General features: G+C 43.9%; 2 protein-coding genes and 1 pseudogene across 5 annotated transcripts in view; 2 read left to right on the top strand and 1 right to left on the bottom strand.

Annotated features, from left to right (window-relative positions):
* The first annotated feature begins 3,745 nt into the window (after positions 1–3,745).
* LOC101073783 (spondin-1-like) lies at positions 3,746–90,880 on the top strand. 4 transcript variants are annotated; one of them, XM_029842226.1, is made up of 17 exons: positions 3,747–4,276; positions 13,036–13,142; positions 29,139–29,272; positions 31,398–31,471; positions 31,780–31,902; positions 40,322–40,470; positions 55,360–55,407; positions 56,558–56,622; positions 57,067–57,268; positions 66,138–66,278; positions 69,212–69,287; positions 71,508–71,690; positions 73,856–74,026; positions 78,895–79,062; positions 79,746–79,904; positions 88,264–88,521; positions 88,591–90,880. In XM_029842226.1, exons 1-17 carry the CDS (start codon positions 4,054–4,056, stop codon positions 88,752–88,754), a joined length of 2,445 nt encoding a protein of 814 aa, XP_029698086.1. In that variant the 5' UTR covers positions 3,747–4,053; the 3' UTR covers positions 88,755–90,880. The 4 variants fall into 4 exon arrangements, with proteins under 4 accessions (XP_029698088.1, XP_029698086.1, XP_029698089.1 ...); XM_029842228.1 differs by lacking the exon at positions 66,138–66,278 and having other exon boundaries at positions 3,746–4,276; XM_029842229.1 differs by lacking the exon at positions 73,856–74,026.
* On the top strand, positions 10,340–13,029 carry LOC115251108 (uncharacterized; annotated as a pseudogene).
* A 36,266-nt stretch (positions 90,881–127,146) lies between the features above and the next one.
* The window catches only part of LOC101073562 (G1/S-specific cyclin-D2-like), a 21,181-nt gene continuing 6,965 nt past the window's right edge, over positions 127,147–141,362 (bottom strand). Inside the window, exons 4-5 of the mRNA XM_003978163.3 lie at positions 135,755–135,903; positions 127,147–130,859 (exon numbers count right to left, since the gene is read on the bottom strand). Of these exons, the coding sequence (XP_003978212.1) occupies positions 130,689–130,859; positions 135,755–135,903 (320 nt within the window). The 3' untranslated portion in view covers positions 127,147–130,688. The remainder of the gene's footprint in view (positions 130,860–135,754; positions 135,904–141,362) is intronic.

A 141,362-nucleotide genomic window follows, 5' to 3' on the forward strand; every position in this document is an offset into this window, starting at 1 on the left:
TGTGGTTCCCAGAGTTTCTAGGAGTAGAATTGGGGGCCGAGCATTTAGCTACCTATTGTTGTTAATTTTGTAGTTCCAGTTACTATCATAAATAGAAAAATTATCATACTTAGGGGGCCACACCCAGGTGATGCATGGGGTGATGGGCGTGGTTAGCCCTTGATTGGATGCACTGTTCAATGCGACATTTAGTGTTTGTCTGCTGGTTGCAGAATAAAGACGTCTAAACCACCTGCTCTGTCCGAGTCGTTCCTCGTCCTGCCACAGTCTAATCATTAGGTCACATTCTAGCTATGCTGTTATAGGCCAAGGCTGCCGGGGTCCGGAAACATGATCACCTGACAGGCCTCTGTGACCCCACTGGGTCATGGTTTCCTCTCCTCTCCTCTCCTTTCCTCCTTCTCATCAAGCAGACTAGTTATGATGATTCCTGTGTAGTTTTTCTGCTCCCCCCTCCCTCCCCTCTCTGTCTATTTACAGGTATTGCCGCCTTTCGGAGCTGCATGATGACCTCCGGCCCTGCTGACCCGTTGTATAGTGTATTTTTGGGTGTGTTTCTGTGCTCTGTGCCTCTCCTCTCCTCTCCTCTTCCCCCTCCTTCTCCTTCTCCTCTTCTCTCCTTCTCCCTCTCCTCTCTCTCTACCCAGCCGGCCATCAGCAGGAGGGCCCCCCTACATGAGCCTGGTCCTGCTCAAGGTTTCTTCCTGTTAAAGGGGAGTTTTTCCTTGCCACTGTTGCTTGTCTGGGGTTAGGCCCTGGGATTCTGGAAAGCGCCTTGAAACAATTTTGATTGTATAAGACGCTATATAAATAAAGATTGATTTGATTTGACAGAGCACAGAGCATAGAAACACACACAAAAATACACTAAACAACGGGTCAGCGGGGCCAGAGCTCATCATGCAGCTCCGAAAGGCGGCAATACCTGTAAATAGACAGAGAGGGGAGGGAGGGGGGAGCAGAAAAACTACACAGGAATCATCATAACTAGCCTACTTGATGAGAAGGAGGAAAGGAGAGGAGAGGAAACCATGACCCAGTGGGGTGACAGAGGCCTGTCAGGTGATCATGTTTCCGGACCCCGGCAGCCTTGGCCTATAACAGCATAGCTAAGATGTGACTTAACGATTAGACGACCCCCTAAGTATGATAATTTGTCTATCAATGATAGTAACTGGAACTACAGCATTAGTAACAATTGTTAAGTCCTTTACATTTTTGTGTTATTTATCATTATTATAAAGGTTTAAATAGGCTATTTAAACATTTAGTCATCTTTCATTCGTTTTGAAGTTGAGCATTTTAGTGTGAAAGGGGCATGGTGACTTCCGGGTTTACGGTTACTCTCAAGCCGTTAAATTTGCTTTGGAGCTATACAGGAGCACACTGCCCATTGGTAAGCTAATGTTAAGTTAGTTAATAGTATAATAGTATAATTTGTACATGTAAAAGATGATAACTGTTTGCTGTGATATTTACAGAATGTTTGTTCTAGTAAGCTAGTAAGTTTGTTCTGCTAGAAGCTGATCGCTAATTAGCGTTTACGCTAATTCGCGCTAGCGCGATAAGCTAACTTAGTTAGCATCTCAGGCTACCTTTAGCCAGCTTTCTTCTGCATGTAAAATGTTAACTTTTTACTGGTAAATACTGTCTTGTGCTGTATAATTTAGTGATTTTGATCCAGTGTAATTCATTTAGACTATATGTGCAGCTAAATGATTACTGTCTAGTGACAATTTTATATAACTTTTCATTTTGGATTAATTTCAGGTTTATGACCTGTGGTCACTGTGATTAAAATAAAAAAGAACATCATAAATAACCACGAGTTATTACTTCCGTGTGCTTCCTGTGGGCCTTTTCGGAGGGCCAAGACTCAAAAGTCCGAACAACAATAAGCTTCACTAACTTCTCTGTCTCCTCTGGTTTCATGGATAAATAAAGCTGAGTGTCATCAGCATAACAATGAAAATTTATCCCATGCTGCCGAATAATGTTCCCTAAGGGAAGCATGTACAATCTGAAGAGGATTGGTCCAAGTACAGAACCTTGAGGAACTCCATGGCTAACCCGAATGTATGAGGAGGGAACACCATGAGTTTTGGTCCGCATTACCGGCAGTAAGTTGAACTCGTTTCCAGTGAGGGCTGGTCTCTGCCAGGGCTGCCCTTTGTTACCCACTCTGTTCATAACTTTTATAGACAGAATTTCTAGGTGCAGTCATGGTGTGGAGGGGGTCCGGTTTGGCGACCTCAGGTCTCTGCTCTTTGCAGATGATGTGGTCCTGTTGGCGTCATCGGCCCGTGACCTCCAACGATCACAGGATCGGTTCGCCGCCACGTGTGAAGCAGCTGGGATGAGAATCAGCACCTCCAAATCCGAGGCCATGGTTCTCAACTGGAAAAGGTGGGGTGCCTTCTCCGGGTCAAGGAGATCCTTCCCCAAGTGGAAAAGTTCAAGTATTTCGGGGTCTTGTTCACGAGTGAGGGAAGAATGGAGTGGTCGATCTTCCTACCCTCATCTATGGTCATGAGCTTTGGGTAATGACCGAAAGAACAAGATCACGGGTACAAGCGGCCGAAATGAACTTCCTCTGTAGAGTGGCTGGGCTCTCCCTTAGAGATAGGGTGAGAATCTTTGCCATCTGGGAGGAGCTCGGAGTAGAGCCGCGGCTTCTCCGTGTTGAGAGGAGCCAGATGAGGTGGCTTGGCTTCTAGTTAGGATGCCCCCTGGACGCCTCCCTGGTGAGGTGTTCAGGGCATGTCCCTCCAGTAGGAGACCCCCGGGAAGACCCAGGATACGTTGGAGACACTATGTCTCTCGACTGGTCTGGGAACGCCTGGGGATCCCCCCGGACGAGCTGGAAGAAGTAGCTGGGGAGAGGGAAGTCTGGGCCTCTCTGCTTAGGCTGCTGACCCTGCGACCCGACCCCGGATAAGCGGTAGAGGATGGACGAATGATTTTGGTTTCATACATGAATACATTTTTGGTGTGTCTTCTACGTGTTTGGTTTTGGGTCATTTATGTTGCCTCCCTCTGAGCCAATGTTGTGACAATCTCTTGTGACATGACAATATCAGTTTAGTTTTTCAAAGGTATTTTAGGAATTTTCTTTTATTTATTCGGACATCAAGTGGTAACTTATTTTGCATTCGAACAAAATCTTTTCCTTGTTGTCTTAACAAGAATGCAGAAAACAGATGTTTTCCCTTCATAAACATGAAGGGAATATTGGGGTTAAAAAAAACTTTTGTAAAATTCAACATCTCAAGAACTAAATAAGAACCATATTTTACTAAACTCTGCTAGACATTCTTTTGCAATAAACATTTGAGATTATAAAGTTATTGTGTAGCATAGATCAAAACAGACTTATTAGTGAAATAAACGGCTGAAGCTGGGTTTTCAGATACCTTACAGACATCTACTGACAACAACCTTCTTTGTTGCTGCTATGTTATTATTGGTATGTAGACTGCACGAGTGCCATGTAAAATATAAATGCATTCAGTTTCGTGGAGTCCACAAGTGGTAAGATATTTTAACAATTTGGACAACTAGCTGGATTCCGCAAAACTGAGTTTATCCCGATTTACAGAGAAGACTGGGTGAAATGCCTGCAAGCGCTATGCGCTAGTATGTGCGTGTCGAGGGCAGACTGGGAAAAAAAAAAACGCTCAAATTTGGAACTTCCTTCGCCTGAAGCCAAGGAGACATCTTCGTGCACCCGCCCTCTGTTATCTGGTGTTCTCCCGCCCTCCTCACCACAGTGAGCACTGATCCGGGAACAGCACGGGTGGCGTTGGCAACAACAGCAGCAGGAGCAGCTAATCACTGCTGTCTATCTGTTCTTCGACGTGTTGCGTCCGAAGCGCTGTCTCCACTTGAGTATAAACTCGTCTCCCTCTATTTGATACTCGAACTGAATGACGGACAAATAGTTTTGCTCAGGAGGACACGGAAACTGCGCTCCTGCCTATCGGATTCACTTTTTTTCTCTTAAAGGATTTTTATGTTACACTTAAAACTGCGAGTTTATCTTCGGGGTTAAACATGGGACTGCAAATGTATTCGCTGCTCCTGCTGTACTATTTGATATCAAGTCTTGTGTGCGACGCCGTCGCCTTCGCAGAGGCCTCTGAGGGCATATCGGACGTGTACTGCGAGCGAATACTTAGAGCTCAGACACAAGGGACCCGGAGAGATGGCCACCATGAGTTCCGACTCAGAATGGAAGGAGACCCGGAAACCTACAGGCCTGGCAGCACTTACAGAGGTAACCATCAAGAACGTTCTAGCTCAAGCTTTTTTTTTTTAAAAAAAAGATATATATATATATATATACACATATGGCGGGCTGTTGATTTCACACCGAGGCCTTCAGAAGTGCTCCATCTAAATCAATCCAACCCCCAATATTTATTTTATGTCTATAAAACTGCCACTGCGAGCGGAAGAACTCAGATACACACTTCTGCCAACTTATTACACAGGTCGACTGCATTAAAGAGTCACAACATTTAACACTGAACTGAAGACACATGAAGGAAGGGAGGTCTTCAATCAGACACATAACCTGGCTTATGGTGTGCAAGTGCAAACAGTAATTAAAACAGTAATTAAATACATCAACAACCAGAACTCAATAAATAGAACACTAACATTGAAAGTTGCAAAAGATAACATTTACAACGAACAAAAACAGGGTTAACACCAACCTGAACCCACAGGCACACTGCCACAAAGCATGCTGGGAAATTCCCACACTGACCCTCCCCAACATGCTACATTATTTAGGAATACAGCAACATTTTAGTATAATAATCAGGATTTTTGGTGAGTAAAATGATTTGGTGATTTTACTCACCAAAAATCCTGATTATTTGTACACAAAATCCATCCTCCTTTCTTTCCTCAAGAAGATTTCAATTACTCTGTTGTGCAGATTATCCATGCGTTTCAGCTCCATCAAGAAGTCCTTTTCTATCGCCATCGAAGCTAATGCTGAAAGTCGCGCCTGCCCTGTTGTATTTCTGGCATACATTTTAATTCGCTTTAGGGCTGAGAATGTCCGTTCAACAGAAGCAGTAGACACACACACACACACATATATATATATATATATATATTGCTCTCTTTTGAAGTACAAGTAATCAATGTAATGTAATTGTAATTATTGACTAGCTTTAATGCTGGTAGCTCAGTCTGTTGGGAACTTGGCTGAGAAGTGGAGGGTTCTCTGTACAAGCCTCAGTGTAGAGAAAACATGGAAGGTGCCAAGAACACCTTCAGAGCACTGCCGAGCACTCCCTTGAGCAAGGTACCAAACCCAGAAATGCTGATATAGTGCTCTGTGATTAACTGCTGACTCATCCAGGGATATAGCCTGCCTTCTCCCATTGTGTACCTTCCCCGTGACCCCAAAAGGGATAAAGTGGTTAAGAAGATTAAAAAATGAGACTAGCATTAACCCTTGGAGTGATGCATTTCCTCAAAACTTGCAAATGGAAATTAAATCATTGTTTATCACCTACTGTGCTTATAAAAAATATTATATGATTTGGAATTGTTAAATTTAAGCAAAAACAGAAATGAATATAACCATGAAATCAATAAGATTAAAAAGCAAATGTACAACGATAAACTTTTATCTATTGCAACTTTTAACATTTCATTTAACATTTTACTTAGATTTGCCACTGGAGTTATTTATTTTATTGAGCTTTTGGGCTAAACTAGTGATACCAGATGCTTACACTCTTTATTCATGGCTAATATAGACTTGTTTTAATTTGTTTCAAATATGAATAAAATGTCAACCAGATCAACAGAGAATCAGTGACTACTTTCATTTGGTGCTGATCCTTTATATAGAGCTAAACTGCTTTAGCCAGCATATAAAGGTTAAAATATGTTCTAGCAAAAGTGAAAATGTCATATTACCATTATAATGGTCATTTATGATTTTAAAATTAGTTCCTGTAGCAGAGCTCCCTGGGGCCTGCAGGAATTGTTGTTTGATAGGACTATTTAGAGTCTGACCTACATCTGACCTACATTCACTTCCTTTGTTGTTTCTGGGAGCTTTAACATGCAAATATGAATAGAGTCATGCTCCTAGAAAATATATTAAAATCTGGCGTTTGACTCATCCTGTCATATAACATCAGTAGGTTCAGAACTAAAAAAGTAGTTTCAAGTGACCGTGATGATCATTGTCTTAAGTGGGCCGCTAGTGATGGGTACGTAGCACTGGTGTTTCTCAATTTTATTCCCTGGCGCACCTGGACTTTTTACAGTGTAGCAGGACTTCTCATGAACTCTAGATTAACCATCGTGCACTAGTACATGCTGCACATCTGCACATCTGTCGCTCACAAGGCATTCACCCGTAAGGGGGTCTCACGACTTGAGTGTGCCAACAAAAGAGAAGTAGCGGATGTTGAATGTGAACATCTACGCGAGTTGACACCAAGTTGATTTACTACTTGATATGATTGAGATGATCAGTGAATCTAGATCCAAATGGCGTGGCTCCAAAGGGCCCAAAAGAGAACCCAGGAGGACAGCCAGATCTTAACGCTTTACAAGTGAAGAGGAGCCAGCTTAGCCAGCACTTCTGCTAACACAGAGGAGTTTTCTGATTCACCTGTTGCCAGTGATGTCAACAATAACCCCATGGGACTAGAATAGCCAGACTGCTGGTCAAAGGACCAAATCAGGTATTTTTCATCACAGAATAAGTTCATCAACGTGTTCGTAAGCCCCAGAATTGTTCGCAGCTGTGTTCTTAGATTGATGAATGCCATCTGTTCGTAAGTTGAAAGCCAGGTGAGTCTAATTAACATATGATTGTAGACAGAGCAAAATGCCCAAAGCGAAATGCCCAAAGCTTGCCTCTCCACGCCTGATTTCTGACGCCGTGTTGAACAATCAAGAAAGGATGGCTAACATGCTTGATAAAATTGCCTCAACCCTGATGACTATAGCCAACACGCTTAAAGAAATCAACGAGAATGTAAAAAAAAAAAAAAAGAATGTAAAAAGAATAAAAACGTGTAAAAGCTGTGCTCTGAAACCGGTCTCTCTTATTTTTTCTTTTTGAAGTGAATCAAGACTGTTAGACTAAAATTGTGACAATAATGCATTTTATTCACAAACGGGCAATTAATCGCGCTCAAACGTGAACAGCGTGCCTGCAGTCTGGCCCCATCATTGCGTCAGGACGCACATCCTCAAGGGGTTGTGGCTCTGTGTCCAAACACATCCAGCGCCCCTTTAAAATGCCGATGGTGCGTTCAATGGTGGAGCGACTGCGCGCATGCATCTGATTGAATAAAATTTCCTGTGGAGTCTGAGGGTTGGTCAGTGGTGTCCACAACCAGGGAGCCAGGGCATATCCTCGATCCCCTAATAAAATAAATCAAGATAAAATCAAATAAAAAGACAGTTTTGGCATGGTTTCCAATTTGGTTGATTAAAGTTAAGTCATTGGCACATTTACGTAATTTTAAAATTCTCCGTGAATCACCAAAAATAGGAATTAAATAAATATGACATAATTATCATTGTAATATTGAATTGTATTGAACTCCACAAGAGAAGAAAACACAACCATGCCAACATGTCGGCACTGAAATGTGCGTAAGAGTACTCCTGAGTGTTCGTAGGATTTGTTCTTACCTACGCATAAATCCAGGATAAGAAGAAATTGGTGAATGCCACAATCTTCGTAAAATGTTCGTAAGAACGTTTTGTGAATCTGGCCCAATGTTCTGGTATGGTGCATTGCATTTTTTGGACACAAACACGCAGACAGGTGCCTTCTGTATGGAAAGGTTTTTTCGCCTTCTCCTCCCCGACATCAAGCCTCCGAAGAGGAGCCTGGAAAAATCCTGTCAACACACATAGAAGCAGCAGAGATAGAAAAGGTTTCAGAGTGTTGTGCAGGGTACAGAATTAGTTACACTAGACGTAATTTACCTTGAAGATACTAACAAACACTCCTCCGTGAACCAGCACCTTATCGTGGTGGAGGAGTTTGCGTACCCTAATGAGCCTGGGAGCTATGCTGTCCGGGGCAGTTTGCACTTGGTAGGGTCTCCCAAGGCAGATTGGTCCTAGTTGAAGGGTCAGACAAAGAATAGTTCATGGAACAGTGAAGAGAGAAACCGCGTACCTGGCCTGGAGGGTTACCGGGGCCCCACCCTGGAGCCAGGCCCGGGGCTGGGGCTTGATTGTGAGTGCCTGGCGGCCGGACCTACAGCTATGTGGACACTCCCGTCCCCAGTGGACCCACCACCCGCAGGAGGAGCATGAAGGGTCCGATACAGTGTGGTTTGGGCGGCGGACTAAGGCGGGGGCCTTGGCGGTCTGATCCTCGGTTATGGAAATTGGCCTTAGGAACATGGAACGTCACTTCTCTGGCCGGGAAAGAGCTGGAGCTTGTAGGGGAGGTTGAGCGCTACCGACTAGATACTGTATAGTCGGCCTCACCTCCACACATAGCGTTGGCTTGGGAACCCAAGTCCTTGAAGGGGGTTTGGACACTCTTCTTTGCTGGAGTTGCTCAGGGTGAGAGGCGGAGAGCTGGGGTGGGCTTTTTGCTTGCCCCTAGACTCTCTAGTTTGATGTTGGGGTTCTCGCGGTCGAGGAACGGGTTCCGTCTGTTGTTTGTGCTTATGCAACGAACAATAGTTCAGAGTACCCGCCCTTTTTGGAGGACCTAGGACAGACGCTGGATAGTGTCCCGACTGGGGACTCCATCATTCTGCTGGGAGACTTGTTGGGAGACTCGTGGGTAACAACAGCATGACCTGGAAAGGCGTGATTGGGAGGAACGGTCTGCCCGATCAGAACCAGAGTGGTGTGCAGTTATTAGACTTCTGTGCTAGTCGCAGTCTGGCCATAACTAACACCATGTTCGGCCTGGGCCGTAGGTCATTGATTTACTTCCTAGTCGTGTCAGCTGATCTGCGGTTTTGGACACTCGGGTAAAGAGAGGAGCAGAGCTGTCATCTAATCACTACCTAGGTGGGGGTGGGGGGGAGCAACCGCATGGACCTGGCAGGCCCAAACGCTTAGTGAGGGTCTGTTGGGAACGCTTGGTGGAGGAACCTGTCAGGCTGGTCTTCAACTCCCACCTCTGACAGAGCTTTGATCGTGTTCCGGCGCGGTAGGGGACATTGAGTCTGAGTGGGCCATGTTCCGCTCCACCATTGTCGAAGTGGCTGTCACGAGTTGCGGCTGCAAAGCCGCTGGTCCCCGTACCCAATGGTGGACACCAGAGGTGAGGGGAGCCGTCAGGCTGAAGAAAGAGGCCTACAGGTCATGGCTGGTCTGTGGATCTCCGAAAGCAGCTGACCGGTACAGGTTGGCTAAGCGAGCTACGGCTGAGGCGGTCGCGGAGGCAAAAACTCGTGGGAGGAGTTCGGTGAGGCTATGGAGGAAGACTTTTGGTCGGCACGGAGAAGATTCTGGCAAACTGTCCGGCGCCTTAGGGGTGGCAGATGACAACTTGCTCACACCGTGCTAGGTGTGCTTGGGGAGCTGCTGACGTCTCCTGGGGCAATTATCTGGCAGTGGAAGGAATACTTCTGGGAGCACCTCAATCCTACCAACATGTATCCACAAGGAGGAACAGAGTCGGGAGACCAGGAGGTGGACCATCCAATTTCTAGAGAGGAAGTTGCCGAGGTAGTAAAACAGCTGCCTAGCGGCGGAGCTCCGGAAGCGGATGAGATCTGCCCAGGGTATCTTAAGGCTCTGGATGTCGTAGGGCTGTCCTGCTTGACACGCCTCTGCAACATTGCGTGGGCATTGGGGGAAGTGCCCCTGGATTGGCAGACCGGGTGGTGGTCCCTATTTTTAAGAGTGGGGACCAGAGGGTGTGTTCCAACTGTAGGGGGATCACACTCCTCAGCCTCCCTGGGAAAGTCTATGCCAGGGTGCTGGAAAAGAGGATTAGATTGATATTCGAACCTCTGATCGAGGAGGGACAATGCGGGTTTCGCCCCGGTCGTGGAACCAGGATCAGCTCTTTGCCGTTGCTGGGGTGCTTGAGGGGAGTTGGGAGTTTGCCCAACCAGTCCACATGTGCTTTCTGGACTTGGAAAAGGCCTATGACCGGGTCCCCAGGAGCATCCTGTGGGGGGTGCTCCGAGAGTATGGGGTGGATGGTCCCTTGATAAGGGCCGTCCAGTCCCTGTACCGAAGGAGCAGGAGCTTGGTCCGGATAGCCGGTTGTAAGTCAGACTTGTTCACAGTGAGGGTTGGACTCCGCCAGGGCTGCCCTTTGTCACTAGTTCTGTTCATAGCTTTTATGGACAGAATTTCTAGGCACAGCCGGGGAGTGGAGGGTGTCGAGTTCAGTGGGTGGAATATCTCGTTGCTGCTTTTTGCGGATGATGTAGTTCTTCTGGGATGGTTCACGACTGAGTGTGAAACGACTGTGATGCGGATCAGCACGTCCAAGTCAGAGGCAATGGTCCTCACTCGGAAAAAGGTAGAGTGACCTTTCCGGGTCGGGGAGGAGGTCCTGCCTCAGGTGGAGGAGTTCAAATATCTCAGGATCTTGTTCGCGAGTGAGGGTAGGATGGAAAGGGAGATCGACAAGCGGATCGGAGCGGCGTCAGCAGTGATGCAGGCGCTTAACCGATCTGTCATGGTGACGATTTACCTGTCGATCTATGTCTCATTCCTCACCTATGGCCATCAACGTTGGGTGATGACTGAAAGAACGAGATCACGGATACAAGCGGCTGAAATGAGTTTCCTCCGCAGGGTGGCCGGGCTCAGCCTTAGAGATAGGCTGAGAAGCTTGGACATCCGAGAGGGGCTCGGAGTAGAACCGCTGCTCCTCCACATCGAGAGGAGTCAGTTGGGGTGGCTCGGGCATCTGGACAGGATGCCTTCTGGACACCTCCCTTTAGAGGTGTTCCGGACATGTCCCACCAAGAGGAGGCCTCGTGGCCGGCCCAGGAGTAGGTGGAGGGATTACATCTGTCGCCTGTCTTGGGAGCAGCTGGGGGTCCCCCCCGGAGGAGCTGATGGAAGTGGCTGGGGAGAGGGCTGTCTGGGCATCCCTCCTGAAGCTGCTGCCCCTGCAACCCGGATCCGTATAAGCAGGAGAAAACGAGACAAGGCGATACTAACAAACACAGGAGTATGTCATTTGAATGACTTGTCAAATGCATAGCTTGCTTCTCCAATTTTCTCCATGTATGTTCTCTAGCTAATGATAGTTAGTTCCTTTGTTCATCAGTCTGTATCAGAGGTCGGCAACCCAAAATGTTGGAAGAGCCATATTGGACCAAAAAAACAAAAACAAATCTGTCCAGAGCTGTAAAAATTATTGGCCTTATGTAAGCCTTATAATGATGGCAACACATGCTGTAAGTGTCTATATTAGCTATATGAGCCTACTTTCAAAATGATAAGTAGGCTACAAATGCATAAAGAGCATCCATGATGAAATGTTTATGTTCCCTGCAGCATCCTGGAGAGAATGACGCACCACGTGACCACTCTGCTGTACGATGGTGCTTTAAGTTTAACTTCCATTATAATGAGATTGACAATACTCACTCTGAGGACTCGAGCGCAGAGCTTTCAGGAACTAACAGTCTTTATTCAAACTCAAAACGCCTCCAAGGAGGGATGAAACAAAAAAAAAAACAACTAAACTAAAGAAATCCAGAAAAGGGGCAAAGCCAAACAAAATACACTCTCTTACGAGGATCAGACAAACAAAGGTTGTGATGGTCTCGAAGATTCTCATGGCAATGAAGGACAAGCTGGTGATTATGACAAGGGACGTGATACACTGGACCAAGGGAGACACAGAGTATAAGCACATGGGGGTAATGGGGAACAGCTGGAAACAATCAGGAATCAGGGAAGAAAATTGGACAGGTGACACATAAGGAAAGGCAAGTGGCCTGAAACGAGAGGAGAGTTAGTTTCAAAATAAAACAGGAAGTCACAAAACCAACATGGAGACGGGACAAAAAAGATTTAACCCACAGTTGTGACAGAGATGTTGAAATTAAATATTTATTATACACATTTTTACCCAATGTCATGGAAGACTTTTTCCATTTCCATTTCTGAAAAAGCTCCAGGGAGCCACTAGGACGGCGCTAAAGAGCCGCATGCGGCTCAAGAGCCGCGGGTTGCCAACCCCTGGTCTATATGATATTGAGGCATGCCGATATTCAAGTGACATGTATGGCAAGTTCAGTGAAACAAACTAATTTACCTGCCAATAAATATATTTACAGTTGTGACAAGGTGTGTTGTGTTAGTCTCTGTTGTGAAATTTTACTGAAGCTTATTTAGCAATCCAGTAGAAATTCTCCTCAGTTACCTGGGACTCATGAAGCACCTTTTTACTTGTTCTTTCCAGTTAATTTCTGATTGATCAATTACCTCTAGACAAGACTAAGCTGGATATTGAATTTGACATGATTGAAAATATTTATGTATGACATTAAGAATAAATTAAAACAAGTTTAACTGTCTCTGTATTCATGTCTCTTTGTGCTTTTGCACCAAGGACAGTTCATTTATTTTAAGAGCCAATTAAATTTGTAATTCTGGATGAGTATTTCTTAATAGTCACCATTGTGCAGTGCATGCACCTTGAGAATAGTTTTTATAGTGACTAATGAGACCTATATTCAGTATTTAACATGACAGGAATAAAACATTATTACAATACAATAAACAACAATTGAAGTGCTCTTTGAGAACACACTCTAATTGTGATAACTGTAGTTAACTACATTCAATAATTTTTTTACACATATAAAGTTTAACGTAAAATAAAAACAAAAACATATGTTGTTAGAAGAAAGTAGCATCTCTTACAGACATGCCATTCGTTGGCTTCATGTTTTCAGTGTTGGGCAAAATCGGTTAATCGTCATGTCAGTTAGAGCTTAATGAGTCTTACGCAACATGCAGCCGCTCACAGTGATGCTGTTTTTTCCCTTTCCAATCTTGGAGTTAATGCACACTTTCTTATATTTACAGTGGTTCTTATGGCAACAAGTCCAGCTTATTTCAGAGGATTCACTCTCATTGCACTGAAGGAGGGAAGAGAGGGCACTGTAGAAGATGACTATGCTGGACAGTTCCAGGTGAGCTCCTAGGATACAGATGAATTTACACTAGATGACTTTTGTTGTGATAAGGAGTTATTTGTAGTTCCAACTGCTTGACTGATGTAGAGCCATAGGCATTGCAGGGACTTTTGTTTGCTTGATATATTTAATTTTTTTTTTTATTTGAATGCGTGCATGTTCTAAATCAGGGATCACCAGTTTTTCAGAAACTGAGAGCTACTTCAAGGATACTGAGTAATACCAATGGCTATCTGTTTTCTACACATTTCTGCAACAAAAAATGGCTTGGTTTTGTCTTATATTGATGATATTCATCTATGTGTCAACAGTGATACAGTTAATAATTTCTGACAATAACTGTGCAATATTTCTCCAAAAAATTGTTTATTTTTTCAAATGATCACTTTTACAACCTTTGTAGGAATGTGCCATTTTCACAAGCCACTGAAAATTGTATTTTATTAACAATAAATCATGTGTTATGGTGCCTCATATTTGTAGAATACTACAACTACACTGCTCAAAAAAATTAGAGGAACACTTTTTAATCAGAGTATAGTATATTTAATCAGACCAGTCAAACTGATAGGTTGACTGGTCTGCCAGGTCTGCCACTCCAGCAGCACTTTTCCCAACTACCATGTGATGTTGCAGAGCCCTTCAACATGCAGAAACGAGCTACACAGGGCAGATCTCATTCACACCCGGCACCTTGCCACTGTTGTGCTGATTATCATCATTGCTTTTTTGAAAATATCCCTTTCTGAAAATGCCTTCTTTTTCTTTATCTAAAAAGTTTTTGCAGCTTCAGTGGTTTTGGGGAGTTTTTCCCTTGTGAAACTGTTGTTTACACAAAGCTGCCTTTATCTCAATGGATTTGATCCCCGTAGTGTGCTGCCCAGTGAGTAGTTAGCATGGTAACTTTTGTGACAAACTGAAATGCCTCTCCACATTGTGCCACTTTGCTGTTAACACACTCACCCTGCAACTGAGACAAGCACAGGTTTATTTCACATTAGTGAAAAAAGAACTATTCCTCCCATTTGCCTTTTTCTGCCATGTTTTTGTTGGCAGAAACCCATTCTGCTCCTCAACTTTGCAGCCCTCCCTAGCTTGTTTCCATGAATGCCAAGGATTTGTCAAGCGCACAATAATGACACAATAATAAGTAGACAAGATGAGCATTCATATACAGTATATTAAATAAAAACATTGTCATTGATATTAATATTGTCATTTTAAAATATACATCAATGTAAAAGTGAGTAAAAAGGAATTTTAATAAAATAATAAAATAAAATTGATAGGCAACTCACTGGTAAGTGCCCTGTTTTTAGAACAGGCACATGGGCTCCTTTTCTAGATAGTTATAGAGCATTATTGTCTCATCTCCATCAATGATTCGACCTGTTGAACAAGCATAAAAACGTGATTTGCCCATGTGAATAGCCCAGTATGTATAATCTGTTCCTAAAAGGGGTCATACAATGCCCTCTTATTTCTCTTGTACTAAATCTTTTAACCTCACGACTATTCATGATGTTTAGGTTTGGTAGCTTTTAATGCCATTCAAACTGCATCAGTGAACACCAAAGATTAACAATGCATTGGCTTTCAGCCATGTTATAAAATATGGAAATTCTCAGAAACATGACTTGATTTTAACACTTAAGATTAGGAAACATAATATGTGGCCAAAATACTAACAATCAGTTTGGGAATTAAATAAAGTTTGGGTTATCTTTGTAGATAAAGTTGTATTAGTTGTATTGGCATTCAGTTTGATTGAAGTTTAATTGAACAATAAAATATGTTTATTGATAAATACAATATGTCAGTCTTTTTTTTCTGAATATCCATCTCTTTTCAGTACAGTGGGACCTCTACTTACGAACGTCTCTACATGCGAAATTTTCAGGTTACGAAACGTCTCAACAGGAAAATATTTCCTGTTGTTACGAAAGAAATTTCAGGATATGAAAGGCAAAAATACGCTACCGCTGCTACTCGCAGCTCGCGGAGTTTAGCGAACGCAAACATGCTTGTAGCTGCTCTGCCATTGGCTATCGCCTAGCATCTTCCTGTAATCCCGTTGGCTAGGAGGGACGTCAATATGTAGAAGTTTGTGTGTATCCCAGTGTCTTCTTAGTCATCTTCCGGATTTATTGTTGGTGTTCGTATGTTTGTCCATTAGATGGCGGTGTTACCACAAGTGTTAACGTTCGTTGTTAGTAATGACGGCTAATGTAAGATTAACCTGTAATAAAGTTCATTTTGTTCCTGGAGAAGCCTTGCACTGAATTCCTACATTTATTGTGCTGTAATCTAATTGTAACATGTATTTGTTACATGTTTTGATGCATTTTTATGATTTATGAAAAAAATAAATATGTCCGAATTTTTGGGGGCTTGGAATGGATTAGGGCATTTACATGGAAAACGCGTCTCTACAACTTCCGGAACCAATTAATTTCGTAAGTAGAGGTCCCACTGTAGTTCTTTTTCTATCAGTGTTTTATTTTCAATTTCATCCCACTGTCGGTATTTTGGTGTGGTAAGGTAGGGTTTCATGCGCTGGTAAGAAGTGCTTCAAAGAAAAGGAGAGGAGAAAGTTAACGAGTTTAATTTCTTCCATTCTGGAAATGAAATCATTTTTATTTTAATCGTGTTTATAAACAAAATTTTACACTGAAATTGGAAGGCCAGATGGAGGGTCATTACTGGGTTGCCACTGTAGGCTGACCTAACCTGTATGTATGTATGTATGTACAGAGCAATTTGTTGTAGCTCGGGTTTCTCACCTCCTCCCCCACCTGCAGGATCGGCAGGCAGGGGCGGGCCGAACTGTGAGCGAACCGTAATTCGGCGGCTACTTAAACTCCTGTCTCTTTGCCTCCGGTGCCGGATTGTTGTTTCGCCAGCGTCTAGCTCCCACCCTCTGTGATCTCCAGTTTTTCGGCTCCTGTTTTCCGTGGTTACTTCCAACGCGTGAGTTTGTTCCAGTGCCTCGTCACTGCGTTTTCGTTTGTACTTTTTCTCAATGGTTTTTCCCTGTATGGTGATTTTTAGTTCGTAGATTTTCTGTTGTTACTTTTGTAGTTTTGTTTCTGTTGCTACTTTTCTTGATTCTTTCATATTGCACCTTTTTGTGTTCAATAAAGAGCCGTGTCTTTTACTCTGCATCTGGGTCCAGGCCTCCTTGGCTTTCCATAACAGAACAGTCCGGCCACTATGGACCCAGCAGAGTCAGATCGGCTGAAGCAGACGCTTTCCGTGCAAGCAGCGCGGGTCCACCAGGTGGAGTCGGCTCTGCGCCAAATGTCCGAGCACATGCAGCGCAATCACGGCCGGCGTCTCTCAACTCAGCGGTCAGCTGGTGGCCCTGGACGAACGGCTTCCTCGCGCACAGGACACCACCGCGTTGGTCCCAGTCGACAGGCTGCCGACCAACCCTGCTACGCAGCCACGTGAGCCCTATATCCCCATCCCAGGATGGTATTCAGGAGACTTGGGGACATGCTCCCAGTTTTTGCACCACTGCCAGTTGGTTTTTACCCAGCAACCCCTCACCTACTCCTCCCCGCAAGCCAAGACTGCCTTTGTCATGAGTTTGCTCATCGGACAAGCTGCTGCCTGGTCCGTAGCTGTCGCCACACAGCGACAGGAGTTGATGGGCAATTACACCGGGTTCGTGGAGGAGATGAAGAGGGTCTTCGATCACCCGGTGAAAGGAAGACAGGCGGTGAGTCAACTGCTAGACCTCCGACAGGGTAGCTCCTCTGTTTCTGAGTACGCCGTAAACTTTCGCATTCTAGCGGCAGAGAGTGGGTGGGGGGATTCAGCCTTGCAAGCCATATTCCTCAAGGGGCTAGCAGGAGAGCTGAAGGATGAATTAGCTGTTCAAGATGAGTGCCACTCCCTTAACTCCCTTATTGATTTAACCATCCGCATTGACAATAGGATCAGGGAGAGAGCCAGGGAGCGGCAGGGGATGCAGAGGGGACGGTTCCGCACCTGCACCCAGTTTTACCCACCTGACTCCTTCCCGAGATCTCCTGCCGCCCCTCACTACGCCCAGGAGCAACCGCCGCGGTCCGCAGAGGAGCCCATGCAGCTAGGAAGGACATGCCTCACGGCAGCCGAGAGACAACGCCGCATGCAGTACCAGCTCTGTCTCTACTGCACACAGCAGGGACACTATATTTCCCGATATCCTGAGGTGCCAAGGGGACGGGGTTCATCGATAAGCCCAGGGACCGAGCTGAGTCGTATCTCTTCCTCCTCCACGTCAAGGATCCAAGTCCAAGGTATGATCCATCTCCCTGAACACTCCATCCCTACTAACGTGTTAGTGGATTCCGGCGCAGATGAAAGTTTCATCGACGCAGACTTTGTTAACACTCATGGCATCCCCACTTATGACTTGGCGGTCCCAAAAGAGGTGCACTCAGTAGATGGAAAACTTCTAACGTTAGTAACGTGCAAAACGCAACCCCTGAAATTGATTCTCCAGCAACCACCACGAGTTCATAGAGATGTTTGTTATCTGCACTCCTCTAAATTCCATCATCCTGGGCATCCCCTGGCTGAAGCTTCACAACCCCGACATCGATTGGTCTACTGCCACAATCCGCAACTGGACCATTGCCACGCCCACTGCCTTAAATCCGCTCTGCCAACCAGGCCCACGAACCCATCTCCAGCACACGAGGAGATCAATTTAACCAATGTTCCTTCCGACTACCACGACCTCCAGCAAGTTTTCAGCAAAGCATCTGCCTCCTCGTTACCCCCCCATAGACCTTACAACTGCGCCATAGACTTGCTCCCCGGTGCCACTCTTCCCACCAAGAGACTTTTTCACCTTGCCAAGCCAGAGCGGGAGGCAATGGAGAAGTACATTACGGAGTCAGTGGCAGCCGGTCTCATTCGTCCCTCCTGGTCTCCCGTGGGGGCGGGTTCTTCTTCGTAAAAAAGAAAGATAAATCCTTACGCCCCTGTATTGACTACACCGGACTAAATGACATCACTGTGAAGAACAAGTACCCTCTCCCTCTGATTGACTCAGCTTTCATCCCCCTACACACCGCTACGGTGTTTACTAAATTAGATTTGAAAAACGCTTATCACCTCATCAGAATCAGGGAGGGCGACGAGTGGAAAACGGCTTTCAACACCCCGCTAGGCCACTTCGAATACTTGGTGATGCCCTTTGGACTCACGAATGCCCCTGCCGTATTCCAATGTCTAGTCAACGACGTGCTGCGGGATCTGCTGAATAAGTCGGTGTTCGTTTACCTGGATGACATACTGATATTTTCCAGGTCATTGGAGGAGCATGTTGGGCACGTGCGGGAAGTGTTGAAGAGACTATTGGAAAATAAGCTGTACGCCAAAGTGGAAAAGTGTGAATTCCATACATCCTCTGTACGTTTCCTAGGCTTTGTGATTGAGAAGGGACAGCTTTGCACAGATCCCTCCAAGGTGGCAGCAGTCAAGGACTGGCCCGTGCCCACTACCCGCAAGCAGCTTCAGCGTTTCTTAGGCTTTGCCAATTTCTATCGACGTTTCATACGAAACTACAGCCGCCCGGCAGCACCACTCACGCATCTCACGTCCCCCAAGCTCACTTTCGTCTGGTCTCCAGTTGAACAGCAGGCATTCGAAAAACTAAAAAACATGTTTATTAATACCCCTGTCCTTGCGCACCCAGATCCGGAGCGACAGTTCGTGGTCGAAGTTGATGCCTCAGACTCCGGGGTAGGGGCCGTCCTCTCTCAGCGCCAGGCCACCGATAATAAGCTTCACCCCTGCGCCTTTTTCTCACGCCGTCTTTCCCCAGCAGAAGCCAATTATGATGTAGGTAACCGGGGACTCCTGGCGGTGGTCCTGGCTCTGCCGGAGTGGAGGCACTGGCTGGAGGGAGGGACACAGCCTTTCATCGTGTGGATGGACCACAAAAATCTCGCCTACCTGCGCACCGCTCGCCGCCTGAACTCACGACAGGCCCGCTGGGCCTTATTCCTCGGCAGGTTCCGCTTCATGATCACGTATCGCCCCGGCTCACGGAACACAAAGCCCGATGCACTCTCCCGCCAGTTTTCCTCGGAGGAGAGGGAGCCCTCCAGGGAGACCATCTTGGACCCGGAGTGTGTGCTGGGCGAGGTCCACTGGCCAGTCGAGGCGGAGGTTCGGGAAGCGCTCCAGGGACAGTTGGTCCCAGACGGATGCCCGCCGGACCGGCTGTTCATCCCCCCGTCTGCCCGGTCATCGGTATTCTCATGGGGACACACCTCCCGAATAGCCTGCCACCCAGGAGTTCATCGCACTTTAGCCCTCATCCGACAGCGCTTCTGGTGGCCATCCATGGCGGCGGACGTCCGGACCTTGATGCGTGCACAGCAAATCTTCACACAGGGCCCCGCAGGACTCCTGCAGCCGCTACCCATTCCCCCTCGTCCCTGGTCCCACATCGCTGTGGACTTCGTTACCGGACTGCCCCCCTCTGAAGGTAACACTACTATCTTAACAGTGGTCGATCGTTTCTCCAAGGCGGTACATTTTGTTTCCCTTCCTAAACTCCCCACCGCCTTGGAGACAGCAAACCTCCTGAGTCAACATGTTTTTAGACTCCATGGAATTCCACAAGACATTGTGTCAGACCGCGGACCTCAATTCACCTCCCAGGTGTGGAAGGCGTTCTGCCGGGCCCTGGGAACCACCTCCAGCCTCACCTCCGCTTACCACCCCCAGTCCAACGGGCAGACGGAACGAGCCAACCAGAGTTTGGAGGCATCCCTGCGTTGTGTGGTCTCCCGCCTCCCGTCCTCCTAGGCCTCACATCTACCCTGGGTGGAGTACGCCCACAACTCTCTCGTCAGTGCAGCAACCGGTCTGTCTCCCTTCATGGTCAACCACGGCTACCAACCTCCTCTGTTCCCCAGCCAAGAGTCTGACGCGGCGGTACCCTCGGTCCGAACCCAGTTCCGCCGGATCAGACGGGTGTGGCGGGAGACTTGAGCCGCACTGGACAGGACAGCGGAGCGTAACATGCGCCTGGCAGACCGCCACCGAGCACCGGCACCTAATTACCAAGTGGGTCAGCAGATGTGGCTCTCCTCCCGCGATCTCCCCCTCCAGACTGATTCTAGGAAACTCGCCCCCAGGTACATCGGCCCTTACCCCGTGGACAAAATCATCAACCCTTGTGCAGTCCGTCTCCGCCTCCCAGCCTCCCTGAAGATCCACCCAGTGTTTCATGTCTCCCTCCTCAAGCCCGTTGCCGAAAGCCCCCACCAACCTCCTGCGCCACCACCACCCCCCCGCGCCTTGTCGAACGCCATCCGGCCTACACGGTCAACAAGATTTTGGATGTACGCAGGCGGGGAAGGGGGTTCCAGTATTTGGTTGACTGGGAGGGGTACGGCCCAGAGGAGCGATCCTGGATTGGGCGCTCCCTTATTTTAGACCCACAATTGTTGAGGGATTTTTATCTCAGGTTCCCAGACAAGCCAGGTAGGACGTCAGGAGGCGTCCATTGAGGGGGGGTACTGTTGTGGCTCGGGTTTCTCGCCTCCTCCCCCACCTGCAGGATCGGCAAACAGGGGCGGGCCAAACTGTGAGCGCTGAGCCTCTGGCGCACCTGCAGCGCATTACCGTAATTCGGCGGCTACTTAAACTCCTCTCTCTTTGCCTCCGGTGCCGGATTGTTTCGCCAGCGTCTAGCTCCTACCCTCTGTGATCTCCAGTTTTTCGCCTCCTGTTTTCCGTGGTTACTTTCAACGCGCGAGTTTGTTCCAGTGCCTCGTCACTGCGTTTTCGTTTGTACTTTTTCTCAATGGTTTTTCCCTGTATGGTGATTTTTAGTTTGTAGATTTTCTGTTACTTTTCTAGTTTTGTTTCTGTTGCTGCTTTTCTTCTTTCATATTGCACCTTTTTGTGTTCAATAAAGAGCCGTGTCTTTTACTCTGCATCTGGGTCCAGGCCTCCTTGACTTTCCATAACACAATTATTAAATTAAATTAAATATTAACGTTTTTGAACAATCGGGCACTTCAATTAATGGCATGCTACTGGTGAACATGAATCTGAAGTTTTATAAATACATCAGTGCTGCTACAGGCCGATAGTGTGTAATTTTACTGTGACATGAAAATATTGTAGGATAGGATAAACTTTATTGATCCCACATCGGGGAAATTCACGTGTTACAGTGGTAGCCCGCGGTGTACAGTATAGTACTAAAAGAAAAAGACTTATGCTATGTACATTACTATGTACATTATATACAGAAATTAAAATTTACATACAGAAGGAATGTCAGATAATATGAAGAAAAATAAAGGTGCAAATAAGAGATGTGCAAATAAGACATTCCGGAGGTAGTATGATTAAGTAGTGCGGAGAAAAATATGCCAAACCATGGGTTATTGGTGCTACGTTAAGAGTTGTGAATGTTGTACAATCTGACTGCATTTGGGATGAATGACCTGCGGTATCGTTCCTTTTTACACCGTGGGTGTAACAGCCTGCTGCTGAAGGAGCTGCTTAAGGCCCCCACAGTCTCGTGTAGGGGGTGAGAGGGGGTGTCCATAATTGATGTCAGCTTGACTAACATCCTCCTCTCACCCACCTCATCAATGGAGTCCAGAGAACAGTCCAGGAGTGAGCCAGCCTTTCTGACCAGTTTAAGTCTCTTCCTGTCCCTCTCTGAGCTTCCACAGCTCCAGCAGACCACACCATAGAAGATCACCGATGCCACCACAGAGTCATAAAAAGTCCTAAGCAGTGTCCTGCACACTCCAAAGGACCTCAGTCTCCTCAGCAGATGGAGACGACTTTGGCCCTTCTTGTACAGGGCGTCTGTGTTATGAGTCCAGTCCAGTTTATTATTGAGATGAACACCCAGGTGTTTGTACTCCTCCACGATCTCAATGTCCAAACCCTGAATGTTCATGGGTGCAATGTGAGAAGCCTTCCTACTGAAGTCGATCACCACCACCTTTGTCTTGCTGGCGTTGATGCGCAGATGGTGCAGTTCACCCCAGGCCACAAAGTTGGTGATGACCTCCCTATACTCCAGTTCGTTCCCCTCAGACACACGTCCAGCGATGGCTGTATCATCGGAGAACTTCTGGAGGTGGCAGCTGTCTGAGTTGTGGCTGAAGTCAGATGTGTAGAGAGTGAAGAGGAAGGGAGAGAGAACTGTACCCTGCGGTGCCCCCATGCTGCAAACTACCACCTCAGACAGTCCCAGAGCCTCACGTACTGTTGGTGAGGTAGTCGGTGGTCCAGGCAGCTAGGTGACGATCGACTCCGACTCTTGTAGAGAATACTTCAAATACTTGCCAGTTGATATCATGTAATCTGGACTTTGTTATACGTTTTGTTTAAATATCTATACTTACAAGGGATTGTAGCAATATTTTTGATGGCTGTTTCCATCGGTATATATTTAATTTCTGCAACATAATCCCAATTAATCAAAAAAAGGTATGATTTCCTTTGGCATATATATGCTCACCCTCCCCGTGACCTGAAAGGGTTAAAGTGGTTAAAAAGAAGAGATGAGACAAGACATTCTGAGTGTGTTTTTGCATGTTATTGATTTTAATATCTACATCCCTCTTGGGACACAGAAGCTGAATGTGAGCTGCTCCACAGCGCAGTTACTCAAAATCTCTGCACCCTGCTTCAACTTAAGTCTAGCCTTGATCGCTTTCACTCTTCTTGCTTTCATCCAATATGTGAATTGTTAAACCAGAGAGAGCAAGACATTGGACCCACTGCATGCTCATGTAAAGGACTACTGTATATTCCCTCCAGATGGTATAAGAATACACACCCAGAGTGAGAAAAGAGCCTGCATAGAAAAGGTGTCTGAAAGTGTGGACTGTTCAGACCAATGAGGGACTGGGATTACAATTCTTAGGCTGATAACATTGGGCCAGATTCACGAAACGTTCTTACGAACAAATTTGTTCTTAAATCCCACTTACGAACATTTTACGAAGATTGTGGCATTCACCAATTTCTTCTTATCCTGGATTTATGCGTAGGTAAGAACAAATCCTACGAACACTCAGGAGTACTCTTACGCACATTTCAGTGCCGACATGTTGGCATGGTTGTGTTTTCTTCTCTTGTGCAGTTCAATAAAATTCAATATTACAATGATAATTCTGTCATATTTATTTATTTATTTCGTATTTTTGGTGATTTACGGAGAATTTTTACATAAATACTTACATAAATTACATAAATGTGCCAATGACTTAACATTAATCAACCAAATTGGAAACCATGCCAAAACTGTCTTTTTATTTGATTTTATCTTAATTTATTTTATTAGGGGATCGAGGATATGCCCTGGCTCCCTGGTTGTTGACACCACTGACCAACCCTCAGACTCCACAGGACATTTTATTCAATCAGATGCATGCGCGGAGTCGCTCCACCATTGAACGCACCATCGGCATTTTAAAGGGGTGCTGGATGTGTTTGGACACAGAGCCACAACCCCATGAGGATGTGCGTCCTGACGCAATGATGGGGCGGTTCACGTTTGAGCGCGATTAATTGCCCGTTTGTGAATAAAATGCATTATTGTCACAATTTCAGTCTAACAGTCTTGATTCACTTCAAAAGGAAAAAATAAGAGAGACCGGTTTCCGAGCAGAGCTTTTACACGTTTATTTTTTTTTTACATTCTTATTTTTTTACATTCTCGTTGATTTCTTTAAGCGTGTTGGCTATAGTCATCAGGGTTGAGGCAAATTTATCAAGTATGTTAGCCATCCTTTCTTGATTGTTCAACACGGCGTCAGAAATCAGGCGTGGAGAGGCAAGCTTTGGGCATTTTGCTGCTTTTTGCTCTGTCTACAGGGTCCTGCTGCAGTTCCTTTTATGGGCATTAGTAGGCGGTGATGTATGCTAATCGTATATTAATTAGACTCACCTGGCACGCGCTCTCAACTTACGAACAGATGGCATTCATCAATCTAAGAACACAGCTGCGAACAATTCTGAGGCTTACGAACACGTTGATGAATCTGACGTAGGGTTTTCTTAAGAAACTTCTTAAGAACAACTTAAGAAAGAATCTAAGAAGATTCTAAAGAAGAATTGGTGAATGAGGCCCATTGACACCCTTACTTACTGCATCAGCTGATATTAGCTTCCGTTTGAATACCACTGTGCTAGTACGAGAGTACGATGTTTCAACAACAAACCCTGGGTGAACCCTGAGTTACTGAGAAGAGGCTTTCATTTCAGGAATTGGGAGAACAGAAGCTGAGGAGTTAATCATCAACTCAAGAATATGCTTAGGCAGGCCAAGGACAGTAATAGGAAAAGCAGGAGGTGCAGTGAGCAGTGAATTGAGAAACCAGAAGACCATCTATGCCACCCGAACTTCATACATCTCCAGTCCTCCAGTCAAGAAACCTTGAGCAGGACCAGGCTCATGTAGGGGGACCCTCCTGCTGATGGCTGGTTGGGTAGAGAGAGAGGAGAAGGGGGAGAACAGGTAGAGGAGAGAATAGGTAGGAGAGGAGAGGGAGAGGAGATGAGACGAGAGAATAGGCACACATACTCCACAGAGTACATGCAGAAATACATTATATTTAGTAAAGTAGGAAGCATGTAGTTAGTTTGTCATCAGCTTCTTGATCTACACCTGGGCAAATGGAGGTTACCGTATTTTCACGACCATAAGGCGCACTGTAATAAAAGGCATAGTTTCAGTTACGGGTGCTATATCTGTATTTAACACATACATAAGGCGCACCGTATTATTAGGCGCATGCTAAAACATACAGTAAAAAATGACAACAGAAGTAAAACGGTGAGTTTCGACACATTTATTGAACAAAATATTCATTCCCCCGCCACAAAACCATCAAAGTTTTCATCTTCTGTATCTAAATTAAACCGCTGCGCTATTTCAATGTCCAACATCCCGAATTCCTCTTCATCATCTGAATCAGACTCACTGACTGGTTCATTCATGTTGGTGATGTGGCTGGGCGCGGTTATCTTGTCGCTGCAGTAGGTGCGGAAGATGGCCATCCTCTCCTGGCAATCCGCATGCAGCAGCTGCGCAACAGTTGTCCTTGTGCGTATGGAGTGATGCCACCTCCTCATAAAGCGAAAACACCAAGACAGACCTCCTTAGAAATGCTCAATGTCCATTTCTTCAGCAATCGCTTTGGCCTTTTGTCGAATGGTGACAGTAGAGACGCCCCTTCCAGTTGTTCGCTGTTCCACAACCAACTGTTCCACTCGGTCTTCAAGCTCGGGCCACTTTGCTTTGTTCCCGCGGAAACTCAGCTTCGTCTTCCTCACTTGGCACAGTTCACTTTCTTGTTTTCTCCATTTTCTGACCATGGACTCATTTACATTGCAGCTGCTTGATTGCCATTTTCAGCCGCATTTTCGATGGCCTGCAGTTTAAAGTAAACCTCATACGCGTGTTGCTTGACCGGTGCCATTTTAGGGGGTCCTTACGCATAGGTGTGCTGCTAATCGATGGGCGGAGCGTTTACCGTAGTGCACCCACCAAAGGCACACAGCAGATTTTGGAACTCAGTCCACACACAAGGAGCACCATATTATAAGGCGCCCGCCAATTTTTGAGAAAATCTCAGGGTTTTAAGTGCGCCTTATAGTCGTGAAAATATGGTACTTAAGTTCACTTTCCTCTGGCAGGATGCTCTCTCCTATTTGCCACAAGTTGATGTTGCAGACGCATATATAGTTTTTTGTTACCTAGCTTTATTGGTTCTGCTTTCATATTAAGGTGAGGTAGTTAGTGGGACTGTGTAGTTAAAGTCTAATTTGGGTGTTTTTGGATCCATTATATGTTACTGGTCCTTTGAACAAAAGATGGACCTGGCTTTACTGTTTCTGATTACAACTCCTTCTCTGTTGCGCAGAATTACTTATGGTGCCAAATGAGTAGCAAAAGTTGACTATGGAGATGTTAAAAAGGGAAGCAGAATTAAACTCAAAAAGGCATCTGTTCATATACCGTATTTTCACAACCATAAGGCGCGCCGTATTATAGGGCGCACCTTCAATTAACAGCCTATTTTAGAAATATTTTCATACACAGAGCCCACCGTGTTATAAGGCGCATAGCATAGAAACTGCGTAGTGCCTGTGGTTTCATGACGCGTTCACTAGATCGAGCTGCGCTAAAAGGAATGTCAATAAAACAGCCAGATAAGTCAGTCAAACTTTATTAATAGAATACAAACCGTCGTTCTCACAACTCTATTCACTCCCAAAACGAATAAACAGCTGTTTTATTATTTTTCCCGAGTGACGTAGTGTTTTCGCGTAACACAGTTCGTTTAATAACAGCGAGTTATAACAGGCAGTGCAACATTTTTATCACAAGTGGATAGTGGAGTTTAATAAATCTTCGATTTAGTGCAACATTTTTATCACGTAGTACCGTTGCGGTAAATCAAACGTTAGTGCAAACACAATATACGGTAACTCGAACTCTCGAAGTAGTGCAAAGCGATAGCAATAGCAATATAACAATAGCAATATAACAACGTTGTTCAAACGGTAATGTCCATATTCACAGTATGACCAGCCTTGTTAAGTTGTAAACACACAAAAGAAACACGTAAAGATCACTTTATCAGTTCATTCCTCATCCAGGAATCCCTCGAATTCTTCTTCTTCGGTGTCCGAATTGAACAGTTGTGCTAATACGGCGTCCAACATGGCCGGCTCCGTCTCGTCAAAGTCGTCATCAGGGTCGGTGTCGCTGGTGTTGTCTGGCATTTCAGTGACAATCCCTGCCTTCCCGAAAGCTCGGACCACGGTCGATGCCCAGGCATTTACGATCCACTGGCAGATAGTGACGTATGACGCTCGGCGCCGTCTCCCCGTCTTGGTGAACGTGTGTTCGCCGTTCGTCATCTACCGCTCCCACGCAGTTCGCAGTCTAGTTTTGAATGCCCCGTTGACACCAATATCTAGCGGCTGGAGTTCCTTTGTTAATCCACTTAATGCTTTGTTTCCTCGGAAGCTCCGTTGAGTCTTCTTTAACTGGCGCAGGTCGTCTTGTTGCTTCCTCCACTTCCGCACCATTGATTCGTTCACGTTAAATTCTCTTGCCGCTGCTCTATTTCCGTGTTCAACTGCGTGACTGATAGCCTTCAGTTTGAACTCTGCGTCAAAAGCGCGTCTCTTGCAAGGAGCCATTTTGGGGTCTTTACAGACAGAAATGGTTTGGGACTGAATTTACTGCTGTTACCTCGGCCACGCCTACTGACTACGGTAGCCACGATTAACCAATATTACCGTAATCCATACAAAAGGCGCTCCGGGTTAAAAGGCGCACCGTAGATTTTTTAGAAAATTCTAGGCTTTTAGGTGCGCCTTATAGTCGTGAATATACGGTAATAAAGTGACCAGTGCTCTATATTACAACTCAACTAACAACAAAATATAAATTTTGCAGAGCTAACTAAACCATAACCTGACGACCAAGCTGATCGTAGCTTAGTAGTGTAGCTTAGCTAGACTATGCCCAGTTGTGTTATCAGTGTTGGAGGGAGAGATGATCAGTCCAGCACAACTAGAAAGAGGCCCATATTAACTGCTGAAACCATGCATATCACCACCTAGTGTTGAGGAGGAAGACATGTTCCCCTCAGTTATTTGATTTTCTTCATTACTTGTAAACTGGGGCAAGGAACAAATTCTGACAATGCTCAAAATTCAAATTTCAAAAAGAGATTGATTAAATTGTGTATGTAAATGTACAGACTGTCATCATGCTTGGCATACTTTTGAAACATCTGGGACCATTTTGTTTTTTGACTGACCATCTGTTTTCATTCATTAAAGAAGGATTTTTCCTCCCAGTCCTTAAAACATGGCCTGTGCTTGTCTTCTCAGTATGCAGGAGTATCTCCCTCCTCCTGCCACCCCAAGATCTTTTTTTTTCTGTGACATGTTGGCTCATTTGAAGGATAAATCTAATCAAATTAAACATTTGGCTATTCTTTTTGTCATATTTTTGGTCGAAATAAAGAAATTGGAAGCTTTTTAAAAATGTATTCCTGTTTTGCAGTAGGGCTGTCTATCCTTACATTGCCACATCGTTTATTGGAAGTTGTCAGACCTTAGGCCTCATATATTAAACATTATATCAACACAACGTGAACATAGTTATGCTATTAATACATCCCTTTAAGTTGATGTTGATGCAAACAATGAGCTGTAAACCTATTGAGTGCTTCAGTGTGAATTGTGCAAGATATTGCGAGAAATCTGACTGTGATGGATGGATGGATATTATTTAATCCAAAACATTCTATATTTTAAGGTTCTAAACTGCAGATTGGAAATGACAGTCATTTTTGTAGTTGTGTATCGATATTTGTGTCCACATTTAGAATTTCTTTTTAAGTTTGCAAATTGGGGAGTGTCATCCCTCATGGTGTGGAAGGTGGCTGTGCTTTAGGTGCAAAGAGGTTGTGATAGCAGTCCCGAGAACTGAGAATCCTGGCAGGTGGGCAGAATTCACAATGTCGAGCTTCTTAGAAAACTGGTCGTTACGTTCTGCTTTCCGAGGGTCCAAATAGCAAATGGTAAACAGGAATTGAGGAGCGATGCAATCACCATTGAAGGCATGCTTGGGAAATCAACAAACTGGATCCACACTGAAAAAAAGATGCAAAGAATGCAGATATTGTTCTTTCAGAGGAAGAAGACACAGCGACCTCAGTGGAAAAAAACAAGATACACGAGAACTGTTTTACAGAAAGTATGACTCGGGCTGATGAAACACACCAGCGAAAAAGAAATCAAACAAACTAAAAACAACCAATCTGCAGTACCTCATCCAAATTGACACAGAGGAACCCACACATGCTCACAAAGGATCATAAAACTAAGGAATTCATTCATGATTTATTTTTTCATGTCAGTGACAATTTAAAAACCATTAATCTTGTCAAACATCATGCTTTTCTTTGTTCCTAGATCATTGATGAGGGTGAAACACAGTTTATGACCGACTGTCCCCCTGCAGTTACAGAGAGCACACCTCGCAGGCGCACCAGAATTCAGGTCTTCTGGACAGCACCAGCTGTAGGGGCTGGCTGTGTTACATTAAAGTGAGTTTGACTTTTGTTACCCTTACTGTTTGGTATTGACTCAACATAGTCCATACACAATGGAAATAACATTTGTTTGCCTTCTCTTTTTAACTATCACAGGCTCACATTTGCTCACATATACTCGCTACTGATGCATCATTGGTTTGAGTTTGGTGGATATGGAGAGGTTGTTTCATTTCACACTGTAGATCAACTATTGAACTCCCCATTTTAAAAATTTTACTGTATTGTGTATGGTAACAAACGTACTTCTTAGTTCCCACAATAGTGGACAGGGAAACCCAGTTGAAGCCTGTTAAATTGAATTGGTCAAATTATATAACATGTAAATGTAATCAGTCAAAATTAATGGTGCAGGACACCACTCTGTTAACAGGGAATGAAAACAAATGTTTCTTAGACTCAATTAACAAGATTGAAGTTGTGAATTTGAGAAAAGACTCTCTCAACCAGCTTGACACTTTATAAACACACAATACTCACCAAAGTAGCTTGTCTTTAAATAAAAAAGATTATTTTCAAATGATGTCAATGAATAAAACAGTAGTCAAAAGTGTACTTCATTTGCACTGCGACTAGAAATTCTTAATAGATATGTCAAACATAGTAAAGAGATGGGTGTCTGTGTATGTCAGTGAAAAAAGAACAAAAAGGGGGTAAGAAGGGAAGAGCAAAAATGACTGAATAAGCCCACAAATAGATTTACGTCACTGATTCTCGCTCTTAAAAGCTGGCAGGAAATTTAACAGGATCAGGCTGATGGAATTCTGACCAGCCTGCAGCTGCCTGTGTGAGTGTGAGTGTGAGTGTGAGTGTGAGTGTGAGTGTGAGAGAGAGAGAGAGAGAGAGAGAGAGAGAGAGATTGTGCTTAGTTTCCAGTCTCTGCCCATTTGACCATAGACAACCTTTACAAATGCTCTAGCACTTTATACTTACAAAGGTCAAATGCAGGTAAACACATAATAACCTTATTTATGATTGGAAAATATAATAATTTTCTGCCACAGTTTAAAAAAAGACACAATACTCTCACTGATCTGTCAGTTCAAGATCTCAAGATAATTATGTGAAATTATCATCAACTGTTAAACAACAATGATGTCACTAATGAGAGTATTGCATTTCAGAAAAGTCAAACCCAAAACTCTGCAACAACCAAAATGTCTATTTCTGTATATTAAAAAATAAATAAAAATGGCTCTAAGCAAGGCATTACCTTGGTCCAACAATGAGGCTTTAGCACTGTGTGGCAGATGGAATGATCCAGGGGATCATTCTCTATATGGTGCAAACTCAATCAAGGTTTACCACATGATGTCCATGCTGATGGCCACTCAGGGAAATCAGTGGCCAGACACATGATATTGGAAACGTGATACTCGGTCCTTGCAGGGGAGTTGGGGCCTTTTAATAATGCCCTGTGCCACCCCTTAGGCTGAGCAGGCCAATAGTCATGTAATTTATATATATATATATATATATATATATATATATATATATATATATATATATATAAACACATGCGCCACACGCACACAACAACACAGGGTTTGGGGGCGGGTATGCTGCGGGTGGATTAGAGGTAGGGGGTGTTCTTAAAGGCAACCATCCCCTCTTTCTACCTACATCTTTATCTACCTTCCAATTTTAAGTGCACATTAGACACCTAGGGCTTTTGGTGGATTCAATTTTCATTGTTATGCTGATGACAGCTATATCTATCCATGAAACCAGATGAGACAGAGCAGTTAGTGAAGCTTCAGACCTGTTTTAAAGACATAAAGTCTTGGATGTCTTCAAATTTCCTTCTCCTTAATTCAGGAAAACTAAGGTCATGGTGTTTGGTACTGAACCTCTCAGGGATAGATTAGATCACATTATCACTCTAAATGGTATCTCCTTAGCATCTAGTCTCAGTGTAAGGAATCTTGGAGTACCTTTTGACCAAAATCTGTCCTTTAACTCAAACATTAAAATAGTCTGTAGAAATGCCTTTTTCACCTAAGAAACCTTACACCTTACAAAGCTACAGTTATCCAAATTTCTCATTTTTCGATTTTCACGAATTCTCAATTTTAGCTTCATTTTTACACTCTCACTAGATCTGTGTTTGTTTCACTAGGGCCAGTATTTTCCAGAAAAAGATAATTTATTTCCAGGATGAAGGCTCCCTCACCATTCCCTTATGTGAGAAAGGTAATGTGGTGCCATTGTCTGATCCTGTCTCACCCATTTGAAAGTAAAACAAAGTAAAAGTAAAACTGTTTAAATTCTGAAATCGTTTTTATGTCAATATTTTAATAGTATTAAATCATTTTCAGAGTTAATTTACTGTGTAGCACTTGATTGTATGAGATTTTATTTTATTTTTACCTTTTTGCTTTGACTTACCCACTCCGATTTTTGTGTTTGCTGTCTTACCATCTTCTTTAATCCAGTGCCATTTTCAACAGACCTCTTTTTTTTGTCGGGGGTGGTACCATGTTAATCTTGTCTTCCTACAGAGCATGCCTTTGGTGAAGCCACAGAAACTCCTGAAATGGATTGTTGTGCCTGTGGAACAGCCAAATACAGACTTACATTTCATGGCAATTGGTCAGAAAAAGTACATCCCAAGGACTACCCAAGTGAGTTCAGATCACAGACATCGACTACTGCAAGCATATTCCTTGTGTTTTTTTCTCTGTTGTGTTTCATAAACTAAAACAAACTAAACCCGTGTAAAACGGTTGTCATTGCTTTTTGTTGAAGGTCATTTGCAGTGTCAATTAGGGAGATGGCACGGGGCACCTGCAATGTGAAAGCATCATCCCGCTAAATTACTTGATGACCTTGATGTTCCTGCCCATCAACTAACTTCTGATGGGCAGAGATTTTTCCCACGTTTTTTTGAATTAAACAAATTAAATATGTGGTTAGACAGTCTTTATTGGTAGTGCATTTGTGAAGTATGTCATGCTCCACCGATTGGGAATTATTTATATACAGCTTGCCTAGTGATATGACACAGCTTTTTTATTGCTCATGTCAGTGTACCGACAAGATCCGCAATCTGCTGACTTTCTGCTAAAGAGATTCTACGACACATTATGGGCACTGTGCGAGACAAATTTATTTGAATGAAAATTGCTCACCTGGTGGATTTGCCCAAAAAATGTTTTTGGACTTCTGCATTACTTCTGGGTTATGTTGCCCAGTGCTTTAGTATCAGTCAGAATGCCTCTGGCTCATTGAAACATTGGATGGATTCCATGAGAGAGAAGACTCTCGATCATTAACATCTAGGGATAAAACCAATATTGCTAGTAGATTTACAAGACTTACTGGAACAATAACAGATTCCTTTGGCATGGGCTTTACTGTACTAGCACAACTTCTCTTCCCAAGGAGGTTACATCTGGAACAATGTTTATATTCTTTATAACAGCAAGTCATTGTTTTACAATACATGGTTTAACAATGGTATTTTACTTTTCAGTCAGCTTTTTAACAAAGATTGATTATATTACAGTTACTATAAAGTCCTTGCAGAATACAAGATTCCCATCAGCCCAAGAGAATATGCTATTGTATTTGATGCTATCCCTCCCATCTTCATATGACATTTGAAGTTGTTGCGCTCTCCTTACCCTTAAAACAATGCCTCCAGACATACAATTTCTGCATTTAAAGGCTCCAACTCTAAAATAAGATCATTGTTTCAGGCAGATCTGGTCTTCTTGCCCTTTATTGGAAAGTGAAGGTCTTTTCCACAGAAGTTCTGGCACATTTAAGCTGTTGTCTGGGGCTTTATGCCCCTGGTAGGGCCACCCATGGCAAACAGTTCCTAGGTGAGGGATCAGACAAAGTGTATCCCAGGACCCCCTAATGACAAGTAACAATATTAGTTCCAAGTTTCCCTTGCCCGGACGCGGGTCACCGGGGCCCTCTCCTGGAGCCAGGCCTGGGGGCAGGGCACTTTGGCGAGCGCCTGGTGGCCGCATCTCTGCCAATGGAGTCCGGCCTTACTGTTAGGGAGGAAGAAAGCAATCAGTTCTTCTCATGCTGTTTCTATCAGAGGAATGAGACGGAAGCTTCAGTTTACTTGCTGCAAGGGCAACCACACGTCTGCAGTGTGAGCTACAAGTGTGGCCCCTGGTGAGGTTTATTTTTATACTAGCACACGAACATGTATGATTACAATAAGCGTAAGTGTAAGCGTCATATGATAGAGCGTAAGCGTCACAGGATAAAACAAAGCATGATATATACAAAAGGAACATATAAGAAAATGGGGGATGGGGTGTCACAGGATGGTCAGGTTGTCTCCTGCTATTCTGAGGCAATAGAACATCAGCTAATGTAGGTCGCAGGTCACACTAACACTTGCACAGCCCGAAGAGGCAACATGGGGCCCCCTTCCCGTGGGTTTACCACCTGCAGGAGGGGCCAAGGGGGTCGGGTGCATTGTGTGTTGGGTGGCAGCCGAAGGCAGAGACCTTGGCGGTCTGATCCCAAGCTGCAGAAACTAGCTCTAGGGACATGGAATGTCACCTCTCTGACAGGAAAGGAGCCTGAGCTGGTGTACCTGATTGAGAAGTTCCAACTAGATATAGTCTGCCTCACCTCGACGCATAGCAAGGGCTCTGGAACCAGTCTTCTCGAGAGGGGTTGGACTCTCTACCACTCTGGAGTTGCCAATGATGATAGGCGACGGGCGGGGGTGGCAATTCTTATTGCTCCCCGGCTCAGTGCCTGTATATTGGAGTTTACCTCGGTGAATGAGAAGGTAGCCTCCCTTCGCCTATGGGTGTAGGGATGGATCCTGACTGTTGTTTGTGCCTGTGGCCCAAACAGCCGTTCAGCGTATCCACCCTTTTTGGAGTCCTTAGAGGGAGTGCTGGATTGTGCTCCTTCTAGGGGTTCCCTCGTCCTCCTGGGTGACTTCAATGATCACGTTGGCAGCGACAGTGGGACCTGGAGAGGTGTGATTGGGAAGAATGCCCCCCGATCTGAACCTGAGAGGTGTTTTGTTGTTGGACTTCTGTGATTGTCTCAGATTGTCCATAATGAACACCTAGTTCAGGCATAAAGGCGTCCACATGTACACTTGGCACAGGACGCCTCGATGATCGACTTTGTGATCGTGTCATCAGATTTGCAGCCGCATGTTCTGGACACCCGGGTGAAGAGAGGGGCAGAGTTGTCAACTGATCACCACCTGGTGGTTAGTTGGCTCCGATGGTGCGGAAGGATGCCGGACAGACCCGGCCGACCGAAACGTATCGCAAGTACGTAAAGCCTGGGAGAGTCTCCTGTCAGAAGGAGCTTCAACTCACACCTCTGAGAGAGCTTTGACCATGTCCCGGGGGAGGTGGGGGACATTGAGTCCGAGTGGAACATGTTCTGTGCCTCCATTGTTGAGGCGGCTGACCGGTGCTGTGGCCAGAAGGTGGCTGGTGCCTGTCATGGTGGCAATGCCTGAACCCGCTGGTGGACACCATTTCATTATACCCTTTCTTGGGCTACCATTTTTTTGTCATTGGAATACAGCAGCCATGTGTTTACAAGTACAAGATCTGTAAAGTGCATCAACATGCAAATTAACCACTTTTTGTAGTAGTTTATTGTTAGAATCATAACAAAGTTATCTCTTATTTGTTTTTCCTTGTTATATTCTTTATTCTTGCTATATTGTATTTCATCACATTATGCTTTTATCCATCTATCCATCCATCCATCCATCCTCTACAGCTTATCCGGGGTCGGGTCGCGGGGGCAGCAGCCTAAGAAGAGAAGCCCAGACTTCCCTCTCCCCAGCTACTTCTTCCAGCTCATCCGGAGGGATCCCCAGGCGTTCCCAGGCCGGTCGAAAGACATAGTCTCTCCAACGTGTCCTGGGTCTTCCCGGGGGTCTCCTACCGGAGGGACATACCCTGAACACCGCGCCAGGGAGGCGTCCAGGGGGCATCCTAACTAGATGCCCAAGCCACCTCATCTGGCTCCTCTCAACGCGGAGGAGCAGCAGCTCTACCCCGAGCTCCTCCCGGATGGCAGAGCTTCTCACCCTATCTCTAAGGGAGAGCCCAGCCACCCTACGGAGGAAGCTCATTTCGGCCGTTTATACCCGTGATCTTGTTCTTTCGGTCATTACCCAAAGCTCATGACCATAGGTGAGGGTAGGAACGAAGATCGAACGGTAAATCTCTTCACCACTACGGACCGGTGCAGAGTCCGCATTACTGCGGACGCCGCACCGATCCGCCTGTCGATCTCCTGCTCCATTCTTCCCTCACTCGTGAACAAGACCCCGAGGTACTTGAACTCTCTAACAACCAGAGCCTTAAGGAACTGCGGGCGGATCTCATCCACCCCCGGGGCCTTGCCACCGAGGAGTTTTTTGACTACCTCAGCAACTTCAGCCCCGGAGATATGAGAGCCTATCCCCAGGTCCCCAGGCCCTACTTCCTCACTGGAAGGCGTGTTGGTGGGATTGAGGAGGTCCTCGAAGTATTCCTTCCACCAATCCACAACATCCCGAGTTGAGGTCAGCAGCACACCATCACCACTATACACAGTGTTGACAGTGCACTGCTTCCCCTTCCTCAGACGCCTGATGGTGGCCTCACCGAACTCTTCCCATGCCCGGGTCTTTGCCTCAGCAACAGCCGTAGCTGCACTCCGCTTGGCCTGCCGGTACCTATCTGCTGCCTCAGGAGTCCCACAGGCCAGTAAGGCCCGATACGACTCCTTCTTCAGCTTGACGGCATCCCTCACCGCTGGTGTCCACCAGCGGGTTCGGGCATTGCCGCCACGACAGGCACCAACCACCTTGTGGCCATAGCACTGGTCAGCCGCCTCAACAATGGAGGCACGGAACATGGTCCACTCGGACTCAATGTCCCCCGCCTGCCCCGGGACATGGTCAAAGCTCTCCCGGAGGTGTGAATTGAAGCTCCTTCTGACAGGAGACTCTGCCAGGCGTTCTCAGCAGACCCTCACAACACGTTTGGGCCTGCCGGGTCTGTCCGGCATCCTTCCCCACCATTGGAGCCAACTCGCCACCAGCTGGTGATCAGTTGACAGCTCCGCTCCTCTCGTCACCCGAGTGTCCAGAACATGCGGCCGCAAATCCGATGACACAACCACAAAGTCGATCATCGATCTGCGGCCTAAGGTTATCCTGGTGCCAAGTGCACATGTGGACGCCTTTATCCCTGAACAAGGTCTTTGCTATGGACAATCTGAGATGAGAACAGAAGTCCAATAACAAAACACCACTCGGGTTCAGATCAAGGGGGACGTTCTTCCCAATTACACCTCTCCAGGTCACACTGTCATTGCCAACGTGAGCATTGAAGTCACCCAGGAGGACGAGGGAGCCCCCAGAAGGAGCGCTCTCCAGCACTCCCTCTAAGGACTCCAAAAAGGGTGGATACGCTGAACTGCTGTTTGGGCCATAGGCCTTTAGACCTGAAGGCAAAGGGAGGGTACCCTCTCATCCACCGGGGTAAACTCCAATATACAGGCACTGAGCTGGGGAGAAACCAGAATTGCCACCCCTGCCCGTTGCCTCTCACCATCGGCAACTCCAGAGTGGTAGAGAGTCCAACCCCTCTCGAGAAGACTGGTTCCAGAGCCCTTGCTGTGCGTCGAGGTGAGGCCAACTATATCTAGTCGGAACTTCTCAACCTCACGCACCAACTCAGGCTCCTTTCCCACCAGAGAGGTGACATTCCATGTCCCTAGAGCCAGTTTATGCAGCCGGGGATCAGACCGCCAAGGTCCCTGCCTTCGGCCTCTACCCAAAACACAATGCACTCGACCCCCTTGGCCCCTCCTGCAGGTGGTAAGCCCACGGGAAGGGATCCCATGTTGCCTCTTCATGCTGTGCCCGGCCGGACTCCATGGGCAGAGGTCCGGCCACCAACTTGGCCTCAATGTTGTTCTTCATCATGAGGGGGTCCTGGGCTACGCTTTGTCTGATCCCTCACCTAGGACCTGTTTGCCATGGGTGGCCCTATCAGGGGCATATAGCCCCAGACAACGGAGCTCCTAGGATCATTGGGACATGCAAACCCCTCCACCACGATAAGGTGGTAGCCCAGGAGGGGCTTGTTAATGCTTAATGTTCGTGATGCTTAATGTGTGAGCTCGCACACCTGTTCAAGAACAATAGGATACATCCACTGTAAGGAGTATCAGGATGCAAAATGGATTGGAGTTGCCGATGCATGGGAAGCAGGGAGAAGCAGAATTTCTTCTCTTGGTGTATGTTTTAACATTGTATGGAAGGATGAGCTGTGTGTGTCAAATCAAATCAAATCTTTATTTATATAGCATCTTTTACAATCAAAATTGTTTCAAGGCACTTTCCAGAATCCCAGGGCCTAACCCCAGACAAGCAACAGTGGCAAGGAAAAACTCCCCTTTTACAGGAAGAAACCTTGAGCAGGACCAGGCTCATGTAGGGGGACCCTCCTGCTGATGGCTGGCTGGGTAGAGAGAGAGGAGAAGGGGGAGGACAGGTAGAGGATAGAATAGGTAGGAGAGGAGAGGCATAGAGCATAGAAATACATTAAAAAAAAAACATTATATTGAATAAGCTGTTGGTTGAGTGGGTCAGCGGGGTTGGAGGTCATTATGCAGCTCTGAAGGCGATACCTGTAAATGAATACAGAACGAGGGGAAGCAGAAAAACTACAGAAGAAATAGCATCACTCGTCTACTTGATGAGGAAGAGGAGAGGAGAGGAGAGGAGAGGAGAGGAGAGGAGAGGAAACCATGACCCAGTGGGGTGACAGAGGCCTATCAGGTGATCATGTTTCTGGACCCCGGCAGCCTTGGCCTATAGCAGCATAGCTAAGATGTTAACCTAATGATTAGATGACCCCCTAAGTATGATAATTTGTCTGTCTAGGATAATAACTGCAACTGCAGAATTAGTAACAATAAGCTTTTTCAAAGAGGTAGGTTTTAAGCCTAATCTTAAAAGTAGAGATGGAGTCAGCCTCCTGTACCTGGACAGGGAGCTGGTTCCATAGCAGGGGGGCCTGATAGCTAAATGCTCGGCCCCCCATTCTACTCCTAGAGACTCTGGGAACCACAAGGAGACCAGCATTCTGAGAGCGGAGCGGTCTATTGGGCTGGTAAGGTATCACTAGCTCCTCCAGGTAGGATGGAGCGAGGCCTCTGAGGACCTTGTTGGTCAAAAGAAGGGTTTTAAAAATTATTCTAAATTTAATGGGCAGCCAATGAAGAGACACCAGTACAGGAGTTATGTGATCTCTTTTGTCAATGCCTGTCAGAACTCTGGCTGCAGCATTTTGGATTAACTGGAGGCTTCTTAAAGAGTTGTTTGGACACCCTGATAATAAAGAATTACAATAGTCCAGCCTGGAAGTAACAAATGCATGGACTAACTTTTCAGCATCATGCCGCGTCAGTAGTTTCCTAATAATTGTGATGTTCCTGTGAAAAAAGGCACTTCTATCGACTAATTTATTTGTGTGTGAGAAAGCCAAAATAATAAATCAATGAAGACATGTTCATATTTACATATGAACATGTGAATGCATTTGTGAATCTTGTGGCTTACTTTGATTCTGGTGCTTCTTCAGGTGGTGAATAATGTTCATCAGAATAATCTGGTGAATGAGCTTGTGAATAATCATCTTCAGAATCATTATGATCAACAGACATGAGGTCTAATTCCTGTGAAATGTATTCACCAACAGCCAGCTCATTCTCATCACCATTTGATAAAGCCACCTCAGAGCTGTTTGCAATTGCTGTGAACACCTATTCTGCTTTTGTCAATGAAAATTGTTAGATTTTCATGCTATATAAACCCACATACATTATTGTTCATGACTAATATTATTTCAACAACAAAATATTAGTTGTTTTAACTTGTCCATTATTCTGTTGAGAGTGGCTTGAGAAAATTGGCTTCTATCCCTGCCATCTTGTTTTTGATGAAATGTGTGTAATGTTGTCATGTGACCACGAGATGATGTAGTAGGCTGGGTTAAAGTATTAAAATATGTAGTATTTTGTTGCAAAAACATCAGAAATGTAATGGCCTCTCTTGAGGATGCATCTGCTAAATGACTAAAATATAAAAAATGTAAATGTAATTTGCAACTATTAACTGTGTCAACTGCACAAGAGGCCACAGTGGTCTTAGTTTGAAAGATGTCAACATTGCCATTGTTTGTCAGAAATTGAGAAAATTATACTTACGTTCTAAACAGGGTTAAGAATATACAGGTTTTGCTGTGATCATGTAAAAGCAATATCCAAAAAAGGTGGGATATTGCCTTCAACCAGCATACTCAAGTTAATGTAAATGCAGATTCTTTTTCCCCTCAACTTTTACCATAGCAGGTGGAGAGTGTAATGGCCAACAGAGATTCACTAGCAGTTTCTACTTCCTTGATCTCACACTTGACATATTATTTTGATTTAATGAAGCTTAATTTAACCAGATAAAAACCCATTGAGAACAGGATCTTTTTCACAAGGGTATACCTGGTCAAGAGGTCAGCAGCACATGTCATAGGAACACTTACAAGAAAGTGATAGCATAGGTTAAAACATACAATTTCAAAGATGAAATGTTGTTTTTCAATAAGACTAAGAAATGCGGGCGCTATAACAAAACAGCAATTTAAGAGTTAAAATAAAAGCACTGTTCAGTCGTCTCACACTGTCCATCCCTCAGGACAGAACAGAATGCTTCAAGCATAATAACTTCATATATATATAAAATATTTCTTAGAAGTTCTGCAGTTGATGTTTTCTGCCTATCTCAAAATAGAAGATGAAGTTAGATGATGTAACTGTGGAATACTTTATTCATCACTGATGCTCAAACACTCAACTGTGAAAAGCATGCAATTAAAACTAGCCAAGCTATTATAATTTTAAGTGGATGAAAAAATTAGCAAGATTTACTTGTGTACAAAGGAACCCCGTGGGATTTTGAAAATCAACATCAAGTTTCACTGAATGTTTTTCCAGTCTCACAACAATAATATTTTTTTTTTTTTTTCATATATACAGGACGAGCCAACCACTGGTCAGCATTGATTGGTGCATCTCACTCAAAAAGCTACATGCTCTGGGAATATGGAGGCTTTGCCACTGAGGGTGTGCGTCAGGTTGCTGAATTTGGTTCCCCTATTAGAATGGAAGAAGAGATTCGGCAGAAGGTAGGACTAGCACAGAAGGTAGCTTTCATTATTGATTACAGGGTAGTTGTGAATTAATCAAGCATGAGCACAAAGATCGTATTTACGTATCTATGATCCCCTCTCTGTTTTGTTGTTCACAAATCCATCAGTTCCACTCACCTCAACCAACCATAAGGTATAATGTGGGCAGGTTGTAAAGGCCTTAATTTCGGAAACAGTCAATTCTCACCAAAAACCAATAACTGATTTGGTGGTAGATCAATCTGTTGGGAACTGGGCTGAGAAGCAGAGGGTTCTCAGTTCAAGCCCCAGTACAGACTAAACTTGGAAGGTGTTCTGCTAGTAGTGGAAGGTGCCAGAACACCTTTAGAGCACTGCTGAGTTACCCTTGAGCAAGGTACCAAACCCATAAATGCTCACATAGGGCCCTGCGATGAACTGGCCATTGTCATCCCAAAGGGGATAAAACGGTCAAGAAGGCGAGACATAACTGATAAAGATGAGACATACCGTAATTGTTTATTTTTGCTGAATGATAAAATTCCACCTCTACCAAAAAGCAGATGTCCTTTTGCTCTCATTCATTTTTAATTTATCAAATACATTAGAACTACAAGTAGAGGATTTGTACAAATTACATACTTGTTTGCTATTATCTACTATCTTGATTGAGTGGACTATTTAAGGTTCTCACTGATTAACTAAAAAATAACACAACCATAAACATAAAAAAAGCACTCTTTGACTGTAGTCTGGCAAGGACCAAACTCCGTTATAACATTACAGTATGTATACATGGCAGATCTTCGAGCAATTTGATTTTTTTTAGGCTGAATAATAAATACAATGCACTCTGGGATCATTTGTTCGCTGATGTACCAGAATGCCTGAATAATAGACATAAGTTTATTTCTTCCTTCTTTTTCTAGACTGCTTTCTTTGGTACTAGAGGCTATCTGGGCTGCATATGGGCAAAGACAGGATACACACCAGAATGAGTTGCCACCTTATTCTCTGAAATTTTACATATAAAGCCCTCTAGCTTGAATTATGCTGACAGCTTCAAAAATAGCTTTGCCTACATTGTGTCTTTTGGGCTTATCATATCAAGCAGCTTCTCCATAAAGCAAAAATTATCGAATCCCCATTTTAAAAAAAAAAAAAGCTGCACATTGTGTGCTCTCATCATATGCCATCAGGTAAAAATAACTTTATTTTCAGACAATGCTAGGCAATAAGTTAAGTGATCTCATAGTGTTAGGTTCAGATAACCTAAAACATGAGAGAAACAAATGACGCAAAGACAACATTTTTGAATTTTACTTGCAAGGAGGACGGAGAGATGTGCTCAGATACAGATCTCATACATGTCCTGAGGCACACCTCTCGCCACCCTTCTTTTATTAGGATTAGGAGGTACCTAGTTACACAGAATTCAATTGTGCCTAAAGGGAGGGGGAAACACCACAATAGCAGGGTCCATTCATAGTAAAACATGTGAACCATGATGGTGAATATATGAACATGTCTTCATTGATTTATTAGCTTGGCTTTCTCACACACACAGCACATCCTTCCATACAATGTACATACCCCAGACATACACGTGAGAAGTAATTCTCCTGCTTCCTACGCTGTTATCGGCAACTTCGATCCATGTTGCATCCTGATACTCCTTACAGTGGCTGTATCCTGTTGTTCTTGAACAGGTGTGTGAGCTCACACATTAAGCATCACAAACATTAACCATTAACACGTAGAGATACAAGCCACTGACACCAAGACAAGGAAGCTCCTTACCATGCATGGAGGGTTTCACCCTAAGTTCAGCATCCTTAGGCTGTACACGGAGTGAAAGGAAGGGGGGCGAAGACTAGTACTGTCCAGGGGGAACAACCAGTTGCCGAGAATACATCAAGAAAATGGCCCCCACTGCTGAGTGAATGCCTCAGGCAACGGATGCCCAGCAAGGAGGAGGAGCCCAAGGGGCTATCATGGAAAGACAAGTCCATGCATGGTATGTACCACCGACAAATTGAGGAAGTGGCTGACAACGAAAAAACATACCAGTGACCCGGACTGAAAGACAGCACAGAAGCACTACTCATGGCTGCACAAGAACAGGCAACAAACATCAGAGCAATAGAGGCCGGGACCTACCATACCAGACAAGATCCCAGGTGTTGGCTGTGTAGAGAAGCCCCTGAGACGGTCCAGCATATCACAGCAGGGTGAAAGATTTTGGCAGGCAAGGCATACATGGAGTGGGATAACCAGGTGTCTGGCATAGTGTACAGGTGCATCTGCACTGAGTATGGACTGGAGGTCCCTGGGTCCAGGTGGGAGACACCCCTGAAAGTGCCGGAGAACAAGCACGCCAAGATCCAGTGGGACTTCCAGATCCAGACTGACAAGATGGTGTGGCCAATCAGCCTGACATTGTGGTGGTAGATTAACACCAGAAAACAATGATGGTGATAGATGTAGCAATCCCAAGCAGCAACATCAGGAAGAAAGAACATGAGAAGCTGGAGAAATACCAAAGGCTGAAAGAGGAGATCAAGAGAATGTGAGGTGTCAAGGCAACAGGCCCACGGACTGGGGATGAAGCAGGAACAGGTGTTTGTCGTACCCCTTTTTCCCGGCCTTCCTTAACAACAAACAGGCCATATCCATCCATGGCAGGCTAAAACTGTACAAGAGTCTTTGTACCGCCTGCAGTTTGAAAGCTGTGACACGAAATGCGATGTCCACCAATCCCTGTCCTCCCACCTGTACTTGCAGGTACAGTACTGCGGACCTGAAAATAAATAGTTCACAATCAGCCTCTGGACTCCTTCGATCAGACCAACCAATTATGGTAAGACTGTCAGACTGTGCCAAGGGGTTGAGGCGACCAAATTATTGACAATCAGGACTCTGCCCCTGTAGGAATCTGGCACACACCTGCACCATAGTACACTCCCATTTCTTCTTCTCAACGTTTTCTGTCCCAAGGAACACACCTAAGACTTTCAAGCCTGTCCGGAAATAGGACATACCTGTCTTAGTCCCCGTTGGACGTTCACTGGACAGCTCAGCCCACCACCAACCTTCACCAAACAACAAGCGTCCCAGCAAACCCAAAAGTGCCAAAATAAATCCCCCAAACCAAACACCCTTAATGTGGAAAAAAGAAATCTGTGATCGACCCTGTCGAAGGCCTTCTCCTGGTCTAAGCAAATCACACTGTACAATTTACAAATGTCAAACAAGTCTCTCATTAAAAATAGGTTGCCCATAATGGACCTGTCCAGCACACACACTGGTCTCTGTGGACGACCAAATCGAGGTAGTTCTTGGGCCTTTTGGCAAGCACCTTCAAAAGAAGTTTATAATGGGTGCAGAGCCACGCCACAGGTCTCCAGTTTTTTAATAGAGCTTATTCCCTTTTCTTTGGGATTAGGGAGAGGACTGCAGTCCGACAGGATGTGGGTAATAGACCTGTGTGAACGCACTCCTGCAGCACCTCCTGCAGCACTCCTGCAGCACCCAGACACCTCCAGAAATGTTTATAAAGGTCTGTGGGCAATCCAGACCAGAAGACATCTGTCCCACCGTAGCAGTTTAGTTCCTCAAAGTGGATGTTAGCATCCAGGTTAGACGGGCCCTCGTGGCTCAACCAAGGAAGTCCCTGCAGCAGCTCGCCCTCCCTGCTACAGTTTTCTGCCCTATAGAGGGTGCTGTAGAAGTTTACAGCATGCCTACTCGTCTCACCCTAGTCAGTTGTTACCGTCCCATCAGGAAGGCAGAGACAGAACATCTGTTTGAGGTGTGGAACAGACCTCTCCATATTAAAAAAGAAGGAGGTGGGAGCATCCATCTCCTTGATGGTGGTGAACCTTGACCTCACCTAAGCCCCTTTCACTCTTTCCTGTAAAAATGTTATGAGTTCCTGCCTCTTTTGTTTCAGTTTGTGACCCTCCGTGCTGGTATGTGTGCAAAAACTAATTTCCAGATCCCTGATTTCCCTTTCAAAGTGTCCTATGGTTTGTTTGACCCATGTTGTTGAGTGACTAATGTACTGCTGACAAAAGACTCTAATGTGCACTTTGCTCACCTCCCACCACCGACAAAGACACTCAAAGTCCCCCTTCCTTCCTCTCCAGGTTCCCCAGAAAGCCTCAAACCTGCCACTAAACTCAGTGTCGTGGAGTAGCTTCACATTAAAGTGCTAGTATGAACTGCATTTGTATGTTTGTGAGATAAGGAAGGCAAAAGTTACCAAGTGATGATCAGTGAACCAAACTGGATAAATGTGACTGTTCAATAATCTATTGCTAAAACCATGTGACAAGTATAATCTGTCCACCCGGACTGCACTAATAACCCCATCCACCACCTTCACCCATGTATACTGCTTGATGGTGGGATGTTTTATCCTCCAAACATCGACCACCTCTGCTCCCAGCCTAAACAAAACAGTAGCAGACTGGAGATGAGGCTCCTGTCCTATCCTGTCCAGTGTGAAGTCTGTGGTTCAGTTCCAATGAATCTACCTCATTGTCTCCATCATTATGTGTCTCCTGGAGGAGAAAGATTTCTAGTTTCCTCTGAGAAACCATTTCTGCAACTAGAGCCCTCTTCCATGGATCCCTTGTTCATAGAAGCTTGGAGAGTTGAAAACAGTAGAAGGAGAAGCAAATGAGGGACAAGTTGTGCATCACATTCATCCTCATCATTATCATTATCATCAGCAGCCTACTTGGGAGCTCTTATAGCATTTTTTAAAAACTTTTTTCTCTTTAGTTGCTTTAGCATCTTTCTCATTGCATCCTATGTTTTTTTTTTTTAGACAGAACTGTTTCTTTTAATCTAGGATGATGACTCCCACAACCTTCTGCAGTGTTAATGCACTTTTCAGGAACTTCTCTGGATCTGGGAAATAATCAGTCACCTTCACAGACTGGCCAAAAGTTTTTATCAAGGAAGCTGTTGATGTATTACAGGGTGTACAGCTGAGCCTCCGCTACCTTGTCACCACCACCGCGAGGTGAGGCGACACTGCTTGACATTGTGCCGGTGTGCACTTTGAAATGCACGTCTATCATCTGTGTTGGATAGTTCAGGAACATTAATCACTACCTCCTGAACTAGAGAAAGTGCTTCAGTTTATTGCAGTTTATTGCTCACCCACAGTTTTGAGACCACTCGCCATTTTCCTGAAGTGCTGCAGTTCCTGCTTCAGAGTTTCATTAGGAATAAACGGGGAAACACCAGAGACGGTGACCCAAGTGGAGGGCACAGTGAGTGAGGAAACCTGCAGGTACGCACCATTCAGAGTCACCCCACTAGCCAACAAATCAGCCACCAGTCGCTCCTCTTTAATAAAGACCACCACTCCTCTATTCATCCTGGAGGCGTAGGACAGGTTCGAATGTCACACCTGGTCTCCTACGGCCAGGAAGACCTTCTCCACCGGCACCGATGAGTCAGATTGAACCCGCACCCTGTGTTGGAGCAAAAGAGATGGCATCCCCGAGGACGGCATCCCCGTTGTAAAACACAGCGAACCCTCCACCAAACTGCACTAAACCACCCGACAAAAACCACCCAGATTATAGTGAAGACACACCACCAAGAAGGGAAAAATAGTCAGGAGGAAAAAAAACTCAGAAACTTTCATCAATTTCAGCATGCTCTCCAGAAAACTCACAGAGAGGCACTGAGAGAGAGAAAGATAGGCAGAGAGAGAGAGACAGAGAGAGAATCCTGCATAGAACCCTCATACTCCCAGGCTTCTGGTAGTGGACCCAAGTCTAAAAGAAGCACCGTCCAGGTGGGCAAGGAAAAGAGATTATATATACAGTATATCCCCCCCTCTTTCCAAGATGGCACCGCACGAGTGGCAGATTGTTACAGTAGCTCTGAGCGTGTTTACATGTTTTAGTGTGCTTTTATATTTTTTTCATGCGTCCTTTTGTACCTTTTGTGCGTCCTTTCGTGCGTCCTTTCGTGCGTCCTTTTGTACCAGTCTCAGTCGGAACAGCTGTTGCACTGAGCAACACGAGGGTACTCCCCGCGGAAATACAGGTGATCCCCTCGGAATTAGGGAGAAGGAGAAGGGGATGCAGAGCAGGGACGAAGCGTCGGGAGAAGAAAAGACGGTATAAACCATCCATACCGTTGGTCATCATGGGGAACATGAGATCTCTCCCTAATAAGATGGATGAGCTGTCGGCGCTAACCAGGCTACAGAGGGAGTACCGGGAGTGTAGCCTCATGTGCTTCACAGAGACCTGGCTGAATGGACTGTCGTCGGATTCACACGTAACCCTGGATGGTTTTCAACTCGTGAGAGCGGACAGGAAAGCTAATGAAAGCGGTAAGAGGAAAGGAGGGGGCATTGCGATGTTTGTGAACGATAGATGGTGTAACCCAGGGCACATCAGGGTGAAGGAGCAGTACTGCAGCAAAGACATTAAACTGCTAGCAGTTAGCATTCGGCCATATTACCTCCCAAGGGAATTCTTGCATGTTATCGCGATAACCGTGTACATCCCTCCGTCGGCCGATGCCGCTGCTGCCTGCGAGACTTTACACACCATAGTTTCAAAGCTTCAGACATCGCACCCCCAGTCCCTCCTCCTCATCTCTGGTGACTTTAATCATGCTTCTCTGTCCTCCACTCTCCCAACCTTCACCCAATATGTGAAATGCCACACAAGAGACAATAGAACTTTGGATTTAATGTATGTAAACACGAAGGATGCATACACCTCCTCCCCCCTCCCCCCGCTGGGCCGTTCTGATCACAACCTGGTTCACAACCTGTTCTATTTGATTTTATCTTATTTTTCTCTGAGTGCTCTTGCTGCTGTTGTTGCACTGTAAATTTCCCCGTGTGGGACAATAAAGGATCTGAATCTGAATCTGTCCCCTGCATACATACCTATGGTGAATAAACAACCACCCACCAAGAGGTATGTAAGGAGCTGGTCTGAGGAGACCAGCATGGCTCTGAGGGACTGCTTCGACACCACAGACTGGGATGTGTTATGTGAACCTCACGGGGAGGACATCGACGGCCTGACAACCTGCATCACAGACTACATCAACTTCTGTGTGGAAAATACCGTGCATACCAGGAAGGTTCGGTGTTTCCCCAACAACAAACCCTGGGTGACCCCTGATCTAAAAGCCCTGCTGAATGAGAAGAAGAGGGTTTTTAGATCTGGGGACAAGGAGGAGCTGAGGAGAGTCCAGAAGGAGCTGAGAAGGGGGATAAGGAGAGGCAAGGACAGCTACAGGAGGAAGCTGGAGGAGCGCCTCAAGGGGAGCAACGCCAGGGAAGTCTGAAGAGGCCTAAAAACCATCTCAGGCCACACAAAGGACAGTGGGAGGGGCCCTGAATCTGGGGGCCAGGACTGGGCAAATGAGTTGAATTCCTTTTTCAACAGATTCGACTGTACTGCCCCTCCCCCTCTCTCTCCCACTCATCAAAGCCCAGACCTGACTGTGCTGTCACATCACCATCCCCCCTCTCCCCCCGTAACACCTCCGGCACTGGCAGCTCTCTCCTCCCCCTGCCAGATCGACCCTCCCAGTCCAACCCCCGTCCTCACCCACCAGGAGTCACACCTCGCCTCTCCATTACAGCTGATCAGGTGAGGAAGGAGCTGAGGAGGACCAAGACAAGGAAAGCTACTGGCCCTGATGGCATCAACTCCAGACTACTCAAGGACTGTGCAGATCAGCTCTGTGGAGTACTCCTGCACATCTTCAACCTGAGCCTCAGTCTGGAGAGAGTTCCACTACTGTTGAAAACATCATGTGTGGTTCCGGTTCCTAAGACTGCGCACGCCAGGGAGCCCAACCACTTCAGGCTAGTGGCTTTAACCTCTCACCTGATGAAGACCATGGAGAGGATCGTTCTCACCCACCTCCGACAGCTGGTGGACAGCAAGATGGACCCTCTACAGTTTGCATATCGACCGGGCATTGGTGTGGATGATGCGGTCATCTACCTGCTGCACCGGTCACTCTCACACCTAGAGAGCACCGGGAGCACTGTGAGAGTCATGTTCTTTGACTTCTCCAGTGCCTTCAACACAATCCAGCCATCATTGCTGAGAGGAAAGATGGAGGGAGCCGGAGTTGACTGTCACCTAGCTGCCTGGACCACCGACTACCTCACCAACAGACTACAGTACGTGAGGGTCCGTGACTGTGAGTCCGACATGGTAGTCTGCAGCACGGGGGCACCGCAGGGTACAGTTCTCTCTCCCTTCCTCTTCACTCTCTACACATCGGACTTCAGCCACAACTCAGACAGCTGCCACCTCCAGAAGTTCTCCGATGATACAGCCATCGCTGGACGTGTATCTGAGGGGAACGAACTGGAGTACAGGGAGGTCATCACCAACTTTGTGGCCTGGTGTGAACTGAACCATCTGCGCATCAACGCCAGCAAGACAAAGGAGGTGGTGATCAACTTCAGTAGGAAGGCTTCTCACATTGCACCCATGAACATTCAGGGTTTGGACATTGAGATCGTGGAGGAGTACAAACACCTGGGTGTTCATCTCAATAATAAACTGGACTGGACTCATAACACAGACGCCCTGTACAAGAAGGGCCAAAGTCGTCTTCATCTGCTGAGGAGACTGAGGTCCTTTGGAGTGTACAGGACACTGCTTAGGACTTTTTATGACTCTGTGGTGGCATCGGTGATCTTCTATGGTGTGGTCTGCTGGAGCTGTGGAAGCTCAGAGAGGGACAGGAAGAGACTTAACAAACTGGTCAGAAAGGCTGGCTCACTCCTGGACTGTTCTCTGGACTCCATTGATGAGGTGGGTGAGAGGAGGATGTTAGTCAAGCTGACATCAATTATGGACACCCCCTTTCACCCCCTACACGAGACTGTGGGGGCCTTAAGCAGCTCCTTCAGCAGCAGACTGTTACACCCACGGTGTAAAAAGGAACGATACCGCAGGTCATTCATCCCAAATGCAGTCAGATAGTACAACATTCACAACTCTTAACGTAGCACCAATAACCCATGGTTTGGCATATTTTTCTCCGCACTACTTAATCATACTACCTCCGGAATGTCTTATTTGCACATCTCTTATTTGCGCCTTTATTTTTCTTCATATTATCTGACATTCCTTCTGTATATAAATTTTAATTTCTGTATATAATGTACATAGTAATGTACATAGCATAAGTCTTTTTCTTTTTTTCTTTTAGTACTATACTGTACACCACGGGCTACCGCTGTAACACGTGAATTTCCCCGATGTGGGATCAATAAAGTTTATCCTATCCTACAATATTTTCATGTCACAGTAAAATTACACACTATTGGCCTGTAGCAGCACTGATGTATTTATAAAACTTCAGATTCATGTTCACCAGTAGCATGCCATTAATTGAAGTGCCCGATTGTTCAAAAATGTTAATATTTAATTTAATTTAATAATTGTGTTATGGAAAGTCAAGGAGGCCTGGACCCAGATGCAGAGTCAAAGAGACGGCTCTTTATTGAACACAAAAAGGTGTAATATGAAAGAATCAAGAAAAGTAGCAGGCTGGCTCACTCCTGGACTGTTCTCTGGACTCCATTGATGAGGTGGGTGAGAGGAGGATGTTAGCCAAGCTGACATCAATTATGGACACCCCCTCTCACCCCCTACACAAGACTGTGGGGGCCTGAAGCAGCTCCTTCATCAGCAGACTGTTACACCCACGGTAAGGATGGGCGGATCGATCACGTGGTATCGATATATCGATACTCTCAAGCTACTCATTTGGTATCGATTTTCTTTTATAAATATCGATACTAACTAAAAAAAATTGGGGGTGTATGCATCACTTTGTGCCGTTTTAGATTAGTTACTTAATATGTTCCGGGACACCCCTATACCTGGCGGCGTATTGAGCTGGCCCATGTCACGTGACAGGAGATAGCGAATGAGCATCAACATGCAACATAGCCCGCTGAGCCGACACAGTCAGCAAAAGGCAGAGCCGGAGGAAATAATCAGCCAGAGATGCAATCGTCTTAAAGCATAAAATGTGAATATGATACTTTTTCTGAACAGCAATCTGAGACTTCAGTAAAGTGTCATGACATACCTCAAGTGCACTAAAGGTGTGATGGTGTCAGACATTGTTCTAGTTAATTTTCTTAAGGAACAACTGTCTTATGCAGGTTTAAAGGATAAGGAAATCCTAGTAATCAATTGACCATAATAAATTGTATATATGTTTCATGTAGGGGGTGAGAGGGGGTGTCCATAATTGATGTCAGCTTGGCCAACATCCTCCTCTCCTCTCCACCTCCTCAATGGAGCCCAGAGAACAGTCCAGGACTGAGCCAGCCCGTCTGACCAGCTTGTTGAGTCTCTTCCTGTCCCTCTCTGAGCTTCTACAGCTCCAGCAGACCACAGCGTAGAATATCACCGATGCCACCAGAGTCATAAAAAGTCCTAAGCAGTGACCTGCACACTCCAAAGGACCTCATTCTCCTCAACAGATGAAGACGACTTTGGCCCTTCTTGTACAGGGCGTCTGTGTTATGAGTCCAATCCAGTTTATTGTTGAGATGAACACCCAGGTATTTGTACTCCTGTACGATCTCAATGTCCAGACCCTGGATGTTCACGGGTGCAATGTGAGAAGCCTTTCTACTAAAGTCGATCACCACCTCCTTTGTCTTGCTGGCGTTGATGCGCAGATGGTTCAGTTCACACCAGGCGACAAAGTTGGTGATGACCTCCCTGTATTCCAGTTCGTTCCCCTCCGACACACGTCCAACGATGGCAGTATCATCGGAGAACTTCTGGAGGTGGCAGCTGTCCGAGTTGTGGCTGAAGTCCGATGTGTAGAGAGTGAAGAGGAAGGGAGAGAGAACTGTACCCTGCGGTGCCCCCGTGCTGCAGACTACCACCTCGGACTCACAGTCACGGAGCCTCACGTACTGTAGTCTGTTGGTGAGGTAGTCGGTGGTCCAGGCAGCTAGGTGACAGTCGACTCCGGCTCCCTCCAGCTTCCCTCTCAGCAATGATGGCAGGATTGTGTTGAAGGCACTGGAGAAGTCAAAGAACAAGGGGGGGGGCATCACCACTATAGATTAAAGTGAAAATTTTAAATTATTGTCAGATTTAACCCCCCCCCCCCCCCCCCCCCCCAAAAAAAAAGTTCCATTATTCACAAAAAAGGTCACTGAGGAATAATAATTAACTTCATAATTATATTTTTTCAATATTCTTCTGTGCCCCGTACTTGGAAAGTCAGAGATTCCTCACTACCTCAGAGTTGGCTTTCGAAGATGGCAAGCTCAAGTGTAAATGGTAAACAGAGCACTCACTCTTCCATACTTTTTGAAAACAAAGAAACATGCCAAGAGAAAAAAAATTGACTACATTTTGTTTTTCCTCTTCATCCACCTTGTTTGAAAGTTGCAAATCGACCACTGGCTTGTCCAGAAGTTGTTTTAATTTGGACAAGGCATGCGCCGGAATCGTTTTCGTGGAGGTTGCCATCTTGTATTCCAACTTTGTAATTGGAATGCTGAAAAGTCATCTGTGATGTCATTCCCAGATCCGACTTTTCGAGGTAAATGGAATGCAGAATTAAAAAATGGTGGTGAGTCTTGCGAGCGCACCAAAATGGTGAGTGGTTTCACGAGACTTCAGGATGCTGGAGAAGCCTGAGAGACTTTAATTTGTTACTGTGACCATGGGAATGTAGTCCGCTAAACTGGCGAATGGGAACTGTGATAATTCACTGGACCACAAATAACCTTATGAAAGAATGCTGAATAGAAGTGTGCATTTGTACACATGTATGAGTACATGTGGATTAGTAAGAAGAAGAATGAAAGATGCACATATGGCACATCACATCAACATATGTTCATTAAAGCACAACAAATACGTGCCTCTGCCAAGACATAAACCACCTCTTACTTGAGGCTGATGCTGATAGCTGACAATGGAAACATCTAGGCAACAGAATGGTGCATCTCTTAGCTGAATATAAAACTATTTAGGATTCTATCACTGATCTTCAAGCACGGAGTATGAAGGATGACTTAATTGTCCCAAAGTAGGCCGAAAAAACCCTGAACACTCAATGAAAAATGACTCAAACTACTAGAGGATACTGGTGAACCCCTGAGATTTCACTATTTTCATCAGCTGGGTGGGAAGAATCAGGATGACCACAAACATCTGCTTGATTTGGAACCCTCTCGTTCACACCAGACACGTTTTCCTCCGCATCGGTGGACATTCCTAAATGTTCAAATTTAGAAATTATACGTCAATTGTCAGTTTTGCTGCAATTGGGGGTCCACCGCCTGGCTGTACCTGGCTGTCCATTGCACTTATTAAAGTTATTAATGATTTTTTATAGCTTCAGATCATGAACTGGTTTCTATGCTGGTTCTGCTGGCCCTCGGTGCTGATTTTGATACAGGTCATCACAGCATCCTGTAACAGAGACTAGAACATGTGATTGGGATTAAAGGGACAGCACTAGACTGGATTAGATCATATTCATCAGATAGATACCAGTTTGCTCATGTCCATGGTGTTCCCTCTTCTTACAGTAGGGTTAGCCATGGAGTTCCACAAGGTTCTGATCTTGGACAAATCCTTTTCACCTTGTACATGCTTCCCTTAGGAAACATTATTCAGCAGCATGGAATACATTTTCATTGCTATGCTGATGACACTCAGCTTTATTTATCCATGAAACCAGAGGAGACAGAGCAGTTAGTGAAGCTTCAGACCTGTCTTAAAGACATAAAGTCATAGATATCTTCAAATTTCCTCCTCTGAGGTCATGGTGTTTGGTCCTGAACCTCTCAGGGATAGATTAAATCACATTGTCACTCTAGATCATGGGTCACCAACCTTTTTGAAACCAAGGGCTACTTCCTGGGTACTGATTAAGGCAATGAGCTACCAGTTTGATACACACTTCTGAAATTGCCAATTAGCTCAATTTAGCTTGAGCTATATGTTATTATTAATAATTAATGGTATTTAGCTGTGTGAAGACACTGATCATGTTAATGATTTCTCACAATAAATAACAACAATAACATGATAGGAAATAGATTAATATCAATATGCAACAGTTATTTATTTATTTTCAAGTGCAAGTGTTTTTCAAATTAAACATTTTCAAATGATCACTTCTACAACAGCCCAGGACAGTTTTAGCAATTATCATCACTGCTTCTTTGACAACTGCCCCATCTGAAAAGGCCTTCTTTTTCTTAATTAATAATTGTGTAGCTCTTAATGAGGCTTCAGTTGTTTTTTGGGAGCTTTTCACCGGTGTAAAAAAAAGATTGCTGTTTGCTCATAGCTGCCTTTAAATCGCGAGATTTTTGTGCTCATAGTGCACTGCCCGGTGGGTAGTTAGCATGGTAGCTTGTGTGGCAAGTTGTGAAATGTCTCTCCACATTGTGTCGCTTTGCTGTTGCAACAGTCACCCCGCAAAAGAGACACAGGCAGGCTCCTATCACATTGGTTAAAAAAAACTTTACCTCCCATTCTTCATGAAAATGTTTTCTTTCTTTTTTGTGCCATCTTTTTTGGGGGCAATCATTTTGTTTTTGCCGCTCCACAAATGCTACATTTTGGACTGCGCATAATACTAACTCTTAAACTATATCAGAGTTCATTTATATTAATCATTGTAAAAAAAATGACATATTGTCATTTCCAGTTCACATGTAAATGTAATTTAAACAAGAATAGCAAAAGCAAAATAAAATAAATAGCTACAACTCACAAATTGGCACTATTTGAGCTAATTTTGAAACAAGCCTGCGGGCAACTCATGTAAGAAACATCCCCACTACAGCAGGTCAGTAACAGTGAGCCATTTCAAAGCACTGTCAGTATCTTGCATTCTTAAGAAAAATGGGTTGCTACAAATTAGCTGATTGTGCTGTACGTCATTGCTGGTGTTAAAATGTCTTGATCCATGTGCCTCTTTTTAATTTTAAGCACCTGCCCCTAAAAAGCGATCACTTAAATCTTTGTTGAAATGAAATTGTAGAAAAACCACAGTAGAACTCAAGGTTATGTTTAATTGTGAATGTAAGAGCAATTCCATGAAAACATTGTGAAGGGAATCCAAGGAATTAGGACTGACAGCTATGTATCAGAAGGGAAAAAAAGGCTTCAAATTTCTGGGTAGCAGGATGATTGGAAGTAATGGAAGTAGGTTATGTGGTCTGATGTGCCCAGATATACCTTGTTTCAGAATGATGGGCACATCAGGGTAAGAAGAAAGGCAGATGAAGTGAAGTGAAGTCACATCATACCTAGTGACTACTGTACAAGCCTGTGGGGTCAGTGCGATGATCTGGGGTTGCTGTAGTTAGTCAGGTCTAGGTTTGGCAATATTTTGCACCCCAATTATGAGCTCATCGGACTACCTGAATATATATTAAATTACCAGATTATTCCATCATTGGATCCTTTATTGCCTGATGGCATGACATATTGCAAGACAATAATGCCAGGGTTTATCCTGCTCAAATTTTGAATTTTTTCAAAAGATTTTTTGTGGCAACTTATTTTCTCTTTACAGAAATCCAGAATGGAAAACACCCAATACACGACTACACAGATGAGTAATGCCAATAGTCAGGAGTTCAACTGAACTATAACCATGCTTGGGTTTGGAGATTATCAATAAATTGATATTATAGATTGCTGCCACTCCCATCTTATCACAATAGACTGTCAAAGTATGATGCATTGAACACCTTCTCTTGTAAATCAATTTTATTTTTTTCCTCAGTATAATTACTGTATTTCAGTGTATGATGTTCGGAATGTATCTAGCCTTCTATTTCTGCCTTTCCCACTTTCCCCCTCTTCTCCTTTTATGCAGCTGGCTATCAGCAGGACGATCCCCCATAGAAGTATGGTCCTGTTCAAGGTTCTGTTGTTCCCCTTTGTCTTTACCTGCATCTCCATCTCTTCTGCACTCCCATCTGGTTTTAGTATAAAACATCCATTATAACATGCATCCACATTCATTGATTACAGCAATTCCATACCATTACAAAGGTTATTATATGTGTTCATCTTTGTATACATTGCATCATTGAAAAAAAGTTTTTTTTAAAAGTTATAATTTGTCATGTCATGACATGAAATTAAAGTATACTGAAACATTACAAAATCCAAAAGGAAAAAAAAAAACAGGCTATAGCACCTATAAGAAATGTCATGCCAGGAAAGCAAAATGAGATTACAATAAATCTAAGTTTGTAGTCAAACAAAAATTAATAATTTATTAAAGTACATCATACAACAGATTTCAGAAAATTGAGGACTATAGCAAAACATTGTTTTGTATAATTATTTATTTTTTCTTGTTTTATAAATGGTATAACCCTAACCCTGTTTATAACACAGATAGGTCTTGTTTTCATTTTGTTTTGTGGGTTTGTTTTGTTAGTTTAGTTTTTTTCAATGCCAGCTTGTGTATCTGTCCCCTTTGTTGTCCATATTCATAGTCAAGATATGTGTTGTATCTGTCTACATATGCCCAATGCTTCCCAGAAAGAGGGACATTTATTTGCATGTAGGTTTGTTTCCAGGCCAATACATATTTTTATTTCTCTTCACGTTGTCCCAGAAGAAAAAATGGCAGAGGGGAAGACATATTGGATTTTCTTAGCAAAATTTTAACTGCTGTTATTGTGGAAATGTTATAATAAACCATATCATTACATAGTATTAAAAGGATAAAATACAATTTGCACATCATAAGCTTTTTAAAGTCTCCAATCAAATTTGCCTCATAAAAACACAGTCCTTCTCTTTTGGCTACATCATTGCATTGCATGCATAATCAAGATTTCATTGTGCAGTTTACAAAGTAACCATACTACTTTTTAGTCAGTAGTGGGCATTCTCAGTGTTAGGCGTCATTTAAATAACAGGTAATGGCTGTAAAATAGGAGCATTTTTACTTGATTTCTTTCTGGACATTAAAATAATCTGTGCTTGTCCTCCCAATTTAAGGTTTATTATTGAATTTTTATCTCGGTTTTTGTCTGTATACTTGTCTTTATCCACAGGGAAATGAGGTAATGACTGTCATTAAGACAAAGGCTCAGTGGCCAGCTTGGCAGCCACTTAACCTGTGAGTATCAGTCAATATCTTTAATGGACATCAGTGCATTTGTTTGACTCCAAACAAATACCTAATAATTGCAGATCCAATTACAGTGATAAATTGTTTAGTTTTTGTTTAAGTTCCTACTCTACAAGAAATCTTCAACACATTTGTATCACTCAGCCATATATGAAAACATGTAAATAAATGTGTACAAACACATCTTTTGGGAAAATGTGCTTTATATACACAGGTGTGTGTATATACAGTATATATGTATGTATTTATACATACATATATGGCGACTCATCCAGGGGGTGCATCCTAACTTTGCCCATATGCAGCTGGGATAGGCTCCAGCACCCTCCCTGTGACCCCAAAAGGATTAAAGTGTTCAAGGAAACAAAACAAAATGAATGTTGCTATTAAAATCATAATTCTATGTATGTCATTATACACTGCCCTTTCCAGACGAGCAGCTCCATCAGCAGAGTTTTTTGTTGATCGAGCCCGCCACCTCATGTCATTCCTCACCATGCTGGGGCCCAGTCCAGACTGGAATGTAGGGCTGTCAGGAGAGGACCTCTGTACCAAGGAGTGCGGCTGGATCCAGAAGCTTGTGGCAGACCTTATTCCCTGGGATGCAGGAACAGATAGCGGTGTCACATATGAGGTATTTGATAATTAATATTGTTATTGTTACACTGTTTTAATATTGTTACACTGTGTCATGCAAAGTAAATATAACTACAAATTTCATGTATCCAGACGTATGTATCAGTAATGTGCTTTCAGGGAAGTTAGAGCCTCATCACTTTATTCTTGATCAACTTGCATGAGGTAATGCATGAGGTAGTACTCTACCTGTGCCTCAGACAACAGCATGGGTGAGCTCACAGATTGTTGTTGCTGCTACTGTTAGTCTACGCAGCGAAGGCATGTGACAAGCAAGCTAGAACCATCCATTCATCTATAAGTTAATCTTATATCCTCTGTTCCTTGCGGGTTATGGGGAAAGCTACATACATATGGAAAATCAAGGTCCCTGCAGCCATTCCTGCATTTTGCTACCTGACTGCTGAAAATAGAAAATTATATAACTAAACTTAAAACTAGGCTTTCAGTCAAAAGGGAAATAACTATGTCTCAGCTACAAGGAATACAATAAAATGTGTAAAAAGCTTTAAAACCTAGCTGAATATTTTAATTTTGAAGGCAAAATTTAAGTCCAGTTTTGAAGACATTCTTTCAAATGAGTGCTTATATGCAGTCTTTTGTTGTAGCTTGCTTTCTTGGCCAAGAAATCCCTTTTCCACAGGAAAGCCTATGAATTACCGTGCCCATATCACAATATTGTACAGACTACTGTCATTTATCAGGCAACAAATAATGGCACTGATCATCTAATACAGACTAGAGTATTAACTCTTATCGATGAGAGAAACCACTAGTCTTTTCCCATACTTGCTAATATCCATCCTAATCACCTGCATTGTACTGCTCTGCAATACCTACACATAGCTTGCTGCTTTTCATAACTGAAATAATTATGTTGACATAGTTGGTAGTTAGAAAATATAACAGTAGGACTTGCGGTGTCCAGATTGGATTAGCATCAAGATGCAGCGCTTATGTGGCCGACTGTAAATAATCTGAATTGAGATGGCCCTGTACAACAAAACAAGAGGATAAGTGAGGTAAAAAGAAATCTAATGTCACAGCAGACTAAAAATACTTTATAAAAGTAATTGGGAAAGAAATTTAAAAAAATGCCAATGGCCTGATATAAATATAAAGCATTTGCTGTTTTGACTATATTATACTTGCTGTGTATCCCTGCAAAACATTTGCTGCCATGCAGTGGCTAGGCTAACAGCTGACTCCTGCTTGGCACTAGCTGTCCGTTCTTGTGTTGAGTGGTTGTTAGTGTAATTAGCATGCTTGGTGGAAAAGTGATGGCTGATGTTATTTTCCTTCAAATCGACAATGTTTCTTGTCAAAGAAATACAGCCATTGACCGTACTTGAAAAAGTGAAAATGTATTTAGTTGTTCATTCCTTATTAAACATTTGGCAACCTTTCTTGGTGAGCATCTTACCAAACATAGCTCTGACATCGCGAGGAAACCACGCAACTTGAAGTAGCTGGGAAAAACTGAAGCACATAGAACAATTGTAATATACTCACCAATCAAAGCAAAAGCAAAAAGTCACCACTTCACTCACATTTTTTTTAGCTGTAAGTATTATATGGACAAACTTCTTTTTCTCTGAAATGTATTTAACAAAACAAACAAAACAAAACAAACAGGAAAAGAACAAAAAGGAAAGCGGACACTCCTTTGAGGACAATCAAGTACAGGTACTGCTGGCCAGCAAAACATGCTGTTACCCAAACTGGGCCTTCACAAAGACCTCCAAAAAATGAGACCCCAGCAAAGGAGAGGAGAGAAACAGACACCACAGCGTTTCTATCCCCTACCTCTCTGGAGTCTTGGAAAAATTCAGGAGAATCACACGAAGGACAAGACACCAAGACAAACAAAGTAATATGCTAATATGCTGTACAGTGCCAGGAGGAATGCAAGGAACTGTACATTGGTGAAACCTCTCCATAAAGCAGCGCTTCTCAAATAGTGGGGTGCGCCCATGCCAGGGGGGGCGCGTGTGACCCCGGAGAACATGTTTTTTTTTTTGCCGTACTAGAATAAAGTGTAATTGCACATCCCGCGTGCACACACCACAGAGCAAGAGATAGGAAGTGCAGTGAACAAACCACCAAGAGACAGCATGAAAAAATACTTAACAGTGATTAAAAGAAAGGCGGAGAGAGACGGAGATAACGAGACAAACGAAAGTCTCCCGAAAGCTAAGACGAGGAAATATGACGAAGCATATATAGCGCTTGGCTTCACTGCGACTACGGTGGGAGACGAGGAAAGACCGGTGTGTTTACTGTGTCTAAAAATGTTGGCAGCACAGCATGAAGCCAAATAAATGAAGGCGTCACTTAAAGACATTACACCCCAGTCACGCTGATCAGCCGCTTGAGTTTTTTCGGCAAAAACGTGCCGAATATTGGCAACAATCATCCCGCTTTGGTCTATATTTCTTTCTTTTTTTGTTTTCTTTAATATTAATAAGGATACAATGTTATGCAGAGGTGTACTTATAACAATTTCATAGACAAATGATACTAATTATAGTCACGGCGGGGGGGGGGGGTTCTTCTTCCTAGGGGGGGCGTAACAGAAAATAATTGAGAAGCACTGCCATAAAGGAATGGCCCAACACAGACATGCCACCTCTTCAGGTCAGGACTCAACAGTACACCTACACCTAAAGGAAAGCAGGCAATCCTTTGAGGACAGTCAAGTACGGGTACAAGCCAGAGAAGATCACTGGTTCGAGAGCAGCGTCCAGGAAGCCATCCATGTCAAATTGGAAAAACCATCCTTAAACAGAGGTGCTGGGCTATGGCACTTCCTATCACCTATAAAAAATGCAGTCCTTCTTTCCTTCCAAGAATAATCCAAAAGGTGGTGATTCACCACCATGTGACCAAGCAGACAAAGGGGAGACACACAAACCAAAACTCGGTGAACGACCCTGCCAACGACTCAACAGGAAGCAGAGATTTTGAGGAATACACAGTGTGACTGTTAATGTGAAAAATGTGTAATTAGGCGATATTTTCAAGTGAGTTCAGAACTAGAGAAGCCTTCTGGAGAGAAGGCGAAACATCTTCAAGGAAAAAACAGTCCAGTTGACACAGAAATCTTACCTTGGATTACCTAGGAATCATAGTGTAGGGTCGTCAGTCGACGACTAAAGAAAGCACAGGGATGGAGCTTCTGGTCCACAGGATCTTGCTGAGAGAGAGTGTGAGGCAGAAACATCCACCACAAACTGACTGGGATCCGAGTTGACCAAAATAGAACTGCAGGTGAAATAGGGACTTGAGAGAACACAGGCCCAGTCTCTTGGGACCAGCAGAATGGCTTGAGGTTTTGCATCAAACTGGTCAGAGGGGCTACCACCTTGCTGTAACCTTAGATAAATTGTCGATAAAAGTTGACAAAGCCCTGGAAATGCTGAAGCTGTTTTCAGGAAGAAGGAGTTGGCCACTCCACCACGGCCTTCACCTTCGATGGATGCGGACAGAGTTGCCCCTGTTGGATGACGAAATGCAGAAAAGTGACAGAGGTGACATAAAACTCACTTCTGGGCCTTCACATACAGCTTGTTTTCAAGGAGGTGCTGAAGAACTAAACGAACGTGCTGGATGTGCTCCTCTTGAGTCTCAAAAAATAAGAACATCGTCAACAAACTGACAAAATAGGAACCGGTTGAGCATGTCTCGCAACACCCCATTGACTAAGTGTGAAACAGAACGGGGCATTAGTCGAACCAAAAGGCATTACTAGACACTCAAAGTGTCCAAGGGGTGTGTTGAAGGTTGTTTTCTACTAATCCCCCCTGCCAGATCCGGGATGAGATGGTAAGCATTTCTCAGGTCGGGCTTGGTGAAGAACCGGGCCTTTTGAAAAGGACCGAAGGCAGTGTCCAAGAGAGGAAGAGGGTACTTATTCATCATGGTGATCTCCTTGAGACCCCGATGGTCAATGCATGGCTGTAGGGAACCATCCTGTTGTACAAAGAAAAATTCTGCACTACTCTGTCATGTCTCCATTACCTCCTGTCCTCTCCATTACCTCCTATTCAGCTCTGGAGAGGTGGTTTAACCTGCCGAACGGAAGCGGCACCCTGGGAAGGAGGTTGATGCAGCAGTCAGAGGGCTGATAAGGAGGCAGAGAGAGAGAGAGTACGCTTTTTACTGAATGCCTCTGCAAGATCATGATATTCCACTAGCACCATTGACAGGTCGGGTGGCTCAGAAGGGGGAATTGTGCTCGCAGGTAGGGAGCACTGAGCGGACTGAAGACAATTGGGGTGGCAGAAAGCGCTCAGGCCAGTGAGCATGCATGACGACCAGTTAAAATGAGTGTTATGGAGTCTCAACCAGGAGGACCTGAGGACATCGGGGGATGATGAGGAACAACAAAAAACTGGATCACCTCATGATGATTCCCAAAAATCTTAAGAGAGAGTGCCATTGTCTGATACATTAATGGCTTACCGTTGAGGTTCAAGAAAGTGACTGGCTCGGGGAGCTCCACTGTGGGAAAGTTGGACTACCTCACCACCTCTTGGTTGGTGATGCACCCATCAGCACCTAAATCCACTAAAAAACTCAAATTACTCCAATTATCAATAGACTAGCTATATAGGCCTGGGATTCACTTCATTTGAGCTTCCTGATTTTGTTTTTTGTTTTTTAAATTCTTTACTTCATTCTTAAGGTCACCACACCTCCATCCTTTTGTGAAGAATTGCACAGGATCTTTTCTATGTGCCCAGGGTGTTTATCCCTCTCGCAGCGTTTGATGCCCTTTTGAAACCAAGTTGGCTGTTTCCTGTCTGCATTCAGGTCCTTTTCGAACTAAACCGTAACACCAACACTTATAATAAAGCTTAATTACCTTAGTCTCACAGTTAGTCTCACAGTCTCAGCATATCACCGACTAACAGATTATTCACAGTGATAGTTAGTGTGTATTCCTCAAAAATTTGCGAAGTATTCAATGATGTCCCTATGACAACTGCTTGCCCATCTCATGGTTGATCAATCAATCAATTAATCAATCAATCTTTATTTATATAGCATCTGTTACAATTAAAATTGTTTCTAGGTGCTTTACAGAATCCCAGGGCCTGACCCCTAACAAGCCACAGTGGCAAGGAGAAACCTTGAGCAGGACCAGGCTCGTGTAGGGGGACCCTCCTGCTGATGGCCAGATGGGTAGAGAGAGAGGAGAAGGGAGAGGACAGGCAGATAATAGAATAGGTAGGAGAGGAGAGGAGAGGCATAGAGCATGGAAATACATACAAAAATACATTATATTGAATAAGCTGCCGGTTGAGTGGGTCAGCGGTGTTGGAGTTCATTATGCAGCTCTAAAGGCGGCGATACCTGTAAATGAATACAGAAGGGGGGGGGGCAGAAAAAGAGAGAAGGGAGAAGATAGGTAGAGGAGAGAACAGGCAGAGATCATAGAGATTCATTAATAGCACAATCTGCTGGTATAAGAGTAGAGTGGGTCAGCAGGGTCAGAGGTCGGCAGGCCAGCATACAGCTATAAAGGCGGCTATACCTCTAGAGCAGAGAAACTATACAGGAAACGACATCATCAATGATCTACTTGCAGAGGAGAGGAGAGGAGAGGAGAGGAGAGGAGAGGAGAGGAGAGGAGAGGAGAGGAGAGGAGAGGAGAGGAAGTCACGACCCAGTGGGGTGACAGAGGCCTATCAGGCGATCATGTTTCTGGACCCCAGCAGCCTCGGCCTATAGCAGCATGACTAAGATGTTAACCTAATAATTAGAAAAACCCCTAAGTATAATAATTTGTCTGTCTTGGATAGTAACTGCAACTACAGAATTAGTTATAATAAGCTTTTTAAAGAGGAAAGTTTTAAGTCTAATCTTTAAAAAAGAGATGGAGTCAGCCTCCCGTACCTGGACAGGAAGCTGGTTCCACAGAAGGGGGGGCCTGGTGGCGAAAAGCACGGCCCCCCATTCTACTTTTAAAGACTCTGGGGACCACAAGTAGACCAGCATTCTGAGAGCAGAGTGGTCTATTGGGCTGATAAGGTGCCACTAGCTCCTCCAGGTAGGATGGAGCTAGGCCTCTGAGGACCTTGTAGGTCAGAAGAAGAATTTAAAAATATATTCTAAATTTAATGGGCAGCCAATGAAGAGATGCCAGTACAGGAGTTATGAGATCTCTTTTGTCAGTACCTGTCAGAACTCTAGCTGAGGCATTTTGGATCACCTGGGGGCTTCTTAAAGAGTTTTTTGAACACCCTGATAATAGAGAATTACAATAGTCCAGCCTGGAAGAAACAAATACATGGAATAACTTATCAGAATCATGCCGTGTTGGTAGCTTCCTGAACTTTGTGATGTTTCTCAGGTGAAAAAAGGCACTTCTAGAGACTATTTTAATGTGTGAGTTGAAGGACAGATTTTGGTCAAAAGTTACTCCAAGATTCCTCACAGACAGACTAGATGCTAGGAAGATACCATCTAGAGTGATAAGGTGATCTAATCTATCCCCGAGAGGTTCAGAACCAAACACCATGACCTTGGTTTTTCCTGACTTAAGAAGAAGGAAATTTGAAGACATCCAAGACTTTATGTAGGTCTGAAGCTTCACTAACTGTCTTCTCTGGTTTCATGGATAGATATAGCTGAGTGTCATCAGCATAACAATGAACTCTATCCCATGCTGCTGATTAATGTTTCCAAAGCGAAGCATGTTCAAGTTGAAAAGGATTGGTCCAAGTACAGAACCTTGTGGAACTTCATGGCTAACCTACTGTATGAAGGGGGGACACCATGGACATGAGCAAACTGGTATCTATCTGATAAATACAATCTAAACCAGTCCAGGGCTGTCCCTTTAATGTCAATCATATGTTGCAGTCTCTGTAACAGGTTGCTGTGATCAACTGTATCAAAGGCAGCACTGAGGTCCAGCAGAACCAGCATAGAGACCAGTCCATGATCTGAAGCTATGAGAAGATCATTAGTAACTTTAAGAAGTGCTGCTTCTGTGCTGTGATGAGCTCTCAATCCTGACTAAAACATCCCAAACAGGCTGTTTCTCTGCAGGTGCTCCAGTAACTAAGTCACCACCACCTTCTCAAGAATTTTAGAGATAAAAGGAAGGTTGGATATCGGCCTATAATTTGCTAACACATCAGGATCCAGTGATGTTTTTTACGCAACGGTTAACTGCCACCTTGTAGGACTGGGTTACATAACATGTCACTAAAGAACAATTGATCTGGTCCAGGATAGATCTGCCTATCATTGGTAAAACATTCTTCAACAGGTGTGTTGGGAGGGGATCTAAAAGACACGTGGTGGACTTGGATTTTGGAGTTAGCAAAGAAGCCTCAGAAAAATATATAGGGGTTGAGGAGTTTAAGGGCTCGTTGGAGACCCTGCATGTTCCCACAGTCAGCACATGGTGATGGTCCAGTTGTTGGGATGGCCTGATTAGCTTTTTCTCTGAAAGCTAGAACTTTATCAGTGAAGAAGCTCATGAAGTCTTCACCACTAAGGGATAAGTGGATCTAAAACACTGTGACTCTTGGTCAATTTGGCCACAGTGCTGAAAAGAAATCTGGGATTATTCTGGTTTTCTTCAATTAAAGAAGAAAAATAAGCTGTTCTAGCCTTACGGAGTTCATTTTTGTAAACTGCCAGACGGTCTTTCCTGGCTAAATGGTAGCTGTCTATTTTACAAGAATACCACTTCCTTTCTAGTCTTCACACTTTCTGCTTAAGGGTCCTAGTGTGTGAATTATACCAGGGGGCACATCTCTGATTTACTATTTTAATTTTCAAGGGGACAACAGAATCAAACTTGATTCTCAGTGAGGTTGCTGCACCTTCAGCAACAGAGTGGACCTCGGCAGGGCTAAGATTATAATGATTGATCCCTGGAGAAGCACACGGTGGTCATGGGATTACCACAGGGATCGCTTCCTGAAACTTAGCTACAGCATTATCTGAAAGACATCTGCTATAGTCAGACTGGGTTCTGAACATAGAAGAATCCTTAATCATCAATGTAAAAGTGATCAGAGAATGATCTGACAGGAGCGGGTTCTGAGGAAACACTGACACATGTTCCACCTCAACACCGTAAGTCAGAACTACATAGATCAAGGGTGTGGTTGAAGCAATGAGTTGGTTAGTTTTTCTGTTGAAGGAAACCAACTGACTCAAGTAATGAAATGAAGCCATTTCTAAAGCTGTCATTTACAACGTCTACATGGATATTAAAGTCTCCAATGATAATGACTTTGTCCGTTCTAAGGACCAAGTCAGATAATAAATCGGAGAACTCAGAAAATTTGGCCAAGTTACTAGAAAAGAGCGAGGCACCATCCCGGGTAGGATGAACACCGTCTCTCCTAATAAGACCAGGTTTTCCCCCAAAAGTGTTCCAGTTGTCTACAAGCCTCTGCCACTTCACAAACAGCACTTTTAGAACATTCAATAAATCATTGCCCTATAAAATGAGCTGCTGCACTGTCAGTTCCGCTCAAGTCTGCCATGAGCTTCCATAGAAAATCCAGCTTTGTATTGAACTTGTCGCTCTTCCTACACCTTTTAAGATAATTTAATGACAAGTCACACACATATATGTAAAAGTTTTCCGGTTGTAATGGTCATCAATTCAGCCGAAATGAAATCAGTCGTTAAGTGCTCTAAATTAGCATTTAAAAACAGGTGGGTTTTGGCTTCTCCCTTGGCTTCTCCCTAGTGCCTCTCACAGGCCTATTTAGTTAATGAGCCGGCAGGCACTGCATGACATCACTCTATTCTGACCGTTTAAACTGTTGCAGTTCAAACTTTTTTATTGTATATGAAAAAATAATTAATTTTCACAATTTGTTATTTTGCAGTCACCAAACAAGCCCACTATTCCCCAGGACAAGATTCGACCTTTGACAAGCTTGGACCATCCCCAGAGTCCATTTTATGACCCAGAGGGAGGTGCTATTATCCCCTTAGCCAGGATAACAGTGGAACGCATTGCGAGAACGGTAAACTTAAGCCTGTATTGTAAACTTATGAAGAAAAGTATTCTTTCTGTTCCTTTAAACACACAATAGAATATTTTAAAGAAAAAAACAACCCTTTTTCAGAAAAAAACAGGCTAATGAGGTGTAGTGTGCATAGTGCACAAATTGATACTGTTAAAGCTGCTTTGTTGTATAGGACTAGATGATAATATCCTTTATTGAATTCTTGAGACCCCACTAAAACTGTGGGATGCCAAGTAAGTGATTGCATTCTTTGGGTTATAAAGTGGGCACCCTTCTTCTTGGGTGTTTCACTGATAGGCCCATGACACATCCAGAGGGTTAATCAATGAATTCCAACATAACAGTCTAAGGCTTCTAGGTTCACCCCCTTGACATTATCAACTCACTTGAAGGCCAAGGTGGAGTAGTTTTCTAGACGAAGGTGTTGGACGTTGTAGGACTATCTGGTAAGTTGTAGGCTACTCTACCTACATGTAAACAAGTGCAAACCACACACTTAATTTGCATTTTAGCAAGGTGACAGACTGGGTCCATATGCAGAGGGAGAAACACTGTTGTTTGTGTTGATTGCAGTTTATGATTGTTAGAGGATATGGAAACAATAGAGGAAGGTTGGCAACATCAAGCTGTTCATTTTTTCAGGAAAAATCGATTCTCAATCAATGAAATGTGTGATTTGTATTCATAACATAATAGTTTAATTAGTTACAGAAGTTTGCAGGATCTTGTCACAGGTACATGAGCACTGTCTCAGTTCATAAAGAAGAGCCACGTTCAACTTACACCCATCATATTATCATACCACAACTCTCTTTTCCTGATTCTGTCTGTCATTTGGGCTTTGTAAACAATCTCGATATTGGGGGTTGAAACCACTGACCTATCCACACATACTGTATACACATACTGTATACACGCACACACACACATACACACATTATTATATATATATATATATATAATGTTCAGTGTGTGCAGAATGGTTGAAATGCTATTAGACAATTGTAAAGTTATTGTGAGTCCATTGGTAAATTTAGACATATATTTATGTCTACTAGTCTCCAGACTAGCGGTCATTGTGTTTATTGTGCAGTCTGACAGCAGCCGGCAGGAAAGATCTGCGATACCTCCCCTTCACACAGCGAGGTTGGAGCAGCCACTCACTGAATGAACTGCCCAGTGCTGTCAGAGTGCCCTGTAGGGGGTGGGACGTGTTGTTCAACATGGATGACAGCTTAGCCATCATCCTCCCATTTCCCACCACCTCCATTGAGTCCAGAGGATATCCCAGGACAGAGCTGGCCCTCCTTACCAGTCTGTCCATCCTCCTCCTGTCCCTGTCCGTGATGCTGCTGAACCAGCAGACTATCCCATAAAAGATGGCAGATGCCATCACAGTCATAAAAAGTCCTCAGGAGTGGTCCCTGCACTCCAAAAGACCTCAGCCTCCTGAGCAGGAACAGTCTGCTCTTGCTGCTCTTTACAAGGGCGTCTGTTTTGTGTGTCCAGTCCAGGTTATTGTTTAGGTGAACACCCAAGTACTTATAGGACTTCACAACATCGACGTCCTTTCCCAGGATGTTCACCGGTGCAGATGGGGGGTTGTTACTCCTGCGAAAATCCACCACCAGCTCCTTGGTTTTACTGGCGTTGATCTGGAGGTTGTTCCGCAGGCTCCAGTCCACAAAGTCCTCAATAAGTCCTCTGTACTCCCCATCGTCCCCATCAGTGATGAGGCCAACAGCAGCGGAGTCATCAGAGAACTTCTGGAGTTGGCATGATGATGAACAGTATGTAAATTCCACAGTGTAGAGGGTGAACAGGAAAGGAGCCAGAACTGTTCCCTGCGTGACACCGGTGCTGCAGAGAAGCCGATGTGACTTGGAGCCCTTCACTCTGACAAACTATGGTTTTTGTGTGAGGTAGTCTAAAATCCATGTTGTGAGGTGGTGATCCACCCCAGCTACCTGCAGCTTGTCCCCCAGCAGCCTGGGATGGATGGTGTTGAATGCACTGGAAAAATCAAAAAACATGATCATCACAGTGCTTCCAGCCTTCTCCAGGTGGGTGAGGGAGGTGTGAAGGAGGTAGATGACGGCATCATCCACCCCGATGTTCAGCTGGTAGGCAAACTGCAGCGGGTCCGTAAAGAACCAGTGGACGCAGATTAACAAGGATGAGTCTCTCCAGCATCTTTATGAGATGAGACGTCAGAGCTACCGGCCTGTAACTCTTGAGCTCCTTGGGGTGCGGTGTCTTTGGCACTGGGACGATGCTGAACGTCTTCCATATCCGTGGATTAGCGCGGTTAGCCAGGTCTCAGTAAACAGCAGCAAGCTTCACTCCCGGTACTCCCGCTGATGCCGGGTCAGCGCCGCCAGCTCGTCCATCTTGTTGGGGAGAGATCTGACGTTCCCCATGATGATGGAAGTCAGGATAGGCCCATAACGTTTCCTCCTGGCGTGGCGCTCGACCCTGGCGCGGCGTCTCCGTCTGCTTCTCTTCAGCTCGGGGGGCACATCGGGTCGCTCCTCAGGCAGCGCCGCAGAGCTCCGCAGGGTGAACAGCTGGTCCTTGCTATACACAAGCGAGCTGCAGCTCCACGACAGGTCTCTGGACATGGTAACATAAAGTGAAAAAACAAGTAGAGCCACCGGTGCAAACTCCACAAGTCTTGCATGCATGATGAAGATAAAACCAAACCAAACACACTAAAACAAAAGTAGGAGGAACAGAAAAAAAGTTAAAAAAAAGTAACGAAAAGCTCAAAGGTGAGCAGGAGCTGCTGTTACAGGCTGCCACTCGTGCGGCGCCATCAGCAATTGTTTCTATATTTATTATTGCAGTTTGATGACAATATGTGTCTCTGCACACAAGTACAGTCGCATACGTGTAAAACATGTGAAACGGGTTTTCTTTTGTACATTCAGGGGCAACAATGTAATGTGATACCAGACACCCTAGATGACATCATGACTGATATTGGACACGAGGAAAAGAAGGAAGGTGTGGTATATGCAAAAACAAACACGCAAAAAATTATATACACACTTGTCCTCAGATTAACCTCACATTTGTCCCCAGATGAACCTTAAAGAAAATACACAGTGGATGAAGTCACTCATATACTATTGACAGAATGACAAAAATAATAAATTCTGCATCACTGGTAGCAGCCATGGGTGCTGGTCAACAGAAGCTGAAGTTAATTCAGGATTCTTGGTCAGGGAGAAGGTTCTTCGTGGATTACAGCTCTCAGAAATGTTAAGGTCTTGCCAGCTATAACGCCAAACCCAAAATGCAAACCAAGACTGGAAACAGGGTAGAAGGAATTTTATTGCCAAAATAAATCAAACTAAATGGATTTATCAGGGAGAAAATATTTGGGCTGATTGAAGTATTAAGAATGGACGTGGCAGGCAGGACTGGAGACAAGGAAAAATCATGATAAGAATGTGATCTCCTTTAGTACCAAAGTCCTTTTATTTAGACAGAAAGAATGAAAAGTTCAAATACTTTTTATTTTGCTCGGAGCAATACATGAGAGTCCGAGGTAAGTAGTAAGGAGCTGCCAACATATTGACAGATAGATGATACTGGAAGGCTAAATCTTTACTTCAGGAGCATTTTGGCAACAAGCATAAAATTGCCAGCTCTTATATGGATTTGGATGTAGCAGGGCCATCAGTTTAACCGGATGACATACACTCTTTTTGGGGTGAAGTTGCAGCGCTATGGAAAGTTGTTGCTTTGGTTCAAACCAATGATCCTCACCAGAGAGGATATCAAACCAGAAAATGGTGCTGGTGAGAATAGCTGCAAACTTTCAATTTTGCCAGTAATACTGAAAGCCAAGAAAGGGATTGGAGTAGTACACACATTCACATTTCTTGATATAGGTAGCACTGCATTATTTTGTACAGTAGGCCTTTTGACCAAGCTCCAAAGAAGATCAATTATTCTTTTGACAACCATGGGTCAAGGATAGACATTGTTTTAGGTCTTGAAGGTAGCCATTTTTGTGATCGACCAGGTATAGACACCCAGAGGACTATACCTGTACATCAAGGAAACATCCCACATTAGAAAAATAGCAAACAGTGGTGTTTTCTGAATTCTGTCCATCTGCCTGAAATTGAGAAATAGAAGTACTGACTAGTTCAGATGTCCCAAAGGCTTTTGAACCACTTGATGCTATACAGAGTGTGGGAAATGGACATTGTGGACCTTATGATCAGGTGGACAGTTAATGGACCACTGGGAAGGAGTGATGATGATGCTCAAGAGCAGTAAACAGTAAATGTCCACAGAATCTCAGCCATGAAACTTGACAAGTTGTAGGGGCAACAGTTCAGCTAGTAAAACAGCAAACATAACCCATGTAATCAGTTTTTTTAATATAAAAATTGGCACTATCATCAAATCATCAGGTCATCTTACATGGTGATTTTGAGGTGGTAAAATTGTCCTTACAGTTCCTTAGTATCCTTTGGTAAAACAATAAAAATAATAATAAGATCGATTTTCTTATTTCAAAAGATTGTTATTTCAGGGGCTAAGATGAGAAAGCAGCCTAAGCTGAGAAGTTAACCTGAGATAAGAGATCTGGAAGCAGCCTGAGATGAGAAGTCTGCAGTCAGACCTTGAAATAAATATTGACCATCATGGCCTTAAGCTAATTGTGTGTCTTGTAATTCATTCAGATATATAACTTGGAGAGCTATCGTCTAGATGCGCAACCTTTCATCTCAATCAGATTTTCTGGAATCCTAGCTTGCAGAAATAAATGGCATGACAGTTTTTCAAAATAAGTGGAGTCAATGGCAGGTGGAATTAATCCTGCCTTGGGGCAAACGTACCTGGAACCTTGAATCTTGAAGCTGTAAGGGGACAGTAGCTAACCAATATACAATCATAAAACTTAACAGACCAAACCATTTCAAATAGATCTGCTCCTCAGCTGGTGAGAAGGGAAGAGGCAGGTTTCCATGTCTAACAAATTTATATGTGTATTAATTTAAAATGAAGACATTAATACCTGGAGCACTGCAATGAGCTTACAGCTTATCCCGGGTGTAACCCACCTCCCGTCGAAAGGCACCTGTGGTGAGCTCTGTGATATTGTATTATATATGTTTTTTGGGTTGTTTTTTTTTAGGGGGGGGGGGGTGAAAGGGTGTGCTAAAAGAATAAATGTCATTCATTTTGTTTTGTTTTTCTTTTAAGATAACATACCAGAGACATGCATTTACTCGGAGTGGTCTCCTTGGTCTGCGTGTAGCAGTGCTACTTGTGAGAAAGGTCGACAGATGAGACAGAGGATGTTGAAGGCACAGCTGGACCCTACTGTGCCATGTCCACACACTCAAGATTTCCAGCCCTGCATGACACCGGAATGCACTGTAGAGGGTAAAGACTTTAGGCCAACACAAACAGATTGAAAGAGAAGAAAAGCAAGACAGAGGCAGAGAGTAGAAGCATGAGAGTATCAGTTGTAAAAGGAGTGTTGGCTGTAGACTGAATAAATTATAAGCAATTATTTGAATCATCTGAGGTATTTTCATTCATTCATTTGAGGCAGTTTCATTCATTCTTTTCTTTTGTATGTTAATTTTATATGAGAATACTAATATTAGTACAAAAAATGTGAAAATACACCACTGTAAGTTGTTAGTTTACCGTATTTTCACGACCACAAGGCGCACTGTAATAAAAGGCACAGTCTCAGTTACGGGTGCAATATCTGTATCTAAAACATACATAAGGCGCACCGTATTATTAGGCACATGCTAAAACATACAGTAAAAAATGACAATGGAAGTAAAATGGTGAGTTTCGACACATTTATTGAACAAAATATTTATTCTTCCGCCACAAAACCATCAAAGTTTTCATCTTCTCTATCTGAATTAAACAGCTGCGCTATTTCAATGTCCAGCATCCCGAATTCCTCTTCTTCATCATCTGAATCAGACTCACCGACCGGTTCCGCTTCAGCATTGATGCCGGCTTTTGTGAAAGCTCTTACAATACATGAAGACGGTATCATAGCCCATGCGTCTACAGTCCATGGTGGCATAACTTGCCCGCCGCTGCCTGATAGTCTTTGTGAAGCATTGTTCGCCTTCCGCTATCCAGCGCTCTGTTCGTTTTCGTGGCAGCTGAGAACCACAGTGAACAACGTCCCTTTTTTCTCCACTGTGTGGGTCAAAGAGATGTCAAAAGTCATAGGGATCTCATCCATGTTGGTGATGTGGCTGGGCGCGGTAATCTTGTAGTAGGTGCGGAAGATGGCCACCCTTTCCTGGTAATCCGCGGGCAGCCGCTGCGCAACAGTTGTCCTTGCGTGTATGGAGAGATGCCGCTTCCTCATGAAGTGAAAACACCAAGACGGACCTCCTTGAAAGTGCTCAGTGTCCCTTTCTTCAGCAATCGCTTTGGCCTTTTGTCGAATGGTGACAGTAAAGACGCCCCTTCCAGTTGTTCCACAACCAACTGTTCCACTCGGTCTTCAAGCTCGGGCCACCTTGCTTTGTTCCCGCGGAAACTCAGCTTTGTCTTTCTCACTTGGCGCAGTTCACTTTCTTTCTCCACTTTCTGACCATGGACTCATTTACATTAAAATGTCTTGCAGCTGCTCGATTGCCATTTTCAGCCGCATATTTGATGGCCTGCAGTTTAAAGTAAGCCTCATACGCGTGTCGCTTGACCAGTGCCATTTTAGGGGGTCCTTACGGTTTGCCGCTAATCGATGGGTGGAGCGTTTATCGTAGTGCATCCACCAAAGGCACCCAGCAGATTCTGGAACTCGGTCCACACACAAGGAGCATATTATAAGGTGCACCGTCGATTTTTGAGAAAATCTCAGTGTTTTAGGTGCGCCTTATAGTCGTGAAAATACAGTAATTAACAAATGTTGCAAGCAGCGAGGAGGGTAATTTGCTGGTCTCTAGTTTAAAATTGTATTTCTAATCACTTTTGCTCATTTTTCCTGATTGCAAAAGAAGAAAAGTTATTATTACTTATTTTTTTAATTAATTAATTAATTTTATTTATGTATTTATTTATTTTTTGGGGGGAAGGGGTGCATTTGTCATAAAAAAAAAATTAACAGGCTTTTACGAACCAAAAGTGTTGCTTCGCAGGGCACTGTGTTGGTTCCAGTCTCAAATCCCCTCAGGGCCAGGGGGCTTTTCTGTGTGTGCTTTGCATGTTCTACTTATTGCCATGTGTGTACTCTCCACTCTTACTGAGTTTTAAAGCACAGTTTAACCCATTTTTGCTCCATATCTTCTGTTGTCATGCAAGAATGAAAGCTAATATACTGTGGTTAGCACTATCTCTAGGGTGTCCTTTTAAAATGAAGACATATTTACAACTTTAACAGAAAATTTGAGCTACGTTCAGTTGTGTAAGTCTTGAAGAAGTTATATATGCTGTTAGCAGCAGAAATACCTCCTGTGATGACAATCAAGTTTATTTAAAAAAAAAAAAATATTCCAAAATTATTTACATATTCTTGTTGCTTGTACTTCTTGTGCAAACTATTTTATTGTTCTTTGTTTTGTGTACAGAGACATTCACATGCATGATGTCAGAATGGATCAGCTGGTCACCCTGCAGTGTGTCTTGTGGGATGGGCATGAGATCTAGAGAAAGATACATCAAACAGTTTCCCGAGGACAGCTCTTTGTGTCAACACCAAATTGAAGAGACAGAAAAGTGTGTTGTCAATGATGAATGCTGTGAGTCCATTATGTGTAGTCATGTGACACTGATGAAAATGCACATACATGTTTAATTTCACATTTACAATGCCTTTGATATATATTATTAAGTAGTATACAGGTAAAAAGTAAATAATTATGGAGAAAATACTGCTCAACAATGTTCCCCTTAATTTTTCATGTACAGTGCCTTGCGAAAGTATTCGGCCCCCTTGAACCTTGCAACCTTTCGCCACATTTCAGGCTTCAAACATAAAGATATCAAATTTAAATTTTTTGTCAAGAAACAACAAGTGGGACACAATCGTGAAGTGGAACGAAATTTATTGAATAATTTAAACTTTTTTAACAAATAAAAAACTGAAAAGTGGGGCGTGCAATATTATTCGGCCCCCTTGCGTTAATACTTTGTAGCGCCACCTTTTGCTCCAATTACAGCTGCAAGTCGCTTGGGGTATGTTTCTATCAGTTTTGCACATCGAGAGACTGAAATTCTTGCCCATTCTTCCTTGCAAAACAGCGCGAGCTCAGTGAGGTTGGATGGAGAGTGTTTGTGAACAGCAGTCTTCAGCTCTTTCCACAGATTCTCGATTGGATTCAGGTCTGGACTTTGACTTGGCCATTCTAACACCTGGATACGTTTATTTGTGAACCATTCCATTGTAGATTTGGCTTTATGTTTTGGATCATTGTCCTGTTGGAAGATAAATCTCCATCCCAGTCTCAGGTCTTGTGCAGACTCCAACAGGTTTTCTTCCAGAATGGTCCTGTATTTGGCTCCATCCATCTTCCCATCAATTTTAACCATCTTCCCTGTCCCTGCTGAAGAAAAGCAGGCCCAAACCATGATGCTGCCACCACCATGTTTGACAGTGGGGATGGTGTGTTAAGGGTGATGAGCTGTGTTGCTTTTACGCCAAACATATCGTTTTGCATTGTGGCCAAAAAGCTCGATTTTGGTTTCATCTGACCAGAGCACCTTCTTCCACATGTTTGGTGTGTCTCCCAGGTGGCGTGTGGCAAACTTTAAATGAGACTTTTTATGGATATCTTTGAGAAATGGCTTTCTTCTTGCCACTCTTCCATAAAGGCCAGATTTGTGCAGTGTACGACTGATTGTTGTCCTATGGACAGACTCTCCCACCTCGGCTGTAGATCTCTGCAGTTCATCCAGAGTGATCATGGGCCTCTTGGCTGCATCTCTGATCAGTTTTCTCCTTGTTCGAGATGAAAGTTTGGAGGGACGGCCGGGTCTTGGTAGATTTGCAGTGGTCTGATACTCCTTCCATTTCAATATGATTGCTTGCACAGTGCTCCTTGAGATGTTTAAAGCTTGGGAAATCTTTTTGTATCCAAATCCGGCTTTAAACTTCTCCACAACAGTATCTCGGACCTGCCTGGTGTGTTCCTTGGTCTTCATGATGCTCTCTGCGCTTTAAACAGAAGCCTGAGACTATCACACAGCAGGTGGATTCTATTTATCATCATCAGTCATTTAGGACATTGGATCATTCAGAGATCCTCACTGAACTTCTGGAGTGAGTTTGCTGCACTGAAAGTAAAGGGGCCGAATAATATTGCACGCCCCACTTTTCAGTTTTTTATTTGTTAAAAAAGTTTAAATTATTCAATAAATTTCGTTCCACTTCACGATTGTGTCCCACTTGTTGTTTCTTGACAAAAAATTTAAATTTGATATCTTTATGTTTGAAGCCTGAAATGTGGCGAAAGGTTGCAAGGTTCAAGGGGGCCGAATACTTTCGCAAGGCACTGTATATAAGGTACATGGAATTCCCTGAGTATTCACTGGACCACTGTGAGGAACATTTTATGTGCACACTGTGGCCAGACCAGTATTACACCTGTTCAAAACCAGAGATCATAGCAAGATCTAATAATAACATTTCATGATTAATATCCATAAATGAAAATTCTTAATAAATTACACTAGAACAAACACAAATGTCAGGGACTTAAATGCCCCCCTATTTTTTCTGTCTGTCTTCACTTCTCTAGTGGTTAGAGACTTTGACGGCCCCATCTGTTTCTTGCTTTGACTTTATGCACATCAGCTTGTCCAATTATGCCATTTAAAAAAATATTTCTCCATGCTGTTTGGATGTGATTCATTCAATTGAAGCCTCTTTCAAAATCTGCACTGGATTCTTGAACTGTAGCTTTTGGATCTCCTTTAACACCTCACATCTATGTGTTGCAGCCCCCATGTCTGAGAATGTGCCGATTGACCCTTAAGTTTTTATTTTTACTATGTACCGTATTTTCACAACCATAAGGCGCGCCGTATTATAGGGCGCACCTTCAATTAACAGCCTATTTTAGAAATATTTTCATACACAGGGCGCACCGTGTTATAAGGCGCATAGCATAGAAACTGCGTAGTGTCTGTGGTTTCATGACGCGTTCACTAGATCGAGCTGCGCTAAAAGGAATGTCAATAAAACAGCCAGATATGTCAGTCAAACTTTATTAATAGAATACAAACCGTCGTCCTCACAACTCTATTCACTCCCAAAACGAATAAACAGCTGTTTTATTATTTTTCCCGAGTGACGTAGTGTTTTCGCGTAACACAGTTCGTTTAATAACAGCGAGTTATAACAGGCAGTGCAACATTTTTATTTAGTTTAATAAATCTTCGATTTAGTGCAACATTTTTATCACGTAGTACCGTTGCGGTAAATCAAACGTTAGTGCAAACACAATATACGGTAACTCGAACTCTCGAAGTAGTGCAAAGCGATAGCAATAGCAATATACCAATAGCAATATAACAACGTTGTTCAAACGGTAATGTCCATATTCACAGTATGACCAGCCTTGTTAAGTTGTAAACACACAAAAGAAACACGTAAAGATCACTTTATCAGTTCATTCCTCATCCAGGAATCCCTCGAATTCTTCTTCTTCGGTGTCCGAATTGAACAGTTGTGCGAATACGGCGTCCAACATGGCCGGCTCCGTCTCGTCAAAGTCGTCATCAGGGTCGGTGTCGCTGGTGTTGTCTGGCATTTCAGTGACAATCCCTGCCTTCCCGAAAGCTCGGACCACGGTCGATGCCCAGGCATTTACGATCCACTGGCAGATAGTGACGTATGACGCTCGGCGCCGTCTCCCCGTCTTGGTGAACGTGTGTTCGCCGTTCGTCATCCACCGGTCCCACGCAGTTCGCAGTCTAGTTTTGAATGCCCCGTTGACACCAATATCTAGCGGCTGGAGTTCCTTTGTTAATCCACTTCTTGCTTTGGTTCCTCGGAAGCTCCGTTGAGTCTTCTTTACCTGGCGCAGGTCGTCTTGTTGCTTCCTCCACTTCCGCACCATTAATTCGTTCACGTTAAATCCTCTTGCCGCTGCTCTATTTCCGTGTTCAACTGCGTGACTGATAGCCTTCAGTTTGAACTCTGCGTCAAAAGCGCGTCTCTTGCAAGGAGCCATTTTGGGGTCTTTACAGACAGAAATGGTTTGGGACTGAATTTACTGCTGTTACCTCGGCCACGCCTACTGACTACGGTAGCCGCGATTAACCAATATTACCGTAATCCATACAAAAGGCGCTCCGGGTTAAAAGGCGCACCGAAATTTTTTTAGAAAATTCTAGGCTTTTAGGTGCGCCTTATAGTCGTGAAAATACGGTACTTGAATTCAGCATATTCGCTTTTAATGGCCCCCATAGAATGTGGATGGTGGAGAATAGTCTCATACTTTGCCAGCGTAGCAGTATCTGTTTTTCCATAGTCAAACCTGATGTCTAAGCTTAGTGCTTTTAACTGCAGACCACTCCTAATTCACCCTCTGGAAAACAAGCATCCAAGTGATCAAAGAGTGAATGAATAAAAAGAATAAGCTCATTTCAGCTGTCAGCTGAAAAGGTCCTCATTAACAGTCACACCACTGGAAATATTTCTCATCCCACAAGTTTTGAGGATGTGACTTCTCAATCTTTTGCTCTTGCAAAGCACTGCCCTTCCATATTATCCAGGTTGTATCATTCAAAAGAAGCCTTTCTTATGTGTGCCTGCCCGCACACAGCAGCTCCCAGAGCAGTGAGTGACTTTGAACTTTGAATTACTCAGTTTTTTTGTGGCAGGGTTAATTTTTGCAGTGTTCTCAAAGCACAATGCAGTTCCTCAGAACAGAATTGACAACTTTGTGCTGCTGCAGCTATCACATTTCCTTCAGAGGCCTGAATGACAGTGGATCCTCATTGCGAATCTTTTCGGTTCTCCATTTTGCCCCTCTTCACAGTGCATCGAGAGAAAGTGGAATATACTGTCATAAGAAGAGTTTCAACATCTTGCATCAATGGCACATCATTCCAGGCATCTTCAATGTGTCTTTGATTGCCACAGCATTCAAATTACTTTTCTTCTGAACTTGATGCTTGAGGTATTCCAACTTCCAATCAGTCCACAATACTAAACGTATTTGGCTTCGTAGCATGTTTTGCAGAGCAGCCCTTTCTCACTCGAAAAAGAAAAGAAATCACCCAGTCTCACTTCTTTTTCTTCTGCCTACAGTACTACAACAGCTATTCCATCTTAAATGACGGCATTTCAGTTATTTCTGAATAAAATATATTAGGCTTGACCTAACATTTCGATTTTTGTACTCAAAGTTATGATTTTCCCATTTTATGCAACTAATTATTTAAGAATAAATCTTTTGGTATGCTTACAACACTATTCATTCATGCATTACTTACTTACATAAATGTTGTAGTGTAACTGTGTTAATTATTAGTTAACAAATACAATTTTTAAATATTATTTATATATTTCCTCACATAAATGATAGACTTTAGAGTTTGTTGTTGATAGCAAATTCATTAAACAAGGGACTGGTATCTAAGGGCTTTGTCATTCCTGCAGCACCAAGTGGTTGTGTGATGACTGAGTGGCTTGAGTGGGAACCGTGCAGCACCACCTGTGGTTTGGGCACAAGAAGGCGTGAACGCATGATAAAGATGCCTTCCCGCGATGGATCTATATGTAATGCAGAAATGGCTGAAGTGGAGAAATGCATGATGCCCAAGTGTCGTAAGTTATCACAAACCTTTGAAAATGTATTGATCAGTGCTGTTTTTACACTGACAAAGAGAATGAGCTTGAATGTCAAATCATTTTGGATAAATTAATTAATGTATTAGTACAATATCAGAAATTTGTAAACATTAAGACCTGCAAAATGATTATTCTATGTGTATATAGTAATCCTATTAACCTGTAAATTTTCACTCTTCCTCTTTGGCCAATTATCCATTTGGTTTTAGTATTTTGCTTGCATATATAATTTATTTTCAGTTCTTTTCTTTTTAAATTTATTTCCAACCTTGGGCCATATGCCATTTTGAGGCAAAACATGTCTTTCACAGTCATGTTTCATGGGTTTTTTGCAAAAGCAATGTTTAAAACTTCACACATGCATTATATAACTTATAAAGTGAGTTTCTCTCTGTTAAATTCTTAGTCAGAAGAAACAGAGTATCTTTCAATGTAACTCATTCCTGACATGGATTGATGTTAGGAAGAATGGTAAGGGCTGGTTTGGAAATTGTATTTTTTGTTCAGCATTTTATTACCATGTTTTTTTTTTTTAATCCTAAAAACACAATCCAATTTACAACTCAAAGAACATTTTCCAATATCATCCTAATCCAAGAACAGAAATATGATTTTCAGTCCAATAGTGATAATTTTACACAAATGTTCTCTTTCTGAAGATACCATTCCATGCATGTTGTCACCCTGGTCTGCCTGGAGTGAATGTAGTGTGACATGCGGGCTGGGAATACGAACACGACAGAGAATGTTGAATTCAGATTCTGTGGAGTGCCCAGAGGAGCTGGAACAGTCTGAGAAGTGCATGCTGCCTGAATGTCGTAAGTTCCTGAAGAACAAAACTTTTTATTTTCTTAATGTACAGTTTATTATTGGTCCTGTCATTTGATAAAGGTGGATAAATTTGTTTGACCTTTTTGGGACTGATTATGCCCATTGTCTATAAGATGCATTTTAGCAACCATTGTTGTTAAAATAATTTCATGCCTGAGGCGATACCGTTTTGGAAAAATGTCTTTTTACTGAACATAGGACTCGTTCAGTCTCATAAAATTAACTAGGTTGTCAATTTAGCACTGTGATTTGTAGTTAATAACTTGTACCAAAATTTGTCCGTTAACAGCTTGTTACATTTGAAGAAATTTGGAGGTCTTTACAGTGTACAGCTTTGCAGAATTCTTGTGCAAGTCTTGTGCAATATTTAACAGACAACAGGTATGTTTAGAAGACATTTATTAACAAGAATAAAGCAAACATACAATCTATCTACTGTGTGTGAAAAGGGGCTGCTGAGGCCTTGAGGTCAGGAATACAGAAGATCAAACAAATAAGGTTGACCAAGTTGGCTGACTGTAGGATACTTAGACCATTTGGTTTCTAAAGTCTCATGCACATGTGAAATGTGAGAGAGTGTGTAGGTGTGTGTTTCATGGGGTGCCAAAAGTTAGAGGAAGGACGGTTAGCTTAGCATGCAAAAGATCCTGACCCTATTGTTGCATTACATTTGTACTTGGATGTCCAAATTTCCACGGTTCCAAGTTGTAAGTTTTACCTGGAACGCCCCCGAAATCGGATTTCCTACTCGGATTGTCGGAGATTCCTCACCACTGCCAAGCTGGCTTTCAAAGATGGCTGGCTTGAGTTTAAACAGTAAACACCCCTTCGCCCTTTGATTCTTTTTGTAAACGAAAATCCAGGAGATAGAAAAAAAAGGTACATTCTGCTTTTTTGTGTTGCCTCTTCATTCACCATGTTTGAAATTTGCATGTATGTCCAGATTTTGTTTACCGTATTTTCACGACCATAAGGCGCACTGTATTAAAAGGCGCATGCTGAAACATACAGTAAAAAATGACAGCGGAAGTAAAACAGTGAGTGTTATGGAAAGTCAAGGAGGCCTGGACCCAGATGCAGAGTAAAAGATACGGCTCTTTATTGATAACAAAAAGGTGCAATACGAAAGAATCAATCAAAGTAGCAATGGAAACAACTCTAGCAAAGTAACAACAGAAAATCTACGAACTAAAAATCACCATACAGGGAAAAAAACGTCGAGAAAAAGTACAAACGAAAACGCAGTGACGAGGCACTGGAACAAACTCACACGCTGGAAGTAACCACGGAAAACAGGAGGCAAAAACCTGGAGATGCGGCGAAACAACAATCCGGCACCGGAGGTAAAGAGAGGGGAGTTTAAGTAGCCGCCGAATTACGGTAATGCGCTGCAGCCGCATATTCGATGGCCTGCAGTTTAAAGTAAACCTCATTCATTCGCGTCTCGCTTGACCAGCGCCATTTTAGGGGATCCTTACGCGTAGGTGTGCCGCTAATCGACTGGTGGAGCGTTTACCGTAGTGCACCCACCAAAGGCACACAGCAGATTTTGGAACTCAGTCCACACACAAGGCGCTCCATATTATAAGGCGCACCGTCGATTTTTGAGAAAATCTCAGTGTTTTAGGTGTGCCTCATAGTTGTGAAAATATGGTATATTCGGACAAGGCAAGCGTGATTATCACTTTGGTGGAGGTCACCATCTTGTTTTCCAACATCGTTACAGGAACGCTAAAAAATCAGCTGTGATGTCATTCCGAGTTCTGACTTTCAATGTAAATGGAATGCAGAATATGTATTGCAACCTAACTAACATCAACTTCACAATGTGTCAAAGCCAACTAAACCATAACCTGGCTATTAAACTGATCACGACAACTCACTACAACACAAATACATCAGTTTGAAGTTTTTACACAAACTAAGGAATCTACTGAAAGACCAGGTCCATCCTATATATACTGTATCTTGTGTTTTTGGAAGAAGCTTTGCCTGTTCCTGGCATCTGCCAAGGACATGAGACAAGCCAACCTATTCAGGACATATAAGCCATATAAGACAGGATAGAATGGACCTGATCAACCGGACCCGGTTGTAGGTCTAGCAAACGACTTATTTTTCTAGCAGACAAGTTATCTTTACACAATGCACACGTTGTTTAAAACTCAGTATAAGCTGTCAGTGCTTAGATAATGACCAAACAAGGAGAACATTTAGTATATATTCTAAGAAAAAACAAACCAGTACATGCTTACATGGATCATAGCTATAATGATTAAAGTTGACTATTTAGTATGAATGTATGAGGGCTGTCCTCTCAGATCAGCTGCAGCACAGATGTATATTTGGTCATAAGTGTATTTCCACAACATCTTATGGGTGCAACATTGCAGAGTTCAAGCCCTTTGTGCAGCTGTTCTTCTCAAAAGTCAATGTGACCTCCCCGTCGGCCAATATGAGGGATGTCACACTGAAAACATACAAGAATTTTGTGAAAGCAGAATTTTGTGAAAGCAGAAGTAGACATAATTATTCACAGACGACACAATACAAACTCTCACCTCTAGAGCCCATAAAGCCACACCCCTTTTTCACTTTCACTTTAATCTTCATCTTTTTGCTGGCAGCTCCGCTTATCAAGTCTTCCTCGGTTGTCAAACAAACAACCAAGTACATGAGTTCACAGGCCTGAAACATACAGAACATGGCAAGTCTTCTATCTGAGCTATTTTATATCTCATGTTAGCCACACAATCCAGCAGCACTTGACTGTTTTCTCTCCTTGTCTCAGTCACAGGGTCACCAAAAAGTAATATAAAAATAAAAGTAAAACAACAGCCACAACACTACACAACAGATAACATCAATAGCAGCATTACTTGTGTCCTTGGGCCAGTACATGCGTTGGGTTTGTCCTGTGGCCCTTTGGCTTTGGGCGCAGTGGGTTAATTGGACCCACTGGGTTCTATTTCCCTTTTACTAAATGTGATGCCAACAATAAAACTTTGTAAGGACCACACCACTTTGGTTCATTCCATTTTACTTTATGTATGCTTTCTCATTTTTAGTAATGCAATTGGCAGTGCATTGATCTTTCCTCTGGACATGATTCGTGCCTTAGCATTTCATTCGATTGGCTCTTTTGACCACTGCTTGTCTCTGGGGATGGAACACTGTGTCATACTTGCATTGTGTGCCTCTTCCACTTCCTTCAAGGTCTTTAATGTGAAGTGTTCAGAGTGGATGACCTTAGGCTCTCCATATCATGTATGATCTCTGTCTTCAAGAATTTTACGATGTTGGCAGCGGTTTCGGCTTTGCAGGGGTACGATTCAACCAGCTTGAAAATTTGTCCACCATGTTCTTTATTCTGGTCCCGTGTCTGTGTAATCAATTGCCTTTTGGCAGTGGATACTGGCCTGTGATGGTTTTTATTGCTCTTCTGTCCTTGTGGGCACTGCAGGCCTGGGAATCATCCACAAAATCGCCAATGGTGTACCTTAGTTGGGCCACCACCACAGTCTTTTTAGCAGTGTCTTCATGTTGTCTATGTTTTCATGGGCTACTGAATGTGCCTGTCGTAGCATCATTGGTTCAGGGATGCTGCCGGTCCGTTTTTCATCTACTCTCCTACTCTGATAGTAAATGTGTGTTTCCATTGATATTTTCCTTCTGGCAAGGCTTTTTCCTGCATTTCCAGGATCCATGTCTCTGTTAGTTTATTTCCTTCTCTCATTTCTGACTATTCTTGATCTTTTTGTTCTTCGTCTTGATCTTTTCTTCTCAGTGGCATCGTAAAGCCACCAGATTTCTTTGCGACCATATCTACTGCATTGTTTCCTTGTGAGATCCAGCCTTTTTCCTATAGCCTTTGCATTTATTACTGCTACTTCGATGTGCAGATGCATGGCTTTTACCAGCCTTTTCAAAGCCTCACAGTGTCTCACAGCGTTCTCTGCCAAGTTCTTGAAGTTTCTCTTCACCCACATTGGTCCATCGACATGGACTGCCGCAAGATCATATGCGGAGTCTGTGATAATGTTTCTTGTTTCCCCTTCCAGCAATTCCAAAGCTCTCGTTAACACAACTATATCTGCCAGTTGCGCAGAGGCTGGTTGTGGGATGATTTCAGCTTTCACAGTGATATAGCTGTTGTAGTTCAGTTCCACTTTTGCATAAGATGCAATGTCTTCACTTGTTTTGTAGCAGCAGCCATCTGTCAAGTATATGTGCCGACCTTCCTCCAACAGCGAAGTATTTAAGGCATCATTGAGGTTCTCATCTCTGTGCCTTGTTTTGCAGTCATTGATCTCTTGCATGTGCGGCAGGTTGGTGGCCATGTTGACACCATCACTGAAAAATGTGATGCTCGGTTGTTTGTTGTCCCTACTTGTTTCCCTCATGTTTCTATGTCCCTCCTTAGCAATAATTTATATCCATGTAGACGTTGTAAATGACAGCTTTAGAAATGGCTTCATTTTATTACTTGAGTCAGTTGGTTTCCTCCAGCAGATAAACCAACCAACGCATAGCTTCAACCACACCTTAGATCTAGGTCTGACTTGCGGTGTTGAGGTAGAACATGTGTCAGTGTTCCCTCGAATCCCACTCCTGTCAGATCATTCTTTGATCACTTTTACATTTATGATTAAGGATTCTTCCATGCTCAGAACACAGTCTTACTATGTTTCAGATAATGCTGTAGCTAAGTTTAAGGAAGCAATCCCTGTGCTGATCCCAGGACCACCATGTGCTTCTCCAGGGATCAATCATTATAATCTTAGCCCTCCAGAGGTTGACTCTATTGCTGAAGGTGCAGCAAACTCACCAAGTAGACTAGTGATGTTATTTCTTGTGTAGTTTTTCTGCTCCCCCCCCCTTTCTGTATTCATCTATGTATCGCCGCCTTCAGAGCTGAATACTGACCTCCGACCTCGCTGACCCATTCAACTTGCACCTTATTTTACTTATTATAATGTATTTCTGTATGTATTGTATTTCTGTATGTATTGTATTGTATGATCTATGCCTATTCTCTCCTCTACCTCTCCTCTATCTCTCCTCTCCTCTCCTACCTATATACTCCTCTCCTCTCCTACCTACTCTCTCCTCTACCTGTGCTCCCCCTTCTTCTCTCTCTCTACCCAGCCGGCCATCAGCAGGAGGGTCCCCCTACATGAGCCTGGTCCTGCTCAATGTTTCTTCCTGTTAAAAGGGAGTTTTTCCTTGCCACTGCTTTCTCAATAAAATTAGCGCATCCACAAAGGACACCCATGCAGGGTGACCCACCTTGGTTCAGCCTTTGGGTATTTTCACATTGCCAGCAGTAGTGGGACTGACCTTCCGTTTAGAAGGTCTCATGACTTTTTTCTGAGAAAAAAAATTCTTCTTAGCGAATAATGTGTCTGTGTGTCTTAAATTCCTGACAACTGTGGAGAACGCAGTGAACAATGATGATGCACCTAGCTGAGAGCTCTAGATCCTCTGGAGGCCAGTGCTGAGTCGACATATATTAATTTGCAAAGTTCACAATAAGGCCACTCAGAGCGACCCAGTCTGGTAAAGTGTCATTAACTGCGTCCAGCACAGTCCCCTAAATTTGCCACTGAATCTTTTCTTTGCTGCTGAAGCTATGTAATTCGCCTATTTCAGAAGTGGCATGATCGATAAAAAGCTGTAATATCACTACACATGCTGTAGGTATACAAACAATTCCTGATCCTTGGGATTTCCCGAGCATGTTGTACTTCACATATGCTTCCATTAAAGATTGTGTAGCTGCACATTGGATTTGTTTGACTGAAAAATGGGGGGATCACTGCCCTTCAAAGATAAGTCTCTGTTAACAGGATCTTCAATGACTAAATCAGAAGCCAACAGGCAGAAACATCAACATTATCGTGTAATTTAGCGGGATGGCTTTCATATTGCAGGTGACATACGTCGTCCCACTAATTTTCCGGGTCGATTGAAGGGTCATTCGACCAAGGGCGACCTGCGACGATAACCTTTCACATTGCTGAAACAACCCGTGTGAAAGGGGCTTTACTGCTGCTTTCAGCAGCGTAGAAGACTTATGTTTATTAAAAAAACATTCTTATGTCCATGCACTTTTGATTGTCTAGCAGAATGTTAAGGAATGGAGGAGTGAGTGACTAGCGTTCATTTTATTTATCTGTTACACATAGCCATGTAGCCATCAATCCACAGACTAAAACATTCAGCAAATTATTAGATTATAATATACTCTTTGGCTGAAAAACAAAAACCTAAAAAAACGTTTTACCTCTATTTGTCAAACTTCAATCTATTAACCTCCCTGTTAATATGAGTTGTATTTATATTATTTATTCAATTTACTTTGCCATCCTGTTGTAGGTTTTGCTGTCAATCATCTCAGTCTAGTAGTAGTACTGGTTTAAACAAACAGGGGCATCACACACACACACACACACACACACATACATCTTGAGGTTCCTAGGAAAGACATCTAGCTCCTCTCACTTTGTCCAGAATTTAATGCCCATTTATACCGATACAAACAAAACTCTGTTGTGCTGTCTTTAAACTCTACTCCTCAGGGTTTAACCAGTCCTCTCCTAACTACATTCATATAGAGGACATCATCAGTACACCACCATCCTTTGTACTATTTTATTATTTTTATTATTGTTGTTATTATTATTATTATTATTATTATTATTATAGTCGACCTATTTTCTCAACTATTGTGTGTTTTGTCATGTCTTATGTCTTGATGTATCACAACAGCCTTTTGTGTTGAATTTTGGGACTTGTCATGATAATTTTATTTGACTTTTATTTGACAAGGAAAAATAATCCCTTTGAGATTAAGAGCCTTTTTTTTAAAGAAAGTTCTAACCAGGATATGCAGCAGCATTTGCTGCAAAGAACAAATCCATTACAAAATCACACAATTGTACCTCCAAAAGAGTTAGAATAAAAAAGTTAAAACATGATTAAAGCCATTAAGACAGGTGCAAAACAATTGAAACACAAAGACATCCAAAAAAGAACAAACTTATCTGGACATTGGGAAAATCAAGGACAGTGGTTCTCAGTTGACTATGCCTCAGATATATTATTCTGAAATGGACAACAAAAACAACCCATTACAGGAATATCATGAGTGGAAAAGTATCTGCAACAATAACTAATGTAATATTGTTATTATCATTATCACAAATGTTGCATTATTTACAACTTTTTAATTTACGAACAGTCTTCTGATTACATTATGGAAGCAAAAGTTGGCACTATCTTAGGCAAAAAATGAGGAAATTCTCCAGCACCATCATTTTTTTTTTTCCATCAAGATGTTATGAAGTGCTAGTTTCTTCTCAATGGCCTCACAGCCATGTCCACAGATGACCATTGGGTTCAAGACATGTAAGACATGTCTACTTTTTTTAATGTTTTTTTATGTTACAAAACTTAGATAGTTGATTAAACACACTTTGTTTCAAATAGAATTTTGATATCAGAATATGACATGCCCATGTACATATGTATTAAAAGTACCAATGTAAGCTTGTAGGCACACATCTAAATTAGAGTCATAAAGCTAATGCTAGCATCACATTGGATGTTACCACACTAGCTAAATGTTTTGGGGTTTTTTTGCATTTTATGTTAGCAATGTAATTTTACTCCCCCTCAAAACTTGCTTCCCCTGTCTTTTTCCTAAGAGGAATGTGAAGAGGTGGAGTATCAAAAGGAGATTTTTACATTCTAGGAGTTATGGGTGGGGCTAGACCTTTTTGGACTGCAAAGGTCGCAGGCACAGACTGGCTAGGCAGACTGGATTTTCATGTGGGTGTTCTCTATATAAACAAGTTGAACATGCTTGGATAAGGACACACTGAAGGGGCTTTCTCAACCTGACACTGAAGTGAGGGGAAACTGACAGATTTTTATCTTTAAGTGAATAATGAGGTTATATGATTATTTATTTGGATTCCTATTCTGTCCAATTTAAAATGAATTTGTTGGTACATTTTTGTAAAAAAATAAATAATAAAACTAAAAAATGCTTTTTTTAGGTGCACAGCACACAAGCACAGCAAATATGTACTCTTCTGTCATTTCAACTTAGTAGTTGATTCATAATACAAATCCCAAAAAAGCCTGTCATTCCAGGATTTCAGATTTTTAGGATTGTTGAAGGTTCACCAAAAAAATTGTAATGCTGTTTGCTTGTCTTTCAGGCATTTATTATTAAGAAATTATGGTTCAGGTGTTTTATATTTTGTTAGACTGAAAATAATATGCATAATATGTTGCAAACAACCTGTGTCAAACTTTTTTTTTAATATTCCAATCCAGCCATTGACTGCATGGTCTCTGATTGGTCTGACTGGTATGAGTGCAACAAGTCCTGCGGTAAAGGCCACACCATCAGGACTCGGATGGTCAAGTTGGAGCCACAGTTTGGGGGGAGCACCTGTCCAGAAACTATTCAGCGGAAGAAATGCAAAATCAGAAAGTGTCAAACCAAAACAAAGGAGGAGACACGAGAAGTTGGAGGAAAGAGAAGGAGACATGGTAAAGCGGGTAGTGATGCAGTTGTTGGCGACCAGCAAGGTGGGTTGGATCTGTTCATTAGTGTGATGCTGTTACACAAGAGTGGGGTTGATATGTTCCTGTCTGTAGGTTGTAGGATGCAGTCTTGGACCAGCTGGACTTATTGTTCCAAATCATGTGGAGGGGGGATCCAGGAACGTTTCATGTACTTGAAGAAACGAGTTAAGGGGTCTCTTGAGAACAACTGCAAGGACCGCAAAGAAATCCGTGCCTGTCATGTTCATCCATGCTAGAGCCCAACAGTTTGCCATAAACAGGGTATAAAACAGGCAGCAAAATAAATAGGGTTTATTAATCATGAAAGGTGATGGTGAGGCAATGGCATACTTATGCATTTTGGAAGGCAATATATGTTGGATATCATAGGGATGTAGTGGCAATAAAGTCCTGCTAAATGAATACATAACATGAGCAATTAAAAAGAAAAAAGTAAAAAATAAAATGCTTGTCTTTTGAAACAAACACCAGTTTATGCGCTTGCTCAGTGGTGTTGAAGTCAACATTTACTTGCTGTTTCGGAGAATTACAATTGTAATTCTTCTGTGTTTTTTCACACTGTATGTCCTGACAAAAACAATAGTTCATTTGATAGATTTTCAGCAAATCTAAGTTGCATTAATGATTAATATTACTGTCTTAAATATTTGTAGCAATATCTCCTGGTTCATGTCACGGAAAGTTGGTGTATGGATAAATGTTTTTAGAACAAAAGAAGCAGTGTAATACCTGTAGCAAATACCTTTAAAAAGATGTCCAATTTTGTGAAGCAACACCACAGGCTGTAATTTCTTTGCTGATCTAATCTACCGGTTCACAACCGTTTTTCCAATAAAAAGGTTTTGTCATCAGGTGCATAACACACTTCAGACCTGAACTTAACTTTATTCTTTGAATAGAGTAGGCCTCATTCATTACATTCATATATACATAGTCTAATACTTTTGGTCTAACCAAAACTATTTTGGACATCAAAACTCATATCAAAACACCTCTTTTGATTTTTGTTCTAGGGCAGAAAAACAGTGGATGATGTATAGCCCCGATCTTGCTGACATGCAGAGAACAGTTCAGAATAGCTTGATACATTTAAATGCGGACCAAAAATATGTTTAACCTTACATACATAAAGAATTTTGATTGTCCAATTGGATGTGTTATTGGGAAATTAAATGCACAAATTTAAATTTTGATAACGTCACAACCTCAGCACAGAGAAAGCTCTCTGCCCCCCAGGTTGTGAACCACTGATTTAATTGGTGAGATTTAATTTTTCCCATTAAATTAGAGGGAAATTAGAGTGGGTGTGACGAGCAGGGAGACTGGATTTGAGCTTGGGCTCAGGGGTTGAGTGGATCTGCAATGTACCAGGACCACGGTGTTCATACCTGCCCAAGGAAGTTACATAGTTCAGTTGCTGCTGACACAATCCCACTAAAGTTGCCATTTGAGCACCATTAATTCTATTAACTATTTTTCTACCACATCAATGACTTTAGAGACATTAAAACTGAAAATATATATATTGAGGTTATGGAACTTGAAGTACAACTTCAAGAAGTGCTCAATGACCCTCATTTTAACAAATGTCCTCCTGTAATTCTACCAGTCAAAAAAATCTTTGTATTGTCGTAAAAAGTTATAAGTTTAGCAATTTAAAATCAACATATAAATGATTCAACAACATAGTTTCCTTCTACTGGCACTTAAAAGCAAAGCATCCCATCATTCCCCCCAAAAATGTTAGATAGAGATCAAGAATCTATATTTCATATATTATATTGTTTTATACTCAAGATAACTACAGTCATTTTTTAAACAAATTAAAATGTAAAAAATAGACTGAGGATGCCTATTTTTCTTTTTCCAAGTTAAAGATGCTAGCACATGTAAACCGTGGCAAAACTAAATTATGTGATGCATAGCTCCGAACATGTATGTTAACTTTCCTCAACTAACAGATACATTCAATAAGGGATGTTTTATACTTAAATAAATTGGTATATACATATATATATATATACTAGTTGACATGTTCTCTGAAGTAACATAATCACACTTTTTCAGATTAATATTTAGCATGTTAAAAAGGGATTATGCTTTCTCTTCCATGGGCTCTGGTATGAATCATGAGCAAGCTTTTTGACACTGCAGAGATATAAAATCTCGCACAGGCTTTGCTGCACATGTTTTTTGATGATTAAAAATAGACATTACATTAGAAATCCATGCATTACCTATGTTATATTCGTAGCACCATTGTAGTTACGTACAGTACATTGTCACTTCATGTTCATGCGATTTTATCTATAAAGTATGTATTTTCTAAGAGACACATATGCAATAAAGTGTGAAAAATCAAGGAGTTATATTTTCATTTCATACTTAGGCTCTTCTCAAAATTAAAGCAGCCCAATATCAGCAGGATTGAGTGATATCCACACAATTACTTGACCTTTTAAACATTTTGATTGACAAACCTAATAGGACAACAACGCTGAATGGATTTATTGTGTACCCTCCCCATGACCCTAATAAGGGATAAAGCAGTGAAGAAGACGAGATGAGAAAAAGCACAGCTGGTAGCTATTAGATTCCACGAAGATCAAGTTTTTGGCCGAGGCTAACAATTAATCTGAGCAGTAGATAATCTCGACATTTGAATTTACAATAATAATTAAATAAAATGATCATACTACTAGAAATTTTATATATATAATGGATAGGTCAGTGGTTTATGCCACCGACTAAAAAGGTACACAAGAGAAGTAGAGGAAAGGAGAATAAACAGGGTGTTCTCCACCAACCCAGCAAAGGCCTACTCTCAATGGCAGGGCAACAAGATGACAACAGACCCCCCCCAGGGCTGAGACAGAACAATTCTGGAAGAGTATCTGGGAGAAAGAGGCAATGCACAACACTACTGCAAATGGCTGCAAGACCTACAAGCTGAGCACAGCCAACTCCCAGAACAATACCCAGTAGTCATCACCTTAGCACCCATCCAAACAAGAGTGTCCAAAATGAAGAGCTGGGCAGCACCAGGGCCCGATAAGATCCACGCCTACTGGCTTAAGAAGCTGACTGCACTCCATGAACGTCTGGCAGCACAGATGAACCAGCTGCTAACATCAGGGGACCACCCAGAGTGGCTAACCCAAGGCTGGACAGTCCTCATAATGAAGGACCCCCAGAAGGGCACAATACTGTCCAACTACCGGCCCATAACCTGCCTTAGCACCACATGGAAGCTCCTATCAGGCATCATAGCGGCTAAGATCAACAGGCCCATGGATCAATACATGAGCAGAGCACAGAAAGGCATAGGGAACAACACCACAGGTGCCAAACACCAGCTACTGGTCGACAGGGCAATCGCCCAGGACTGTAGGACGCGGCACACCAACCTGTGCACTGCCCGGATTGATTACAAGAAAGCCTATGACTCAATATGACTCAATCCGACACATGGATACTGGAGTGCCTAAAGCAGTATAACATCAACAGGACACTAAGAGAGTTCATCCAGAACTCCATGAAGCTGTGGAACACAACTCTGAAGGCCAACTCAAAGCCTATTGCGCAGGTGAGCATCAGATGTGGCATATATCAAGGAGATGCCATGTCCCCCTGCTGTTCTGCATAAGCCTAAACCCCCTCAAAGACTGGCTATGGGTACCAGTTCCAAAGTGGAACAACCATCAACCACCTCCTCTACATGGATGACATCAAGCTGTATGCCAAGAACAAGCGTGACATTGACTCCCTGATTAACCTCACTAGCATCTACAGCAAAGACATTGGGATGTCATTCGGACTAGATAAATGTGTGGGGATGATATCTAGAAGAGGAAAACTGATCGCAACTGATGGGGATGAACTATCTGAAGGGAACATCACAGATGTGCAGGACAGCTACAAATACTTGGGGATCCCGCAGGCAAATGGTAACCATGAGGAGGCAGCTAGGAGGTCAGCCACAGCCAAATACCTACAGAGATTAAGGCAGGTCCTGAAAAGTCAGCTGAATGGTAAGGATAAGATCCAGGCCATAAACACCTACGCCCTGCCAGTAATCAGATACCCTGCTGGCATAATACCCTGGCCACTGGAAGAGATACAAGCCACTGACATCAAGACAAGGAATCTCCTCACCATGCGTGGAGGGTTTCACCCTAAGTCCAGTGTCCTGAGGCTGTACACAAAGCGAGAGGAAGGGGGCCGAGGACTAGGAAGTGTCCAAAATACTGTCCAGGAGGAAACAACAAGCCTCCGAGAGTACATCAAGAAGATGGCCCTCAATGACCCACTGCTGAGGGAATGCCTCAGGCCCACCAAGGAGGAGGAACCTGAGGGGCTATCATGGAAGGACAAGCCCGTGCAGGGAATGTACCACCGACAAATTGAGGAAGTGGCTGATATCGAGAAGACACACCAGTGGCTGACAAAGGCCGGACTGAAAGGCAGCACAGAGGCACTACTCACTACTCACAAGAACAGGCCCTGAGCACCAGAGCAATAGAGGCCAGGCTCTACCATACCAGACAAGACCCCAGGAGCAGACTGTGTGGATATGCCCCTGAGACAGTCCAGCACATCACAGCAGGGTGCAAGATGCTAGCAGGCAAGGCATACATGGAGCGGCATAACCAGGTGGCTGGCATAGTGTACAGGAACATCTGCACTGAGTATGGACTGGAGGTTCCAGGGTCCAGGTGGGAGACACCCCCGAAAGTGCTGGAGAACAAGCAGGCCAAGATCCTGTGGGACTTCCAGATCCAGACTGATAAGATGGTGGTGGCCAACCAGCCTGACATATTGGTGGTGGGTAAACACCGGAAGACAGTGGGGGTGATAGATGTAGCAATCCCAAGTGATAGCAACATCAGGAAGAAGGAACACGCGAAGCTGGAGAAGTACCAAGGGCTGAAGGAGGAGATGGAGAGAATGTGGGGCATGAAGGCAACAGTGGTCCCAGTAGTGATTGGGACACTGGGGGTAGTAACACCCAACCTGAGTAGATGGCTCCAACAGATACCAGGAACCACATCAGAGATCTCTGTCCAGAAGAGTGCAGTCCTAGGAACAGCTAAGATCCTGCGCAGAACCCTGAGACTCCCAGGCCTCTGGTAGAGGACCCGAGTCTGAAGGAAGGAGGCACCACCCAGGAAGGCGAGGAAGAGAATTTATATATATATATATATATATATATATATATGTGTGTGTGTGTGTGTGTGTGTGTGTGTATATGTGTATGTATGTATATCAGTGGCGGGCCGTGCATTTCACACCTAGGCCTTCAGTAGTGCTCCGTCTGAATCAATCCAACCCTCAATAACTATTTTATTGCTATACAACTTCTACTGCAGGTACAGCTGCGACACACATAAAAAAGCATCAAAAATAACCTGATAAAATTGCAATATTACCGTATTTTCACAACCATAAGGCGCACCGTATTATAGGCGCATAGCATAGAAACTGCGTAGTGCCTGTGGTTTCATGACGCATTCACTAGATCGAGCTGCGCTAAAAGGAATGTCAATAAAGCAGTCAGGCCCGATACAACTCCTTCTTCACACTTGACGGCATCCCTCACCGCTGGTGTCCACCAGCGGGTTCGGGCATTGCCGCCACGAAAGGCACCAACCACCTTGCGGCCACAGCATCGGTCAGCCGCCTCAACAATGGAGGCACGGAACATGGTCCACTCAGACTCAATGTCCCCCGCCTCCCCCAGGACATGGTCAAAGCTCTCCCGGAGGCGTGAGTTGAAGCTCCTTCTGACAGGGGACTCCGCCAGGCGTTCTCAGCAGACCCTCACAACACGTTTGGGCCTGCCAGGTCTGTACGGCATCCTTCCCCACCATCGGAGCCAACTCACCACCAGGTGGTGATCAGTTGACAGCTCCGCCCTTCTCTTCACCCGAGTGTCCAGAACATGCGGCCGCAAATCCGATGACACAACCACAAAGTCGATCATCGATCTGCGGCCTAAGGTGTCCTGGTGCCAAGTGCACATGTGGACGCCTTTATGCCTGAACAAGGTCTTTGCTATGGACAATCTGAGATGAGAACAGAAGTCCAATAACAAAACACCACTCGGGTTCAGATCAAGGGGGACGTATTCCCAATTACACCTCTCCAGGTCACACTGTCATTGCCAACGTGAGCATTGAAGTCACCCAGGAGGACGAGGGACCCCCAGAAGGAGCACTCTCCAGCACTCCCTCTAAGGACTCCAAAAAGGGTGGATACTCTGAACTACTGTTTGGACCATAGGCACAAACAACAGTCAGGATCCGTCCCCCCACCCGAAGGCGAAGGGAGGCTACCCTCTCATCCACCGGGGTAAACTCCAATATACAGGCACTGGGCTTGGGAGCAACGAGAATTGCCACCCCTGCCCGTCGCCTCTCACCATCGGCAACTCCAGAGTGGTAGAGAGTCCAACCCCTCTCAAGAAGACTGGTTCCAGAGCCCTTGCTGTGCGTCAAAGTGAGGCCAACTATATCTAGTCGGAACTTCTCAACCTCGCGCACCAACTCAGGCTCCTTTCCCACCAGAGAGGTGACATTCCATGTCCCTAGAGGGATCAGACCACCAAGGTCCCTGCCTCCGGCTGCTACCCAAAACACAATGCACCCGACCCCCTTGGCCCCTCCTGCAGGTGGTGAGCCCACGGGAAGGGGGTCCCATGTTGCCTCTTCGGGCTGTGCCCGGCCGGACTCCATGGGAAGAGGTCCGGCCACTAGGCGCTCGCCAACGTGCCCCACCCCCAGGCCTGGCTCCAGGAGGGGGCCCCGGTGACCCGCATCCGGGCAAGGGAAACCTGGTACCAACGTTGTTTTTCGTCATTAGGAGGTCTGGGCTACGCTTCGTCTGATCCCTAACCTAGGACCTGTTTGCCATGGGTGGCCCTACCAGGGGTATATAGCCCCAGACAACATAGCTCCTGGGATCATTGGGACACGCAAACCCCTCCACCACGATAAGGTGGTAGCCCAGGGAGAGGATAGACTGGAACATGTGATTGGAATTAAAGGGACAGCACTAGACTGGCTTAGATCATATTTATCTGATAGATACCAGTTTGCTCATGTCCATGGTGTTGCCTCCTCATACAGAAGGGTTAGCCATGGAGTTCCTCAAGGTTCTGTACTTGGACCAATCCTCTTCACCCTTAGGGAACATTATTCGGCAGCATGGGATACATTTTCATTGTTATGCTGATGACACCCAGCTTTATTTATCCATGGTTTCAGAGGAGAAAGAGAAGTTAGTGAAGCTTCAGACCTGTCTTAAAGACATAAAGTCCTGGATGTCTTCAAATTTCCTCATTCTTAACTCAGGAAAAACTGAGGTCATGGTGTTTGGTCCTGAACCTCTCAGGGATAGATTAGATCACATGATCACTCTAGATGGTATCTCATTAACATCTAGTCTCTCTGTGAGGAATCTAGGAGTAACTTTTGATCAAAAACTCTCCTTTAACTCACACATTAAATTAGTCTCTAGAAGTGCCTTTTTTCACCTGAGGAACATTACAAAGATTAGGAAACTACTGACGCAGCATGATGCTGAAAAGTTAATTCATGCTTTTGTTACTTCTAGGCTGGACTATTGTTATTCTTTATTATCAGGGTGTCCAAACAACTCTTTAAGAAGCCTCCAGCTGATCCAAAACGCTGCAGCCAGAGTTCTGACAGGTATTGACAAAAGAGATCACATAACTCCTGTAATGGCGTCTCTTCATTAGCTGCCTGTTAAATTTAGAATCATTTTTAAAACCCTTCTTTTGACCTACAAGGTCCTCAGAGGCCTAGCTCCATCCTACCTGGAGGAGCTAGTGATACCTTATCAGCCCAATAGCCCCTCTCAGAATGCTGGTCTACTTGTGGTTTCCAGAGTTTCTAGGAGTAAAATGGGGGGCCGAGCATTTAGCTACCAGGCCCCCCTGCTATGGAACCAGCTCCCTGTCCAGTTACGGGAGGCTGACTCCATCGCTACTTTTAAGATCAGACTTAAAACTTACCTCTTTGAAAAAGCGTATTGTTACTAATTCTGTAGTTCCAGTTACTATTATAGACAGACAAATTATCATACTTAGGGGGTCGTCTAATCATTAGGTTAACATCTTAGCTGTGCTGTTATAGGCCAAGGCTGCCGGGGTCTGGAAACATGATCACCTGACAGGCCTCTGTCACCCCACTGGGTCATGCTTTCCTCTCCTTTCCTCCTCCTCATCAAGCAGACTAGTTATGCTGATTCTTGCGTAGTTTTTCTGCTTCTCCCCATCCCCATTCTCTATTCATTTACAGGTATCGCCACCTTCGGAGCTGCGTGATGACCTCCAGCCCCGCTGACCCACTCGGCCGGCAGCTTGCATAAATAGTGTATTTTTGTATGTGTTTCTGTGCCTCTCCTCTCCTCTCCTCTCCTCTCCTCTCCTCTCCTCTCCTCTCCTCTCCTCTCCTCTCCTCTCCTCTCCTCTCCTCTCCATTCTATCATCTACCTGTCCTCCCCCCTCTCCTCTCTCTCTACCCAGCCGGCCATCAGCAGGAAGGTCCCCCTACATGAGCCTGGTCCTGCTCTAGGTTTCTTCCTGTTAAAGGGGAGTTTTTCCTTGCCACTGTTGCTTGTTGGGGGTTAGGCCCTGGGATTCTGGAAAGCACCTTGAAACAATTTTGATTGTAAAAGACGCTATATAAATAAAGATTGATTTGATTTGATTTATTTTTCCCCCTCGCCATGAATACATTCAAAATTGGAATGCTGAATGTCAACGGAGCCAGGCATGCAAAAAAAAAACCGGCCAGCCCCGCTGACCCACTCGGCCGGCAGCTTGCATAAATAGTGTATTTTTGTATGTGTTTCTGTGCCTCTCCTCTCCTCTCCTCTCCTCTCCTCTCCTCTCCTCTCCTCTCCTCTCCTCTCCTCTCCTCTCCTCTCCATTCTATCATCTACCTGTCCTCCCCCCTCTCCTCTCTCTCTACCCAGCCGGCCATCAGCAGGAGGGTCCCCCTACATGAGCCTGGTCCTGCTCTAGGTTTCTTCCTGTTAAAGGGGAGTTTTTCCTTGCCACTGTTGCTTGTTGGGGGTTAGGCCCTGGGATTCTGGAAAGCACCTTGAAACAATTTTGATTGTAAAAGACGCTATATAAATAAAGATTGATTTGATTTGATTTATTTTTCCCCCTCGCCATGAATACATTCAAAATTGGAATGCTGAATGTCAACGGAGCCAGGGATGCAAAAAAAAAAACGGGCACTTGTGTTCGATACAGTAAGAAGAAAATGCGTTGATGTCATGTTCCTCCATGAGACCCATAGCGATGGACGCATCGAAACGGACTGGGAGAAGGAGTGGGAAGGGCAGGCACTGCTGAGCCTCAACAACACCCTCAGTGGTGGAATGGGCCTCCTTTTTTCAAGGGGCTTCACTCCATCATCCCTGGAGGTGGACCATGTGGTGAGGGGACGGTGTTTGCTGGTGAAGGCGCACCTCCAGAATCACTCCTTGGTTTTTATTAATATTTATGCTCCCACCAATGATACAGAGAGAAAGAGCTTTTTAGAAAATGTCACCACCGCTTTAAATGGTTGTGGGGATGGAGAGTTTTTATTCCCGGGTGGGGATCTTAACTGCACAGAGTCTTTTTTAGACCGCGACCATGCAGAGCCTCATCCAGCCTCGCAACATTGTCTGAGACGGCTGGCCTATTTTCATGGCCTGGTGGATGTAGGAGGATGCACGCAGACAGCAGGCAATACACATGGTCCCGCCTAGGTGACGGTAGGATATCCTCAGCCAGTCTTGAACGTTTTTATTGTTTTAGGCATCACTTCAGTGTTTTTAGGCAGTGTAACATCATGCCAGTTGGTTTTACCGATCACTCGCTGGTTTTAGGGGAAGTCACTATTCAATTCAATTCAATTCAATCTTTATTTATATGGCACTTTTCATACGCTAGGTAGCACAAAGTGCCTCACAAAGGATAAAAACAGCAAAGAGAACAAGAGAATCAAGAAAAGGACACACACACACACATGCATACAACACACTTACACACACACCCACACACATAAACAAGCTGAGGCAAGCTGAGACATGGCTGGGCACCGAGACCTGAGGCGAAGGAGACGCCACCTTTGGAGGCCCACCAGGCCGAGGGAGGTCACGGTCCGTGACCACAGGTCGTACCGCCACAAAGACCACCCCGACCCGGACAGACCGGAGGCTCCACACCAAAGCACAGAGCCCCCTAACCACCCAGGCCAGAGTCGACAATGGGACAGCACCCCCAGCGGTAGACCGGAAACATCTCCCAGCCTGGCAGGCCCCCATGAGGAAACACCATGAGGAAACACTGGAGCTAAAAACTGAAGGACTGAAACAGTAAATGGGATAAAAGGTATAAAAGCTAAAAACTGAGGAACTAAGAATTGAAGGAGTAAAACAGTACTAAGACTAAAACAGACTAAAACAGTAAATGCGATAAAAGGTGTAAAGACTAAAAACTGAGAATAAGAACTGAGGGAGTAAAACAGTACTAAGACTAAAACAGACTAAAACAGTAAATGGGTTAAAAGGTGTAAAGACTAAAAACTGAGAAACTAAGAACTGAGGGAGTAAAACAGTAAAAGTATCAAGTAAAATAAGGATAAGACATAAAAAGTATGAGGACATAAAAGAAATTAAAAATAATCAGAAAATCAGTTAAAGGCCTGATTAAAAAGGTGTGTCTTGAGCCTCTTTTTAAAAATCTCAACAGTCTCGGCGGCCCTGAGGTTCTCCGGCAGGCTGTTCCACAGTCGGGGACCATAATAACTGAAGGCCGCTTCCCCGTGCGTTTTAGAGCTTACATGTGGAATGGTTAAAAGGCCGGTGCCCGAGGACCTCAGAGTCCGCGAGGGTTGATAGAATAAAAGCATGTCTGATAAATAAGTCGGGCCAAGACCATTAAGACATTTAAAAACTAATAAAAGAACCTTAAAATCGATCCTGAAACGCACGGGTAGCCAATGCAGCGCTTCTAAAACCGGTGTGATGTGCTCCCGCCCTCTGGTCCTCGTCAGCACCCGTGCAGTTGAGTTTTGTAATAATTGTAGGTTAGTGACGCTCTTTTTTGGAAGACCAGAGAGCAGGGCATTACAATAATCTAAACGACAAGAGATAAAAGCGTGCATCAGCACCTCCGTGCTGGCCTGAGAGAGAAACGGGCGGACTCTGGCTATATAAGACTTCTGTTTTGTCGTGGTTGAGCTGTAGGAAGTTTTCTGCCATCCATGACTGGATATCTAAAATACAGTTAAAAAGGGCATCAACTGGCCCTGTGTCATCAGGAGCCACGGCGATGTACAGTTGCGTATCGTCAGCATAGCTGCGGAAGCTGATGCCGTGACTCCTGATGACGTCCCCAAGAGGAAGCATGTAAAGATTAAAAAGGGTTGGACCTAAAATTGACCCTTGGGGAACCGCACATTTTGTCTCGTGGATTCTCGAGGAGCATGTATCCATACTTACAAAGAAGCTTCGATCAGTAAGGTAGGAGGTGAACCAGTTAAGAACAGTACCAGAGAGGCCGACCAGGTTCTTTAGTCTATTCAATAAAATATGGTGGTCTACTGTATCAAAGGCGGCGGTCAGATCCAGTAGAACCAACACCGTGAGCTTTTTGTTATCTAGGTTACACCTGATGTCATTTAAAATCTTTAAAAGGGCTGTCTCTGTACTGTGGTTCATCCTAAAACCAGACTGATGCCTCTCTAAAATGTCGTTTGAGTTGAAAAAATCATTCACTTGGTTAAAAACAAGCTTTTCTAAAATTTTACTTAAAAATGGTAAGTTGGATACTGGCCGATAGTTATTTAAAACGCTGTGGTCTAGATCGCTCTTCTTCAGAAGGGGCTTCACCACCGCCGTTTTAAAGGAGGTGGGGAAGACACCCGTCTGAAGAGAGCAATTCACCATATATAAAAGATGCTCCTCAAAGAATCCATAAAATGTTTTGAAAAACGGTGTGGGAATTGGATCTAAAAGGCAGGTTGTGGGCCTTACTTGGGAGAAAACTCGACCAAGTGTCCTCACATCAACCAGGACAAAACTCTCCAGTGTCTCCTCAGGTGAAAGCAATGATCCAGGAGTGTTGTTGATTAAAATTTGCTGTGATAAAAGACTGGATCTAATATCATCGATTTTACTCCTGAAGTGGTCTGCAAAGGCCTTGCAGAGGGTGTCAGTCGTTGTTGTGGGACACCTGTTAAAATTACCATTGGTTAAAAGCTCAATTGTGTGGAATAGAAATTTGGGGTTGTTTTTATTGTCAGAGATTAGTTTTTTGAAATGAGAGGTTCTTGCTTGCTTGATTGTGTTATTGTAGGTTTTGAGGTGTTGATAAAATATTTCTTTATGAATGGTCAGCTTGGATTTCCTCCACCTCCTCTCAGCACTCCTGCAGGATCTTTTCAGTTTTCTAATTTCTTCATTTCTCCACGGTGGTGCACGTTGTTCTTACAGTTTTTGTGACAAGTGGAGCCACAGAGTCCAGCGTTGACTTTCATTTATTGTTAAAAGTGTCAACAATAAAATCACACGGTGCTGGTAAAATTTCTGCAGGAGTGCTCTGTAAAATCTGGATAAAATTTGCAGCCACTTCAGGAGTCAGGTAGCGTCTCCTCACCGTTCTCACAGGGGCCCTCCGCTGGTTAAAACTAGTGATGTTAAAAAAGACACAAAAGTGGTCCGACACTGCCAGATCCACAACAGAGGACCCACCCACGGACAGGCCATAGGTTATGACCAGGTCCAGGGTGCGCCCTCTGTTGTGGGTCGGCTGCGTGACATGTTTAAAATCCAAACTGTGAAGGAGGTTTAAGAATTCTCTGGACACTGGGTCCGAGGCGTTGTTGAGGTGTAGATTAAAATCACCAGTTATTAAAATCCTATTGTATTTAGCGTAAATGATTGATAAAAATTCCGAGAATTGACTGATAAAAGAGGTGGAGTATTGGGGTGGTCTATAAACTGTTATGCTTAAAATAGGAGGGCTGCTAAAAACAAACGCATGATGCTCAAATGATGTAAACGTATTAAAAGAGACCTCGCGTGAAGACATTTGGGTCCTTGTTATTGAGGCAGTTCCACCTCCTTTCCTGCCCCCCCTTGTAGAAAATAAAAAGTTAAAATCTGGGGGGCAAGCCTCTGTGAGAACAGCAGGTGCATCAGTGCCAAGCCATGTCTCAGTAAGAAGAATACCATCGAGGTTTCTGTCTAAAATTAAGTCGTTTATTATAAAAGATTTATTTAAAAGAGAGCGCACGTTCAGCAGGGCCATCTTTATGTCCACGCTGGACGTGCGCTCATCGGGTCTTTTTATAGGAACAATAAAAGCACTGTCACGTCTGGAAGCAGTCCTGGGTTTCTGTCCGTATGAAATGATGGGGTCAATGGAGTGAATGATCTGTGATGTTGATGGCAGACATGGGAGTAGTGGTGGAGAGGCATGTATGATGCAGCGTGCGGGGGGTGAACGTATATGTGAGTGTGAGTGGGGGGCAGAGTGTTGGTGTGCATGTGTTTTAACCAATAGTCAGGAAGTGGATGTTGTGCAGGAACGGACAGTCAAGTCAATGTTCAAAGATAGAAGCCGGGACCCCTCATGGTTTGGGTGAAGGCCGTCCCGTTTAAAAAGATGGGGTCTATTTAAAAAGGCAGCAAAATTGTCAACGAAGGGGATACTGTTGCCCAAGCAGTACCCCTTCAGCCACAGGTGCAGCTGGCGAAGGCGGCTGGTGATGATGTCACCGTAGCGAGGTGGGGGAAGCGGGCCGGAGATAATTAGCCGCTTCCCCGTGTCCAGCAGACGGTCCACTAGGGAGATGAAGTCCTGCTTCAGAACCTCCGACTGCTGAAATTTGAGGTCATTTATGCCGGCTTCCAGAACCAGCGTGGAGGCCGAGGGGTGCTGTGCACTCAGCTGCAGGGCCGAGGATGTAACCTCCGCAACACGGGCACCGGGGTGACAGAAGGTCCGGCCATCGTGCACCGCCACATGCCTGACCATTGAGGTCCCGACCACCAGCACCGCGGGGGTCCGCTGCACCTGAGTGGCCGCCTCTGATCGTCTGGAGGTGCGGCGGTGGCGGCGAGGAGCCTGGGGATGGTGGCGCCGGGTCGTGGCTGCTCCTGACCAGGATGGTAGCGGAGGGCCATGTCAAGCGAGCTGACCCTGGTTCCTCGTCTGGTGAGAGCCAGCTGGACGGACAGGACCAGGAGGCGAGCTGGAACAAGCGCCCTCGGGAGGGAAGTCCTGCAGGCTTAGGATATCGTACCTGTTATCCAGTGGCAGATACGGGGGCGGAGGAGGGGGAGATGGACGAGCCCCAGCGCCCCTGGCCACCACCGACCAGGGTTCCCTTGGTTTGAGTGGTGTTGAGCTCACTAGGGCTCCTGCTCCGTCCCTGGCGATGAAACCCTGCGATTCCGTGGAGCGGAGGAAGGAGGTGGAATGAGCCGCTCCTTTGGGCATGGCTCCCTGGCAGTGCCGGCGGGACTCCGCCGGTGCTGTAGCTGGAATTTCCTGGTCCATGACAGGGTGGTGTCATTCGTGGCCGTCGTGCTCCGGTCACCAGCGCCGGATGCCTTCAGGAGGGCGATTTGTTTCGCCTGGGACATAGCAACAGTGGAGAGGTCCAGCAGGTCGACCCGCAGACCCTGTCCCTCGGACCTCAAATGGGCGATATGTTTCTCCTGGGTCGAGGCGACAGCAGATGACTCGAGTATGAATTTGTCCCTCTCCTTGAGTTCGGACTGGAGCCCGGAGATGCTCTCCCTCAGTTTGGAGAACGTGGGGAGGCAGGACTCACACACCGCCATCATGCCTGCAGCCTGAGCCGGGGGACAGCCACACTAGGCACCGTGCCAGCACACGGAGGTGAGTCCAGGTTAGCACCGTGGCTAAAAACAAGCCGGCGCTAGCAGCGGGCAAGTGACTCCGCGAGATGGATAAAACTTAAAATTTTAAGATCCTCCGCACCGATGTCTGCTCTTCAAAGTGATCTGTGTTCCGTGTAAAATGGTAACTCACGGTCTGATGTTTTTGATGTTCCTCCTGTCGGACGCGATGTTAGCAATCCGTCCGGTTAGCAATCCGTCCGGTTAGCAAACCGTCCGGTTCAGTCCAAACAATCAATGACAAAGTAATTTTACATAAACGAATTCTCCTTCACAAAATATCCAAGTTGAAAAAAAAAGATGTTCTACAGCCTTAAACTGACTGACAGTGTTCAGTGCCGGTATAGACACTGTGAGATCAGTAATAACGGAGAGTAAACGCTCCTTCATCTTCCTCCCTTCACTGTCCCCCTCTCTCACTCAAAGAACTATAAAGAACATTGGGCCAGATTCACCAATATGTTCTTAAGAATCTTCTTAGATTCTTTCTTAAGTTGTTATTAAGAAGTTTTTTAAGAAAACACTGCGTCGGATTCATCAACGCGTTCGTAAGCCCCAGAATTGTTCGCAGCTGTGGGCCAGATTCACGAAGCGTTCTTACGAACAAATTTGTTCTTAAGTCCCATTACGAACAGTTTACGAAGATTGTGGCATTCACCAATTTCTTCTTATCCTGGATTTATTCGTAGGTAAGAACAAATCCTACGAACACTCAGGAGTACTCTTGCGCACATTTCAGTGCCGACATGTTGGTATGGTTGGGTTTTCTTCTCTTGTGCAGTTCAATAAAATTCAATATTACAATGATAATTCTGTCATATTTATTTATTTATTTCCTATTTTTTGTGATTTACGGAGAATTTTAAAATTACGTAAATGTGCCAATGACTTAACATTAATCAACCAAATTAGAAACCACGCCAAAACTGTCTTTATTTGATTTTATCTTGATTTATTTTATTAGGGAATCGAGGATATGCCCTGGTTGTTGACACCACTGACCAACCCTCAGACTCCACAGGAAATTTTATTCAATCAGATGCATCCGCGCAGTCGCTCCACCATTGAACGCACCATCGGCATGTTAAAGGGGCGCTGGATGTGTTTGGACACAGAGCCACAACCCCGTGAGGATGTGCGTCCTGACGCAATGCTGGGGCCAGACTGCAGGCACGCGGTTCACGTTCGAGCGCGATTAATTGCCCGTTTGTGAATAAAATGCATTATTGTCACAATCCGAGCACAGGTTTTACACGTTTATTTTTTTTACATTCTTCTTTTTTTTTACATTCTCGTTGATTTCTTTAAGCGTGTTGGGTATAGTCATCAGGGTTGAGGCAATTTTATCAAGCGTGTTAGCCATCCTTTCTTGATTGTTCAACACAGCGTCAGAAATCAGGCGTGGAGAGGCAAGTTTTGGGCATTTCGCTTTGGGCATTTGGCTGCTTTTTGCTCTGTCTACAGGGTCCTGCTGCAGTTCCTTTTATGGGCATTAGTGGGCGGTGACTTATGCTAATCGTATGTTAATTAGACTCACCTGGCACGCGCTTTCAACTTACGAACAGATGGCATTCATCAATCTAAGAACACAGCTGCGAACAATTCTGGGGCTTACGAACGCGTTGATGAATCCGACGTAGGGTTTTCTTAAAAAACTTCTTAATAACAACTTAAGAAAGAATCTAAGAAGATTCTTAAGAACATATTGGTGAATCTGGCCCTGTGTTCTTAGATTGATGAATGCCATCTGTTCGTAAGTTGAAAGCGCGTGCCAGGTGAGTCTAATTAACATACGATTAGCATAAGTCACCGCCCACTAATGCCCATAAAAGGAACTGCAGCAGGACCCTGTAGACAGAGCAAAAAGCAGCCAAATGCCCAAAGCGAAATGCCCAAAGCTTGCCTCTCCACGCCTGATTTCTGACGCTGTGTTGAACAATCAAGAAAGGATGGCTAACACGCTTGATAAAATTGCCTCAACCATGATGACTATAGCCAACACGCTTAAAGAAATCAACGAGAATGTAAAAAAAAGAAGAATGTAAAAAAAAATAAACGTGTAAAAGCTGTGCTCGGATTGTGACAATAATGCATTTTATTCACAAACGGGCAATTAATCGCGCTCGAACGTGAACCGCGTGCCTGCAGTCTGGCCCCAGCATTGCGTCAGGACGCACATCCTCACGGGGTTGTGGCTCTGTGTCCAAACACATCCGGCGCCCCTTTAACATGCCGATGGTGCGTTCAATGGTGGAGCGACTGCGCGCATGCATCTGATTGAATAAAATTTCCTGTGGAGTCTGAGGGTTGGTCAGTGGTGTCAACAACCAGGGCATATCCTCGATCCCCTAATAAAATAAATCAAGATAAAATCAAATAAAAAGACAGTTTTGGCATGGTTTCCAATTTGGTTGATTAATGTTAAGTCATTGGCACATTTACGTAATTTTAAAATTCTCCGTAAATCACCAAAAATAGGAAATAAATAAATAAATATGACAGAATTATCATTGTAATATTGAATTTTATTGAACTGCACAAGAGAAGAAAACACAACCATGCCAACATGTCGGCACTGAAATGTGCGCAAGAGTACTCCTGAGTGTTCGTAGGATTTGTTCTTACCTATGAATAAATCCAGGATAAGAAGAAATTGGTGAATGCCACAATCTTCGTCAACTGTTCGTAAGTGGGACTTAAGAACAAATTTGTTCGTAAGAACGCTTCGTGAATCTGGCCCATTGTTCTGCACGAGAAGGTCAGACACAACTAGGATCACTACATGCTGACACTTGCAGGATCATCTATATGCCCTGCAAGGTAACAAAAGATCCAGATTGGAAACAAAGTGCGGCGCCTATTTACCGACCATCCTGTCTAAGGTGAACCAACTACAATTACACAGCCTGTAATGAAGAATGTGTTCAAGATCGTCATTGTGATTCCTATATGTTTAACAAGACTACACAATCGTGCCCAAGTGGCTATAATTACACTTGCACTTATTCATAAGGTGCACCAGGGCAGAATGGCACGTATTTGGTCAACAATGGTTGGTGGCTTTGTGGACACAACATGTATGCTCATGTACCAGCAAACTGGTCAGGAGTGTGCGCTCCAGTCCACCTCAATGATCACACAGTCGCGTCGCAGGAGAGACTTAAATATAGATTTCAAACCACATGACTCAGTGTGGGGAACAGATGTACAGCAAGAGTTTAAACACTGGACAGAGGAAGAAAGGGTTGTTATCAGTCTGTTCCCTTGGGTAGGTGTGGCAAAGAAAATATTCAGATTAGAAATGGTTGATTACAGACTGAAAGTGTTTACTAATTTGACAAAGGTTGCTCTTACAGGAGTTAAAGAAGAACTGACTGCGCTGAGATTAATGACTATGCAGAATAAGATGGCCTTAGATCTATTGGCAGCAACTAGAGGATGAGTTTGCGCGATGGTAGGAGATTACTGTTGCACATTTATCCCAGAAAATGATGCAGATGGCCACTTGATAGATAGCGCACTGAAGAATTTGACCAAATTACAGGAGGCAATGATTAACGTAGGCAGTCCCCCATTAGACTGGTTTACTAGTATGATTTTAAGATGGAGGGAACTGTTGTTCAAGATAGGGGCAGTAATAGGGATAGTACTGATATTATTAGCCATATTAGCTTGTTGTGTAGTACCTCTTGTTTGGAATTGCATTGATCAGCTCATGGGTTCGGCTGTTACTAGTGCTTTGCTGCAGATGGAAGTACAACCTCTACTGGATGAAGGAGAAGTGGATTCACAAGAAGATTGGACTAATGCACTGCATAATGCCAAAGAACTGTTTGAAATGTCTTAAGTTGCACCCATATTGAACTCTGAGTGTAAGAAATATATTGTCTCGGAAAATGAAGTAATACATTTAAAGTTCATAAAAGTGAAAAGATGTATTATGGATAATGAGAATATAGATGCATTTAATGATTAACAGGAAGGAAATGTGAGAATAATTATTCTATTGTTATCATTTAAATGCATTTGTATGTTTAGCACCTAAGTAGATGAAGAAGAAACAGTGTTTTCACTTCTCTTGATTTAGTACACTTGTCCAGAGCACCAGATTTACTGTGAGATTGTTATCTGAAACCTTAAAGCATCTAGGGAGGGGGTGAAATTACACAAAGATAACGAGCTGATGTGAATAAAGGAAGGAGGTTTGCAGAGGAGCAGAACGACGGAGGGTGTTCCAGAGTGAACTGCTGCTCGTTCTCCCTTGCAAGGCCAACCGTGTGTCTGTGTCTTTTGTTGAGTCACACAGGATTTTGCTGGGTTGCTCTGTTTCAACTCTAACACAAGGTAACTGAGATAACTAAGACATATAAGAGACTGACAATAATAGGTTTCACCTTAGGAACAGGTTATAGATTTGAAACTATAAAACGTCATAGATTACAAAATATAGATATTACATACAGGTAGAAGATGGTAGGCAACAGGTGAGCATTGTTTATAATCCACACAGCTACTTAAATTAGCTATGTTGCCTGTACAGGACTAATATACTCTATAAATGCACTGAATAACATTTATATTACCAGTCTATGAAAGCAAGGTAAGTATAGGTATAAAAACACTGTAGAGTAAGAGGCCATCATACCACCAAAAAATGAGTTAACAAATAAACATACATTTTGACAAGAATAATGCTCTTTAAGCATTAAATTAAACCTTATAAACACCTATACTTACATATATTGCATCTTATTGGTATTTAAGATGGAAAAAGGATAAAAAACATAGAGAACATTCTATCAGAAGGACGTCATTCACTTCCTGATTTATAACAACTTCCTTTCTAAACTGGAAATTGTCCATGTTACCATGGAATGGCCACATTGGGACTTCAAAACACTGAAACAAATAACTCCCAGCAGTCTACTGGGTTTTGAAAACTTCCCACCTGTGGTCTTTAATCAACCCCACATAAACCAGTCCTTAGGAAGGGTTGAAAGAGAAATTTTGGGCTCTATCTTTGAAAACCCCAATTTCTGCCTTCCTCACTCTTCCATATTGGCTCAGTGAAGCATTCACAATGACCTTAGACCACTTGTTCCTTTTGGGTTGGTTATCCTTCAGCAGGACTATGTCTCCTCCCTTAAGTTTAGGCCTGTTGTCTTGCCGCTTGCATTGGCACTGTTGTGTGGTGTGTGCATTCCCAATGCCACCTGTTCCAAAAGGCCTCTGCTGGGCTCTGAACATATTTCGATTCCTCTTTGAGGAGTTTCACTTTTCATAAATCTCCAGGTGGAGGAGACGTGCTGTTTTTTTTTGGGGGGGGCGGCGGGGGGAGGGGGGGTCAGCAGTACAGCTGGAGTCAAGGTGGTTCTGTGTTCAAAGACACAGGAATGAGGGGTCTTGAATTAATCAGGGCTGTGACTTCAGTCATGAAAGTTGTCAGCAACTCATGTGTAATATGAGACGGTCTATTTTAGAGGAGCATACAGTCAAGGACGTGACCGGTGATCACAATCATTCACTCCCATGAGCTGCCCATATGGAATGGAAAAACCATTTGCACTGCTATTTCTGAAGGTATTTCTCCAAGCTGACTGCTGACTGACCGCAACTCCAGGCATCCATGTTTAACTCAACTCACTAACGAGTGCCAATGAAAATTTGTACCACAGTCTGAGTGGATCTGCTTTCCTAAACCTCAAATAAGGAATCAGGGCATTTTAAGGGCAAAGTTACTAGCACTTATTCCCACCTCTTGATCTTTGTATAAGACTATACAGCCCATTGCTTGCTGTCAGCATGAAACCAACACCTATTGGTGTTGTTTCTTGAAGCAGCTTTTCTGGCAGATCTGTTATTGTTCTGTCTTACCATAAAGCTTCCTGCATGTGACATAATTGGCATCAATAATCCAGAACCCGGCAGCATGTACGGCATCCTCTGTGAAATGTCTACCTTGATGCTTCACAGGAAGAAACCTTGAGCAGGACCAGGCTCATGTAGGGGGACCCTCCTGCTGATGGCTGGCTGGGTATAGAGAGAGGAGAGGAGAGGAGAGGAGAGGAGAGGAGAGGAGAGGAGAGGAGAGGAGAGGAGAAGGAGGGGGAGGGGGAGGGGGAGAGGAGAGGAGAGGAGAAGGAGAAGGAGAGGAGAGGAGAGGAGAGGAGAGGAGAGGAGAGGAGAGGAGAGGAGAGGAGAGGAGAGGCACAGAGCACAGAAACACACACAAAAATACACTATACAACGGGTCAGCGGTGCCGGAGGTCATCATGCAGCTCCGAAAGCGGCGATACCTGTAAATGAATAGAGAGGGGGGGGGGGAGAAGCAGAAAAACTACACAGGAATCAGCATAACTAGTCTGCTTGATGAGGAGGAGGAGAGGAGAGGAGAGGAGAGGAGAGGAGAGGAGAGGAGAGGAGAGGAGAGGAGAGGAGAGGAGAGGAGAGGAGAGGAGAGGAAACCATGATCCAGTGGGGTGACAGAGGCCTGTCAGGTGATCATGTTTCCGGACCCTGGAAGCCTTGGCCTATAACAGCATAGCTAAGATGTGACCTAATGATTAGACGACCCCCTAAGTATGATAATTTGTCTATCTATAATAGTAACTGGAATTACAGAATTAGTAACAATAAGCTTTTTCAAAGAGGAAGGTTTTAAGTCTGATGTTAAAAGTAGCGATGGAGTCAGCCTCCCGTACCTGGACCGGTAAATGCTCGGCCCCCCCATTCTACTCCTAGAAACTCTGGGAACCACAAGTAGACCAGCATTCTGAGAGTGGAGCGGTCTATTGGGCTGATAAGGTATCACTAGCTCCTCCAGGTAGGATGGAGCTAGGCCTCTGAGGACCTTGTAGGTCAAAAGAAGGGTTTTAAAAATTATTCTAAATTGAACGGGCAGCCAATGAAGCGACGCCATTACAGGAGTTATGTGATCTCTTTTGTCAATGCCTGTCAGAACTCTGGCTGCAGCATTTTGAATCAACTGGAGGCTTCTCAAAGAGTTGTTTGGACACCCTGATAATAAAGAATTACAATAGTCCACCCTAGAAGTAACAAAAGCATGAATTAACTTTTCAGCATCATGCCGCGTCAGTAGCTTCCCAATCTTTGTGATGTTCCTCAGGTGAAAAAAGGCACTTCTAGAGACTAATTTAATGTGTGAGTTGAAGGAGAGATTTTGATCAAAAGTTACTCCTAGATTCCTCACAAAGTGACTAGATGTTAGTGAGATACCATCTAGAGTGATCATATGATCTAATCTATCCCTGAGAGGTTCAGGACCAAACACCACGACCTCAGTTTTTCCTGAGTTAAGGAGGAGGAAATTTGAAGACATCCAGGACTTTATGTCTTTAAGACAGGTCTGGAGCTTCACTAACTTCTCTGTCTCCTCTGGTTTCATGGATAAATAAAGCTGAGTGTCATCAGCATAACAATGAAAATTTATCCCATGCTGCCAAATAATGTTCCCTAAGGGAAGCATGTACAAGGTGAAGGATTGGTCCAAGTACAGAACCTTGAGAAACTCCATGGCTAACCCTACTGTATGAATCACATGTTCCAGTCTATGTAACAGGATGCTGTGATCAACTGTATCAAAAGCAGCACGGAGATCCAGCAGAACCAGCATAGAGACCAGTCCATGATCTGAAGCTATGAGAAGATCATTAGTAACTTTAAGAAGTGCTGTTTCTGTGCTGTGGTGAGCTCTAAAGCCTGACTGAAACATCTCAAACAGGCTGTTCCTCTGCAGGTGCTCCAGTAACTGAGTCACCACCACCTTCTCAAGAACTTTAGAGATAAAAGGAAGGTTGGATATTGGCCTATAATTTGCTAATACGTCAGGATCCAGTGATGGTCTTTTAAGCAACGGCTTAATCACTGCCACCTTGTAGGACTGGGGTACATAAACTGACACTAAAGAACCATTGATCTGGTCAAGGACAGAACTGCCTATCAATGGTAAAACATCCTTCAACAGGTGTTTTGGGATGGGATCTAAAAGACACGTGGTGGTCTTGGATTTCTGAATTAGCGATGATGTGAGAAGAATTATTGTTGTTATTACTATTATCGTTTCAATGCTATAGTAAGTATAGTAAGTAGATTTAGAATGTTTAATCAAAAGGAATGTATGAGTGTTTGACTCAAGTATTGTAGCTGTTATGTTCCCAGCACTGGGAGGTATCATGTTCAAGGACACGAGGAAGTCGTAGAGATAGGAGGAGAAGGAATCATGAAGTTGTTTTGATACAAATGTTGTGTGAACCAAATAAAAGAGGAGAGCGAGCAGCAGACTGACGGAGTTGAGAGAGGAAGCTTGAACTGCTCGTCAGCTCTCCCTTGCAAGGCCTCCTGTTGTCTGTGTGGTTGATCTGAGTCTAGTAAACGAACAGCGCGGGTGACCAAACATCACCCTCACAAAAATTGGTCCTTCGAGCCGGATCCCAAGACCTGGAGAGGAGCGCCGTGGGACGACCGAACGCCGAAGTCTGTGCACAGCCGGAGTCAAAAGGACGTCCGAAGTGAAAGACCTTTCATCACGAGTTGACGGAAGGCCGGTCTTCGTCCCTCCCAGGGCGACCATCTCCAGTGACGGGAGGAAGGCACTAAAACAACTCAGAGAGAAACCATAGCGACAACGGAGTGAGTATAAGACACAAAAAGCGCTACACGGAATATACCGCGGTATTACCTGCCTGGCCATCAGGAGAGAAGCAGAGGCAAGATACACCCGCCTCCTCGGAGGTAGAAGCTTGGTGTATACTCTCCTGATTAAAAAAGAGGGGTTATAAGGCCACGGCGGAGGGACTGAACTAGATATCCTGTATGGATTGAGGGTTGTTCAGTCGGGAGATCAGGCGTCTCCACTCAAATATATAAAAACTGATGAAATAAAGTGCAAACATGGGCAACCAACATTCCACAAAAGGTGCTGAATTCAAAAACCCAGCATCATGTAAACACATGGAAGACAAATATCCAGGTTCATGCTCATATGTTCAGCTGTGGATGACTAAGTTCGATTGGGATGGTAACTTAGACAGGCCAGGCAATATTACAAAATTAAAAGAAGTTACCATACTGAAACCCAGCAAGTCCTCATGTGCGTTAATGGCAAGAAATGGGGCACTGTTAGAGGAGATTGGGTCCCAGTGGATCCAGCCACTCAACAACCATGGCAGCCTGGCAGCCAAGAACTAAATGACAGACTTGACAGACTGTACGAGCGCATGCGAACTACTTTTACCAGACGAGCTGACTACAGCGCCATTACGGCCACGAGACAAAAGACTGACGAAAGTTTTGAAGACTATAGCATGAGAATGAAAGATGTGTTCCGAAAAAATAGTGGAATTCCGTATGCGGAAGAACCAGAAGGTCCCTACCAACAGCAATTAAAGCAAGCTATGCATGGGGGATCAAAATCAGAGATAAAATCATGGGTAGAGAGACAATTAGTTGATTTCGGAACTAGTAACCTAAACCGCTATGAACAACATGCTATGCATGCTGAAAGACAATGCCAAAAAAGTAAGAATCAATCAACAGGCATGTTTTTCAATGCCAACCCTCTCCCAAGCCGAGGCCGCGGACGTGGGCGAGGCCGAGGCGGAAGGGGAGGAGGAGGCAATTTCAGTGAAAAAGATCAGTGTCATTATTGTAAAATTATGGACACTGGGAACGTGATTGCAAAAAGAAACAACGTGACCAGAGATACAATAGAGGACAGCAGCAAGGTTCTAATCCACCCCAGCAATGACTAGAACCGGAAAAAGATGTCACAAAAATTAAAACAAATCAGGGCACAAAATTTGACCAATTTGAAAAAGATGACTTAGAAGATGTTTTAGACTTAGAAACCATCTTCCTGTTTGCTGAAGGCAAACCAGAAGTACAACTGACCGTGTTAGGTAATTCTTTAACATTCTTAGTAGACACGGGTGCAGGTAAATCAGTAATTAGAGATCCAATAGCCCTGGCACCAACTTCTACACAGATTTTTGTGAGATCAGCAAATGGTCTCATAACTAAAGAAAGAATGTCAGTTCCTGTAGATGTTTGTGACCCTGTAAGTGGAATCACACTTAAAGCCCCTTTCGTGATCTCCACCACATGTCCCGTAAATCTGTTAGGAAGAGATCTTATCTCTCAGCTTTAGTTGATGATTCGTACCACAGCCGAAGGGATGTGGTCTGTAGATAGAATGGTTAATCTGTGGGTAAGAGAAGCAGATGATGTCATTCTTAGGACTTGTGAATTTTTGCAGATCATGGATCTTAGATTATGCGAAAATAACTTCCCCTTTACAAGCATTGATGTATGATAATCCCTTAGCAATGACTGATGTGTTAACTTGGACCCCTGAAGCTGAAGAAGCATTTACACACATAAAGCAGGCCCTTGTAGGTGCTGGAGTGTTAAAGCTGCCAGACTATCAGAAGCCTTTTGAGCAGGTCGTAGATTGCAAAGGTAATTTTATGACTTCAGTTTTGTTGCAAAAACACGGAGATAAGAGGCAGCCAGTGGCCTATTACTCCCACAAGCTAGATTCCGTAGCTTGTGCACTCCCACCATGCGTTAAAGCAGTGGTGGCAGCATCTGAGGCAGTAAAAGCCTCCGCAGGAGTGGTGCTATATCATGAGCTAACTTTGCTAGTTCCACATGCAGTGTCAATACTGCTGCTACAAAGTAAGATAGCGTTCCTGTCGCCAGCACGTCATCTTTCCTGCATGGCAGTGTTGCTGTCTCAGCCGAATCTGACGATTCGACGCTGTACGACCTTAAACCCAGCGACGCTGCTACCCACCGCAGAAGAGGGACACCAGCACAACTGCTTGGATGAGGTCTCCACCAAGGTCCTGCCGCGACCAGATCTCAGTGATGTTGCGTTGACTACAGGACAGACACTATTTGTGGATGGATCATCGAGAAAGGATGACTGTGGACGCACTAGAACTGCCTATGCAGTAGTTACAGCAACTGAGGTGGTGGAGGCGAAACCACTTCCCTCCTCCTATTCTGCTCAAGCAGCAGAACTCGTCGCACTCACACGTGCTTGTGAACTAAGCAAAGGACAAGATGTTACCATTTATACAGATAGTCAATATGCTTTTTCCACGCTGTTTGTGTTTGCTCAACAATGGAATTTAAGAGGGATGAAAACGTCGACGGCAAACCGGTCATGCATGCAGAACTGTTAAAAAAGTTATTGGCAGCAGTACAGCAGCCACGCAAAATAGCTCTATGTAAATGCGCTGCACATACTAACAACACAGACGCAGTCTCACAAGGCAATGCCTTTGCTGACAGAGCCGCAAAGGCTGCAGCAAATAACAACACACTTCTTGATAATGAGGAATCATTTACCTTAGAACCTGCAGATAATGATATTCTAAAAGAAATGCAACAAAGTGCTCCAGAAAAAGAAAAGGCCACGTGGAAGAAGCGAGGAGCCAAACTGGATGATAAAGGACTATTAACCATAGGAAACAAGCCAATCCTTCCCCGGAATATGCATAAATGGGCAGCATTAGTGAGCCATGGGCCATGCCATGTCTCAACAGGAGGGATGGTACAGATGGTTAATGAACATTATTATACTATAGGATTTCATACATACTCAAAAAAATTTTTGTTCACAATGTGCTATTTGTGTAAAACACAGCCCACAGGGAGCCCTTAAGGCCCCTGCAGGCACTACACCATTACCAAATCATCCATTTCACACAGTTTTTCTAGATTTTATTCAGCTAACACCATGTGAAGGTAAACAATATTGTCTAGTAGTGTTAGATGGATTTACTAGGTGGGTAGAAATTTTCCCCACAGCAAAAGCAGATGCACTGACAGTAGCAAAAGTTTTATGTAGAGAAATCATTCCCAGGTTTGGCATCCCGAAGGTCATCTGGAGCGACAATGGAAGCCATTTTGTAAATGAGATAGTGAAAACTGTAGGAGTAACTTTGGACATTGATTTGAAGAATCACTGCGCATACCACCCTCAGAGTGCAGGGTTGGTTGAAAGAGTCAACGGTACTATTAAGAACAGACTGAAGAAATGTATGGACGAGACAGGAAAGAACTGGATGTTTTGTCTCGACCTGGTGAAATTATGGATGCACATAACACCACACAAGAAAACAGGCATCACACCCTTTGAAGCATTATATGGGCGGCCTTATTGCCTACCATACTTTGCAACAACAAATGAGCTAGAACATGTTGAAGAAACAATAGCAGATTATCTGAAAAAAGTGTTACTCAACCGATGTGTGAATACAGTAAATGTTCTGCCTAGTCCTGTGTCTTCCACAGATTCCACCCCCCAGGAACCCATTCAACCGGGCGACTACGTGTGGGTGAAGAAGTTTGTGCGGAAGAGGTGGAACACGCCTAGATGGGAAGGCCCTTATCAAGTACAGCTGACCACAAAGACTGCAGTTCGAGTGGACGGAAAACTGTCGTGGATACACCTTTCCCATTGTAAGAAACAGAAAATTCTTCCAGGTGAAGGCGAGGGAGCAGTGGCGGACTCTCCGTAAACGGCTGATGGCCTGTATAGGTCCAGCAACGGCTGAACCCCGTCGGAACCTGTGAAGAGGATCTAAAAGGAAATGAAGTTGTTCTTCCTAATTGTGGTGAGTGCTGTGACGGTGGGACTCGTGAGTTTTGGTCTTTGGAACTTCCGACAGGAGGGAGGTAATCAGGGACAGAAAGATGCTCTGAGACAGGATGAGAGCTATGCGCGCGCTAAACGCACCGTAGTTAGCCACTTAGAACATTCATGGTTAGAACAAAATCCAGAGTCCTCACACACTTACAGTTTGAATACATGGTGGCGCTATGCTACTTTCACAGCTTGGACACAGAATCATTCAACACAGAGGTGTCCAGAAGGTTATAACTGTACATGTAACTATCCCGCTTTCGCGCCAGGAGACAAAGGCACGCAATTAGTGGATAAGGGATGGTGGTTATGTGGACACAATGCGTATGCAGACCTACCAGCAAACTGGTCAGGAGTGTGTGCTCCAGTACATCTCAAGGATCACACAGTCATAATTTATGCTGCTAATGCTAGATCTGCACCACAGTTGCGTTCCAGGAGAGATTTGAATGACGAGTTCAAACCACATGACTCAGTGTGGGGCACAGATGTACCACGAGAGTTTAAGCATTGGCCAACCGGAAATAAAGTGATCATGACTCTCTTTCCGTGGCTAGGAATAGGAAAGAACATATTGAGATTGGAAACAGTTGATTACAGGTTGAAAGTATTTACTAATTTGACAAAAGTTGCTCTCACAGGAGTCAAGGAAGAAATGACAGCGCTAAGACTGATGACCATGCAGAATAGGATGGCCTTAGATCTCATAACGGCCCCCCAGGGAGGAGTGTGTGCAATGGTAGGAGATTACTGTTGTACGTTCATCCCAGAGAATGATGCGGACGGTCACCTGATAGATAGCGCATTGAAAAATTTAACTAAACTACAGAGAGCTATGATTGATGATGGTAGTCCCCCACCAGACTGTCTTACAGGGATGTTGTCAAGGTGGAGGGAACTGTTGTTCAAGATAGGAATGATGATAGGGATAGTGCTGCTAGTATTAGCCATACTAGCTTGCTGTGTAGTACCTCTTGTTCGGGGTTGCATTGGCCGGCTCGTGGGATCAGCTGTTACTAGTACTTTGCTGCAGGTGGAAGAACAATCTCTACTGGACAACGATGAAGAGGAATCAGAAGAAGAATGGACAAATGTGATGCAAGATGTAAATGAAATGTTTAAGATGTCTTAAGCTGTACACATGTTGAACTCTGAGTGTAAGAAATGTGTTTCTAGGAAAATGACGTAATGCATTTAAATTTCATGAAATGAAATGATGTAATACTGACAATGAGAATCTAGACGCATTTAACGATAAACAGGAGGGAAATGTGAGAAGAATTATTGTTGTTATTACTATTATCGTTTCAATGCTATAGTAAGTATAGTAAGTAGATTTAGAATGTTTAATCAAAAGGAATGTATGAGTGTTTGACTCAAGTATTGTAGCTGTTATGTTCCCAGCACTGGGAGGTATCATGTTCAAGGACACGAGGAAGTCGTAGAGATAGGAGGAGAAGGAATCATGAAGTTGTTTTGATACAAATGTTGTGTGAACCAAATAAAAGAGGAGAGCGAGCAGCAGACTGACGGAGTTGAGAGAGGAAGCTTGAACTGCTCGTCAGCTCTCCCTTGCAAGGCCTCCTGTTGTCTGTGTGGTTGATCTGAGTCTAGTAAACGAACAGCGCGGGTGACCAAACATCACCCTCACAGATGACGCCTCAGAAAAATATATAGGGGTGAAGGAGTTTAAGGGCTCGTTGGAGAACCTGTATGTTCCCCCAGTCAGCACATCTGGTGATGGTCCAGTTGTTGGGTTGGCCTGGTTAGCTTTCTCTAGCTAGAACTTTATCAGTGAAGAAGCTCATGAAGTCTTCACCACTAAGGGAAGAAGGGATACGTGGATCTAAAACACTGTGACTCTTATCTCTGTGTAAATTCTCAGTCATCCAGGTCATTGTATCCAAGGTAGTTTTCTCTGTCAACTGGACTGGGTTTCTTCTCTTGAAGACGTTTCGCCTTCTATCCAGAAGGCTTCTTCAGTTCTGAAATCGCTGGGGAGAGAGCTTGAAAATATATAGCCCCTGTGGACCATTTGCATGCTAATGATCCGGGTGGTCACCTGAGAGTCGTTAGCAGGGTCGTTGGTCCAAACCAAACAACCTCTCCACAGAAGAATGGCACAACACAGACGTGCCACCTCTTCGGGTCAGGATTCAGCAGTCCACTTACACTTAAAGGAGAGTGGGCACTCCTTCGAGGACAGCCAAGTAAGGATACTGGCCAGAGAAGACCGCTGGTTTGAAAGGGGGGTCAAGGAAGCTATCCATGTTAAGATTCAGATTCAGATTCAGATCCTTTATTGTCCCACACGGGGAAATTTACAGTGCAACAACAGCAACAAGAGCACTCAGAGAAAAATAAGATAAAATCAAATAGAACAGGATTTGGAATATACAAAGAGGATTTATATTTACAATAATCCAGATAAATGGATACTCGGCCTCTGTGTACCTGTACGTAGTACAGAGGGTGAATACAATATACATATCAGAATATATAATATTCAGATTGTGTTAGCGGGTGTTCTGTTTATTGTGCAGTCTGACAGCAGCCGGCAGGAAAGATCTACGATACCTCTCCTTCACACAGCGAGGGTGGAGCAGCCGCTCACTGAAGGAGCTGCCCAGTGCTGTCAGGGTGTCCTGTAGGGGGTGGGACGTGTTGTTCAACATGGATGACAGCTTAGCCATCATCCTCCCATTTCCCACCACCTCCACTGAGTCCAGGGGACATCCCAGGACAGAGCTGGCCCTCCTTACCAGTCTGTCCATCCTCTTCCTGTCCCTGTCCGTGATGCTACTGGACCAGCAGACTATCCCGTAGAAGATGGCTGATCCCACCACAGAGTCATAGAAAGTCCTCAGGAGGGGTCCCTGCACTCCAAAAGACCTCAGCCTCCTGAGCAGGAACAGTCTGCTGTTGCCCTTCTTGACCAGGGCGTCTGTGTTGTGTGTCCAGTCCAGGTTATTGTTTAGGTGAACACCCAGGTACTTGTACGACTCCACCACGTCAACATCCGTTCCCAGGATGTTCACTGGTGCAGGCGGGGGGTTGTTACGCCTGCGGAAATCCACCACCAGCTCCTTGGTTTTGCCAGCGTTGATCTGGAGGTTGTTCCGCAGGCTCCAGTCCACAAAGCCCTGAATAAGTTCTCTGTACCCCGTATCGTCCCCGTCCGTGATGAGGCCGACAGCAGCAGAGTCGTCAGAGAACTTCTGGAGGTGACATGAAGATGTGCTGTATGAGAAGTCCGCGGTGTAGAGGGTGAACAGGAAAGGAGCCAGAACTGTTCCCTGCGGGACACCGGTGCTGCAGAGAAGCCGTTCTGACTGGGAGCCCTTCACCCTCACAAACTGTGGTCTTTGTGTGAGGTAGTCCAGAATCCATGTTGTGAGGTGGTGATCCACCCCAGCTATCTCCAGTTTGTCCCCCAGCAGCCTGGGCTGGATGGTGTTGAATGCACTGGAGAAATCAAAAAACATGATCCTCACAGTGCTTCCAGCCTTCTCCAGGTGAGTGAGGGAGGTGTGGAGGAGGTAGATGACGGCATCGTCCACCCCGATGCTCGGCTGGTAGGCGAACTGCAACGGGTCCATGAAGGAGCTCACCAGTGGGCGCAGGTGATCGAGGATGAGTCTCTCCAGCGTCTTCATCAGATGAGATGTCAGAGCCACCGGCCTGTAGCTGTTGAGCTCCTTGGGGTGCGGTGTTTTCGGCACTGGGACGATGCAGGACGTCTTCCACAGCTGTGGCACTCTCCCCAGCCTCAGGCTCAGGTTGAACATGTGACTGAAGATCCCACACAGCTGGTCTGCACAGGACTTCAGGAGCCTGGAGCTGATGCCATCCGGACCCGTCGCTTTCCTGGCCCTGTTCTTCTTCAGGGCCTTCCTCACCTGGTGTGGTGTGAGGGACAGGCTGGAGCAGGGAGGTGTTGGTGGGGGGGATGGGCATGGGCCAGGGTGTGAAGTGTCGGGAATGTGTGAGCTGAAGTTCATGAGAGAGGGGGAGGAGGGGGGACAGGAGGAACAATGGGTTGCAGGCACAGACAGTGGCGGGGGTAGCAGCAGAGGAGACTGGGCTGGGGGAGGGGTGGGTACCTGATCAAATCTATTGAAAAACAAGTTCAGGTCGTTAGCCCACCCCCGGTCGCCCACAGGTTGGGACTTCTGCTCCTTGAAGCCCGAGATGGTCTTCAGGCCCTTCCATACCCCACAGATGTTGTTCTGCTGCAGCTGGTTTCCCATCTTCCTCCTGTAGTTGTCCTTCTCCTGTCTGATCTTCCTCCTCAGTTCCCTCTGCACAGTCTTCAGCTCTTCCTTGTCTCCAGACACAAAAGCCCTCTTCTTCTCCTTCAGGAGGGCCTTTATGTCTGGGGTGATCCAGGGCTTGCTGTTGGAGAAGCTCCGTACAGTCCTGGTGGGTACGGTGTTCTCCACGCAAAAATTAATGTAGTCAGTGATGCAGCTGGTGAGGTTGTCAATGTCCTCCCCATGGGCGTCGCTGAATACATCCCACAGGGTTGTGTTGAAACAGTCTTTCAGGGCCTCTTCGGCTTCTTCGGACCATTTCTTCACTGTGCGGGTGACAGCAGGCTGCCTCTGCACAAGAGGTTTGTACACAGGCTGGAGGTGTACAAGGTTGTGGTCGGCACGGCCCAGGGGAGGGAGTGGGAGAGAGTGGTATGCCTCCTTGGTGTTGGCATAGAAGAGGTCCAGTGTTTTATTGTCCCTGGTGTGGCATGTGACGTACTGGGTGAATTTGGGCAGAGAAGATGATGGAGAGGCATGATTGAAGTCTCCAGAGATGAGGAGGAGGGTGTCAGGGTGCTGTGTTTGCAGCCTGCTCACTGCTGAGAGCAGGACATCACAGGCTGCATCAGCGTTAGCAGAGGGGGGGATGTACAAAACCACCGCGAGGGCATGTGTGAACTCCCTCGGCAGGTAGAGGGGGGGATGTACAAAACCACCGCGAGGGCATGTGTGAACTCCCTCGGCAGGTAGTGAGGCCTCATGCTAACGGCTAACAGTTCGATGTCCTTACAGCAGTGCTGCTCCTTGATAGTGATGATAAATTGGAGAAACCATCCTTGAACAGAGGTGGTGGCCTGAGGCACTTCCTATCACCCACATACAATGCAGTCCTCCACTCCTTCCAACAGCAAAACAAACATTCACACCATTCCAGGAGACCCAGTGACTCATCACCATGTGACCCAGCAGACAAAGGGGAGACACCTCAACAGAAACTAGGTGAACGACCCGACCAACGACCCTGCTAACGACTCTCAGGTGACCACCCGGATCATTAGCATGCAAATGGTCCACAGGGGCTATATATTTTCAAGCTCTCTCCCCAGCGATTTCAGAACTGAAGAAGCCTTCTGGATAGAAGGCGAAACGTCTTCAAGAGAAGAAACCCAGTCCAGTTGACAGAGAAAACTACCTTGGACTGTGACTCTTAGTTAATTTCGCCACAGTGCTGAAAAGAAAACTGGGGTTGCTCTTATTTTCCTCAATTAAAGAAGAAAAATAAGCTGTTCTAGCCTTGTGAAGGGCCTTTTTGTAAACTAATAGACAGTCTTTCCAGGCTACATGATAGCTGTCTAGTTTACAAGAATGCCACTTCCTTTCCAGTCTTCACACTTTCTGCTTGAGGGTCCTGATATGTGAATTATACCAGGGGGCACACCTCCTCTGATTTACTATTTTATTTTTCAGGGGGGCAACAGAATCAAGCGTGATTCTCACTGAGGTTGCTGCACCTTTTGCAGTAGAGTCAACCTCAGCAGGGCTAAGATTATAATGATTTATCCCTGGGGAAACACACGGTGGTCCTGGGATTAGCACAGGGATCGCTTCCTTAAACTTAGCTACAGCATTATCTAAAAGACATCTGCTATAGTAAGACTGTGCTCTGAGCATAGAAGAATCCTTAATCATAAATGTAAAAGTGATCAAAGAATGATCTGACAGGAGTGGGTTCTGAAGGAACACTGACACATGTTCTACCTCAAAACCATAAGTCAGAACTAGATCTAGGGTGTGGTTGAAGTTATGAGTTGGTTGGTTTATCTGCTGGAGGAGTCAGTTGGTTTAACTGACTCAAGTAATGAAATAAAGCCATTTCTTAAGCTGTCATTTACAATGTCTACATGGATATTAAAGTCTCCAATGATAATGACTTTGTCCGTTCTAAGGACCAAGTCAGATAAGAAATCAGAGAACTCAGACAGGAACTCTGAATGTGGCCCAGCAGGGGGCCGATATACAACTACAAACAGAAATGGCTTTTCTGCCTCCCAGTTCAGATGGGTGATGCCAAGAGTCAGGCTTTTAAATGAACTGGAGCCATATTTTGGTCTAGGATTAATTAATAACTTGGAGTGATAGATTGCTGCCACTCCCCCTCCTCGACCAGTAACACGTGGAATATGATAATTAAGATGGGTAGGAGGAGTAGATTAATTTAAGATAACATACTCCTCCTCCTGAAGGCAGGTCTCAGTAAGACAAAATAAATCAATGTGATGATCTGCTATCAAGTCGTGTACTAACAGGGATTTACACAAAAGAGATCTAATATTTCACAGTCCACACTTAATTGTGATATTAGTTTCTCCAACTTGTGCTTTAGTATTAATTTTAATAAGATTATTGTGATTGACCGCTCCCCTGCTCTGTGCTTGGTGAACTTTTAACCGTGGAACAGAGACTACCTCTATAGTGTTAAATATATTATTGTTGGTGGATGAGGGTTCGATGGAAGCAGCAGAGAGGTGTGTAAGACTACAACTCTGTATCCTGGTCTGGACCCTGGATTATCAGGTCACTTTGGGTCTAATATAATTAGCCAAGTTACTAGAAATGAGAGAGGCACCATCCTGTGTGGGATGGATGCCGTCTCTCCTAATCAGACCAGGTTTTCCCCAAAAAGTGCTCCAATTGTCTATAAAGGCCACCTAGTTTTCGGGGCACCACCGTGACAGCCAGCGACGAAGCGATGACATGCGGCTAAACATCTCATCGCTGGCCAGATTGGGGAGGGGACCAGAGAATGCTACGGAGTCCGACATCGTTTTTGCGTAGTTGCACAGCGACTCCAAGTTAATTTTGGTGACCTCCGACTGACAAACGGTGTCGTTGGCTCCGACGTGAATAATAACTTTACCAAATTTACGTTTACGTCTCGCCAGCAGCCATAAATTTGCTTCTATGATGCACGCTCTGGCCCCCGGAATACACTTGACTATGTTCGCTGGAGTCGGCTTCACGTAGCGCAAAACAGAGTCGCCAATTACCAGGGTCGGTTTCTCAGCGGGTGTGTCGCCGAGTGGGGAAAAATGGTTAGCCATGGGTTAGGCATATTTTACTATCTTCAGCAGTTAGTTTCAAAGAAGTTACAGCTGAAATAGCCTGAACACCGGCATTAGAGTTGACAAATGTCTACTTATCTTGAGCACCAAAGAGCGACATGATTATAGTATGATTATTGCATCCAGTTCTTAAAGGGAGGTTTTCCATGTTAACCATTGCCCTTCCATGTCATAAGGGAGCAGTCCCAGTTTAGGCTTGATTAGAGAGCTCTCTATGGAAAACTCTGCCTTGTATTGTGAAATGGGAGAGGAAGCGAAGGGGGTCGTACAAGCTGCTGACAATAGATAAAACTCCTCTATGTATGTATGGTTTCTTATCATCTGAGATCTGAAAGGTGAATGTTTTCAAGGTGATGTTCCAAGACACTCCAAGACTGTAGAGAAAGGTTCAAGTCTTTGATTTCTTCCCTTTCTTGACTGCTTTTCTGAGGCTGTAGATCACAACTGCGGGGGATGGCTATTGCCAAAGATGTGCACAAACATTCTGTAGTCTATAATGTCATTGCTTGGATCATCATGGTGCCACAAGAAGTGGCGATGACCCCTGTGGTCGTCTCATACCATGAAGCAATGAAACATTGAAAGGTGAAATGTTTAATGTCTGCGGTACCAGCCTCCTGAACCTTAACAGCACACCTATCAAGCTGTTAAGCTGGTTGATGAGCGGCTTCTCCATGAGGTTCCTTTTCTAGGGTTCCGTGAAGTGAAGAGAGGTGAGAGTAGGCATAATCACATTTATTGGGTAATTTTCCTGATAGGTATTCTCTTCCATTAACTCAATCAATCAATCTTTATTTATATAGCGTCTTTCACAATCAAAATTGTTTCTAGGCGCTTTACAGAATCCCAGGGCCTAACCCCAAACAAGCAACAGTGGCAAGGAAAAACTCCCCTCTTACAGGAAGAAACCTTGAGCAGGACCAGGCTCATGTAGGGGGACCCTCCTGCTGATGGCTGGCTGGGTAGGGAGAGAGGAAAAGGGGGGAGGACAGGTAGAGGATAGAATAGGTAGGAGAGGAGAGGCATAGATCATAGAAAATACATACAGAAATACATTATGTTAAGTAAAGTAAGCTGCCGGTAGAGTCAAGTTGAGTGGGTCAGTGGGGCCGGAGGTCAGTATGCAGCTCTGAAGGCGGCGATACCTGTAGATGGATACAGAAGGGGGAAGGGGGGGGGGCAGAAAAACTACACAAGAAACATCACTTGTCTACTTGATGAGGAGGAGAGGAGAGGAGAGGAGAGGAGAGGAGAGGAGATGAGAGGAGAGGAGAGGAGAGGAGACCATTTCCCAGTGGGGTGACAGAGGCCTGTCAGGTGATCATGTTTCTGGATCCCGGCAGCCCCGGCCTATAGCAGCATAATTAAGATGTTAACCTAATGATTAAATGACAACCTAATGATTAGATGACCTCCTAAGTATGATAATTTGTCTGTCTATGATAATAACTGGGACTACAGAATTAGTGACAATAAGCCTTTTCAAAGAGGTAGGTTTTAAGCCTAATTTTAAAAGTAGGATGGAGTCAGCCTCCCGTACCTGGACAGGGAGCTGGTTCCACAGCAGGGGGGCCTGGTAGCTAAATGCTCGGCCCCCCATTCTACCCCTAGAGACTCTGGGGACCATGCTTTGGAAACCACCATGCTGGAGGTGCTGAATGAAGACCTTTTTAATGATTAGTTTAGATGTCGACTGTTTATCAGCATGCTGTGATGCATCATTGGTGATGGCTCGAAAACATGATGGCTTAGGATGTGGAAGTAGATACTTGAGTAGTGGAGTTGAGATTGCAGTGGAGGTGTGCTTTCTAGCAGCATGTCGTGTGACCAGCGGTTAGGTTACCCAGTCAGTTAAACACAGCATTCAATAAATCCAGTTGAAGCTGGAACTTGCTTTTGGATGCTTTACTGAACCACACTGTGAAACTGTAACACATCACATTACACAATATAAATACATAAAGGTAAAAAAAAGTTATGGGTGAGCATAGCATTGTGGATTATAAACAATGCTAGGCATTGAACAAGAAAAAATATGCTCTATAAATGCACTGAATAATAACATTTATATTCCCAGTCAATGAAAGCAGCTAGATATGCAAGGTAAATATGGGCATGAAAACACCGTGATTTACCTTAAAGTCCATCATGTCAACCAAAAGGAATTAGTGTTCTGTGTCAACTGGACTGTTTTTCTTCTCTTAAAGACATTTTGCTTTCTATCCAGAAGGCTTCTTCAGTTCAAAAGGAATTAACAAATAAACATGTAAATCTCAGCAGTAAATCACATATAATGCTGTCTAAGCAATAATATAAACCTTATAAAAATGCATACTTACAGACATTGCACCAACTGTTAAGGTGAGAACTAACTTTACTGTGGAATCACCACAATGGGGTTCCAACACAAAAAAACAAATAACTCTTAGCAGTCTACTGGGTCGTTATCAGAGCCCATATTTCTCATCAAACTATAGCCACCCGATGTTAGGAGGGTCTATGCCAAGAGCTTGGGTAGATGTTGGTGGCTGCTTCTAGTATTTCTGCCAGGCCTGCAGAATGATGCCACTGAATTCTGAAGCAGATGTCTCTATTACCTGAACATTTTCCCTGAGATGTACTGGGCTTGTTGGCAGAGGAATAATTCACAGCTGGAGTGAGCTCTTCCCAGTTAGTAAGCTGTATGGAGTCTGTCACTTTGGACTCATTAAGGGTATGTTCTGAAGAAGAAATCCTACAAAACTGTTTCAACTGCATCACTTCAAACGTGTTCATGAATTTTATGGAAAAAAAATCTCTTTTTCTACTACTCTTCAGTCTGGTTCAGGATTTTTTCCACCAAATAAGTTATCAAAGATTACACCACACTTTTATTAGTGTGGTGGTGTAAAAATCAAATACAAACACTGTTGTTGCACTGCTAAGACACTGCAGTTCAGTATAGTACCACACATACTCTGACACTGCTGCAGGAGGGCCTCAGCCTTCCTCTTCATATCCATTCTGCTTCACTGTCATTCTACATTGTCCAAAATGCTGTCATTATAGCGAAGCAAACTAACATCCTCTCGCTGCTGTTAATGCAAGTTGCAAATTCAATCGGGTCTTTGGTCTATGAGGCAGGTCATTGGAAAATTACCATTACTGTACTTGGATATTGTCATTAACGGCGTGATAACTGAGGACTGAAAACACTTTCTGACAAGATATCTTTGTAGATTCTCAATCATCCAGGTCATCGTTATCCAAGGTAGTTTTCTCTGTCAACTGGACTGTGTTTCTTCTCTTTGAAGACGTTTTGGTTCTTAACTGAAGAAGCCTTCTGGATAGAAGGTGAAATGTCTTAAAAGAGAAGAAACACAGTCCAGTTGACAGAGAAAACTACCTCGGATACTTTCTGACAAGTTCTTTTTTGTTAACTTCACATATTAAAAGATTACAACCTGTGTGCCTCACACTGTGGTCAGGTGGACACATTTGTTTTCCCATAGATGTCATACTTCTTTGTGTAATTTTCCTAGAATTAACTGCTTTTATTGAAATGTAATTGGTGACACAGCAATGCACACATACATTAAAGCAGCTCTGTTGAGTAAAGGAACCAGGCCTGAGAAACAGTAGGTTGATGTTGTGTCACACCCTTTAAAGCAGTTGTTTATTGAACAGAGGTTGTGCAACAGACATTTGAGGTACATGAGTATGCGTAATAGTGGAGGGGGGCATCTCAAAGGGATGTGTCCAATGTATCTGACATACAGAAAGAAGATGTTGATGGAGCTCAGTCCATTACCATGTAGCAGTTTACAATGTTGTGCGGACAATAGACAACATTTCTGACCAAAACATCTTTCTAACACACAGAAACCATATTTACTGACACTCAGTGTGACTACGGTTAAAAGGCCAGAACAGTCCTTTGACCATCACAAGAATGTAGTTTCTTTGACTGTCAGGTGTAGCACCAACATTATGAGAAATGAATGGAACAGTAAAAATAGGGCATCTGGGAAAAAAAGGTGCAGTATTGTTCCGGCCCCCCCTCCATTTTAGTCAAAGTGGCCTGAAACAATGTGAATCAACCACAAAAATGGTATTTTGTAGTTGCTCCACCAGTTTTGTTTCATTCTAAGCTGACTAACTACAGAGGTATCCTGATGGGTTTATTTTGTTTTGTATTTTGTCCAGTAATCCTGAGGTATAGCAAATACCACTGTTGCAGAATGTGACCAAAGAGTGGGGAAAAAAAAAATTCAAAAAAAGCAGAAGGGGAGACCTGCTATCTACCAAACTGTCAAACTGTACAAAGAACATTTCCAGTCGAATATTCATTTCATGGTCTTCTATCACCACTTACTTCGTTTTTTCTGGATGTATCTCTTAAGCAGTAAAATAATTATATTATAATACAAATGTTTATAAAATAGCAGCACACTCAAGTGACACATCACAACTAGGTAATGTTATTTTTTTTTGTTTAAATGAAAAAAAAATCATAGCTTTAGCAGCGCAAAAGACAAAAAACAATAAAATATTGACACTTTTTTCTTGACGTCTTCACACCTCCTCTTCTGTCCACACTTCACTTTGGAATACAGTATTTCTAAATCTTTGAAAAAACCTTTAGCAGGTCTGGTCACCCCTTAAAATATCAAACAATAAACTGGAAAGGTGGTCTCACTATATAATGCAAGAAATAAAATTTTCAATTTGGGCCAGAGAGTTTACATTAGGCAAACACGCAAATGGAAAAACAGGGATGCTTTGGGGGAAAATATACATAATTTATCATTAAATTGCTCAGTCTCAATGGTAAAAAAGACAATATCAATTTCTGAGCATCACACTTATTTTTCTGTGAAAACAAAAAATGCACACAGTCATGGAAAAGTGTCAACCACTGAGTCGGTTTGCTGCATCAAAACCATGTGCCCCATTCAAGTGAAACAACAAAGTGTCTGATGGTTGGCTGCTGGACAAAGCCCTTCAGATAGGGTTAAATGACAGATGTGCTTGCCTCACAATCGGCCTTAACAATATAAACCAGCACCATGAAAACCTGACCAACTACGATGAAACACATCATTTAAGGTTATTTTTGTTTTCCTCTCTCTAAAAAACCTCTCAACATCCTCTGAAGAATGTGCAAATATTTAGATGTTAAGACCACTTTTGTATTATTTTCATTTAATGCAGCTGATCACTGTCCTGTGTGACAATCTGTTTATTAAACAGATAAATAAGAAAAAAATTCAAGTAAAAAGTATTTCATGTCTAGACAGACCAAACCCATGGACAACTGAAATCATAATATATGTATTTTCAATTTGTGCTGGTGGTTTTTTGCTCAAACTCTCCAATACACTTTTCTTAAACAGGAATGTCTTTTTCTACATCTTTTTTTCATTTTTTTGGTCAGAAAATTATTGTGTATATGCTGTGAAAAGCAATTGACAAGCATATGTCTGATGTTTGGGAAACCAGCCCTACAAGTAAACCAAAGAAAAGGCTAACAAGGATTTAAAACAAGAGAGAAAACATCAATTCTCCTCCATCTACCACTAAACATTTGACTCATCTACTGGGGAGCATGTTCTCAAAGTGCTATAAGCATTCCTGTAGATCTCTTAACCCCCTACCCCCTTAAAAGACAATTCATGCTCATATGATCAGGCACCATACAGTTTTAGTTCCTCCTTTCACTTTCAATGAACGTAAAATTCGTTCATTCGCTCAGCTTTGTCACTGCAGATGACCATTTGCAGAACCCACTGAAGTTTTACAGCAAAGCTTTTGGACATCGTTTGCTTTAGTATATCCCCCCCCGGTCTCTTTCAGCAGCAGCACATACACTCCACTAAAGTCCTAAAGTGTTGTCCCTTCTGCAGTCACTCAGAATTCTTTCTCTGCTCAATAAAATGCAGGAGACTCCATTTACAATGCTTAAAAAAAGCATGAACTCACTTTCTACAGGACATTGTCCGATCCTGCTTTCACAAGCTGTACATGGTCAAATGTGTGAGGTCAGTTCTACTATGGCCAGTCCCTAAGCACCCTTTTCATAAACCAGGAAACACCATATTGTAACAATGTAAAAAAGAAGGAAGTTGGATGTATCATTTGAAGACTGGCAACAATCAACGCCTACCTCTGAGTCTGAGGTGCAACTGTTCAGAAAGAAAGACAAGATCAAATCCTCCTTTTGCTAAACTCTTTTTCCATCTTACTAATGGTCCATGCACAAGGCATTTACTGTTGGCTGTCAATACACCATGATATGCCATTCACGCATGGAGGCAGTGATCTAGCACAGATGCCCTGGTATGCTAAAGAAGAAAGTCACGATCTTCTATCTTCTTAGCATCCAATATTAAAAGAGACTTTTGCTCAAGTGCCTCACGCCAAAGAATGCTAACTGCTAATATAGATACAAGATCGCATGTAGCATTCACACTACACATATACACACACTTAAACTGGCATCGTCGCTTACAAACACCCATGTGCATAACTGCACCAGAGACATACACAGAAGCAGCCTGACAAAAGGAGCTTATTGATCTCTACTATTCAGTTCCAAATTATGTCCAATAATTATATTAGAAATTATTACTATTATGACCAATTATTACAATCATGCGTGTTTCTTCCCTGGAACTAGGACCCATGGACATTGAACAGAACATTCTCACAGTGTTCTCAATCACATGTGATGATAGAAGAGAATTACTGATTCCCTACTGTGATGAAATGCATGTTCCAAATGATGTCTACCAAAACAGCTTTAATATCAAGCTATGGTTAAAATATAACTTAAAGATCATATGATACAATCGGAGGCAGAATGCAAATAGGATTGGATTCCCTTCTATATATCCAAGGCACCGCAGAACGTCATTGTATCAAATCTATTATTTTTTTTAAACTAGAACATAAAAACTCTTTTTTGTGGGCAGGTGTTTTTTTTTCAAACAGAAAATTTACAAAAAACAAAACAAAAAACTAGCAAGCATTGTTCTTTTGTCTTTCAAAGGGCTTGTGTTTTTAACATATTTCTTCTTTTGTTCTTTTTTTCTGCTTTTAAGAAAGAAAGAAAAAACACTTATTTTCAATATGCATTTTTTTTGCTTCTTTTGTAAATCCAAGACAGCGGTGCCCTCCGGTGGTTCACAAGTTGACATCACGGACGTCTGTTGGGGTGGAGGACTGATCCAGCTCATCAAGGCCCTTCCCACTGGGGCCTCTCTGTGTCTGCTGGTGCTGCTGCTGCTGTCTGCCTTCGCGCAGACTGCTCAACAACACGCGCTCGATCTGCTCCTGGCACGCTTTGAGGACATCCTGCAACAATAGCAAAAAGGCAGAGGTAGGCATGACTAATATATAAAAAATCCAGTTACCTAAAATCCATTTATCTCAGTCTTTTCCATCTAAACAGTGATTAAATAGTCCTATCAAATGCAGCTATTTTTTTCTTAAATTGAAATTAATTGCTGCATTAATTGGGGTTGTCCTGATCTTTTTTTCCCCAATCCAATACTAAATAAACACCTTCTACCAATCGGATACAGTTTGCTGATACAGAGTTGCAGTGCTCATTTTAAGTAGGCCTTCATTAAAGTTAATGCCAAAGCAGCTAGATTCAACACAGATTCAAATTTTGTAGCATAGGTTCAAATTTTTGTAGTATTTAAGCTTGAAATACATTTAAACTTCAACACCGGAACCACCACCAGAATACAGAAATCAAGATGAGAGCCCACCATAGTTGTCCACTAAACACCTGTCTAGGGCCTGTCTACAAAAACCCTTCTTCCTCTCGTCCAAACACCCACCTACTCAACAATCTCTGCACTCCACAAATACACACAAAAGCCAAACACAAGTAGCCTTGGATGTCTTCAAATTTCTTTCTCCTTAACTCAGGAAAAACTGAGGTCATGGTGTTTGGTACTGAACCTCTCAGGGATAGATTAGATCACATGATCACTCTAGATGGTATCTCATTAACATCTAGTCTCTCTGTGAGGAATCTAGGAGTAATTTTTGATCAAAATCTCTCCTTCAACTCACACATTAAAATAGTCTCTAGAAGTGCCTTTTTTCACCTGAGAAACATCACAAAGATCAGGAAGCTACTAACGCGGCATGATGCTGAAAAGTTAGTCCATGCATTTATTACTTCCAAGCTGGACTATTGTAATTCTTTATTATCATGGTGTCCAAACACCTCTTTAAGAAGCCTCCAGGTGATCCAAAATGCTGCAGCCAGAGTTCTGACAGGTATTGACAAAAGAGATCACATTACTCCTGTAATGGCGTCGCTTCATTGGCTGCCCGTTAAAGTTAGAATAATTTTTAAAACCCTTCTTCTGACCTACAAGGTCCTCAGAGGCCTAGCTCCATCCTACCTGGAGGAGCTAGTGACACCTTATCATCCCAATAGACCGCTCCGCTCTCAGAATGCTGGTTTACTTGTGGTCCCCAGAGTCTCTACGGGTAGAATGGGGGGCTGAGCATTTAGCTACCAGGCCCCCCTGCTGTGGAACCAGCTCTCAGTCCAGGTATGGGAGGCTGACTCCATCTCTACTTTTAAGATTAGACTTAAAACCTACCTCTTTGAAAAGGCTTATTGTCACTAATTCTGTAGTCCCAGTTATTATCATAGACAGACAAATTATCATACTTAGGGGGTTATCTAATTATTAGGTTAACATTTTAGTTATGCTGCTATAGGCCGAGACTGCCGGGGTCCAGAAACATGATCACCTGACAGGCCTCTGTCACCCCACTGGGAAATCGTCTCGTCTCGTCTCGTCTCGTCTCGTCTCCTCTCCCTTCCCCTCCCCTCCCCTCCCCTTTCATCTCGATACCTTATGGCAGTCAGAGCACCATTTCCTAGGCAATAGAGGTCTGTGCGTCCCTCCATGGATATGCCTCCCCAGACCATCACTGACCCACCACCAAACCTGTCATGTTGAATGACGTTGCAGGCAGCATAACGTTCTCCTTGTCTTCTCCAGACTCTTTCACGTCTATCACAGGTGCTCAGGGTGAACCTGCTCTCGTCTGTGAAAAGTACAGGGCGCCAGTGTCGGACTTGCCAATTCTGGTGTTCTTGAGCAAATGCCAGTCGAGCTCCACGGTGCTGGGCAGTGAGCACAGGGCCCACTAGAGGACGTCGGCCCTCAGGCCACCTTCATGAAGTCTGTTCCTGATTGTTTGGGTAGAGACATTCACACCAGCGGCCCTCTGAAGGTCATTCTGTAGGGCACGAGCAGTGCTCTGCCTGTTCCGCCTTGCACAAAGGAGCAGGTATCGGTCCTGCTGAGGGGTTGAGGATCTTCTATGGCCATGTCCAGCTCTCCGAGAATAACCACCAGTCTCCTGAAATGTCCTCCATGTTCTGGAGATTGTGCTGGGAGACACATTAAACCTTCTTGCTGCAGCACGTGTGGATGTGCCATCCTGGAGAAGTTGGACAACCTGTGCAACTTCTGTAGGGTTAAGGAATCGCCTCATACTGCCAGTAGAGATAATTACGCAAGCCAAAATCAGCACGAGTGGAAAACCAGCCAAAAAAGATCAAGAGGGAGAAACTTGAAATGACCTCCACATGCAAAACCAGTCCTGTTTTGAGGGTTTTCTAATTGTTGCCACTGAAGTGCACCAGTTGTTAATTCCATGAACACCAATACAGCTGAAATTGATTAACGAGGCCCTCAGCTGCTTAACCAACCAGAAAATATTCAGACAGGTTTAATTCAATTCATGCCAGGCCCAATAAAAAAAGTGTTCCTTTAATTTTTGTGAGCAGTGTATGTTGGCTGACACAATGTTTTTCTGAAGCCTCAACACGAAATACATCTGATAACCACCTTGATTGCACATCATACCATTACAGTCTGTCATGTGGCAATTGTCACACAGGCGATAGGTGGAATTCGTGAAGAAAAAAATGAGGGGGGGGGGGGGGGAGAATGTGCGAAACCAAGGAATGTGTTTAAAACGCTGACCACACTGCAAAAGACAATGATAGCTTCGCTGTGAGGCTGCTTTGGGTCAGGCAGCTGAGATAAATACATACAGATCTGAGGAATTTTAAAGCTCAAAATACAGAGGCTGACACTTGAAATAAGAAGTCACCAGTCTACATTTTACAGTAAAAACATGACCTTTCTCCTTCTTTAACCTGCATTGTTAAGTACCATAGCTGGCTTGCTCTGGTAATTGTTTTGCTACCCATCTACATAAAAATCATATTTCTTTCCTGCTTCCAGCTGTCACATAAAATCTATGCTATTTGAGTGATAGTTAGACCACTGTGGAAACCAGAATGCTTAGAAGCAAGAATGAAAACAGGAAGGGGGGAGAAATGGGAGAATATGTTTCCAGAATTTAAGTCCATGACCCCAACTGAGGTGACAGAAAAATGAAGGTCAAAATGATGAAATCTTGGAAGGCAGTCCTAAAACCCTTTCACTTCTCTAACCTCAATATCCTGTTTTAATCATTCATGACTAAAGAGAAGCTGGACAAATAATGCAGTATATACCCCCCTTCTGAGTGTTCTGGTTTTTCCAACTAATTAATCTTGTCAAAACCCATGTTCTCACGATTTTCAGGTTCTCTCTTCTTGAGTTGTGGTCTGAAACAACCAAACTCAGGAGACACCCCACACCCCCACCCCTTGGCTGTGCCAGGTGCAGGTGAGGCTCCCTCTGATTTTTTCAAGATAGCAATTTGGCCCTATCACGTTTTCAACCAGAGCTTCTGAAGACTACAGATGCCACTGGAGTGACTGGGGGTGGTGTCAGCCATAATGCTGTTGGCAGGAGCAGCTGCTAATTCTGCTTTGCCTGCATATTTTGCCTGGCTCTTGGAGCAGCTGGCAGCAAGGTTTTGCTCTGCCATCAAGAAACAAAAGATGGAGTGTGTACACATTTAGTTTAGGGTTAGTAACACCACCCTCAGGACTGCATTCAAACTAAAAAACAAGTGAGGAAATACAGTGGCAGAAAGGATTCAACTGGCGGATTACACTTTCTCTCTGCATCCAACTGAATGTCTTAAATGATGCCAGAGTCCAAACCACTAATGCTGAAAATCTAATGCTGACAACTACCTCTGAGCTTCTGTCATGAGGTTATGTTTTCTTATGTTGTACCACAAGTGATGTATGAGTCTGCCTTGAGTTCTTAAGCAAGTTCTTAGAGCAAAAGATGCTCTGTGTATTTAGTCTTGGCTTCTTCTCAACAGTCCAACAGTAAAATCGTCTTATATGTTGAATCAGGCAGGATGCCGTCTCCGTCTCGTGTTGACTGGGTGCTGCTGAATGTGAGGGGTTGATCAGAGACAGGGAACTACTGAATTCCCTCAAGTCTAAGATGGAGCAGCCTGAACACACTGGGGGCCTGTGCTGCTGAGGTCAGCTATTTGTTTTTCCTCAGCTGCTGAGCGAGATTTCCCACAGCGTTCACCAGAGGGAGCCATGCTTTCTAGCAGTGATGCATTATGGACCATAGAGAGATACTAGAGAGGGCTGATTGTTTCACGGAAGGCCATACCCCCAATACACACACCCACTCACACCCCTCAGTGTGCTTTTTCACACTTCAACAGCTTTCTTTCCACATCCTCCTCTCTGTTTGACTCTTTTTGAACCATTAACATAGAAGGGCATAGGCCTGGGCATAGTGGTGTGGCCTTTGAACAACCAGCCACCTTAAAAAACTGAAAAGTTCATAAATTTAGTCTGCTGGTGCTTATTCACTGTGCTGTGTGGCTGCAAACAGTTTTTCACAAACAAGGGGAATGTGTGATGAAATCCAGGTGTTGGTAAAGTGTGTTTGGACTCAATCATTACCAAAACCATATCAGTACAACCAAAACAATGACATGGATCACATTCCTGTTGGCTACTGAACAAAAATGTGGTTTTGGTGGCAATGGGATAAATGAAGTGTGGCATTTCTCTGAAAATTTTAACTGACAATCAATATAACCAGTGGTGGTAGCAGTTACTTTAATGAATGTTCCAAAGCAATTACAGGTGCTGCTGACATTAATGCCTCCTCATTCACATATTACTCACAGGCATGAGCACCAGACTCTTGCTGCCAACATTGGACTGGTGTGCAGTGTAAACTAGTTTCTGAGTTTACCAAAAAAAATAGGTGTGTCTGACCTAAATGATGTGCAGTGGGTGTTCTGGATGTGACAGAGACAAAACTCACCACTTCTGTGTTTGTGATTTTGGCCAGCAGCTCTGTCAGACTCTCACCCCACTGTGACTGGTTGGTCGAATCCAGTTGCAGACCACAGATCGCTGCCCCGACGCTTCCTGTGGCGATCATCGAGGGAGGGTACATGGCAAATCTGAAATCTGTTCAGGGTAGGTAAATACAAATTAAAGCTAAATATAAATGAAATTGCTGGATAAATTGTGTCTTTAAACACAGGATTATGTTCACCTGGTACAATTTAAAATTACTATTTTGACTATTTTGTCACTGCCAGACAATATAATTTGGTAAACTAGCAGTCAACTAATAAATAATCCTTTAATTGCAAAGGCTCTGAAAGCAGCACTCACTAATGACCAGGGGCCTGGATAATGAGGGTTCACTTGGCTAGTGAGTGAGCTGAAAAGCAACAACCCACACCCACCTCAGTCACCCCTTTTCCCCACCAATCCGGCCCCTTTTCTTCCATCTCCTGAGTAAATCGTGTGCTCCCTGAAAAAAAACACGCCCCATAGCGATTGGAAAGGGAGAAATAAAGAGGCTCAGTGCCTTTGCCAATGCTCACTGCTGTAGGTCCTTATTCCACGTGTGGTCACAGGCGTGCCTTTCAAAGACCAATAACCTTGTTAGCTCCCCTCACTGTCATTCATAATGCAAATTAGACAGCTTGTGAACGGGCCAGAAGCCCAAAAAGGCAAGGCAACTGGCATACAGGAGGAGAAAGGGAGGTAGGCAGACAGGGAGAGAGTTTCTATGCACGAACACTTGCTCCTTTTCTATTTTCCCTTTATGTCTTGCTCAACTTCCACCTTTCTTTTTGGACAACACATGGCCAGCCTAGATGTGGCCAATGAATGGCTCACATGCCCCAGTCTTTGTCATCACAACAGGCAGGGGTTTGCATTGGCAGCCCTCCTATCTCTTAGCATATTAATAGAGTGGTGGGCCAGCGAGAGGGACGGCAGAAGAGTGTGACTCCATTGTCCAGAGTCATCACCTCATTTCACCCAATTGAGAGACACGGCATCCATCCCCTCTGTGCTGATACCAATTCAGCAAGACAGGCTGGACAAAGAATGTGGCTGGACGGGGGTAGAAGGAGTCGACATGGGCCGGAAGATGAAGAAGAAGGAATGGACGGTATGTTGGCAAGACAACAGGGGCCAAGAAAAAAAATCAGAGGGAAGATAGTAGCGGGAGGGGAATGGGGGTAGATTTAGATGTACATCACTCTTAAGTCTGTCCAGACTGTTGTGATATTTTGGAATAAGAAGAAAAGAGTTGCCCTCAAGCGACCCTCACCTCCTGCCTCTCCTCGACTCCCCACGACCTACAGACTCAAGGAAGTAGGCAGTGGGGACACAAACAGCCTACGTATTACCATATTGCCATATTCGATTCACAACAAACTGTATTCAGTGTGATTTTTTTTCCCTTGTTAAAAAAAAAATAGAATCAGAGTTAGGCCCTTTGATAGCTTAAAGGCAGCCCCTTACTGTCCTTTTAACAACGCAGAGCACTTTCTCATCTTGTGGGCTAAGTGTTGACAAACAAATCAACTTATTATAGATGCCTATGTTAGCCACTGGGCTTCTGCCAAGAGGCATTTTATGAAAGGCCACCTTGAGCCAAGAGGAAAGCATACACAAAGCCATTCAGCATTACATCACTTCAGTAATAGTGCAACTTTCTATAGGGGGCTGATCGGACAAAGGCATACATGGATTTACTGTACAGTCGCAGTGAGTGCAAACTGGCAGGTGAGGAGTCAGACAGCAAAGTGACCTAGGCAGGAAATGCACTGATTCCCATCTGATTTACAATGCGCACACACATGCAGACAGAAACACACAGTACAGAAGTGGGTTTGTTAAAGAGCTGAGTGGGGGGCAATGCTGACATTTTTGCACTCCAGACAAGCCAGTTCAACAAGGATGTTCTTCCGTGCAGTCGATGAAGGCTAACGTCACAGCCTGGAGGCTGTTCGATACAGGATGGAAGAGGCAACATATTTTAGGAGGCCTTCATTGATATTCATGTTGAGGATAGACAGCGTATGTAGCTGAGTAGGGACTCCTGCTATGGAAAGCTCCCTGTGAGCAGTGGCTGGCCCACATGCCTATCACTCCCTCAATAGCCCTTTCTCTACCCTCTGCCCCCTTATCACCATTCCTTCATGTTCCTACCCCCGAAACTTCATTCTCACTCTCTCTGTTCACTGCTGACTTATAAAGTCCGCTCCTCCTGATTGGCTATAATGGACAATATGCACATTCAACTTACACATTGAAAATAATTAACAATGCAAAGTTCACCAACAGCCGACAGAAGGAAAAAAGACTAAAGGCTTTCACATTCTTCTGTCTTGCCAGTGCTATATATCATAGTATTTTGTTCTATTCATGTAGCATTTCTTTACATTGCTTATTGGCCTTATGTAGAATCTGGACCTGTTGGGTGATGACAACCAAACAGAAAGATCATCTGGGGACTGACATGGCAGTACGTTTCACCACTAATGCAGCACAGTCTGGTGGTCAAAACAGGCTTTGCTAAACTAGTTGGGCTCTTTGACTCACAACTTATGAACTGACTTTTTCCATGTGTGAAACCGAGCAGCAGATGTGATGAAATAGTAATGTCAGCCATCCAAGGTCATTGCTGGCCAGTCACTTTTCATCCAAAGTTGAAGAGTTTGAGATTAATGGATGGTTAAAAATATTCAGCCTGACTCTGAAGCCAATATGATTTGGATAATTTCATATGATATATGATTTGGATGACTTCAGGAGCTTAGCGGACCTAATTAATGTCTGTCATGAGAAAACAAGATAGAGGACACACTGCCACACTCCAGTCATGTCAAAAAACAAACCCAGTATGTAATCAGACTAAATATGTAAAATTATATTTAAAGATCTGAGTTTCTGGGATGACACAGCTGAACTCAGTATACTGTATACAGTGGAGTCCTCATTTGGAAGCAATGCAAGGGGGGGGGGGGGGAATTCAGGACATGCCACTGAATGAGTCACCTCACGTGGCACATTTTTGGGTGTATACTCTCAGGAAGCTCTTTCCTGTCTCGTGTGTGGACGGCATGCATCAGACATGACTCCTCGGATCAAGGAAGCACAGAGGAGACGATAATTTGTTGGAAGATATGAATAATTTGTCATGTATATGAATCGTCAAACATGTTCATGGGGTGGGTATGTAAACGCTAAGCATTTCATTGACCACATGTGAGATTAATCTTTCAGCTGTGAACAGTGGAGCTGAGGCTGAAGTGGATTCTCCACCGCAGTAAACAGAAGATGGAGAGCAAGGAGCATTCCTGTGTGTTGGACCTGCTGGAGAGGTAGCAGCCAGGATGAAAAATGTGAATAAAATGTGCAGATGTTGCATTATGTTCATGTTTGTTTCAACATGAAGGATAGGAAACACACAAGATCCACCTATCATTTCACTATTGACTGTTTAATGGAAGAAGAAGTGGGCCCTGTTTACGGTTGTCCTTGGAAATCTTTGGGATCTGAAACTAAAAAAAATAAAAACAAGTCTAAGATCTAAATGTGTAGTCTTTGTGGACACAGGATGTTAAACAAAAAGTGAATGCAACTTTATTTACCACTATACAGGTTGTGATCCCAATGGCAAGCTTTTTCTCATGTGCCAGTGAATCATTAGTTTGCCTCTGAGACAAGAACCAGTTAATCATCAAGTTACACCCTACATTCCAAAGAGACTTCCACGCAACAGAAAAAAAAAAAATCTTCTGTGAGATTTTAAAAGAGACCTTAAAATCCACCAGTTATTCATATCTACATTTCTGGCTGTGATCCAGAAGATTTTCCATTTCTATGACACTACTATTGTCACTATTCCATCAACATGATTAAATAGAGGTCTATTGGAGTTGGAATGAAAAAAAATTATAGTAATCCCTGTATCAATATGGTGAGAAGACAGAGCTCAATAACTGCAGCAGACAGGTTGGGGTGCATCTGTGTGCCCCATGCACCATATCCATTCTCCCACTTTATCTCAACTAAAGCCCAAAGTACTTGGTGTCTGTGTGCAGGAATGGAGGTTCATAATCTCTCTTAATGAGCTTGTTTCTGGGCTATTATCCGGCAGCCTGCCTGAGGGAAACGCTGGTATCAAGTGGTCCTGCAGCACTGACCCCTTGCATGGCTCTGCATATGAAATGTAAGGACCAGGCCTTTTGTCTCCTTTCTCCCAGGCTCTAGCTGAGCTGCCAGGGCCATTTACATAGTCCTGAACGGACTGGCCAATGTTATTAATTAATACAGAGCCAGCCTGTGTCACCTGACAACATCCCACTGAGTGGCCCAAACGGAACTGTTTCATCAATAGAGAAAAGCCATTAGAAATGAGAAGCCTTATTCTCCACATCACTCTTGTTTCTGTAAAAAATGGAGAACTGAGATTTTATGACGGTTTTCTTTCTTGTTGCAAGGGCGACAGTGGTGGAAGAGCTGGTGGGTAATGGGCTGAATGAGACTGAAAGACAGGGGTGGGGAACCTTTTTCATATCGAGGGCCATTTAAATTTTTATAAAGTCCTCCGAGGGCCATACCATTATGAACACATACCTAGGGATGCAAAAAAAAGATGAAAAAAAGTCTATAACCACTGTGTTACTAAGTCTTATGATTGCTGCATTTGAATTTGAATTATTTATTTAGCACACATGCATATAAAATCACCAAAAAAAATAGAATAAAATGACAAACAAGTAAAATATGTTTACATGATCATACAAAACAAAACAATCTACTCACCAAAACTGCAATACAACAAGATAATCAAGAAAAGAAATGAAAAGAAAGAAAGATAAAGACAATAATAATAACAACTAGAAAGCACTCGGAGAGCGCAGACCTCTGCCAAGCGCAACAATTCCTGGCATATTGTGATTTCCACCATAAATATTAGTCCCACATATACTTTGACTACATATTTAGATTCCTTGACCATAAAAACATACCGTTAGCCACTGGATATATAACCATATATGTCTTAGTTCAGTAGTTATCCACGAAAGAAAATTCACACTTTGAAACAATTTTACTTTGTCCGGCGCAAGCACCTCAGCGGCGGCTACGAGGCACTCCTTCACGAACTCTCCTTCGCCGTGAGGTTTCAGCTTCGTGGCTATTAATTTACTCATCACAAAACTTGCACGCGTAATATTCTCTCTGTCGGTACATGGTCGTGTGAAAGCTGCTTGTTGAGCCTCCAAACGCGATGAAGAGCGTTAATTTTATCCAAACGCATCTGTCCTTTCAACTTGTCGAGTTTAGCATGTTTCGAGCTGTAATGGCGCTCAAGATTTGCCTTTTTCATCACTGCCAGCGGCTCGCCACAAACTAGGCACACTGGCTTGCCTTTTACTTCAACAAAGAAAAAATCATTGTCCATTTCTCCTGGAATACACGGCATTCTGCATCCACCTTCCTTTTCTTGACAGTCGCCATGATGCATCAATTTTTTGTCTGTGTCAATCAGTCCAGCCCACTACGTACATCAAACGCTGTGTTCACTAACCCTGACCTTGACTCGGACATAACAT

Source organism: Takifugu rubripes, chromosome 9 (genome assembly GCF_901000725.2).
Source record: "Takifugu rubripes chromosome 9, fTakRub1.2, whole genome shotgun sequence".
Taxonomy (NCBI): Eukaryota; Metazoa; Chordata; class Actinopteri; order Tetraodontiformes; family Tetraodontidae; genus Takifugu; species Takifugu rubripes.

Bases quoted from the DNA above. Each gene is read 5' to 3' on its own strand.
- LOC101073783 (XM_029842226.1), top strand. From the start codon at position 4,054: ATGGGACTGCAAATGTATTCGCTGCTCCTGCTGTACTATTTGATATCA. The intron at 40,471-55,359 runs GTAGGACTAGCA...CCTTTTATGCAG, and splicing joins AAGAAGAGATTCGGCAGAAG to CTGGCTATCAGCAGGACGAT. The intron at 74,027-78,894 runs GTGAGTCCATTA...TCATTCCTGCAG, and splicing joins TGTTGTCAATGATGAATGCT to CACCAAGTGGTTGTGTGATG.